General features: G+C 35.6%; 1 protein-coding gene across 1 annotated transcript; it reads left to right on the top strand.

Annotated features, from left to right (window-relative positions):
• Window positions 1-28,141: 28,141 nt before the first annotated feature.
• LOC149083922 (uncharacterized) lies at window positions 28,142-115,593 on the top strand. The gene is made up of 3 exons (XM_089234301.1): window positions 28,142-29,473; window positions 76,119-76,429; window positions 113,296-115,593. The coding sequence occupies exons 1-3, from the start codon at window positions 28,630-28,632 to the stop codon at window positions 114,184-114,186; spliced, it is 2,046 nt and encodes a 681-aa protein (XP_089090427.1). The 5' UTR covers window positions 28,142-28,629; the 3' UTR covers window positions 114,187-115,593.
• Window positions 115,594-144,179: the final 28,586 nt, after the last annotated feature.

The following is a 144,179-nucleotide window of genomic DNA, read 5'->3' as shown; positions in this document are numbered from 1 at the left end:
TTCAATTTCATTATTTAAATTTCAATTTCATTATTTAAATTTCATTATTTAAATTTCATTATTTAAATTTCATTATTTCAGAATTCATTATTTCAATTTCATTATTTCAGAATTCATTATTTCAATTTCATTATTTCAATTTCATTATTTCAATTTCATTATTTCAATTTCATTATTTCAATTTCAATTTCATTATTTCAATTTCAATTTCATTATTTCAATTTCAATTTCATTATTTCAATTTCAATATTTCAATTTCAATTTCATTATTTCAATTTCATTATTTCAATTTCATTATTTCAATTTCATTATTTCAATTTCATTATTTCAATTTCATTATTTCAATTTCATTATTTCAATTTCATTATTTTATTATTTCAATTTCAATTTCATTATTTCAATTTCATTATTTCAGAATTCATTATTTCAATTCCATTATTTCAGAATTCATTATTTCAATTTCATTATTTCAGAATTTATGAAAATTCAGAATTGTGATGCAAGAAATAATTTCAGAACAGGTGAAAAAAAGTCTGCAACAATCTACCGTGAGGAGCGGGTCCCGTTGCGACCCCACCTGTCGCACACCCCTAGGTGCCTCTGGTGGAACAGTACTTTCTAGTGGAAAGTTCTTATGGGCAGGGCTCAAAATTCTACAACAATAGAAACCTCGATGCCATCCAAGACGAAATAGCACTTTCTCATTACTTCGGATCAGATCAATGAATAATCCGAATCATCAACGCATTCATTAATTTTACTAACAATTTAAAACCCATTGTTTTCGAAACACCAATATATTTTCGATTGACCCAGAAGCTCATTATTATACACTGCTCAAAACAATTAGGGGAGCACATGGTTTTAACAAAATTACGCAAAGATGTCTACCGATAAGTAACATAAAATGAATCATCCATAATTTAAAGCCTAGCAGGAAACGGAAGAAGAAAACTTCATATGCAAATCAAAGTTCATGACGTCAAAAACCAGAAAAAGGAGATAAGGGCAGAAATCGGGATGTTGCAGAAACGTCTGTTTTACTGCCGTAACTGAAATTCGATTGCGCAGTATTTTTTTTTTTTTGAGACAAGGTAACTTGAGGATGTCTCAACAACGTGATTTACCGGAATCCATGGCACGGCGTGTTATAGGCAGACTGGAATCCGGGCAAACACAACGTAGTGTCGCGGACGCTGTTGGAGTCGCCAGAAGTGTTGTTGCAAGGCTGTGGATTCGATTCCAAGAAACAGGAAATGTTAGACGTCGACGAGGGCAAGGTCGGCCACGCGCCACTACAGCAACTGATGACCGGTATATACGGTTAACAGCCCGTCGAAACAGAACAGAGAATGCTACGCAGCTGCAAAGACGGTTGCTCTTGGCAACAGGACGAAGGGTGTCCAGCCAAACAGTACGTATCGGCTTCGTGAGGGAGGGCTCTATGCACGTAGGCCAATGGTCTGCATTCCGTTCACCCCACGCCACCGTGCGGCCCGAAGAAGATGGGCTGCTGAATATCGAGATTGGGAGCAACATGATTGGAGCCAAGTGCTGTTTACAGACGAGTCCCGATTCAGTCTGGAGTGTGACACCCGACGTGTTCTGGTATGGAGGGACAGGGGCACTCGAAATAACCCCGCATTCGTTCGTGAAAGGTCACAATACAGACGAGCTGGTTGGATGGTATGGGGTGGAATCAGCATAGGCGGACGTACGGACCTGCATATCCTTCGGAATGGCACTTTGACGGCCCGAAGGTATGCAGACGAGATACTGCGACCGCATGTCATCCCTTACGCTGGAGCCATTGGAGATTCCTTTGTTTTCCAGTATGATAATGCCCGACCGCATAGAGCTCGTCTGGTGGAGAACATGCTTGAAGCTGAAACAATACAGCGTATGGAATGGCCAGCGTGCTCTCCTGACCTGAATCCAATCGAGCGTTTGGGACATGCTCGGACGACGCATTGCTGCGCGACCAAGGCCGCCTGTTACTGTCCGAGACTTGCAGATTGCACTTCTTGATGAGTGTAACAGTATTCCCCAAAGTCTGATCGATAACCTCATCGCATCCATGGCAAACAGGTGTGCAGCAGTCTTAGCTGTTCGAGGAGACGACACGCCCTATTAAAACTCATGCATCATGTCTAAACAGTACTTTTTTTTATCGTTTACATGTAACCAAATTGTTGCCCTAAATCATCTTTTCATGTTTTTTCCACATTTTCAAAGAATTAAAGCTTAATTCCAAATTTTTTTACGTCTTTTTTCTGTACTGCGCATTGATACGCGTGTACTATCCATTGTATGCCAATACGTGGCTGTCTCGCACGGTTTTCTTCACTTTTTTGCTTGCTCCCCTATTTGTTTTGAGCAGTGTACTAACAACTGACTACCAGAAACATTAATACAGTCTGGATCTGATAAGATATGTTTTCCCCGAATTTCTAAAAATTTACGAAGGGGGCGTCTGAAAGTTAATAAATTTGATAATATATTTTTTAAAAAATGAAGGAAATTATGATTATAGCGACGGCAGAAACGCGTCATAAATCCAATGAAATAAAGAAAAATCATAAATACCACGTCTGCGGAATATTTATTTGAATCGTTTCCCAGAAAAAAGAATTTGAAAAAAATAGATAAAATTTAAGAAAAATATCGGATTTCAATTTCTATCAGAAAAAAAAAATTTGATAGAAATCTCTCATCCTATAAATAAATTTCAAAGGGGGGGGGTGGGAAATGTTAATATTTGCAACATCGATCGTTTTAAAACGTAGTCGTCAGCGATAATTCGAATTGGATGAGGTTTTCTATCTGTACTGATTTCTCTCTTATTAACGGGAGGGAACTTTTCTACGTGGGGTTTGTTGTTGTTGCTGCTGCTGCAGGAGTGATAATTATGAAAATTCATGAAAAAAATTATTATTTTTTTACTTTTCTCATTCATTTACGTTACCTACAGCCAGGTTTGATGATGACGATGATGAGGTTTTTTTTTTTATAGGAATGTAGGGAATGTGTGAGATGTGAAGGTCTCGCGTTTTTAACGAAAATTAAATAATCAATTTCCTACCTGCTGATATCGTGTCATAATGAGTTTTAAAAGGTTCCATGTGTAAAAAGAAAAATAAAATTTTAATTTATAATTTTTTTTTTTTTTTTTTGCGAATTTTGCAGAAATATTTTGGTTTTTGATTCATTTGCGGGAGAGAGAGAAAAAAAATCGCTTAAAATATTTGCTTCATGTGTATGTGTGAGGAATTTGATTGTGCGTGAAATTAATGGTTTTGATTGATGTAAAAATTTTCTTAAGGAATTTCCATGGCCGAGATCGGTGTATACAGGGTGTCCCCTAGATTAGTAAATAGTATAAAAATTTATTAAAATTGAATGAATTCGTGTATTTTGAATGCGGTGTGCAAAATAGTTATTCTCACGAAGGGAGATATTTTTTGGTAGCCGGGGGAGGAGTTCCGCGGAGTAGCTCCGGCTATAATACCCTGCTTGGAACGCTCTTCGGGAATGAACATTGCCCGGTTGTTCCAGCATAATCACACCCCTTGGAGAACCCAGCTTTTATCTCCCATGGACACAGAGCGGGAGTATTTTTGGTGATGAAGTGAAGTAAAGTGTATGTACCGAGAAACAAAATTTCATTTTTTATGCGGACCCACTGTCCTCCGACTTCCAATTAGACTGTTATTGCCCTGTTTTTCCTGAGCCAAACCGAAAAAACAGTCGAAGAATTGGTGATTTCAATGCCCCCACATTTAATCACTATGCGGTATTTGTGAGCCAATCAGGAAGGTTCTACGCCAAAATAAGACGGAACGAAATTGGATGATGTTTCAACATGTGGCAAACTTGCTAGGTAGTCTGAATGACGTTTACGGCAAACAGTGCCGAGGCCTTTCTATCTCTAGGTGGTGCTGATCGAACTCGCTACAGCTTCTAAACATCCTTCGGAACTTTAGACGAGTATCTTATCGAGCTGGGCTACCGTGCCCTAAATTCCGGCGGAATATTGGTGATTGAAATCATCGATGTTCGTCACTTTTCGGACACCTGAAAATTTTTGTGATAGTTATTTTAACAAGTAAAAAAGGAAGAAGAAAAAATCAAGAATTTCACTCCCTGATATCTCTAATTTTCATTCAATTTTTACAGGTTAAATTTTTTCCGGTATTATGGAGAGATGTGAAAGGGGCCGTTGTAGTATTAAAGATTTTTTGTCATTTTTGACTCTTCCCCCCCCCCTCCCACGCAGAGCCGTCATTTCAACGCAGGGGGGCAACGGCCCCTCCTGACCTACCGAAATGACGGGCCTGTCCTCCCCCCCCCGTCAGCAAAACTCTGACCCTCCCACCTTTTGTCAGAAAAATTTCGTCATCTCTGCCCCCCTCCCTCCTGATGCATATTGGGATCAGAGACACGGGGGGAGGGTCCATCTTGCCCCCCCCCCGACGATCTTTTTTTCTGTTAAATTTAATGACATTTGAAGGATGAAAACTCAAAATTTCTGTTTAAAAAATTTATTGCGACTAACCCTCTAAGCCATATATGCTGAACCCATGGTCCACGAGCCAAATATGGCCCTCTGGGTTATCTGAAGTGGCCCGCCACCTCAAACCTAATTTTCTAAAAATGAACTAAGCGGCACATTTACAGATCGCTTAAGCGACCCATGGAACATTTCCAGATCATTCAAGTAGTCCGTGGCACATTCACAGATCACTTGAGTGACTCGCGGCACAGTTCCAGAACACTTAAGCGATCCGTGGCACAGTTAGAGATCGCTTACGTGACATGTGTCACAGTTTCTGGAGCACTTAAGCAGCCCGCAGTGCAGTTCTACGTCGCTCAAGTTACCCGCGGCACATTTCGCTGTCACTTAAGTGATCCACGGCATAGTTACGGATCGCTTGAGTGACGTGCAGCACAGTTCCAGAGCAGCCTGCGACACATTTCCGAGCACTTCAATTTCCCGTAACACATTCCTAGAATACCTGAGCGGCCCATACACATTTCTAGAACACTTAAGTGGCCCGCAAATACATTTCTAGAATATGTGAGCGGAATATTGAGCGAACACATTTCCAGATCACTTGAAGGATCCGCGGAACATTTAGAGATCACTAAACTGGCTCTATAGAGGACTTATATATAGGTACAGTTAGTTCAGTTGCCCACAAACTAGGAAAAGGTTTTTCCCGTTTTTTTTTTGGAGCACAAATAGTATGAAATTAAGAATATTTCATATCTTCATAGAGGGTGGTTGGTGACGTAAGCATCATTGAAACTCCCCCATTCCCCCTTGTCATCAAAAGTCAGCAAATCCGAAACCCCCTCCCATCGATGCTGACGTAATACTGGAATGACCCCCTTGTGGGGTCTTATAAAAACTTCAATTCTTATAATTTCCTTCATAATCATTTCCGGGAGGTTCCAATTTTTTTCTGACGATTCTTCATATTTCATTGGAATTTTAAAATTAACCAATCCTAATTTATACGCAGACAAAAGAGATTTTCTAAATTTCACACAGTTAATGAAGTTTACCATTCATTTATTAATTCAATCATATATTTAAAATTACAAGATTTTCAAAAGGCATTTTAATCAATTCATGTTTTTATATGAGAAAGATGACAGACTAATTCCTTTTTTATATTTTCAGTTTATCATATTTAATATGTCTCTCTATACATTCAATTTTTTTTTTGTTTAAAATTCATGCTCTATCCACTTTTAATTAGTAAATTTTCTATTCAATTAATTTCATAACATGATAATCTCAAAGCTCTTGATTCGAAAAGGATTCATTTAACACGACTCTTCAATGGTATGAAAATTTCATTTTCTATTAATATATATATCGTGCGATTAATTCTTTTCAAATTTCATTCCGGCTCTAAAAAGAAATTGAACAATTAAATCGAAAATTTCTTAGAATTTCAAAATTGGATTAGGATTTCGTAAAAAGGACAATGGCGAAATTAATATTACGGGGGTGATATACACTCGGGTAGCACGGATTGTTATCTTTTCGACGTGAAATTGTTTTTGAAAACCTCATCGAAGTCTGTTAAATGTTCGAAATTTTATGAGAAATTGACAGACGAAAATAGCCGAGTGTTTAAGGGGTAATTAGGTTCCTTTTCACGTTCCCGTTCCTGTTGCGCCCCCCCCCCCGGGAGAATCTTAAGATTGAACGTTTATCTCACCAATTGAAATGGGTTTACCGCACAACGTTTAGATGGAATTATGGGCTAGCTTTCTGTCTAAAAATTTTGTCTTAATGATTCCAAAAAACTAAGCTCACGCAATCAATACCAGCTATCCATCGCTACTTTTAGAAACAGATGGCAGTTCATGTTTTCTTTCTTTCAAATTGCTTATAATATGGTAATTTGACGCTTAAATGTGCATAATACGCATAGATTCCGATGCGGAGTTTGAAGAGTAGGGAATAGATCGCCACTAGATGTCGGATGTTCATCTTTATACAGTATAACCTCTCTTTTGCGGACAACGGTGGGACAAGAGAAGTCGTCCGCAAAAAAAGGGGGGCCGTTAATCAGGGGTTTATATAGCATACCTTAATTGTACACTGGGAAATTAGTATTTGGCCTCAAAAGAGGAGTGACTGAATCTTAATGGTGTCCGTTAAGAGGGATTTTACTGTATCACAGATGTCGTCACTCTCTCGGAGATTCTGATCTTGCGCCATTTTTAACCTGCATGCATTTTAGTTCATCATATTGAGTTTTATTGCTGTATATAGGGAACCTGAATTCTGAATGAATACAGTGTCTCCGAATACACAAATTACTCGGAAAATAATAGAAGAAAACGAGATTCGAAAAATTACTTCGAGCAAAATATGTAAAAATAACTAATTTAAATGCCATAAAAAACTTGAGTAAAATTTCCGGTAATAAGACGAGTTTATCCTTGAGATCGACAAAATCCCCGAACACGTATGTATCTCAACAATTCCCAATAGATAACGCAAAATATCAAAATGAAAATTTTCACGACAAAAAAATGATCTCTTTAACCGCACTTATGTAATAGGCCTACTTAATTTCCAAATGACAGCTGTTATTGATAATTGGCCATTATGTGGGAAAAGAATGATTCAATGTGGTAAAAAAAACTTCAATTTTTGAACACCAGGTAAAAAAGTGGTGTTTATCGCAGTTATCTTTTACCCATGGTCCAAATAACGAATAAACGAAGTTTCAATGAAATATATCCACCACATCGGGTGTTCTATAGGTCAGTTCGGAGTAGTGTCATTATAAATAATTCTACTGACACTACTCAGCTTAACTATACTGACACTACTCAGCTTAACTATACTGACACTACTCAGCTTAACTATACTGACACTACTCAGCTTAACTATACTGACACTACTCAGCTTAACTATACTGACACTACTCAGCTTAACTATACTGGCACTACTCAGCTTAACTCTACTTCACTACTTGTAATCACTACTTGCTTAATTGAGCTTAAATTTCCTACTTCACCATACACCAACTCTGGATATATCGCTATGTTGTAATTTACTGCCATTAATGAGATGGGTTGGAAATGAAGGCGCTGTCTATCGGTGGTCGTCTTAAGCTCGTTGTGGGAAAATATGTTATCTATATCCTCCCTCGGGTTTGAACCTGGGACCGTGGCAACATCTTACCACCACGCCACTCGGGTGCACAGCTTATATATACTGACACTACTCAGCTTAACTGCTCGCATTACTCAGCTTTACTGTACTGACGCTACTCCGACAATGTAGCGCCCGTTGTAGTGGACGTATTTCACGAAAACTTGGTACATGTATATATGTTATTTGGACCATGGAAAAACATAAAAGCGCCACGTTTTCCCCTGGTGGTCAAAATTGAGCTGTTTTGTTTTCCTTGAAGCTTTTCTTCTCCCAATATAGTCCATATATAATATAATCCAAGTTTAATTAAAATACCTCTATCAGAATTGGCGCAGCATATTTCTTTGTGTCTGTTTATTTATAACCTTCCTGTATTTTGCGGGCACAAATCGACTGCACCCATTCGCACCATACTAAACAGTACACACCAGCCAATAACATCCACTCATATCAAAACTATTCCAATATAGCTCCACAATAGACAACCACAAAAATACACGGATAACAAAACTTATCCAGAAAGCATATAAAATCAGAATACTCCGACCTATGTAGCGCCCGTCGTGGTGGACGCGTTTCATTGAAACTTGATACACGGATATATATTATTTGGATCATGGGAAAAATATAACTGCGATAAAAAAAGCATCACCTTTTCACCTGGTGGTCAAAAATTAAACTATTTTTATTGAATCTTTCTTTCCCTCCATGGTCCATACCATGTTTCATCAAAATACCTCCATCAGAATAGGCGCAACATATGCCTGGTAGCGTCAATTTATTTATAACCCCCCCCCCTATATTTTGCACGCATAAAATGACTGCACCCCCTTCGCACCAGACTAGACAGTAGACAGAACACACCAGCTAATAACACATCCATTCACATCAAAACTATCCCAATACACAACCACAAAAATACACGGATAACAAAACTAATCCAGAAAGCATATAAAATAAGAATTTCAAGACAATAAGCTAAAAAATATTGGATTTAAATTATCGAATAACATAGAAATTATCTAGATATACAAACTGAATTGAATTTTTTTTTTTTTTTTTTTGAACGAAACCTCCTAATATTTAAAACATATGTAAAAAGCAACTTGAATGCTGAACGAATTCAATGTCTCCGAAGAATACACAAGCGACTCGGAAAGTAATCGAAAAAAAAAACAAGATTCGAATTTCAAAATTACTCCGAGCAAAATAGGTAAAAGTAACTAATCTAAATACAGTAGAAAACTTGAATAAAATTTCCGGTAATAAGTCGAGTTTACCCTCGAGAGATCGACAAAATTCCCGAACACGTACGTATCCCGACAATTACCAATAGATAACGCAAAATATAAAAACGGAATTTTCCACGACAATGAACTCTTTAACTGCACTTATGAAATTCTCAATTCCCAAATAACAGCCGTTATTGATAATCGGCCATTATGTGGGAGAATATATAACGCATTCCTTTTTCCTCTCCTCGCAAGTTAAGAACACAAAAGAATCCCCTTCGCTAGCGATCTTTCTGGTAAAAGTGGATTGATACACCAAGGAACAACAATTTCCGCGAACTTTTAGTGGTTTTCACAAATGACGTTTCCATATTATATTTACTCTTTTAAGTTTCCTCCCTCGTTAAGATCAATTCGAAAAATTGTACAATGCGTTTTAAACATTTGCCTTCAAAAAGCACTTCTGAGACTACTTTTGGAAATATGAGATGGTTTTGTGTTTTCTCTGGAATATTCTCCCAGAAGTCATTATCTATGTATTTCTTACATTTTTAGGGATTATTTTGTTTTTTGGTTTGAATTAACGTCTCGATTTTTGGCGCCCTGGGTGATAACAAACTGATTTTGTTTGTTGAAGAAACCTATTGGAAATTAACAATAATGGGCGGAACTTTTTTTTAAATTCGCTATTTTTCTAATAAATACGGAGAATTTACATGTGATTTCTGAATGAGTGTTAGGTAATCATAAGAGAGGAAATGGAAATAATTTGGTAAATTTTTGTTTCGATCAAAAATATTATATATATGTCTGTAATATATACCGTTGTTTCGAGAGGAGTTTAACATTGGACTGTAAGCATTTCCAAACAAGATCTGAAAAAATATCGTTGTAGAGGGATTTATCGTTATATCGATTACGTTGTAACGAGGTTTCGATATATATTTAATTCGAATATATTATTATTTTATTTCGATATATATTTAAATTGTTGTTGTGTTTTTTTTTTTAATTTCTTCTTCCAAAATTATTTTTCTAGCCTAAAGAAAATTAATGTGTTTCTTGGAAAAAGTTCAATAATTTTATTTTGGAATTTTAACATAAATTGCCGTACCTTCTGCGATAAAATTTAGCTTTCATGAAATTGCTGTTTCATTGCTTGTATTCTATATAAAAACAATTTTCATTTTTTATTAAATCATGTAAACTAATTAATTTAAATTCAGTTAATGAAACATAAATAATTAAAAAATTAAAATATAAATAAATAAAATTAAAATATAAATAAATGAAATTCAATTAAAACAAAAAAAATAAAATTGAATTGAAACACAAATTAGTAAAATTGAACTGAAACATAAATAAATTAAATTCAATTAAAACAAAAAAAATAAAATTGAATTGAAACACAAATTAGTAAAATTGAACTGAAACATAAATAAATTAAATTAAATTGAAACACAAATAAATGAATAAAATTGAATTGAAACGCAAATAAATTAAATTGCATTGAAACACAAATAAATTAAATTAAATTAAAATATGAATAATTAACATTCATTTAAAATGTGAATAATTTTAATAAATTAATTAAAATTAATCTCTCTTGTTAGATGTAGTGCTTGCTAAAAGCTGAGAATAATTTCTCAAAGGTTGAAATGCAATTTAGTTGTTGGCATTCGGATTTTATACGGTTCTGTCCAAATTTGATTTCTTAAATATTAGGATTATTTGAAGTAAAAATTAACGTAAGCGTCACACGAGTCGTTAAAAAATTTTGTGTTTAAAAAACGTGAGTTCCATGTTAGTCTATGTTAGCATATCATGCTTGAGGTATATCATGCAGCCCTATGTTAGTCTAAGGTTCTGGGGAAGCCATAGAAGGTGATCAAGGGGAGAACCATGAAAACTGTTTAAAAATAAAGCAATGAAGTAAAAATATGAGGTAGGGCGACTGTTTTTATATCCCTCTAGAACAGGGCTTTTTATTTTATTTCTCAACCTTTTGTGTTCCACGAACCCTTTGCGTCAATAAGGCGAAGACCAGGGACCCCCCCTTTAGAGAAAATTATTCATCGTATATTAATTTAAATGCAACTAATTTTTTCTCATCCAAGCTCACGGACTTCCTGAAACTTCTTCAAGGACCTACAAGGGGTCTGCGGACCCCTAAATCCACTGTCGATAACTAGAGCAATGGTTAGGAACCACCATTAATAACTATATGGTTCTTACTGGTCCTTAACCACTGTTGCGGACATTAGCGTCGGATGTGCTTCACCCGTGGATACTGGACTCGTGAGCTTTACGAAACCATAATTTCTGAATTAATTCCGGGGGGTGCTCTGACGCGTGATAAAAAATTCTGAGGGGAGGGGTTCTAGAACATCCACAGTGTCCACAGCTCCAACGCCACTGTATGTAGAACTATCAAGGAGAGCCCCTCAACGAGAAAGATGCTGGCAACACTACCCGAGGGCCAGAGAAAATCAACCATATTTACAAAAGTATTCAACCATAAATATAGTCTAAATTAATTTATTTGATAATCAGAGATGGTATCGGTCCTAGATGTGTGTAGGGTGCCTCTCTTTAGATAAAGGAATTCACTAGAATAAAATACGAATGGAAACCATGGACACGAATAAGGGTAAAAAAACACCAAACCTTTTCTCTTTCCTAATACAACAGCGCTCTTGACGCACAAGCGTGGACGCCATCTATCACCCAAAAACGAACGAAATCTTACTAGCCTGTAAAAGGCCTCTAAAACTGTCTAAGCTAGTTTAGAACCCATGTAGTCTCACTGGACTTCAGCAAAATTTTAAAAAATTGACATCCCAGTCGTTTGGTTTCAATGATTTTAATAGAGAAAAAGCTTCTTCCACGTGAGAGAAGTCATAAAACTGAACCAAATCTCTCGGTAATGGAAATTCGGTATAAGATTTTTTGCACGAGCCGCACAAAAAGTGCGGGAATATATCCATTGTATTTGGACTCATACTAAAAAAACGAGGTATGATCGTTGCGATTGGCTATGTACCTCCCTATTAGCCATCCCCCCCCCTTTCAATACCCTGAACACTATTAAAGACCTTGATCATGATTGTGCATCTTTAAAATAATTTTAACATTTTACTTTCTCCTTAATTTTTAAACAATTGCCTTCTCGAACGCCCTTGTTTCAACGCCATCTGTCTCCCTAAAACGGAACAAAATCTTACTGGACCCTGAAAGGCCTCTCTAAAATCATCTAAGCTAGTTTGGAACTCACGAAATCTCACTGGACAGTAAAAATCTTTAGAACTTGTTGTTCTTCGATTGGCTTTGATGAAATCGATGTCGAAAACTTCTTCAACGAGAGAGAAGCCATAAAAACTGAACCGAATCTCTCAATAACGGAAATTCGATGTAAGATTTCCTGCGTGAGCAGCACAAAAAAATGAGGGAATGTATAGGCTCATCTCACACTAAAAAAAGTGATTTGATCGTTGCGATTAGAAGCCATATCCTCCTTTTCAATGCTCTGAATCCTATAACAAGCCTTGATCATGTGATTGCGCATCTTAAAATTACTTTTTGCTTTCTTCTTCCTTTTTATACAACAGCCCTCTCGAACGCCCTTGCGTCGACGCCATCTATTTGCCAAAAATCTTACTGGAACGTGAAAGGCCTCTCTAAAACTGTCTAAGCTAGTTTGGAACCTACGTAATCTCACTAGACATTAACAATTTTTAGACATTCATGTCCCAACGATTGGCCTCAACGGTTTTGATGGATAAAAGCTTCTTCCATGAGAGAGAAGCCATAAAACCGAAACTGAATCAAATTCCCTCAATAATGGAAATTCGGTGTAAGATTTCATGCACGAGCCGCACAAAAAAAATGCGGGAATGCGCCATTGTATTAAGCTCATCTCATACTAATAAAACGGGGTATGATCGTTGCGACTGGAAGCCCAGCCCCCCTCTTTTTCTCAATGTCTCCTGAATCCTATTAAAGGCCTTGATCATGATCGCGCATCTAGGTCTCCCCGCATTGCCTACGGGAAAAAATTTTTAACGGTATCCTAATAGTCTGGATTGCTCACCAACACTCATGGGAATAGAAGAGTACATTCTACGCATATACGTACTTGCTGTATTCCACTCTTTTTTTTGTGACCGGGAATCATCGATCCCGGAGCCAGAAAAATCCCGTTTTTTTTTTTCTATTCTCCTGGCCTAGCCGTATACGGCCCATGAATGCGCATTGATATGAGCGTATATATATGCATGCGAGTGTGTGGTATATTGCTGATACGGTGTATCTGAGAGAAGAGGAGAAATTAACAGGCTGTGGGAGCGATATAGCCAGAAGTTCGGGATCTAAGGGAATTGACGTTTAACAACAACAAAAAAAGTGGGACGGGAGTTTCATTTTCGTGCTGTTTTTTTGTTTTTTTTTGAAGGGAATCAGAGGAATTGGTTTTGACAGGCGGATGGTGAAAGAGCGTTTTTTTTAAGGGGGCGCGTTACTTTCCCAAGTTATATGTGTGTAGAAACTTTAATGAAGTGAAAAGGGAGAAATATGAAATCGTGGTTTTATTAAAATTGGTTTATCCTGTAATGTATCCTATAAAATTTAGAAAGAAAAAAAAAACATTGACAGAATGTTGCTGTGAATGTATTCTGAGGTGACCGTTTGTGCTCGTGATAAAGGTAAATTTCTGTACATTTATTTTGTCCAGTGTGTGGTGCTTAAATTCTATCCCCCTTAATCACTGCATGTGCGAATTGTTATGTTCTCGACTGTCTCGTAATTTGGGTCGATACAAATCCCGATAATACGCGGTGGTTTTTTTTTTTTCGTTAGGTTAAAATAGTTTTGATATGTGTGGATGTGGCTATAGCCTCCACAATGGAGGTTTCCAATGGTTCTTCTCACACGGAATCCCTGATCATTACGAGACTGTTCTACGGAAACCTAATAAATTAAAAGAAACCGTGATTATGGTTTGATTTCATTTGTTTATCAATTTTTTTTTTTACGATTCTTATCGATTTTACAATATTCATCGAATATAGATAATTTAATTGTAAAACCGATGAAAAATTTTACAGCTTTTGTTACCGCGGAACCCTTCGAAAGATCTTGGGGTGCTCCAGGGTTCCGCGGATTACCAGTTGCAAACCTATGTCTTTTAATGCCAGAATATGCACTATACATGCGCAAGTAGTTTTATCGAATTTCAATGCTTGTAATTTCGGATTAAGTACATGAAACTTCTCTAATTTTTATTTTACATGTGCAGACCTGCTTCTCCTGTGTGCGGAAATGCAATCTGTCACATTCAATAACGGTAAATTTTGGGATTTTGCGTACGCAGAACGACTTTTACCTCTATAAGCTGCGCTTCTGTGCAGCTTATTATTGCTCAAAGATCGCTTAAGATTGCTCGCAAGTCCAAGCACAAGTTCAAGCAGCTTTGGCTAATATTTTTGGCTCATAATTCGGATTTCTTCGAAAATCCAAACAGCTTCAGTTAACATTTTCGCTTGTAACTCGGATTTACCCGGAATTCCAAGAAATTTCAGGGAACATTTTCGGCTTGTAATTCTGATTTACTCTCAAGTTCAAGCAAGTGTCAAAGCAGTTTCAGCGCATATTTTTCGCTCACAATCCGAGGCATTCGGAAATCGAGGAGCCGACCAAGATCTCGTGAATACTAACCATTATCATCGAATATGGCTACTCTTAGTTGCTTCAGAGAACATGTGAAGCAATCGTGTAACAGACGGTGGGATGCCTGTACCAAGACACACCACATGTCGTTATAAGTGTTACCGATACGTTATTGATTGGTGTTGTTAAATGGTTCGGTGTAGCAAGTGACCTTCTACAAGCTTTTTTTTTTGGACATACGGCATATTGCCTACCTATCGTTGAATAAAAAGCAAAATCTTGAGCTCTATTCGTAGCTCTTCACCTGTGACCATTGACAACATGTGACAATCACAATCATCAAATTCCATTATGGTTTAAAATTTGATGCTGTCAATGTCATCACCCATTGGATAATCATGTAGCATTTACGGCTGTAATCACGCGTCACACAAAATTATCTCGATCACAGGGACAAGCGACGCTCGCGGGTTATCAAGAACCCATTCTCGTGAGCTTGAGCGATGGTATGTTGAATGAATCTCCGATTCCGGAAGAAAAGGCCATAAATAAATAAATAAAGAGACCATCTCATCGACGTATCCACTCCATTTTCGACTAAACGTGGCAGAAACGAACGTTTTGAGTGGAATCGAGGGTGAGTCTCTTTCTCTCTCTCTCTCTCTCTCTCACTATAAGCAATCCATGATCTTTTCCAGGAAAAGAGAGCCCGAGGAGAAAAGAGCAAGGAGGAAAAAGGAGGTTATTCGTGGGGTATACACTGTACAAACTACTCTTACTTCTCGTGGAAGCATGAAGCCTTTGCCGTAAAGACCTCCCATTAGTCTTGATTCGGCCCTGGAGATGCCTCACTACCAGTGTTAAAGGCGCAAGTGGGAAAAAGACATGTGTGCGTGTGTAGTGGGTGAAGACGTCTATCGGGAAAACTGGAGCTGGAAAACGGGAAAAAGGTCATCAGTTATCATGAATTGAAAGCCAGAGGGCGAAGAGAATGCTAAAGCCTCCGTGTAGCAAAGCATCACATCTTTACAAATGGGCCCGATTATTAAAGAGATAACATTTTCGGGAACCGACCTCGGTTCTTTTCCCTCGTCCACCCTGTGTTTTTTCTTCATTTCTTAGGACTAGTTTTTTCTCACAATTTTTCTGTTCGATAGCATTTGTTGCCTTTATCGTCTGATTCGGATTTTTTTTGTGTTAATTGAGAGGGAGAAAGTGTTTGTTTAACCTACACAGTCTTGAACAAACACTGACCTGTCATTCTGGTAAAATTACGTTGGTTGATTACGCAAGTTTTTTTTAACCGAAAAAACCAATGTTAATAGTCAAAGGGATGAAATTCAATATCTTTTTAGAAATGCTTCCATTTTCTTTTTAATTCTTTCGTACCCTGAAATAATTATGGAGCTCCTGGTTAGACCATTAAAAGTGACATTAATCTCATCAAGAAAACCACTGCTTCTGCATCTATGAACGACTTGCATTCAATATCTTCTCTCGATCTAAGGCCGGGTTTGCACTGGACCGATAATGTAACGATACGATCTGCGATATCAGATTAGTTAAAAAATCTGAAATTTAGGTTTTTAACGAATCCGTGTCGATGTATCGCTTATCGTATCGGTCCGCTGAGAACCCGGCCTAAGGAAGAAATAAAAATGAAACGGCAGGTCTGGTGATGAATACTTGAGCTGAAACATCAAAGTTCTGACAAAGACCTCGTACGGTATTTGTTACAAGGCAAAATATAATCCATGTAAATCTGACTTTAATCGTTGCTCCTGACACACTATCTTACAATTGACTAATAAAACTTGATGTGTTGATTTTCACTTGAGATTGAATCATATGATTCGTAATTTAAACCCATCGTAAGGGGGACTGAGATCTCAGTCCAACTTTGTTTGTGACTACTTTACCAAACACCAACTCCGGTCGTACCACTATATTGTAATTTACTGTCATTAACGAATTGAGTTGGAAATGAAGGCGCCATCTATCAATGGTCACCTCAAGCTCGTTAGGTATAAAAATACCTTGTTATCTATATTCTTCCCCCGGTTCGAGTCTGGGACCTGACGGCAACATTCACGGTGGTAGATGAGCATCCTTACCATCACGCCACTCGGACGTACCTCGCTTGACTGGGATTTAAAACTCGTTCTTCCGCTGCAGAAAGTTTCCGTGTGTGTGGAATCCTTTGTTTCATATTTAAAACGGGTAAAAAATGGTGCGGATTAGATCTTCTTTTTCCTTCCCTTCTCTGATTCAAGTTACTGAAAAAACATAAGTATGTTAATGACAGATAAAAGATCTGCTGCTGTGTGTGATAGAGGAAGGAGGGGGAACAAAAACGAGATGAAGGCGTGGGTATTGAATAATTTTGCCCTGGACAGGGGGGGGGGGTTGCAATATCAGGCCAGCGTTACGCCCATAATAAACGATAACACACACTTTTACCATTTAAAATGAAATTTATTCACATAAGAAGTATCAAAATATCTCTCACAAACTGCTCTCTTTCTTTGCAGCACTTTGGTAGGTTCATTGGTTGTGTATCGAATAAATCGCATCAAGTTTTGATGTTTTCTTGTCCTGCATGCTCAATTCCCGGTTTTGCCATCTGTAACAATGTTACTACTATGGCTAGGATTTTCATGCTCTAAAAACTTAAATTTAACTAAAAACTTAAAACTCTAAATTTTCTATAAAAAATGCATTTATGCCCTCAAAAACTGTAAATATACCCCATAAAATGAAAAATATGTCCTAAAATGTTTTTCCATTTCTATCTTAGATAACCTGTTTCAGCAAAATAATATGATAATGAGAAATGTTGATGGAAATAACTATAAATTAAATGTTTTGATAAACTCTTTTGAACCAATACTTATTGTTTGAACAAGACCTCTTCGTTTTACTAACCACTACGAGTATCAGAGAATTTATAACATAGCTTTCAATTCTTTTTGTTTTTTACAGTTAATGTACCAAACACACAAAGAGAAATTTTTTAATGTAAAAACAAGGGGAAAAAAAACGATTTTTTCTCGTCCTCTAGTCGTTATATTGACCTGGTTCATCTTTTTAGGTGTTGATGTGCTGCACAGCACAGTGAATTTCCTTTCGGCAGCAACTTTAGTATCACTTTGCAAAACAATATTGTGTCAGGTGTATAAAACATTTTCCCACCATACTTCAGAAACGAATTTCATCAGTTTCCGTGAAGTCCTTCGCTTCACTTTAGACATGTTGAAAACTCGATTTCACAATAATACACGATTCAATAATTCACAATTGACATAAAAATTATTTACAGTTACTATAAGGATAACTTCTGAATAATTTGGAAATATTTAGGCCCTATGGTTTTTATCTGGACCTGCTCGAAATTGATCACATGCAGTGACGGTAATCTCATTGAGCCAATATTTCTTTCCCGAGTGTTTTCCCACATAAATTAAGAATTTATGTGCTGTCATCTATAGATAAAAATATCTAGCCAATTATTTAGATTTAGAAAAGTATTGCACAAAACTTGAAAAAAAAAAGTTTTTTTGAGTAATTCTTTTTATTAGATAAAAACTTTAAAAATTTTTTAAAAACACTAAAAATATTTTTTCCATGAATAAATTTTAAACAATTTATTTTTATAATTTTTCATCGTTTTAGTTTAGTAATTTTTCACGAGCGCACACAAAAGTTAATGAAGGAGCTAGTATTTTTTTACAAGATGTCTTCACAACATCCAGTCTTCAGTATATCTTGTATTAACAAGTGGATAGCGACATTCATGTCATATATATAGCCCTCTGGTGGCTCGTCGTCCATGAGCTATTAGCTGATTGGTTTCACCGTCCATTGCACGGTTCCGTTCGGCATATATACGCTCTAGCGAAGGAAAATCTCTATCTCCTCTGTAGCTTAGTGGTCAGAGCACTCGTCCGGCAATCGAGGGACCCGGGTTCGACTCCCGGTAGAGGCAGAGATGAGTTTTTTCCTTCCTTAAAAAATTAACATCTCAAATAATCCTTGTTTTCCATACTAATCTTTACTAGCATTTACCAGAATGGGTCATTTTTTTGATTGACTCCTTGGTAAATTTTTCCTTTTTGTACTGTTATATGATGACAATAAATTTGATTTATATATATAAAAAAAAAATAAATAAATAAACATCTTCACAACATCCAGTCTTCAGTATATCTTGTATTAACAAGTGGAGAGCGACATTCATGTCATAGTATTTTTTTGCTGTTCAAACTCAATGCCGTTGCTGATTGGTTGGAAACCCTGGATTGCCAATCAGCAATGACGTATTGTTTTCAGTGTATAAAAGGCCCTAAATGATACACTCGACATTCACTACGTTGCACGAGATTTTCAAAAAGGTTGTTAAGAAGAAGGAGTCTTCGTCAGAGACGGGAACCGAAAAACCAATCTTGTAGAATAGAGGGGTTACTTTTTTTTATCGAAAATGATGAAATATATCTTAAAATTTTGAAAATATGATCTATCACATTAAAATAGCAAAACATGCAAAAACATAAACAAAAACATACAAAGATATAGAAATCCGAGCCCTAGCTCTTTGGTGCCGTTCAAGTATAAGTCAGCAAATTTTTAGCCATTTTTGACCCCCCCCCCCCCCCCCCCGCCAGCAAAATTTCGTCGGCACTGCCCCCACCTCTTTATTGGTGGGATCAGAAACGTACGCGGGAAGGGGAGCATAGGGGGCTCATGCACACCTCCCCCCCCCCCCAGACGCAAAAAAAAGTTTTTAATGCAAAAAATATTTTAAAAAAAATTAAAATCTCGAATGAAAATACCTTTATATGTTATTGTAATCCATTTCTGTTAATTTCAATGCTATTTGAAGAGTAAGAACTCAAAATTTATCTTTAAGAAATTCCTTGCGACCCACCCTTTAAGCCATACATGGTGAGCCCATGTGAACCCGCGGACCAAATGTGGCCCTAAAGGTTATCTGATGTGGCTTGCCCCCCCTCAAACCTAATTTTGCAAAAATGGACTAAGCGGCACATTTACAAATCGCTTAAGCAACCCGCGACACAGTTCCAGAACGTTTAAATGAACCGTGGCACATTTAGAGATCCCTTGAGTGACATATGGCACACTTTTAGAGCACTTAAGCGGCCCCCAGTGCTGTTCTACATCACTCAAGTTACCCGCGGAACATTCCCAGATTACTGAAGTGATACGTGGCATAATTGCGGATAACTTGAATGACGCGTGGCACAGTTCCAGAGCCCTTAAGCGGCCCGGAAACATTTCCATAGCACTTAAGCAGCCCGGACACATTTCCTGAGCACTTGAAGGATCCGTGAAACATTTAGAGATTACTAAAGTGGCTCTGTAGGGGACTTATCAATATGGAAAATGTTAGTTCAGGTGCCCAATAACTATCCAAAGGTTTTTTCGTTTCGTTTTTGGCGCACCGAATAAGATGTCATATATTTCATATTTTTATAAAGGGTGGTTGATAACGTAAGCATCCCCCCCCCCCGTCAAAAGTCAGAAACTCCTTTCCCCCACCGATACTGACGTAATATATTGGGGGGGGGGGGGAAGTAATCCACATTTATCATGTTGGTAATCATGATAAATGTGATACTTTGGATGATTTTTGATTGGTTGGCTACTATGGTCATGGTGGCTTTGATCACCGCACTTGCGCTATTCTCGGAAGACTTTATGAAGAAAGTTCAAGTTACTGTAAATGTGATGAATCTGTTGTTATATATAAAAATCGGTTATTATGCATACTTAATAGTCGTCTTGGTGAGTTTGATAAATTTATCACTTTCACCGGCGAATGTGCATAATAGCCAAGTGTCGTTGGTAAATTTGATAAATAGTTGAAATTAATCACCATTATCTATGATTATACATAATACCCTATTGTAATTGGTGAATTTGATAAACATGAAAAAAAAAATTCCAAATGAGTCTAGTATGCGTGATGAATATGGTCGAACCCCGATATAATGATACATTTTACGATCGTACCCCGATATAATGATACATTTTACGATCGTACCCCGATATAATGATGCAAAGCATGAATGAATTATCATGCATAGTATATCGTACATCACATAAATACGATTTATTATGATTACCAACGATGCTACGCTTGAGTACTATGCATAATCACCGGTAAAAGTGATTAATTTAGAGAAATTTATAAAATTTACCAACGACGCTTGGGTATCATGCATAATTACCGGTAAAAGTGAATTATTTGGGGAAATTTATCAAACTTACAAAAATGATTCCCGGCGATTATGCATAATAACCGGTTATCATATGCATAAATAGGGATTTATCACATTTACCGTAACACATGCAAATATATGTATAATTTTTGGCAGTTTTATAATGTTAATTTTTTAATTAAAGTTTGATTACATTCAATATTTACTATCATTGAAAAATTCTTGCCAAAAAAAACTAATTAGAAGAGGTATAATAACGTCAATAACGTTCCATAACGTACAAGCCTAGCTCTATAAAAATCATGGAAATGAAATGAAATCATGAAATTATGTTAAAAATAAAATGAAATCATGAAATTATATTAAAAATAAAATGAAATCATGAAATTATATTAAAAATAAAATGAAATCATGAAATTATATTAAAAATAAAATGAAATCATGAAATTGTATTGAAATGAAATCATGAAATTGTATTGAAATGAAATCATGAAATTGTATTGAAATGAAATCATGAAATTTAAATGTAAGTTTGATATAAAAATTAAATTGAAGTGAAAGTGAACGAATCAAATTGAAATGAAAGTAGAATAATGAAATGGAATTGAAATGAAAGTAGAATAATGAAATGGAATTGAAATGAAAGTAGAATAATGAAATAAAAATGATATAAGGAGAAATACATGGAAATAGAAATAAAAATGAAGTATTGAAAACATAGAAACATAAATAAAAATGAGAAATGATGAAATATATACAAATATATATAAATAAAATAAGAAATGATGAAATATATAGAAATAGAAATAGAAAATGAAATGATGAAATTGAAATAAAAATGAAATAATGAAATTAAAATGAAAATGAAATCATGCGAAATTGAAGGGAGCCATACCCAGATACATTTTTTCTGCTTTATTCACTTCACTTTTTACCTCAATAAGAAATTCATTCTTTCTTTTTTTTTCAACAACACAATTTAGAAAACAAACAAGAATTCCTAGATCCTCACAAAATTTGTTTCCTTTACATGCATAATGACGATGATAGGCTTTATACAGTCCTCTAATGGAAAGTTGCTAAAAACCTTCAGAGCTTTCAAATGGCCATTGCAGTTGAGATTTGGAGCCGAAACTTTGAAGATATAACTATAAAAATCAAGGTCAAAATAAGTTAATCTCAAGTGTGTAATTGTGATTATCTACAACTGAAAATCTAAAAATCTTTTCACAACTGACGCTTCACTTTATTGACCATTCATAAATCCTAATATGTAGTATTTTTATGAATTACCATCTCCATGTAAGATGTTTATGTTCTCTTTCCAGATTCTCTGACCAGTGTGAAACTCTTCCATCCACTTCGTGGGAAATTATTTATCTCCCCGTTCTCCGAGTGCTTCCAGTGAAATAAATATACACCAAAACTCTTGAAATGCTGAAACTACCAAAACGGGCAAAGCGGTAGTTCTTAGAGACTGGAAAACCTTTTCCCTCCCCCCCCCCCCTTGCCACATCCTTCCAATATAGCCCTCCTCATTAACATAACTAAGGCTGGAGATAATTAAAGTGGCGGTGTGCTGTGCAGCAGTTTACTCCTCGCCACTTATTCCCTGGAAAAGGCACACGCACGCCATACTGGACTTTACCTTTCCCTTTTAACACTGACCAAACTCTTGGGCATCAGTGCTTGTGTGTGTGTGCGTGTGGCAATGGGAAAAGAGAACGCGGCGCGGCGTCTATTATACGCGTTTATTTACGGCATCATAGACGCACAAAGATAATTGCGTTTAAAGTCGCCGGCCGTTGTGAAATCAGCAGCAGCAGCAGTAGCACCACACTAACCACTCACTCCTGGTGGTTCAAAATGAAGTCCGCAACTGCGATCTAATTACCGGCTTCTCTCTCTCTCTCTCTCTCTCTGGTAGGTATTTATACATGCACACGCAGGCCGTAAGCGTGCGTTTCGCCAGGATTGAGCATTTCCTGGATCACCTAAACTTTAAGCAAAGGTCAAACTTCTAGGCTATTCAGGACTCTACTCGGACAGGTTTGGTGTGAGCGTACTTATTATTAAGATGGCACTAAAGACATTTTTTCCTCGAAGAAATTCATTTTCAGATGCCACGGCTGAATAATATTCTGCGTAATTAAGACTTACTCAGAAAAATCATCACTTGCTAAATTAATGTTTTACTTACTCAAAAAACTTCTTGCAGTTTTGTATTTTCTTTGTATTTGTCTTTTTCTTTGGTGATTTTTCTGAGTAGTATTATTATAAGCAAAGTTTATCTCCTCTTCCAAATACTTCACTTGTACAGTAACTAACAAGAACGATACGCGTGGAAAGAATGAATCTAGTTGTGGTGAATGAGGACCACTAATTATAATCATTGTTCGAGTAGAAGGAAGTGGATGCTGATCATAAATATTGCAACACTTTTGAGATGAAGCAAAAATGCTATAAAAAATGCATGACATGAGTGAAGCTCATACATACGAAATTATGATTCACAGTAAATCTCAGTACAATTTGAAAAAATAGACGCAAAGCAGTATTTTCCTCATCATATCAATAATATCCGTAAATAGAAATGTTATCAATAACAGTATCAGGAAACTTAACTTACGACTTATATAAGTTTTATAAATAAAATTTTTGAAAAGAAACTAAAAAATAGCGGATTACAGTAAATATATGTATATGTATGTATTTTTTTTGTATCCGGAATAATCTTAACAAAAACTCCAAAATACTCATAAATTGACCACAATGCGTGTTGTTTATTCCAACAAGACCAACAAGTCAAAGCATGCCAATAGGGGATTTCGAAACACTTCAAAATCCTTGAAGATGAATATAAACTGGAGCAATCGAAAATTTACAGATTTTGATATGATTATTATAAAATGCGGGAACGAAGCACATCTTTTCCTTATGACATCTAAGAAAAGATTTTCTTCGCCCAAGAATTTTGCGGTTTCACTCAAATTTAGAAGTAATGGTAGGAAAAAGAAAGGCGTGTTAGTTATTTCTTTTCCGTATAAGACTGAAATATGAGCCTCATGATTTGCAATGCGCAACATGGATGAGTGTCACTTATATATTGCGTACTTGCAATACACAGCATACGTGAGGGCCGCTCGTGATTTGCGATGCATGACATGTATGAGGGTGATTTTCAATGCACAACATTGATGAGGGTCGCTTATGTATTGTATATTTGCAACATGGGTAAAGACCACTCGTGATTTGCAATACACAACATGGATGAGGGCCGCTTATGTTTACAGTAAACGGTATGGAGAGGTTTGTTTATGACATTACATGATTTATAGATGCGAGTAATAATTTATATTTACATTGCATGGCATTTATGAAGGCCACTTATGGTAAACATAGCGCATGGGGGAAGAAGGACGTTTGTCATAAATTTTGCAAGAAATACGCTTCTTCGATGAATCAAACACGCGATAAAAAAAAATGCATCAAGCGAATAAAGCTCATACATACGAAATCACGACTTACAATAAAGCTCAGAGCAATTTTAAAAAGATTATGCAATTATTTTCTTCAAAACAGTATTTTCTCACACACACACACATCATCCCAATAACATCCCATCCACAGAAATATTTTCAACAACCACCGGGAATCGGGAAACACTGAATTCTCGACTCTATGATTAAAAATAAATAAACAAAACTTTGGAAAACGAAACTAGAAGATAACAAACATTAATTTTTCGTATCTTCCGTAAATAATCTTAATAAAACTCGAAAAATACTCGTAAATCGACCACAATGCGTGCTGTTGATTCCAACAAGGCCTAAAGTCAAAGCACAAGCAAGCCATTAGGGGATTTCGAAACGCTTTCGGAATCCTTGAAGAGGAATATAAAACTGGAGCAATTGAAAATTTACAGATTTTGATATGATTATTATAAAACGCGAACAAACATCTTGGAGAAGATTTTGCTTCTCTCAAGAAATTTTGCGCTTTCTAGCAAATTTAAAAGCAATGGCGGAGGAGGGAGAAAGGCGTGGTGCGAGATATTGCTTATACTTATTAAGAGGTCTTTCAGTACCATATTAAATGTGCTTTGAGGCTACTTTTTTCCGCTTATCGTTCTCCTTTTTCCCGAGGGTAAGTCGGAAAAGCGGAGTGGTGGGAAAGGAAAACCCCTCTTCAGTTTCTGAGCTCATTTATCCGCTAACACGCCGAGCAACGCTTCTCTTTTGCGATTCCCTACTTTTACCCTAGTTATAATAACTGTCAAATCAGCGTTCGAAAACGAATTCTCTTTCAACCACTATTGGCGATTTTACTCATCCCGCCAAACTCGCCAAGAATATCTCCGGGAGAAATTCTGGAAAAAAATAATTTTTATTTCCCGTTTTTTTTTTTTTTGTTTCGTTTTAAGAAATAATATTTGTTTCATGACTTTTTTTTTTTTTGAAAAAATAAATCATTAAAAATTAATTAATTAATTTTAATTAATAGCTGTTAATTGGAAAGTTTTATTTATTCAAAGACATGGGATAGGAGGGTAATTGACAACATATTAAATTTTTCTTATTTAATTTTTTTGAGTTCCGTATATATGTTACGGTAAATGTGATAAATACGGTTATTACGCATGATTTTAATTTACCACTATTATTAATTATGCATGATTTTAATTTTATCACTTTTACTGATATGCACAATACCCAAGAGTCATTGGTGAGCGTGTTAAATCGTATTGAACTCATCACATTTGCCTGTTATTATGCATAATCACCATTTCATATTGATAAATATCATAAATTGGTCCGATTGCCATGATAAGATTTGTTATTTAAATGACCGTATTTGTGAACCAGTCTAAACTGATATAATGAACTCTTGAGTTTTTTCGAAAATCCGGAAATAATTGATATTTGATGAATTCTGAAATCGGACTTCAATATGAACTCGTATTTAACATTTAAAAAGTTTTACGATCGGACCCCGATATAACGAACTTTTATTTAACAAATTCTTTGATCTAACGAATTTTTTTCGTGCGTATACTGACCTCATGTAACAAACTCTTATTTAGTGAATTCTAAAATTGGACACCAATATAATTGAGCCGGATTCGATGAACTCTACAATGGCATTTCGATATAACGAATTCTTATTTAACAAATTTTATGATTGAATCCCGCTATAATGAACTCTCATTTCAACTTTTTTATAGACCTAGAATATATATCCCAGGATAATATTTGCCATAATTTTTAAATTCTTTCGAACACATATAATTCAACTGTTCGAAATAAACATGCAATATGCTTTTTTATTGTGTAATTTTATTCAAAAAACATTATCATGGATTCTGCACATATTTTACGTATAATGCGCAAATTATATAATCATAAAAATTTAAAAAATAATTTCAAGATTTCACAATCACCACTAAATATGTTATTTATCCAATGAGAATAAATGAAAATTAACTCGAAGAATTCCGGTTGTCCGCGAACAACAGGTTGAAAAACATTGATCTCTACATCATTCACCGCCATTAAACCATTAAGTGCTATTAAATTATTAAGCCCATGTTAGTTTTCACAAACATTAAAGTATTAATTTTTTCAGTTATTAAAGTTTATATATTTTTTTATCATTATTTTTTCATTGTGTGTAATTGATTATAATTATTTTTTTTTCATTGTGTTCTTTCTGCAAGTATGTATTAAAATATATTTTTAATTATTATTTTATAGTGATTACCATATATATATAGCAATATTCATTATTATAAATTAATAATTTTTCATTACAAATATATAAAAGCAATATATATTGTTATTTTTCATTATTACTAGAAAAAATCATTATTATGTATATTATCGATTCTTTTTTCACTCTACACTATATTACAAATATATTATTTCATTTTATTTAAATCAGTGTTTCCCAAAGTGGGTAATATCACCCCCCTGGTGGGCGATAAAATAGTCCAGACGGGGGCGATAAAAGCTGCAGATTTAACATAGGCTCCTATGGGTTAATTTGAGTTGGGGGCGATGAGAGGAAAATATTTCTGAAGATTCACCCCTTCTTAAATACAATATTTGGGACACTATGATTCAAATTATTAAAGCATTGCGTTATTTACCGAATTGTTTATGTTCAATCGCTTGCATGCCGAAGCTTGAATTCAAACCTAGACTTAAACGAAGAAACCCAAGGGGGCTGATGCAATTACCGCAATAGAAACGGTCATCAAAAATTCAATAAAAATGATAACAATAAAAAAAAAAGGCACAGTTTAATTAATTATCACAATCAAACATCACGAATTTTCGTTTTCTAATTACATACTCGGGAACGTAACTAATAACTTTTAATAAGACGCACCACGTAATATAAGCAACATCCATAAAATTTACGGCAAATAAATAATTTGCTCAACAAAGCGTAAATTCTCGGATAAAAGAACATCCCATTGTTTTCAATTTTCACGTACGTAAGTATACGGGCTCGCACGCGTGTTAAAACAAATCATAGAAACATCAATTTGGCTATTAAAAGAGTCCTCTCTCTCTCTCTCTCTCGCTCACTCACTCTCTATACTGATTGTGGATAGATGGCAGCCTTTTGTTTTCGCGCTACTTGTTACCATGGGTATAATTGGAGCGTCAAACGCATGTTTTTGTTCTCTCATTCCATCCAATCTCTCTCTCTCTCTCCTTTACGCACAACACACACAAGTGTTGTTTCTTCATTTTTCGAAGTCTCGCGCGCTTTTCTTGAGCGCACACACCACCGAATAAAAATTCCTTATCGTTTTTCTTGAAAGAGAAGGGAAAAGACTATAGAGCAAATTGGCGCGATGCTCTGATAGCGTTGGGCACGGTGAGGTAAAAAGAGAGCACCGAGAGCAACCTCCCACCCCCCTCAGACACACACAACCGCACTCGGCAAGTCATTGCTAAAAGACCTGACTGTAGGCAATGTGAGCAGTGGGGACACGGGACGAAAAGCTTTTCAAGAGAGAGAGAGAGAGGAAAAGAGAGCGCTCTCTCTCTCTCTTGCCTCACTGGCAAAAGCTTTTGTGGCATCAAGTGATTCAGAATTAATTGCGCCGCATTTAAATTAAGACATTTTGCGCCAAGAGCAGCAGCAGCAGCAGCAAGCAGGCCTTTGGTGCCTTTGACTGCTTTCTCCCTTCTGTATTGATCTCTTCTACTCGTCTCCAACTGTGTGGAGAGAGAGTAAGTGAGAGGGAAGTTGGAGAGTCGAGTTGGATATTGTTCCACCCTCTCTCTCTCTCTCTCTCGTCCTATTCACCATCTCGACTCAAAAGAGGAGGGTTAACTACGGACGCATCGCTGGGATCCCTCACAATTGCTACGAGCTAGATACGGGATGGATGGTTGTTGATGCTCCCGTCTCTCGTTTATAGCCACACAGTCAGTCAGTAGGCTCCCCTTGCCAGTCGCTGTCGGAAGACGGGCCGGAATCTCTCCGACGGTGTGCGTGTGTGTGATACGGTCGGGTCTGAAGTAAAATACGGCCGGTGAAAAGGGTCTCACGGAACTGCGTTGCGCGTTTGTTTTCAGACACGTGCGTTTTTGTTGACATCGTCGTGAACTTGTTTCCGGACACCATCGGCTGCTAAAAACTGTGTTTTTTGCGACTGGGATGATGTTATTATCAAGATCCCAAAACTGTTCGGTGTTTCTTGAAGAGTTTTTTTGTATGAGATGTTTTTAAAAGGGGGTATCATTGAAGGTTGATACTGTTTCTCGTACGAGATAATTACGGACATCTAATGCAGGAGTTATACGGTATGCAACAGCAACACAACGGATGCGAGTCCAACCTGCCTCCGTCGTCTTTGATCCAAAGACATCTCGATAACCAGACTCCACCTTCGGCGTTGCCGCCATTGATAGCGATTAGGACTTGGCATCCGCATGTGTACGCGAGACCGCCGAAACATCCGACGCCGCATTTTATAGCCGATATATTAGGCATGACGGGCAGCGACCGTGCTAAACCCATGCCGGACTATTCCGAGTACCATCACATCGTGGACTCGCCTCCACCACCACCACCGCAGCAACATCCGACGTCCGTGACGCCTCAGATGAACGGTATGACGGTCAGTTCGGGGTATGTCCCCGCGGACCACGTGGAAGCGTTCATCGAACAGAGAAGCATCGAACAGCCGTTGAATCTTAGTTGTCCGGACAGTAAGAAGAGCATTGACAATAGCACCAACTGCAATAACTCTGTCGTGCCACAAAGACACGTCTCGTGTGGTTCGTCTCCCGTACACGCCGGTGGTATCGTCGTTGATCATCACCCGGCATTATCTAACGGACACCTAAGCCCTAGTTCAACAGTTTCTGCAGCTATATCCGTGCCCAATCCTGTATGCGCCATGAAACTGGAACTTCCTCAGAAACCAGTGTCACCACTGAATAGGAACAGGACATCACCGGTGAACTTGTACGTGAGACCAGTGATAAAAACGGAGGACAAAATGAACATGACCACACTGAAAGATGCCAATCATATCAACACAGCCAATGCTATCAACTCACCCGTTGTGGTCAAGCAGTTGGCCGAAGGGACAGTTGGCACTACTACTACTACTACAACAACTAAAGGTAAGCCGTCTTATATATTTTTATGAATTCGCATTAGTTATCCTTAATTGTAGTTGACGAGACGATATTGCACGATGAATGTTAGTATATATGATCACATTGACCGAGATTGGCAATATAGCTTGCGTCTGTTCAAAGGCAACGCCAAATTTTTGCAGGGAGTTTTACATGCTATTCTCGTACGTCAAAATGCACTGAATTTTATGGAAATACGAGTGTCCTTTTCACACCAGCGGGGACGGTGGAAATATACTATGAGAAACAATTAGCGGGCCGGTGAAACAGGAGAAACAACTTTTAGGGCCAGTGAAAATAGGATAAACAATTTTTTTATCTAAAGAATTTTTAACACAAGTGAAAAGTAGGAAAAACAATTTGCGGGAATTTGATAAAATAATCAATTTTTTAGAGCCTAAACCAGGGGTCCTCAATCTTTCGAACACGTAGGGCCAAATTGAAACTTCCCACGGAATCCGCGGCGAAACTTGTAATTTAGAGGCACGTTAATAGAAGAGGCCAATGGAGCCCAGGGGTAGCTGAAGACTTTTATATATTCTGAAATTATTTCTTTTATAAATTATCAATTTTAATTAGTTCTGGATTTTTTTCACTAATTCTGAAATTTTTTTTTTCAATTATTGATAAAATTAGTTCTGAGATTATTTTTTAATCTGAAATCACTAAATTACTATATAAATGATTCTTTAATCATTTATTTCGGTATTCCGGAAATTATTTTCCTTCCCAATATATTTTGAAATCATTTCTATCAATAATTATGAAAATATTCTTTTATTAACTATGAAATAATTTCTATCTGAAAATTACGAAATTATTTCTATATTACTGATTTACAATTCACTTTTTTTCATTAATTCTAAAATTATTTGCTAGAAAAATTTTGAGTTTTCATCAATTTTTTCCACGCAATTATTTCTTTTCATTTATTCTAGAATTTATCGTTTTTCAATGTTTTCAACCATATTCTGAAAACGATCGGCGGGCCACGACAAAAAAAAAGCTCCGAGTGCCAGATGTGGCCCGCGGATCATGCGTTGAAGACCCCCTGACCTAAACAATTTCTGTAGCAGGTTTAGAGCCGGTGAAAATAGGAAAAATTAATTTTTAGGACCGGTGAAATTAAGAGATAATTAATAAACATTTTTTTTTGGGATCTAAACAAATTTTATAGCCGGAAGAAATAACTTTAAAGGCAAATTTTAGAGCCGGTGAAAAGTAGAAAAAAAACATTTAGGACAACTTTTGGGACCAGTCTAAATGGGAGAAATAATTTCAGGATCGTTGGAAAAGTTAGAGGAAAAACTTTTGCGATCCAACAATTATTTTTGGGCATTACACACACACCGGAATTACACTGTACAATTTTGATAAAAGTTATTTTATCAAACTCGAAAAATGCAAACAATAAGCACATTGGTTACATCCGCTCAAATGTAACCGATTCGCTTATTAGTTGCATTTTTCGAGTTTGATAAAAGAAATTTTATCAAAATTTCATAGTATAATACCGGCCTTAGAGCCGGTGAAAAAATAGGGAAAAAATTTATCATCCGGAAAAAATAAGAAAAACAGTTTACGGATCTATGACTTTTTATCAACCATATGAATCTGTGAGTGGCCATGCTTGTCCGTGAGTAACTGTATGCGAATCCAAGTGAGAGACCGTAATGAGTGCGGGAATGACCGTATGCCTGAGCAAGTCGTGACCGTAATGAGTGCGTGAATGACCGTATGCCTGCGCAAGTGAGTGACCCTAATGAGTGCGTGAATGACCGTATACCTGAGCAAGTGATTGACCGTAATGAGTGCGTGAATGACCGTCCGTATGCCTGAGCAAGTGAGTGACCGTAATGAGTTCACGAATGACCGTATGCCTTGGTCACTCACTTGGTTTCTCATGCGTTTTTTACCCAACCACTCATTCATAGGTCACTCACATGGTCATTCACCCACTCACTCACGGATCATTCACTTGATCACTCATACGGTCAGGGAAGGTGAAATGTGTCTTGGGCCACGTTTCTGGATCCCACTGTAACCATTGCAATGATGCCGTGCTGCAAAAACTCCATTAGAGTTAGTACTCTTAAAAATGTAAATTATCCGTTTTATATAGTGGATATCATCCAAAGTAAAGTGCAGCTAATTCCATCCCAATTTTAAGCATCTGCTAGTTTATCAAATTTATAGTGCAAAGTATCCGAATTACAGCGCGAAGTGTTCGAATTATAGTTTCATGTACCAAGTGCAAAGTATTGGAATTGACGTGCACTTAATGTTATCCCCCTTTATCGATGGGCCAATGTGAAATTTAAGGTGTCACTGAAGTGTCTGGAGATCTGACAGGTGTGATGCGAACTCAAAAAGTTTAAGAATCTCTGTATTAAAATGTGTTACTTTTTTTTTTGGCCAGGCAGTGTACGTAGCCACTTGCAAAGTGCTGCATTTACTTTCATTCGATTTCCTCTGCTTTCATATGAGTACTGACATGACTAAAAATGTGTTTTTTTTCACATAAAAGAAAAGCTTAAAAGCATTCTTGTGAAATTATTTGCGGACCGGTAGTGAATTCTCAAGGACCGGCACCGGTCCGGGCACCAGTAGTTGAAATAAAATTGGGTTAAAGAGTCCCCCAAACGCCTAGAAATTAATTAATCCCAATATACGGTTCAGTGTCAAGCGCTCGATAAGTTGACTTTTTACTCTACCGCAATCCATTGGGCCCATTAGGCCTGTTCTTGCTCTTTCCGGCCGTCATTTAAATCAGTCTAAGTAAGTGTAGTATACGGATCCATATTGAAAATGAAGCCTATCTAACAACAGCAGAATAAAAGTAATTTAAATTTATGTGAAGTCTGAAAATGCATCATAGTCAAGGACGGATTTTGACAAATATTGAAAAATACGATTACAGTGGGCCGCAAAATATTGGGGACAGTAAAACTGGATTTTAATACATGCATTGCGTATTACGTTTTGACTATACAGTAACTGCAAAAACCACACCCTTCTAACACAGTTAACTGAAACGATAGATCTTGTGAAAAATATGTACCCACAGGGTAATCTTAACGTATGAGCCTACCCAACCACGGCCCGGGCCTCAAGTGCACAGTAGGCCTCGTGATAATGGGATTTGTCACTATAATTTTCGAGTGTGTGAATTACGGGTACTGAAGCAAGCAAGCACTTTCAGCTTGCGGAGGGGGGGGGGACAGAACATCACTCTGCCCGGGGGCTTTCAGTGCTCGTGAGTCTCACGCCGTATGAATACGAACCCACGACTACTATCCTTGAATGGGGGCCGTGTATTTTGGTAGGATCCCAGACTAAGATTCATAGTTCCTTCTAATTTTCAATAAATTTTACAGCTCAAAAAATTAAAATAGAGCTCTGTCAGCCTCTCCCAGGACGAGCCCACGGTCCTAACAAAACCATGGGGGGGCCCTTGGGCAAAGATATTTTATTGTCCCTCTCCCCCCCCCCCCCCATTAGACTTAAAAATGTCGGTAACCTGATTCAAAATCGTATACGATACACGCGATACATCAGGTGTTTTGTGTATGGTCTCGATAACATGAAGTGTCTCCTATCTACCTGCACTACCTAGTAAGTCCATGCGTCGAGACGACCCTGCGTGAGTGTACCCCCCTTCTGAAAGGGGTATTTAACGGATACCTAAGACAAGACTTTTGGCTGTGTCCCCAAATTGATTCTACCTATCTGAATAGAGAGAATGTAAAAATACGTACTTTCAGGCAGGATCTATGGCGCAACTTCCACCCCTCCTCACTTCATTGGAGGGGATGGGTATCGGTGTAACAGAGGGGAACCACGCTTTCGATCTTGAGATCAGGTACCCACGGATTCCTTGTTATAGAGAACATCACCCCATGACTCCCTTGTTCTAGTGATTAATTTGCACATCGGGGTCGGTATAGACGAGACTAACAGCTCACATATTATAACAGGCGTACAATACTTCATTTTGTGGGGAATCAGTATGTTGTTGGTCGACAGAGCCGAGTTCCGTGGCCCTTCGACTTGCTTGGCTTTTTTCCTTGATAACTTCAAAGCAGTGACGTGCGAATGAAAGACGTTTGTCAAGACAACTGCAAGACATTTGATTTGAAGCCTATTCGCTGTTATGTTCCGATATTTCTGTGCAGAATGGGAATGGGCTTAAATATTCTTCGAAATAATGAAATTCAATCGATATTTATGAGCATTTCTCTTCAACATGAAAAAAAAAGAATCTGTCCCAAAAAAAAATGTGGGAATGCTGCAGCCACCTATCAAATAGAAACAAAACTGTGTGTTTTATGTTAGCTGTAGGTCTCGAACCGGTGTGAAGCCAGAAAACCAACAAAGTCTATTAGGATGCTATGTATTATTTTTTTACAGTTATGCTGCACACCGGTGTGAATTTTAAGCACCAAAACACCTTTTATTATTTTTTCAAGTTTATTTATAAATCTGTTTTTGTAAGCATCAAAAAAAAAATACTAACCGGTATTTTGGCGCATAAAATTTACTCCAGTATGCAGTATAAAAACAAATAATATAGGATACATACCACATATTGTTCATTCTCAAACCGCACACCGGTTTAAAAACAACAACCAGTTTCATTAGGGAAATATAACAGATGGTTTTGCTTTTATATGATAGGTGGCAACACAGTGGTTCCAGCGTAATGCTTTTTCTCTCGTGTGTGATAAAAATATAGCACATTGTTGTTACACGAAAACTCCTGCTGCAATCTACAAAAAAAATGCACATCGCAATGGGTTGTTCACAACAAAATATCCTGCCGGCAGTTAGTTTCACGTTCACTCATACTTCCGGCACAACTCAATCGGTAGTAAATTGCCTAGGGCGATAGACCGGAGTTGTGCTCGGTTTGAATGAATTAATGAATGAATTCACACAGCAGCTGTTCTATTCTGCTGAATCGTTCTAGCAAAGATTTTCATTTTATCGGTGTAGTCTCCTGATCTAACTACGCGGCTTTCTTGTTATAAAGAACGTAAAACTGACTCCTTTTTCTGGACAAAATCAAGTCTTCACTACCATGCACAAGCGATCATCTACCCGGGGGTTTTCATTACATACCCTAGTGATCATTCATCAGCGGTTTCATTGCTCTAGTGCACACATGCTCAACCAATGTCCCGCGGACCAAGTCTGGATCTCGGAGTCATCTGATGCGACCAGCCACCTCAAACCTGAATTTTTAAAAATGAATTAAGTGGAACATTTCCGGATCACTGAAGTGACCGGCACAGTAGTTTCATATCGCTTGAGTGGCCCATGACATATTCCAATCTCACTTAAGTGGCCCGCGCCACATTTACAGATCACTTAAGTTACCCGCGGTGCAGTTCCACATCACTTAGGTGACCTGGGGTGCTATTCCAAATCACTTAAATTACCCGTGGCACATTTGACGAGCTCTCAAGTGGCCTAGGATGCTGTTCCAGATCACTTAAGTAGTCCACTGCACATTTTCACTTCAATTAAGTGATTCGCGGCACATTTATTTATAGATGACTTAACTGACCCGCGACAGGTTTCCGAACCAATGAAGTTACCCGCACTATCCAAAATGGTCAGCATCCTTGCTCTAGTGATTGTTTACACGAGGAACTGTCCCCTAACCTAATGGCTGAAAAGCATATTACCTCGTCGAATGAGGCATCTGTTTCCGTGGCGGCGATATTTGAGAGCCATTTGTAAATTTTGTAAATTTATTGCTATTGTAATTTTTTTTTTCTATTTGCTTTTTTTGTGTTTTATTGTCGTGTGTGCACAGCTGTAATTTATACATGCATAACAAAGCACCCGACACCGTCCAGACCCTCATCCGGGGCAATTGTTGAAATTGACAAATGGTCGATAGAGCGTGGGCGGTGGCAACACTTTCTATAGCAGAAAGCCTCTGCGCGAAGCTTTGACGTCCGTGAAGTCGTCCATTTCGCCTGAACCCATTGAATATAGCAGTCCGACGTATGCGAAATCTTTACCTTTTTTTTCAGAATATCCAATGACTATAAGTGAAATGAACGATTTCAGTGACGTCACGAGCTTTGCGTGGAGGCTTTCTGGTATAGAAGGTGTTGGCGGTGTATGGTATGAAATGTTCCTAACCTGAGCTGGTGTGCGGTATGTAGTAACCTGTTGTGGAAATAGTCTAATAAAGTTTCAATCCCACTAATATCTGCGTTGAAACCCATAAATATCTTTGGCTCAGCGTGTCGTATTTGTTAATGTTTACTCTATATTAAATTTGTTACATGCAAAAATTACTCATACAATATTTGTTTATCCTCTACGTCACAGTTTCCCAAACTTTTTATTCCGTCGTCCTCCTTCCTTCGTTAGAAATCTTTTCTCCTCATCGTCCCCAACTCAAGCTAACTCATAGGATTCTATGTTATAAGCATAGCTTCTGCTGACCGCCCTCCCCGGATCATTCCATTGCCCCCCAGAAGGCAACATTGCCCACTTCGGGAAACGCTAAAAGGCGGAAGATTAGCTGGAAGTTTGAAGAGAAGCCACAGAGCATTTGGAAACTGCTGTACATGAATGTTTCTCAAACTTTTTACGCCGGCCATGGCCTTCTTCGAACTATAGTTTTTCTCGTGGCCCTCCGATCTTATCTTGGACGTCCCCTCATCACCCTAATCCATGGAAAATATATTTTACGGGAAAAAAAAATTCAACATGATAAATATGTGAGATGAATATTTATACTGTATTTATCAACCCAAATAATGAATTAATTGGTTGGACCAATTAATTTATTAGTCAATTAATATTTGCGATAAAGCCGAGTTGTCATTACAACCGAGGCCGTAATAAGCGAATTTGACCGTTTATTGAATTTTTAATGTATCAATAGTTTACACAAACATTGTTTCAACTATCAATGGCTTACGAACAATGTTTCATCTACCAATGGTTTACAAACAATGTTTCAACTGTCAATAGTTTACAAACAATGTTTCAACTATCAATAGCTTACAAACAATGTTTCAACTACCGATAGTTTACAAACAATGTTTCAACTATCAATAGTTTACAAACTATGCTTCAGTCGTCAATGGATTTCAAAAAATATTTCTATCGATAGTCATTTTTGAGCAATGTTTCCCGTAAACAATAGTTATCAACTGACTTTTTGGTTCACAAAATTGTCTATACTGACGATGAATTTTAAATAGTACCCATACTCTGTGACGATTATTTTCAAACTATACTAACGATTATTTGTAAACTTTTCAAACTATACTAACGATTATTTGTAAACTTTTCAAACTATACTAACGATTATTTGTAAACTCTTTAAACTATACTGCCGATTATGTCCAATATACCCATGATTATTCCTTAGCAAAAAATCCCAAAAAAAAAAACCAATTCTCACAGAAACATCCAAAAATTGATTTTTTTTCAAAAGGGGCCCCAAAACGAATTGTTTGTGTGGGAACGAAAAACCTGCCTTCCGGAATTTATTCTATCATCAAACATTGGAGATTTTCTTGAAGTGTTAGCTGGATGTAGAGAAAATAGAGCTCTTGTATATCAACCTCAAGCCAAACTAGGTGCAAAAAGACGTCCCGTGGTGGATAATATACAATCTCGAAACCCTAATCGTTCCAAATGGACCACCCTTGGAGAGTCTTTTATTATTTTTTGGTTATATTTTGGAATTTTGGTGTTTGTTCTTGTGTGGGAAAAAGAATCAAATCGAGTGTTTGGTTGGTGCCATTTCTTTCTTTCCCTCTCTGTCTATAGTGCATACATACATACTTTAAGAAAGATCTGACTTCTTTTTCGCGTCTTCAAGACGGTTTTTTTTTTCCAGTCTTATTCCGTCTCGACATTAGTCTCTGTCCTTGTTGAAATCTTTTCAATCTCCCACATGCTGTCAAGGAAAGAGGAGACGCGAAGGAGAACAAAACCAAATTCTAATCTACCGAGAGTCTTGGGAATTTCTCTTTTTATACATTTTATGTCGGATTCCCCGAGGAATTTTCTTTTTATTCGTCTGAGATTTCATTTAATTTGTTTTTTTTTACAGGGTATAAAGAAATAATAATCAGAATTTAGTTATATATTTTTGTGGGGAGATATTTGAGTCCGTTGATTTCTTTTTCCGACGCTGTATGTTAAATATCACCTGGATGTTTTCGTTTAGATATGATGCTATGTATAATTCTTCAGTTTAAACTTTTTTTTTTAAAGCGAATACGTTTTGCTAGATGTTTTTTAAACAGTCATTGTAATGCAGACGGTGTTTGGAAATCATTGTCAGTATAGATTGAAAATAATCATGGGTATATTGGGAATTAATCGTCAGTATAGTTTGAAAATAATCGACAATATAGACAATTTTACGAACCATAAAGTCAGTTAAGATATTGTTTGAAAGCCATAGTTCGCGAGAACATTGCTCAGAAACGACTGTCGATAGAAACCTTTTTTGGAAGCCATCGACGATTGAAACATTGTTCGTAAACAATTGACAGTTGAATACATTATTTGTAAACAATTGACAGTTGAATAGATTATTTAAAAGTCATTGACAGTTGAAACATTCTTTCAAAGCCATCGACAGTTGAAACATTCTTTCAAAGCCATCGACAGTTGAAACATTCTTTCAAAGCCATCGACAGTTGAAACATTCTTTGAAAGTCATTTGCCGGTTAGGTGGAAAACTATCAACAATTGAAACATTGTTTGAAAACCATCGTCAATGGAAAAATTGTTTGAAAACCATCGTCAAAGGAAAAATTGTTTGAAAACCATCGTCAATGGAAAAATTGTTTGTTAAACCATTGACAGTCGAAACATTAGTTGAAAACCCTTGTCAGAAAAAATATTGTTTAAAAACTCATCACAATCGAAAAATTGTTTGAAAACTCATCACAATCGAAAAATTGTTTGAAAACTCATCACAATCGAAAAATTGTTTGAAAACTCATCACAATCGAAAAATTGTTTGAAAACCACTAGCATATAAATATCGCTTGAAAGCCATTTACAGTTGTGAGATGAAAAATATCGGCAATTGAAACATGGTTTGAAAAACATTCATGATTGAAAAATTGTTTGAAAAACATTCATGATTGAAAAATTGTTTGAAAAACATTCATGATTGAAAAATTGTTTGAAAAACATTCATGATTGAAAAATTGTTTGAAAAACATTCATGATTGAAAAATTGTTTGAAAAACATTCATGATTGAAAAATTGTTTGAAAAACATTCATGATTGAAAAATTGTTTGAAAAACATTCATGATTGAAAAATTGTTTGAAAAACATTCATGATTGAAAAATTGTTTGAAAAACATTCATGATTGAAAAATTGTTTGAAAAACATTCATGATTGAAAAATTGTTTGAAAAACATTCATGATTGAAAAATTGTTTGAAAAACATTCATGATTGAAAAATTGTTTGAAACCATTCTCAGTCGAAACATTCCTTTTTCAAGCCACTAAACATTGTTTGAGAACCCTTGGCCGTTAAAACATTGTTAGAAAGCCATCTCCTGAGGTACCGTCGAGGAAAGGGAAGACACGAGGAGAACAAAACCAAACCAACTACGGAGAGTATTTGCAATTTTTTATTTTATGTTGAATTCCTCAAGGAATTCATTTTAATTCATCTAAAATTTCATTCAAAAACGTTTATAAGAGTAAGAAATGATAACTAAAATGTCTTCATGGTTTTGTGAAAAATATTGTAGAATTCGGTGTGTGTGCGTGTGTTTTTTAGTTGTTTTTTTTTACTGTATGTTAAATTCTACGTCAATATTTTGTTTAGGTAAGGTTCTATATTAAACTTTTGAGGATTTCTTTTATAAATTGAATACTGTAAAGATCTCGTGAGGGCCCCTTCGTAAGAAAAAGTATCTTAGGTTCGCCGAACCACTTGACCCAAATACTTCTTGAATTCTGTACTGTAAGCGGGTTCGTATAGTGCTGCTACCTATACCAATGGTTTTTGTAAGTATCGATGTGTGTTTGAGGAAATCGTACTGATTTTACCCGAATTTTCTGTTAAGTTTAAAATAATTTGTGAGGCTTCCTTTACGAGTTTCACCCTTTTATTTTATGATGGCTGAGATTTCTGAAATTCTTATTAATCCAATTAAATAACGTTTTCGTGAGTTTGCTATGAATGAAAAGTTGTATGAGAGTTACTCCTAAAGCGAGGATTATCGTGATTATATAAATAACAATGGTTTCGTGATTATATAAATCACAATGGTTTCGTTATTATATAAATCACAATGGTTTCGTGATTATATAAATCACAATGGTTTCGTGATTATATAAATCAGCAATGGTTTCGTGATTAAATGCTTTCGTGATTATCTGAATCAACAAAGGTTCCGCGAGTACTTTTACAACATTTTCCGAAGGTTCCGATAGCGCTGAAGGTTTTTCTGATAGCTTAATCTTGATTAGGTTTCGTGAAGAAATCGCACGTCGTCTCAATGAAGGACCAATCGACCTGGAATTAGCTTGCATTCCCACCCGTAACAGTGCTGGCTTAACGCAAGGGCTCACCCGCGTACGGCCAATGGGGCTTCAATTCCACTGAAGGTCTCGTGATAATTATATTTGGTGCTAAATTTTCTGCAGTAAATTGAAGTTTTTCTGCATAGCTGGTATTTCCAGCCAAGTGGGATGCACCAGAATACCATCTTGTTCTTGCAGCCCACGATATTTTTAAGACCGCTGTGACACTTAGTCCCCCTTCCGACCATCCATCCTTCATTCCCGTGGTTCCCCCCCCACATCCAAGTGGCAAGCCCCCCCCCCCTTTTTACCAATTAAATGAGTTTCTTGTAGCGGTTTTCCTTCAGGTTTCCCTTTCACTTCGTTTTCGATCATAGCATCCTTCTGAGCATCCCAGAGCCCCAAGTTGACAACCATTGTTATTACTGGCACATGAGTAGATTTGATACAGTAAATGTACTTTGAAAACACATGTGATCTCAAATAAAAGATGGGACCGCTTGGAGAGACCGGTTGAAACATTTTTGCCGAATATCGCTTGGGATTCACCGGTGATATTTCAGATGTTTCGATTCATTACTTTAAAAATCCGTACGTTCATCATTCGCAAGTCGAAGAGGGACGTTTAAGAAGCTCCAAAAGAATCTCAACGCATCAAAAAATCTTCACAACAAAGTATCTCTTCCTGTCAAACCCCCCAAATTCCAAATGCTCACTGTTGATAATCTGTAAATATCACTCCGTATGAGATACTGAATAATTTCTTAAAAACTATTCTGAAGCGGAATGGTGATAGCGAATTCTGTCGCTTACCATTAAATATTACCATTACGTAATAAAGATATCCACCTTTAATATTGAAATTATGGTAAGTATTTAAATCTTCAAAAATTTAGGGAATTTTCGAGACGAAAAAACCAAATTTTAAACAGACAAGGGCAGCAAAAAAACTAAGATTACGGCAAAGACACATAACATACTGTATGGTGTTAGAGACGAGCAAATACTCTTCCTACCTACTTTGATAGATGGTCACTTGAAGGCAGGAAATGAGATAAATAGAGTTGGGCGAGGCCAACATTGACTATGCTCTCAGCAAATACAAAATTCCACTATGTGCACATACTGTTCGTGTATTCTGTTAGAATTATTCTGACTGCTCTCTAGCAAGACCTGTTCCAGGAACTTTGAGAAGACGAAAAAAATTATAAAATTCAAATAATAGCAGAAATTAATTAATTTAGGAATGAGTGAAGGCATATGAAATTAACTTTTCAGTTTAGGATCTTACTTTGGGTCGAATAGTGTAGGAAATTATTTACATTTAGTGAATAAGACCGTAAAAGAGATATTTTTTAGAGTAGATTCATTCTTATGAATCAAAATTTTGCAAACATTCGCTAATTTTTACCGATTTTAATACCTATTTTGTAACGTTCCATGTTGATGTAATTTAGTGGGTTCGCATTCCTCCAGGAGTACGCAAATAATTGTTTAAGAATAGGTGGAAAAACTCAAAATGTTAGGCATAATGTCTAAGCTAGAAGCATAAGTCTCGTATCCACATATTTTCTTAGGGGTTCTTTAAAACATGAAAAGGTTAAGAATTTTTGATTTTGTGAAATTGCACCTGATGCTAACAGTCAATGGAATAATTCTCGGTGATTTTAATTCAAAAATCGTGAAACCATTGCGTGTGAAGAAAGGCGTTGCTTAGAGGCAATTGTTATAGATTTTATTTACATCATTATGTAGAGTTGTACAGAAATCGTTTCAGTAAGAGCACTGTGCTCGAAAATGAAAAGTTTTCATGGTTTTTTTTCTCGATTTCATTGTAAAAGTTGCTCAGATCCATTGCAAATGAATGTGTTGTTTAGAAATAATTGTTAAAGAAAGTATTTTGTGAAAGCTATTGAAAATGTATTGATCAAATACTTGAACAATAGTTTCAGAAAATTAGAGTTCATTTAATATTTAATTTAAGTCAGAGTTGAAACATTGTTTGAGAACCGCTTACAAATGAAACACCGTCCGTTTGATAGCCATTGATAGTCAAAGCATTGTTAAAAAACATTTGGCAGAAAGTACAGTGTTTTGAATTCATTGCTTGTGTAAACATTGCTTAGAAATCAATGCCATTAGAATCATTGTTTGGAAGCCATTATTAGTGGAAACTGGTGAAAACGATTGCCAGTTGAAACATTATTTGAGAAACCTATGATAGTTAAATGGTGGAATTAAATGTTTGTGGGCACATTGTGTGAAAACCATTTTTTGTGGAAACAACATTGTTCGAAAACCATTTTTTGTTGCAACTTTGCTTAGAAACTACTACCATTGAAACCAGTTTGAAAACCATTTTTTGTAGAAACATTGTTGAAAAATGTTTGAAAACCACTTTCTGTTGTGAAACATTTCTTAGAAACTACTACCATTGGAAACATTGTGGAAACATCGCGGCTATCAGTAGAAATATTTTTCGAAAAAGAATTGCTCAGATACGACTGCCAGTGGAAACATTGCTACTATTTTTGAATATTAATGTGCCCAAAAAAAGAATTCTAACGTCTGAAATGCAGTGATAGGTGGTTTACAATGGTAGGTGGTACATTGCTTGAATACCACTAGTGGTTTAAACATTGTTGGGTAAAACTATTGACGGTAATTGACATTGTTCGTCAACCGTCCTCAAAAAAAATAACATCATTAATAATTATTTCCGTACGTATACAGCATGGTCTACGTGTCCAAACAATTGTCACCCACAAATACTCTAAAAAACAACTTTTTCCAACCATCCCTTAAACTCAACAGACCAAACAACAGCAAGGACGCATCCCAAAAAAAAAAACCACAACAGTCCTTAAAGTGAAGCCTGCGCCATTTCCACACCTCAAACTAACGCCATCGAAAACTTCGGAACCACTTAAATCAGACTTATATCCATTAGCCATATCACGCACAACCTGGACCACATCGTGTCGGCTTTTCCATTCTTCCAACAATAATAATAAGTAAATCGAGAAAAAAGTCCTTCCTTTCAACAAAAAAAGTAGAATAAATACAGGTACAACCAAAAAAAAAAAAAAAACGGGACCCGTAGTGTGTACTCTATAGAGTAGAAAAAAATGGTATATATAACACACACAAGTCACAACATGGACGTGAAATCTATGGGAAAAACGTAAATGGGGAGAGAGGTAATACGAAACTCCCGCTGAAGGGAAACCTTTTAGCTTTAGGTTCTTGTGTTGTTGTGTTCGTGGACTCGACATGAAGTCCATGAGAGCCGATCCCGTACGCAGGTGTCTAGGGAATGGATTAGGTTACATCCCATTCACGCACCACCAGTTGTCCTGAGATGCTCGTGCTATTGAGAGGATTACACTCATTTTTTTTTTTCATTATTCATGTATATGTTCATGTTGAGAAGAAAATACTTTTTTTTTTAAAGTTCTTCATTTATCGGATTTCTTTAGGTCACACGAAGATATGGATTCCATTTGTAAAAACGTCTGGAATATACACTTTTGAATTGACTCGAATGTTGTGTTATGGGAATTATTTTTGAGAAGTCCCCTAATGGTTGTTGAATTGAGGTGCTTTCCGTTTGAAAGAGGATGGTCTGTAGCAGGTTGCCGAGGTGTCCACGCGGTATGTGCTTAAGGTACTGTAGAAATTAGGAAATGATGTGGAAGGAAATTCATATGCGTCTTAATGTCCTCTCGCGATTGAATATAGCATAGTTATGGGTGGTGAGTTAAAGATCGAACAATATATTAGTGTTCTTAGTGATAGACCAAGGGATACTTGTGTGAATGCTTATCGAAAAAACCAGGATCAGATTTACTGTGATTTATCTCGATTGCGTGTATTTTTTATTAACAGTGAGGTAGGTCAGGGGTGCAGTGAAAGGTCTTGTGAAGAAAGAACCAACAGAGTGAAAGAAACCATTGAGAGTGAAAACATTGCTGGAAGGACTACTTAGAAACTAGCAACGGTGAAAACATCATTCAGAAACCAATTATGAGTGGAAGAATTGTTTAAAAAGCACTGAAAGAGGCGGGGGGGGGGAATGTTAGACAACATTTTTAGTAAAAGTTTAAATCGGAAACCATTGACAATGAACTTATGAATCAAAAATCATTTCCAGTGAAAGCATAAATCAGATTAAAAAAAACATTGACGGTGAAAACAATAAATCGGAAAATATTGATAGTGAAACACACAAAAAATCGAAAAGCATTGATAGTGAAACACAAATCGGAAAACACTGGTAATGAAAGAATAAATCGGAGACCCGACAATGGAAAAATGGCTTAGAAATAAATTTAATCAGGTTTAAATCCGTAACATTACCGGAAAAGAATATAGAGGAGGGATTATAGTTAAATTTCCCTTACTTTGACCAGTTTCTCTAAAAAACTACCTATCCGAATACAGCCAAATTTTCAGGATATCTTGATGAGACCATGGAGAGAGAAACTATGATATAAAAATAGTTCAATTTTCCACCACCAGGTGAAAAAGAAGCACTTTTTATATTGCATTTTACATTTTACATTTTCTATACAGCGTATATACCAAGTTTCAATGGAATACGTCTACTAGAACAGACGCTACATAGCTTTGAGTAGTTTAAAGTATACTGACACTGCTCGCAGAGCAATGCAGCATCCGTCACTATACTGACAATACTCCGACCTATGTGGCGACTAAAGCCGATTGGAAGTTGAATATGCTTTAATAACTCTTAATGCAGCTTTGGTAAAAAATCATTAGCAGTTTAAACGTTGTGCTTGAAGTAATTTACAAACAAAGTATAAATTGGAAACTATTGACATTGAAAGCACAAATCGGAAAACATGGACAGGGAAGATATGTCATAACCCACCGTTAGTGAAGATTGGGACGGGCCAATCACATTGGGAACGTCAATAATTCGAGACCCATTAACAGTGAACACAAATCTTAAATACTGACAGTGGAATCATAATTCGGAAACCCCCTAACCGGTTGTTCCCAGCCACATTGAAAGCAATGCCCCGAAACAATTTACAGTTGAAATACTGTATTGCTTGGAAACCAGTGGCAATGAAAGAATTATTTAAATGCCATTGGCAGTGGGAAAAAGTATTCAAAAGCCATTGTGCAAATGAGAACAGCACTCTGAAACCATTGACTGAAATAATGCTTAGAACCATCTCTTGGAATTATTTATAAACCATTCACAGTGAAGCGGATGCTCAGAAGCCATTTACAGTTAAAATATTGCTTGGAAACCAGTGACAATTGAAGCGTTATTACAAACTAGTGTCAGTGAAAACGTTGTTTAGGAGCCGTTGGCAGGGAATATATTCGGTGTCTAAGTATACCGTACTTCACGCGCGCGTGCAATGTCAACAACCACCACACATAAAAACGATAATCCTAGGCTACTATTAAACATTCCACAAATAATATTACGGAGCTTTAGTCCAGTGCCTCTCAACCTGGGGCCATGTGCCCCCCCCCTCGTGGTCTTGGGATATTCTAAGGGGGCCCACCATTGAAAATCAGATTAAAACGGAGCCACGACAAGTGGTGAAGGGGGCCACGGAGAGCTGTGAGAAGATAAAGGTAAAAATATGAGTACTTTCAGAATTCAGCAAAGCTGTCCATAGAACAAAGGCCTATCTTAACCCACGGGCCCAATTCGTGTGTGTCCAGGCGTCTTGTAAATTGGGGGGTCTAAATGAGATCTAATTTCAAGATTTTCGAGCGTATCTTCGTATGTAAGTTGTTAACTTCCAGCCACCTCCATATGGACCCCAAAACATAGCTTCGCCCGAGGACCCATGATGGTGAGACAGCCATGCATAGAAACCTCACCTCCCACAAGAATAAAGCTCACAGATGTCTAGTCCAGGGTAAGCACTGACGTAAGTTGATGTGTCGGAGGTTTGTTGGACTCCCACGTATTTTACACTGACCTATTCTTTCCATATAGTTTGGTTCTTGGGAGGGATTATAATCCTCCTTCTCTGGATCTGTGAATGGTCCAGAAATTGATTTTATTTATAAAATTTTAACATTATAAATTTAGTTTAGACTAAATTGAGTTCAATAAGTAGGAAGGGTTGGGGGATGGGGGGGGGATTAGATGAGACGGGGACCACGAAAAAAAAATATGGTCCAAAGAGGGCCATGAGTTGAAAATCATTTGATCATTTTTGTCTCACCACAGTCATTTTCTGCACACGAGGGCTAGTTAGACCGGGACCTACAATTTATTGCAGATTCCGAACGGCAGCCTTGTTTTTTATACTCGTCGAGGGGTTGGTGCGTTAACCCCTCGATGGTTGACTCCTTGAGGTAGCAATTTTTTCCTGCGGTCTTGTCGCTGTTTTTTGTTGTACCCCTGTGTCAGGAAATTTTTCTGACAAGAACGAACCGGGTATCGAACTCGCGACACCTCCAAAACATCCTTCGGTACTTTAGGCGAGCATGGCCTTTCTCAGCCCTGGGCTACCGCGCCCCATGGGCTGAAAAAGGTTGAGAAACACTGCTCTAGTCTGCTGATCCTCATAGAATATTCGACGATAATTGGAATCTTACATGCAGTTACTCGTTTAAAAACCAAACCTAGTACTCAAAATTCCAACCTCTCACGGCACAGTTATTGAACCCCCGACCGTGGAACCAAGATTAGCATCTAGTTTTAGCGGCCAACAACAAATCACTGATCCCAACGAAGGGTCATCTCTCCAATGTCTTTCTTTCAGAGTCAACTGGACATAGTGGATGAAGATATACTGCGTGGTGTGTGTGTACACAGTATAATTTATATAAAATTCCTATCAACTTGACAGTGATCTCCATCATCCTCATCCGCGAAAATCGAGCGGAAAAGTACAAAATTACTCCAGAGACGTGATTGGTACATCCGCGTTACCCAGAGATGTACGAAGAGATACGGGACGGTTTTTTTTTCTCGGGGACGTGATTTAGGAAGCTTCTCTCTTTTATTTTGTGTATTATCTCTGTGATCCCCTTTATCTCTTTTCTATCTCTTTTTTTTTTTTCCTCCGTCGAATGTTGGTACAAAAACAGAAGCCAGAGCGAATTAATATCTCGTTTATCATTTGCTGCTGCGAGTACAAGGAATCCAGTGTCGTCTATGTGAACACGGAATTTTTAAGCGGTTGAAAAAATAATAGATAATTGTTTCATCGTGATTATTTCATATAAAATTTAAAAATATAATTATCTTGTTGAGTGATTGTAAAGATAATTTTCGAATAACTAAATTTTTGTCTTATTTTTTTCGGATGGTTATTTTTTTGTTACTTCAGCCCAGTTTTTGGTTTTCTCTTTGATGATAATTTTCTTGAACGATAATTTTATGATATAAATGTAATGAGATCGTAATAATCCGATGATCAGAGATTATTTGAAAACCATTGACAGTCAAAATGTTGTTTAAAACTATTGACAGTCAAAATACTGTTTGAAAACTATTGACAGTTATAAAATTTTTTGAAAACCCTTGTTCGTGGGAAAACTGGTTCAAAATCATTGGATGATAATCACGATAAAACCATTAACCATTTTTCGTGTAAACATTTCACAGACACGACTTCCTTAGGAATATTTATTGAAGACTAAGTGTTCGAGGAAAACATTGTTTGAAGGTTGTTCAACAGTTGTTGTTGGAAACACTTCATAGACAAGACTTCCTTAGAGACATTGTGTGAAAACTATTGTTCGTGGAAGCATTGAAACAATTGTTCGTGGAAGCATTGAAACAATTGTTCGTGGAAGCATTGAAACAATTGTTCGTGGAAGCATTGGAACAATTGTTCGTGGAAGCATTGAAGCAATTGTTCGTGGAAGCATTGAAACAATTGTTCGTGGAAGCATTGAAACAATTGTTCGTGGAAACATTGCTTGAAACAATTGTTCGTGGAAGCATTGAAACAATTGTTCGTGGAAGCATTGAAACAATTGTTCGTGGAAACATCGCTTGAAACAATTGTTCGTGGAAGCATTGAAGCAATTGTTCGTGGAAGCATTGAAACAATTGTTCGTGGAAGCATTGAAACAATTGTTCGTGGAAACATTGTTGAAAATCATTGTTCGGGGGAACATTGTTTGAAAACCATTGTTCGTGTAAACCAGAGCTGAACAAATTCCCAAAGATTTACATGCCCAATAGATGCCTGAATCAATATTTTACATAATAGAAAAATATTATCATTGGATTTACTTATTGAAAATGCGTTTTGAAACAAATTGATTTACTTATATAAAAAATATCGTAATATAATTTTTTTTTAATAATTGGATATTTTGAAAAAATACAAAAATTCAAAAGGAAAATGTGATTGCCAACCAAAAATCTAAAATTAGTCAAACCGCTAATTATAATTTTCCACGCAGTTAGCCTAGGAAAAGAAGTCGTCAAGTTACAGTTCACCTCGCTTATAGAATCATAGCCATCATTTTTATGGTACGGGATTGGACTTGGGCTGGCACGGGCCTAGGATAAGATGCTTCGATCATGCACCTAAGAAGCCGTAACAAATCCTGATAAAAACGGGACATAACGCATATTCACTGATAAAAAGTGTCACTGGAACAAAGCACGTTATAGTATCGAATTGTAAGGCAATGGCTAAAATTACCTGTTGGTACTAAAAGCCTGGGACTCGTTCGGTTTTGTTCAGAGTTCTTTAACCTTTCTGTCATTGTGGACTGCTGAAATGAACATTTCCACAAACCGGTGAAAAAAGAAAATTTCATGGAAAGCTTACGGACCTTTTGTATTATTATTTTTCATTCATAATTTGCTAATATAATATACGTTTTCGTGTGTATAAAATGGTAAGTGGCAAACGTTAAAACATAGTAACCGGTATTTTAACGTATACAACTTACACCAATACTCCGAGTAAAAATAAAAGATATATAGTTTTACACAGCACATTGTTTATTTTTATTCTGCACAGTGGTTTACACTAATCCACAACCATATTATTTAAAGAATCATGCGCTAGTTTGCATTTTATTTGATAGATGACAGCAAACAAAGTCATAGTAAAACAATTGACGCCCATTGAACACGAAAGCCGTTGCTGTTGAAAACATGCTTAGAAACGGCTGCCAGAGGAACATTGTTTGATGTCATTGACAGTTTAAACATTGTTTGATATCATTGACGGTTTAAACATTGTTTGATATCATTGACAGTTAGTTAAGACAATTAGTTCGAGCATTGTTTGAAAGACAACTAGTTAAAGCATTTTTTGAAAGCCATTTACAGTAGGAGTATTGTTTAAAAACCATTGACAGTTGGACATCGTTTGGAAACCATTTACAGTTGGACATTGTTGCAAAACCATTTACAGTTAGAACATTGTCTGAAAAGTATTTTCAGCTGTAATTTCAAGTGGTACTTTATGAGCAAACAGTATTTTTTTCTACAGCAATTTCAAAAACAAAACTTTTAATATTAATTTTTAAAAATCATTTTTGAGCATTGTTTTGCGTGCACTTCTCTTTCCGTATAATACTTACGGAATGTATTTTTAGTGCATCATACTTGCAAGCAAAACTTTTTTAATCAGTCTTTCGAAACAGAGCAATACTTTGACAATATTTCTCAAGCAACACTTTTGAATAACGCATTTCAAACCGTATTTACGTGAACGGTGCTTTTCAAACAACACTTTTAGAGCAATAATGAAATCCTAAAAATCCGTTACTCCTATTTTAGAGTCCTACTCCTTCCCAAATAGCGATTATCGAACATAATTTTCCGAACAGTACTTTTCAAGCATCAGAACAATATTTATTGATATATAAACGGTATAAAGAGCAATAATATTCTTCATAAATACGAACAATATTTATCATTATTTATTTTCCGTAACCCTATTTCTGCAAAGCACTTTCCATAAAAATCCGAAATACCAATGAGTCCACATTTCATACTCTAGACATCCATCTGAAAAGACAAAAAATTAAAATACCATACTCCGATGTCATTAAAACCAATAAATTTACGTAGCAATTAATTTATTTTCAAACATGATTAAAAAAGTTCGAAAATACACGTACCAAAAAAAAAAATGTGAATCACATCATCTAAAACATTAGAATTTACATAAAATCTGACAAAAAAATATAAAGATGGAAGGTAGAGAGACTGATTCCCATTATTTTTATAGGAATTTCTCTCTCAGTAACGTGTCATTTATTTGGCTTATCCATTCGCTGAATTATCCATTAATAACTTTCCGTTCTAATTATTGTTTTTTTTTTTATACTCTCTCTAATATTTTTATTATTATTTTTTAAAGAAGATATCACACAGATGTAGGAAAAAAAATGGCACAAAAGCCAAATTCCAAAGTGAAAAGTGTTTTATCAATGAAGTGTACGGACAAGGAATAGCACGCTCCAAGCAATATTTGCGAACAGAGCTTCCAAAACTTTTAGAGCAGAGGTCTTCAACCTTTTTCTAATCGCGAGCACTGCCTGTACCCATCATCAAAGCAAGAGCACCCCTCAAGGCAAGTTTGGTATATGAATGCATAATTATCGAACAATGATTATTCAACTTAGCTTCTTAAAAAATGATTATTCAACTGAGCTTCTTAAAAAATGATTATTCAACTGAGCTTCTTAAAAAATGATTATTCAACTGAGCTTCTTAAAAAATGATTATTCAACTGAGCTTCTTAAAAAATGATTATTCAACTGAGCTTCTTAAAAAATGATTACTGAACATAGTGTCTTCCTAAAAAATGATTACTGAACATAGTGTCTTCCTAAAAAATGATTACTGAACATAGTGTCTTCCTAAAAAATGATTACTGAACATAGTGTCTTCCTAAAAAATGATTACTGAACATAGTGTCTTCCTAAAAAATGATTACTGAACATAGTGTCTTCCTAAAAAATTATTATTGGACAGTACCTTCTCCCGTGCTGCATTTTTTGAGCATCATTTTCGTGAAAATATTTTTTCTCTCCACTACCGTTTCCAAAATAGTATATTTCGAGCGTCATTTTCGAGACAGTATTCTTGGAGCATCATTTTCAGGACAATATTTTTCGACCATCTCATTTTCAGGACAATATTTTTCGACCATCTCATTTTCAGGACAATATTTTTCGACCATCTCATTTTCAAAACATTAATTTTTCGAGAAATATTTTCGGAATTATATATTTCGCACAGTAATGAGATATTCCTGCAAATCACTTCCCATAAAGATTCGGAATACACCAATGAGTCACATCTCGTACAAAAAATCAATCCCTACATCTAATAAAAACCAATAAATTTACATATAAATTAATATCTTTTAACTAAACGAAAAACTCAAAAATATACGCACAAAAAAAAATTTAAATCACATCATCTAAAACATTAAAACTTACATAAAATCCAACAAAAAAATATAAAGGTGAAAGAAAGAGAGAGAGACTTTGATTTCCATTATTTATAGGAATTTCTCTCAGTAGTGTGGCTTTTATTAGGTTTATCCATTCGCTAAATTACCCATTAATAACTTTCCGCTAATTATTGTTTTTTATCCTCTCTCTCTCTCTCTCGTCTCTTTATTATTATTTTTTTTAAAAGAGATATCAGAGGAAAGAAAAAAAAATGGCACAAAAGCCGAATTCCAAAACGAAAAGTGTTTTATCAATGAAGTGTGCGGACAAGGTTAATTATTGTTAACGGGACACAAATTAATTCTCCATTAATCACTTAAGGAATTGCTCCCAATGGAATTATTCACGTTCCCCGAATTTCTCAAACACTTCCCATTGAATACGCCATTCATTGGCTCCATCAAATTGGATACTTTCAACCCCCACCTCCTCCTCCATCGTCGTAAAACTTCATCAACCTGATGGAGAACAACAACAACAACAACAATAAAACAACAAGTCCACGTGAATAAATATATATTTCACCACGAAGTTTCCGACAAGGAAAAGCAATTTTTGACTTTTATTATAGATTTTTCGTAAGTACTTCCAATCAATTCCGAAAGATATCGGATCAAGTAAAGTACTTTTAATGGTTAAAGATACCCATTTATCTTTGGATAATTATTATTTTTTTTTTTCTTTCGATCCCATGAGGATCATCAAATGCTTTTGAAGTTATATTATTTTGATCTATTCGATCAAAAAACAATGTAATTTATTGATTTGATTTCTATTGTCTCTGACGAGTACACAATCTCTTTCTTGGGTGAAGTTTCAGATAATTTGAAGATGTGATCGGAAAACCATATTCGATTATTACTCGAATTACCGGGAAATTTTGGGAATAGTACTCTTTGGAATTCAACAAGATTTATTAACAATGCCCAAACTCTTCATCTTTAGGTTCAGGAACTTAAGGAGTTTGGAATTTTGAAGTCGGAAACATAAAAATAATTAATAATTTTGAAGATATAAAGGACTTTGATGAATTTTAAGTGACTTTTCGAACTTGAGGACTTCTAGAAGGGAGAAGATACTATAAAATATAGTATTTATACAGATTGTAGAATCTTTAGGTCGAGATTTTGTGGAGATTAGGCCGTATCCCTATCCTTAAGAAAAAATTATTGACGTCTAATGTACAGGGTGTCCCTTAAATTCGTAAGTGGTTTTAAAATGTATAAAAATTGAACGAATTTGTATATTTGAATGCGACTTTTGGGAAAAGGTTATCCTCACGAGAGGAGTAATTTCTTTTTTTGATACAGAAATATTTAGTTCAATTTTTTGTCGGTAGATCGTAGTGCTGGAAAGCCAATCGTGGAATTTTGGACCTGAACCAATATCTTGAGTGTCCGAGACGTTCGTAAAGCTTTAGTCAGCGATGTGTGGCTGAGGTGAAAAAAAAATCGCCAATAGTGCTTTATCCACCGAAGTCACAATGAATATCTTATGTTAGCGCTAGTAACAGGAAAATTCAGAAATAAGCTGTTAGTAGTACATTTATAGAACTCTGATTTGTATAATTCCAGTGATTTGATTCCGTGCAGGACTCTGTATCGAAGAAAATTTTAACTAAATATTTTTTTTGGGTGGGGGCTGTAGAAGTCTTCAGACGTTTTATCGAATTGCATTGATCGAAATGCGGAATATTGTCTCATTGATAATAATAAACTTAAAGTAACTATAAAATCCGATGGGATATTTCTGAAGATTTCTAGAGTCCTAATATTTATGAAATTTATTACAATTTCTGAGATTTTATCTCTGATTAATCTCCCTAAGATTATTTTTTAGGTTTAAAATTTTTTCTCATTACATTAAATTTATTTTTCATTTCATTATTGAGTATTTGTTTCCTCTGTGTGTGAGCAATAGAGCCCAGAAGTTCAGGCAAAATGCCATAAATGCCTTTTTGTCTACTTTTTAAACTTTTTTTTTGTCAAAATGTTTTTGTTTTTTTCAATCTTTTACTTCATCTGTGAATTCATTTTTTTTTTTATTTTCCTACCGTGAATGCTTTTTTGAATTTTTTACTGTTTTGAAAGTTTTATTTTACTCCATTTTTCCTGCGGTAAATACCTATTTAAACATTTTTTAATGCTTATCAGAAATGTTTGGGGCCATATTCTATATTCTGGTATAACCTGGATATTTTAGGCTCTGGGAGCTTCAAAAAATTACTCAATTCTTAGCTTAAATTCTTATCAGAAAGTGCTCACCCTCAGCTCTCCATTTAAGCACAAATTGACTGAGAAATAGACATCTGACAAAGTATTTTTTGTCAGGCGTAGGAAATGACAGACATTTTCGTCTGTGCTTTTATACATAGTTTCAAGATAGCAATCAACATACAGTCCAACTCACATCGAGATTGTGAGAGCTCTAATTAAAACAGCATTACAATTAATCACTGAATATTATTCCTTAATTTTTAACTAGCATTATTTTGTATGCTAGCTAATTACACACTCAGCATTCGGTTGAATCAACTCCGACACAAGCTTGTATGAGCAGAAACACTTTTTTGGAGCGATAATATCAACTTTGCTTGGCTAATAATACAGCTATTTTATAAACTGTTATTGAAACAATAAATGGAGTAAGTGTATCCAATTTTTTAAGCCATTTTGGGACCCTTAATATCTTAGTTTTGTTTTTTTTAATCTTTTCTTTTTTCCATTAATTATAAATACCTTTTTGGTGCCTATTTTAAGCGTTTTTAGTGCGTAAACCTCCTGTCTCTGGTGATCACGCTGGAATTAAGCTTGATCACCACATAATAAAGTATCAGTTTTTTTCACTAGAAATTTGGAAATTCACTGCTGTCGCTCCAGTGAAAAATTACTTGTAAAGGGTTTGAATTTACTGACTAATACGAGGCTGAATCATAATAAAACTGAGGACTGAATCAAACTGTTTATTGATATCCAATCCCTTTAGAAACTGCGTTATAATCAGAATCTTGATTTTTATACCGATAAAATCGTCCGAACCTTATTGGAGAAACATTTCTCGATGGTATTAGATTAAACGTATGTTACGTTAAATGAAATAAATCGGTTATTAATCAAATCGATAAGTTTGATAAATTTATCACTTTTGCTAGCAATTATACGTAATACCCAAGTGTCGACGGTAAGTTCGATAAATGCTAAACAAAATTAAAGGTAATAATAATTTCATAAAATGGTACTTAGCATCAGGTACGGTTGTGATATTTGTTAAATAGAAGTTCGTTATACCTGGGGATAACGATGAAAGTTGTTAAATAGGAGTTCGTTGTATCGAGGTTCAATCATGTAATTCGTTAAATAGGAATTTCTAACATTTAGGTCTGATTGCGTAAGCACAATAGCTTGTAAAAATTCGTTAAATCAAAAAAAAAAAAAATGTTAAATGAGGGTTCGTTATATTGTAGGATTAGGGTTACCAGCCGTCCTTCTTTAGGAGGACATGTCCTTTTGTTGATGTCATTTCAAGCGTCCTTCTCAGTTTCGGAAAATTCACTCTTTTGTCCTCCTTTTCAGGTGTCCGGAGTCATTATTATTTTTTTTTTCTGGGGGAATTTTATTTCCCATTTTGAAACATATATCTCATTGAAATGAGGGTTTTACCCCGCACGCATTGACCAATAGCCGTCGAAATTCCCAGAATTTTTTTGTTATTTTTGCTTTTTTTTTTAGCGGTTCTGTTTTAGTTGGGAAAAATTACTGTTGTGGCCGGTTTTATTAGTGAGAATAGTGGCGCCATCTGTTGTGAAGATTAGGAGAAGTTACGTTGCTAAGAGTGCTTGCGCAAGAGTCCTCCTCACTTTTTGAATCTCGTAAACTTCAGTACTATCGTAAAATTTATTAAATGAGAGTACTTTACATCGAGGTCCGATTTCATAACTCGTTGAATAGGAGTTATTTCGGGGTTCTTCAAAGAAAAATTCGTTAAATTAGATTTCATTATAGCCGGTTTAGACATTGGCTCACAAGAACGGTCACCTAAATATCTCGGAAATGGGGCCGATTTAACATATTCACCAATACGAAATGGTGATTATCCATAATAACCAGCAAATGTGAATTTAATGTGATTCATCATGACGCTTGGGTGGTTTTTCATAATTGCCGGTAAAAGTTATAAATTTATGAAAATTCATCAAACTCACCAAAATGGTCGGCGAATTATGCGTAATCACTAATCGGATTTATCAAATTCACCGTAACATATGAGATGCCATTTTACACGAACACTCTTAAGGCAAATTGATACGATTCTCGGAGCAAATTAAGTCAAACACAATGTTGAAAAAATAAATACTTAAGGCAAAAACATTTCCGTATAGAAAGTGAAGCTGTAAAAACCGCCGTCTCATGCAATTTTTAGCGCGACAGCTTCTTTTTTTTTTCCGGAATTTTTTTTTTTTTTTTATGTGTTTCCGCTTTGAAAGGCGGAAAGACTTCTTGGTCTTCCGGAAGAAGAAGACGGAAGTGAGGAAAAAAAAATAGGAATGGATTCCAAATTCACCAAAAAGCATAAAAAAAAAGCAGGGTAAGAAATGAAGAGGAAGGAACTACTTTTAATTCTTTCTTAATCTCTTGTCGGATGTACCCGGATGGATCACTGAAACTTTTTGTTTTTGCTCCAATTTCTTTTCGGTAAATACATTAATATTTGCGTATGACACCTATTACTTGTAGTATTAATCAAAAGCAAATTTCTAAACGCCTAAAAATTTGGTCGTTTCTAGTCGTTACGAACATAATTTTGTCATCTGATGCGTGCAAACGCGAATTAATTTTATTCAGCGTGTTTTTCTATGCATTTACTGATAATCACGTGATTTTTTTTGGGGCCAAACCATTACTAATATCAAGTGTTTTTTTTTTTTTTGGCGCCAAGCCATCTCTAATATCAAATGATCTTTTTGGAACCAAACCATTATTAATGGAAGTGAATTTTGCCACAAAAATACCACTAATTTCGATCCAAGTGATTTTTGTTGCCATAGTACTAAAAATTTCTCATCAACTAACCTTTTAGAATGTTTCCCTAATTTTAAATATAACTGTTTTTGACGTTAAATTTTCACAAGTGATTTTTCGCTTACTCTAATTTTGTTTAGTTAGTTATCTTTTATCACTTATTTATTCAATTTTTTGTTATAAAAACTTAATTTTTAGTCTCGGTTATTAATTTAAAACCCTTTAATTTTCTACGATAAATTATTACTACAGTGATTCCAATTGAAAAGAATTTTCTTGCCAAGTAATTACTAATTAAAATGTCCATGTTATTTTGCCAAATCCGAATTTATCAAACTCTTGGTAATTGCAAATGAAGTGATTTTTGTATCAAAAACTACTGTATAAGCTAATTCTAAATCCCATTATTTCATCAATCTACAATTAATTTCGAATAAAGTGATTTAAACCAATTTCACTTTTTTTTTCTCCCGGAACCTATAACACGACGTTTTCCTACTAAACGTTAATATTAGAACGGGAAATAAAGAAAACTACAGTAATCCCTTAAAAATGATCAAAATTGAGGAAACAATGTAAGAAATTAAACCAAAACCAATCAATCTAATAGTAAGAAAAATAATTGTTAGTTAAATGATACTTTAAAAAAATTTAAACAATCACTAAAAACAAAAATATTCTCTGAATATCAAAGAACAAAATTAGAAAATAAATAATTAAAAAATGGTATAATTTCATAATTTTTTTTCCCCTAATATTGAAGAAACAAGTAACTATACACCAACGATCACGCACATTCCGTAAAATAAGCAAAAAATTCATTATAAAAAATACTTATTAAAAGTAATTTTTTTTAAATTCAATGTGTGCTAAAAATCTAACTTCCTATTAAAGAAAAACTTTTCAAAAATTTTTCTAGACACATTTTGAATACAGTTTTAAATTTCAATTAAAAGTTCTTTATGTAATAAATAACTCTTTTATAATTTCTACTTTAAAGAAGCTATACGGAGTAGTTAGTTCAACGGACAAAAAGAATTATTTATTCATCGTTTTGAATTTTTTTCTTTAAATTTATAAACCAATAAATTACCAAAGCTAAAATTTTCAAAACATTTTTCGAAATTAAATCCTAAATTTCTATGCCCAAAAAAAAAAATGCTTTCCACAACTCTCTAGTAATTTCTACTCCAAACCCTAAATTTCTCCTCTTAAGTGTAGGTTTTGTTTCCCATTTTTTCATCTCCTTTTACTTCGTATCCTCGTTTAGTCACGGATATTTCTATCCTTTTTCCTCTTTTTTCCTATCCTTTTCTTCGGTAGTATTTTTCCTCTTACATGCATTTCTTCTTCCAGTATATTTTCCTCTCTTTCTTTCGCGTCGTTTCCGATTGATTAGAGAGAATCGGGTGGAGAAGTAGAGTTATAAGACATAGAAAAAAAGATCCTACGACGATTCCCAAAGAGGAGATGAAGGGAAAGAAAAAAAAAGTCAGAGGGAAAAACAAAAAAAAATCGTAAAAAAAGGAGAAAAATCCATACAAAAGGAGAAAGAATGTCGTAAGTACTGGAAAAGAAATGAGAGAAAAATCTTTCGCACCAATTGAGAGGAAAAGAAAACTGACGGGCAGTTATTGTGTTGGATATCTCGTTAAAGGATCATTTTTTTTGTGTGTGTGTGTGTATAGGAGGGAGGGGGGGGGGCTTATATTTTATATGTATTTTATCTGTATCTTTCTTTTTTGAAAGCCGTCGAAGTATTAGATTTTCTTGCTCTTTGAGTGGCAACACTCTTTTTGCTAGTGACCGCTTGATCATTTTTGTCTGTAATTTTTTTTTTTTTTTTTTTGTGTTTTTTTACTTTTTTTCCACAAAATGAAAGGCGAAAAACATTTCTCTATTTATTTGATGGTTTTTTTTACACATTTTTTTTTTTTTTATGGGACATGGAAAATGTAAAGGAATCTTTCGGAATCAAAAACCACTTACGAAAATGACGTGATTCTTCTCGATTTTCTTGTGTTTTTATCAATCATGCCTTTTATGGGGGGGTTTTTTCCCCCCGCTCTCTTCATATCCGACTCATATTTCGAAACAATAGGAAAACTGATCGTGAGCTCAATTTGTATTGTATTTATCTGAACAATATTTTTTTTTCCCCCATGAAAAACAAAGTTTTTGCAGGGTTTTTTTTGGGAAAAATCTTTTACTATTCTCTCTCGGCGATTAACCATCGGTTAATTATAATAGTTCTGATTAGTAATTTTTTTTTAATATAAATTTTATTGTAATTAGAAGATAATGTCGGTGTGGTTTTTATTATAGAATGTTTCATAGAAATTAGTTTCCTAGTTGTGTTTCACCTAAAACTTTACGGAAGAATTAAATTCCTTGTCCGTTTTTTAAAATTGAAGTAAAATGTTGAAAAATTATTGGCGAGAAGGGAAGTTGAAGCTCTTAAAAATTGTTATTGGGGGGAAATATAAAAATTCACATTTGAAATTGACAACTTTTTTTAACAGTGAAAATTTTTTAGTTTCTACGTCATTCTCACATTGAAAAAACTGTTTACCAATATAATGGGTGCTCATTATTTCACCGAAAGAAATTCTGTCGGTAAAAATTGATTAGCAATTTGCTGAGCCATCGGTAATTGTAAATCTTGATTTTTTTTAACTTTTCGAATTTCTGAAAATTTTTGTGACAATATTTTTGAACGTTATAAGTGGGAAAACTCAAGAATCTCAATCCCCAATTTTCCAGCACTTTTATTTCAGTTTTTCGGAGGACGACACAAATTTTGATAAGTAATTGATTCTTTTGTAATTGCAGGCAGTGTAAAAATACATTTTTGTAAATATCCAAACATTCATAGTTGATCTTTTAAGGAAATGTTTAAGACAATCTCATGAACGAAGACATGAAATGTGTAACAAACTGATGAATAAGACAATTTTCCGCAACAAAGTGTTCTTTTCTTTTCTTTTTTCTTCCCCCCCCCTCAAATATTATCATTTTATGTCATATTTTATATCAGTGTGATATTACGTTACTCCATGATGAAAGAGAATAGGGCTGTTTTGAGCTCGGCGCTCTGTATAACGTTCAACAGTCACGGTCATAATATGGTAAGCATTTTTAGAGCTCAAACCGCATCTTCATACGTCAATCGGTTGATTTTTTTGTTGATTCTTAAAATATGTTCAGGATTTCTCAGCCATCCTGTATATTCCACGGAATATACGGTGATAAGCGTATAGAACTACCATCCTTAACCTGTAGCTCGCGAACACCATGGTGCACTAAGAAGTATCAAGAGTGCCCAATGGTGGCGCCCGATTTCGTGCTCACGAGCACTTGATCAATTTTTCGATGAAACATCCTGTAGAAATAGCATTGAAGAATTCAGTTCAAAAATGCAGATTTATAATTCATACATATGTCAAAGTTGTTCGTAAGTAGTGATCTTCGTCTGGTGATGATCACGTCCGGGTCACCACTGAAGCCAAGGCGTTCACATAACACAAATTTATTAAACATTTGAGCACAAATCACCAAGACACAAATATCAGACAACTAAGAATCGGACAAACTGAACGTGAAAATGCTTCTCTGTGTGAGTCAGCGAGTGATACAGTATATATGAAAGATCTTCGTCAGGAGTTGGGGGGAAGAGAGTTTAGTTTTAGTTCCAGTCTCAAAGTCAAACCAAAACCAAAGATGTTCTTCGTTTTGCGGTAAACAGTGTCCGCCTCAATGGGCATAGGCAGTGTTCGCGACTCGAAAAATGTTGGAGGCCCCTGATACAGAAATATATTGGAAAAGGCCCACAAAATTGTTTTCCTACACCGGGCAGTAAAATGACTAACCCCCAGCGTGACAGCGAACACTTTCTACACTAAAAAATTCCGCCTACATGCTCACACTCACACATCCACGCTTTCCGTATCCCATCTCGTTACAACACGGAAATCCACACCAAATAAAACTAGTTATAAGACCTCGGAAAAGTACCAAACACTTTCTACATCCAAATATAGTTTTATATCGAGATATGAGTAAAGATATTCAACTGGCTCGTGAGAATATATGAGAAAAATAGGGAATGAAAACGAAAAGAAAATCGTACCTAATATATATTCCTTGAGTCAGCTTACCAGAGTTTAAGGTTCAAGAATAGGGACTAGAGACCGCACATAGTAACAGTAAACATGGTGTGATACCGAAATCTGAATACTTATATATCTTTATGGCTTACGTTGCTATAGTTCCAGTTTTTTTTTTTTCGGGATCTGGATCTGGTGAGGAATATTCTTCTCCTCTCTTTGAATCCATTGAGCGAAGTGACGTTTTTGGACAGATAGGAGATATTTCCTCGCTATCACTTGATTTCAACACACGAAACAAAAGCGCGAATATTTCTTATTTATACATATATATACAACTTATATATATATTTCGAATATCGCCGGAAACCGAAATATTCGTGCCCTATCTCCAGCTTCTCGCCTTACTCATCAGGGATATTTGACTGTTTTTGAAGAATAGACGAAAGTAATACCGTATATATATTTTTTTTCTCCGGTACCTACGTAGATATTGAATACATTGGAACCGACTGTTAGGATCAAATCTGCTGCTCTCTCCACCAGTAACCACTGGATTTCGATAGATCGTGGATGTATATAGTACACCTCCGCTATCCCAGTATGTATATACAGTATATCCTTATGCTAACGGCGGCGTCGTAAAAAGCTTGAAATTTCCTGGTACTTTTCCGCGACTTCTCCCTTCAAGCTTTATTCGATGGTAAGGACGCGGGTATATGTGTGTGTGCTTTGAACTGTTATAAACGGAGGTGCATATTTCTCTGAGCTTTTTCCTCATTGTTATTCAGGAATCCAGTGATAGACTGTATCTTTTCTAGAGACAATGTGTCTTTTTTTTCCATGGAATCGTTGCATTCGTGGGAATGGATCTCGACATAAGGAAAACATCAATCATCAAGTCGAAGGGTTTTGGAATTCAGTGTTCTGGAAGAGAAAAATATACGTATATGTAAGTTTAGATTTGGGGAGTCAGATAAGTCGTAGAAACAGCAGCAGCAGCAGCAGCTGATACCTATATGGTATGAAGTCTTTGGATTGTTGCGTGGACTATATAAAAATAGGGGGGTTGGGGGCAGAGATGGGGTTTATGCCCGTGAAGATAAGTCTTGAATAACAAGTAAGATGCATGTCTGACACCGTTGAAGCATCGCTATCTTCCCAGGTAACAGCGTTTCCTGAAGATTCGTGATTTTCGGCAAAAAAGTATTTATATGGTTTCTGCAAAAGCCGGAAATAATGTAGTTAATAGTTACAACAAGTATGTCACGCTGTTTGTGAAAGGCTGATAAATGCATAAGATATTTGTCACAGTGTCTGATTGCAGCTGCCATTGCCAAGTGTCTTGTAGACTGGCAACTATTCTTTGCTTTTCAACTATCGGAATAACAACAGTATTTATCATATTTTCTCTGCTGAGGAAGCTTTCGCGCTTACTAAGGCTGGGCCCACACTGGTTAGACACTCGACAAGACCGCTTTAGACAAGCTCAGTCATTGTTGTTTACGTTGATTGATATGGCGCAACATCGGTTGATCAGGGGAATTGAAACGTTGCGTCGAACAAATCAATGTGAACAAAAATGACTAAGCTTGTCGTGTCTAACCGGTGTGCACCCAACCTAACGGTGGTAAGCTCTAACTACAATAGCAATTCCTGCAGAATTCAAAGCTACAGCTCCTATCAAAACAATGCCTTGCAACCATATCCACAAATCTCAAAATTTGTATGAAACGTGAACACATATCAGAACAGACACACCTCATTCTATATTTCAAAATATACCAACAACTTTATTGGCAAGGTCCGATTATCTGTTTGATCTTTATCAAATCAAAAACCTCTGTTATGCTGTCGTAATGTGTTAAACAGCTGCAATGACAGAGAGAGCTATAAAACATTGTCACAAATATTCTTACACAGCCTTACTTGCATGAACGATACCTGTTACATATATACAGTTCAACATCTACAGTCCCTTCATAACCATATATGCAAGGTGAAAACTTAAGTCCGTTTAAGATCAAATAACTCGTGAACCGCTGGTCATAGAAACATGCTTTCGATTAGAAAGAATGTTCAAATAACGGGCGCGTTTAAGATCAGTCATATTTTACAAGGGGCCTTTTATGTACTTAGATACAAAATTTAATTTTCTATGCGGTCTCGCTATCCTCTAACTTCCAATCAAAACGACTTTAATCCTGTCTCTCCTGAGCCCAACGAAGAAAAATTCCATGTTTCTAAGTGCAATATAAGTCGAGATATTTTTTTCAATTAAAAAACCTCTGGCAATGAGGGAAAAAGCAGCGTACCGTATTTTAACCGTATTTATGTATAAGGAGCACCTTTGTGCCAAAAATAGTCGAGTGGGTTTCTCATACATGGATAATGTCCCAGAGGAAAAAAAAACAACTCAATTCCTTGCAATTCACGATGAGAGTGACTCTTATGATGATAATGAAAAAAAAAAACATTTGAAATTGATATTTGTTGATTGTCATGTATCAGATGAGAGTGATTAGGAATTCAATGTTTTTCTATGATGAAAAACACATCTTTTATATATATCTTAAAATAAACGTTATCTTTCAACAATACTTTTTTCCAAATTTTAAGCCTAAAAAAATCAGGAGAGGTTCCTTACACACACACACACACAAATACGATACATTAAGGGACAAAATCGAGTGAAAAAAAGCACGAAAATTCGAAAGATTCTTTAAAGTTTCAGGCAATTAAATCTTTTACAAATTCTCTGATGCCTCTTAACTTTTAAACTTTTAATGAGTGATACCTTGGTGAATATTACACTTAAAAATTCATCCCCCCCCCCCATTAAAAACAGGAAAACTTTTCAAATGTAAGTTGTAGAGACTCCAGAAAAAAAAAAATTAATGTACTATCTCGGCGCAAACGGCCCCTAATATAAAAACGAAATACAATATATCTAAAGTATTCACGTTGTTTTCGTGTACTTTTTCTAATTAAAAGTATGTTCCTATAATCAGCAGTTCATGAGTTATTTGATCTGAAATAGACTCAAGTTTTTAACTTGAATACTTTCAAAAAAATCAGACACGTATCACATCGTTAATTAAAGAATCAAGACTGCTAAAAAAAAAAATTCCGATTAAACTATATTTTCAGTAACTAAAAAAATCAATTCATCAGGCATTTCTGTAGGGGGAAAAAAATTAGCTTTAATTTTCATTCCATTATCTACCTTTATGAAAATATTCCTTGAATAGACTTTTTTTTGGCTCAGTATCCCTTTTATTTGTTCATTTCGTTAATTCATTTCAAGAACTTCTTTTTTCATGGATTCCCCTTTTTGTCTTTGAGACATCCGCGAAATTCTCAGATAACGCCATTTTTTAAGGCGTCCGAAAAAATGCAATCTTTAAGACATCCGAAATACTCAGATAACGTCATGTCATTTTTTTTTCTCCCATCTCCTTTCATATGCATTGTACAATCAAATTAGGTAATTACGATATTTAAAATTCCTTGAAATTTCGTCATTATAATGATTTATGTGTAATCGTGTTCTTAAAATATAGGCCTACCGTATTTTAACGTGTATAAGGAATCCCCCCTTTTTGGGTCCCGAAAATAGGAGGGGATGCTTTGTACATGGATACTATTGTAAGATGTGGTCGAATCCCATTATAATGAACTCCAAGAGACCGGAGAAATCACTTCGCTATACAGAAATTTCGTTATAAAGGAATTCCAGATTTTTTGCATTGTTCCTATGCTAACTTATTTGGGAGATCAGGAAAGTGTTAGCTTAAACGAGATTTTCGTTATAACGGTATTCGACTATATATCTTTTCAATTTTTTCCCAAATTTTTAACCCAAAAAATCAGGTGGTGCCTTATACACGATGATTCCATATGCACGTTAAAATACGGTAATTGATAAATTGTGAAATTATCTTCATTCTTGATTTTAGTATTTGAATTAAAGTAGGGACCACCAATTGTTTACGTTATAGCCGAGGTTTCGTTACAATCGTTACGACGGAGCCTACTACTACTACTGCAAAACGAGTCCTTTCAATAATCCTCGAATCCTCAGTATGTTTCAAAATATTCAGATACTCATCTTATTCGTTATTCAAGAACCGGCCTTTACAAAAATTGCAAAATAAATGGCATTTTAATCGTCTATAAAATTAACTCATCATATATTCTCGAACAAAAAAAATTAAGCATTCAGAATTATTATCTATCTTTGCAAAAATATTCCTTTAATAGATCCTTTTTTACGGCTCCAAATCCCTTTTATTTATATTTACTAGCTATAATACTCGGCGCTGACCAGGTTTTCTTCAGTTGCTGTGAGACGATTGAAAAGGTGAAAAACCAAACCATTATAAAGACACAAACTGTTATGCATAATACTGGCAGCATTAAAGAAGTGACAAATCATTGTAAGGGCATATGCATGTCTGAAACGCATTGCTAGGGAGCAATGCGTTTTGTAGATATACAATTGTAGATACAATTGTAGTACAATTGTATACAACTACCTATACAATTGTAGATTTGTATAGAGAGCACAGACACACAGAAAATCAATTTTATGTATATAAATTTATTTCGTTAATTTATTTCAAGAATTTCTTTTCACGGACTTCCTCTTTACTTATAAGACATCCAAAATTCTCAGATAATGTCAGTTTTATTCCTCTCCAACCTGCTCTCATATACAGTAGAACTTGATTAATTCTGACATCGACGATTACTCGAAGTTTTGTCGTTATAACCGAGGTTGACTTTTTCCAAGACAATTTTCTAATGTGAAAAATATACTGAGATGCAATAAAATACGAAAATGAAGTTATTTCACGATTACCATCACCTATTGGCGACACTATTTCATCGAAAAAATTGGGATCATAAATATGAGAGATCACAATTCCTGCAAAATACGAAATTGCCAATTAGCGCCTAAAGAAAACCTTGCCTGGAAATGAAATGCTACAGAGAGGAATCAAAAATTATTTTCGGAAAAAAAAGTGTTTTACAATCAAAAAATATGTGCGATGAAAAATTATTTTCCTAATAATATTCTTATAAGTAGCCATATAAAAGTTATATTATATTTGTAGTATATATATAATCAATTATGAAAATTGCTTTCATCCACGATTTCGGTATTGGAATTAAAGCAAGTTTGGTTGAAAAAACGGGATATTTCTAAGGGAATTTCTTGGTAAACGGAGACAAAATTGTGTCGTTATATCCGTTCCGTTTACATCGACGTTATAAACAAGATTCACTAACATTCTTTATTAAATTAGCCGGGACCGCAAGTTATTGAAGCTATAGTCCTAGTGTCGTTATAATCGTTATAACCAAGTCTGACTGTATATACTCGAATCCTTAGTACGTTCCGAAAAATATTCAGACGATATTATAAGCACTATTCATTAACATTTTTCTCAATGTGAATCAGCAGGTACCGCCAATTGTTTACGTTATAGCCGAGGTTTCGTTACAATCGTTGCTACCGAATCTACTACTACTGCACAACCTACTACTACTACTACTACACAAAACAAGTTCATTCCCTAACCCCTCGAATCCTCAGTTTCAAAATATTCAAATACGTATCTTATTCGTTATTCAAGAACCAAAGACTTACAAAATAAACGGCATTTTAATCGTCTAAAAAAATTAATTCATCATATATTTTCGAGAAGGAAAAACAAAATTTAAGCATTCAGAATTATTATCTATCTTTACAAAAACATTCCTTGAATAGACCCTATTTTTTGGCGACTCAAAATCCCTTTTTATTTATTTATTTATTTATTTCGCTAATTCATTTCAAGAACTTCTTTTCACGGACTCCCTTTTTATCTTTAAGACATCCGAAATTCTCAGATAACGCCTTTTTTTTTACCCTCCTATCTTTTTCCCTTTAAAGGTAATGTAAGAATACTAGAAAAGAGACAGTATAAGAGCTTCCTAAAAAAAAAAAAAACACATCTATCAAAACGATCCAAAAAAAAAAATAAAGGAAACAATCGAACCATAAAAAGACACAAGAAAAAAAGGAAACAACAAAGCTTATCAAAAGCTTACCAATGAATTACCTAAAAAGTGGAAAGTATTGCAGCTACGAAGGATTTGTACACATTTAACCTAGGTATACATATATCTTTTCTTTCACAAAAAAAAAACTTTTTCTCGAGGAAAAAAAAAGGGAATATCTGGAAATAAAGACATAAAAAGATTTTTATTTTTTTTTGTTCTTTTTAGGGATCTTGGTATCATCTGAGAGTTTCTATCTAAATACAATTCTCCCTAAATCGGTCATCATAAGAAACAACAGCTTTGAAAAGGAGGAGGGAAAAACATTTTTCCTTTGACTAAAGCTTAAATGGTTCGCGAGTAGGATTTGAAGAATAACCAAGGAATTGCTTGTTAATATCATCTCTTACCTTCAAAGAAATGAAAAAAAAAAAATGAAAAAAAATGCATTTTTCCCCTCTTTATCTACAATTTTTGTTGTTTTTTTTTATCCGTCCTTTAAAAATTTCTAGAGATTACTCGAAAACATTTCCTCCAAAAAAAAACATTTTTTAGGGATTTTATTTTTTTTTCTTATCATTGTTCAAAAACGCATCAGAATTCTGTGATCATTTACCCAATTTTCCTGTTTTTTTTCCCCCCCCCCATCTTATTTTTATCCCTTTTTATTATTATTATTATTATTATAAAGGTTGTTTTTATGACATGACTTTGGATGAAATTGAGCGTACTCAGTTATAAAAACTTTAGAATAAATTGGCGTGCTTTAAACTCTTTTCGTGTGTGAAATGATTTTTACGCTTTTATTATGTAATTTTTTTTATTTTTTTTTTGTATTTTATTTATTATATTATGAATTTTTCGTTGTAGCTGTCGAATTACTTTTTAACGACGTCCTTCTTATATATTTATTTTTTTGATCGGCAAATATATTTTTATATATAATATAATGTCTTTGTCGGAGATATGAGAAAGAAGACCATCAAAACGCTTTATGTTCGAATAAATGATTTGTAAAGTTCATTTCTCTCTTTTATTTTTTATTTTTAGCTCGAGTGCTCCACATTTTTGTTCTCTTTTTGCTCTATAATCTATGAATTTTTTTTTTTTTTTTTTTTGTCCTTGTATTTCTTGAATTCAAATTATTTCCTTTGATCTTTTAACAAGTGTAGGTTCAGGCAGAAAAATTTCTATGTCGATTTATTTTTCTCTCTGAACAATTCGTATTATATGGAATGACGATATTGTGTAGTTTAGCATTATTATGTTACTGAGAAGGCGTCTCTGGTTATGTTGATTTTGAAGAAATTTCGATTATGGATTCAATTATGGATGGATTTTTTTTTTTTTAATTTATGGCGTGAAAAAAAAAAAATTCGATTTCTGTGATAATTATTTTATCTATATTATACATATTATATTATAGATTATATTATATATATTATATTATATTATATATATTATAATTATAGATATTATATTATATATATTATAATTATAGATATGATATTATATTATCTATAATTACCATTAACTCTAATTTTAACCATTTTGTTGAACTAAAATCTCTTTTTTTTCGGTTACGATGGGGATTTTTTAAGTTATTCAACAACACCGCGGTTCTCACTGAACAACCTAAGAGTGATCGATTTTTGAGCATGGTTTCATGATAGACGCGAAAACTAAACCATCGAATGCTAATTGCGTTTGTTCATATTATGTTTGTACGGAATTGAAAGTTGCATATGGGTGCTCTTCTGCTGCATAGCCTGATCAGTGCTCTCGACTCAAAAAGGTTTGAACACCTCTGAACGAATTTAAAGGAGCCTGAAATACTTTCATGGGAGATTTCAAACTCCCATGAGGGGTTGAAAATCGCAGGGGTTGCCGCAGGGGTTGAAAATCGATCTCCTTGGGAAGGCCTCCAAACTCTTTCAGTTGACGAGCACCCTCTGTGCCCAACATGAGAGGAAGAGCACTGATGTTTTCTGACATTTTCTGAAACACAACTCAACATCGTACTAGTTCTTTATTCATCTTGAATTACGTGTTCGATGGGGGGAGTCAAATATCATTAATTTGAAATCGGCTATAGAAATCGAGCACTCATGAGAAATCTAGAGAGAATTTCGGTGCTCGAGAGCAACAGGTTGAAGATGTCTGCTCTCTATAGTGATCGTAAAAGAATTAGAAATTTTATCAATTCACGTGAATTTCCAAACTTCCAGAATGAACTCAAGTTTTATGGAGGCCAAAAGTATTGTACGGAAAACAACCTTCAAAGCTTTTCGGTGGCTTGGCCCACCAAAATGCGTAGGCGCAAGGCGTAACTAAAGTGGGCAGGGGGAGGGCAACTGCCATGCGGGTGGCAAAATTTAGGGGGCGGCAGTTTTAGGTGAGAACAAAGAACACCATTACAAAATTATTGAATTTTAAAGGTCTGGGGGCGGCAAAATAATGTTTGCCCCGGGCGACTAAAATCCTAGTTACGGCCTTGCATAGGCGTATACACTTTTTAAAATGCGTAGAAGGCTTGTTATTATTTAAAATACATAATCGCGCTTACTGCTTAAAATGTGTTGGCATCTTGCTTACTTACATATAGAAATGCATAAGCGTGCATATTCCTTGAAATTTGGTGGGGACTTGCTTACTCGTACAAAAAGCATAGTCTGCATATTCTTTGGAATGCGTAAAAGGTTTGCTTACTCCTAAAAATGCAGTTAGTTTAGGAACTCATTCAATTGTATAAAAGCCTTGCGTACTCATAAAAATGCACGGGTGGGAATATTCTTTGATATGTGTAGGAGGCCTGCTTACTCCTGAAAATTCAAAAGCATGGTATTCTTCGAAATATGTAGGAGGATTGCTTACCTCCAAAAATGCATGGGAATGCGTATTCCTTGAATCGTGTAAATGCTTGCCCCTAAAAATGCATAGTTGTACGCACTCCTTAAAATGTGTAGAAGGTTTGCCTATTTTCAAATATGCATAGGCATGAATACTCATTGGCATGGGTAGGGGGTCTTGCTTTCCCCCAGAAACACGTAGTCGTAGGTACTCCTTCAAATTTGCAACTAACCGAAAAAGTATATAGTACTTTTACTACTAGTAGCTACTCCTTGAAATATATTGGAGGTTCTCTTGCGCATGAAAATGCACATACGTACATACTCTTTGAAAGTTTTAGGAGAGAGATTCTTGTTTACTTCTTAAAATCCGTAAGTATACGAGCTCAAATGTGTAGGAGGCTTTCTTACTCCTGAAAATGCATATACGTGCGTAATTCTTGAAATATGTTGGAGATTTTCTTATTTCTAAAAATGCACAGGCATGCGTGCTGTTTGAAACGTGTACGGAACTTGCTCCGTCCTAAAAATGCATTGTGTGTCTATTCCTTGAAATTTGTTCAAGACTTCTCGAAGCGTATTGGAGGTTAGCTTACCTCTTAAAAATTCATAGGCGTGCGTACTTTTTGACAAGTTTAGAAGGTTTGCTTACCCCCAAACATTCACAAGCGTGCGTACTCCTTTTCATGTGTAGAAAAGTTGCTTACGCCCAAAAATGAGTAGCTTTAGGAAATTCGTTCTACACATGCGTACTTCTTAAAACTTTTTGAAGGTTTCCTTACGTCAGATGTGCAAAACTGGACATACGTGCGCACTTATTGAAATGCGTTGGAGATTGTCTTACTCCTGAAAAGGCATAGTGTGCGTATGCCTTGAAACATGCTTGAGCTTCGTTTACCCTTAAAAATGCATAGCCGTGCACACTCCTTGGAATGCTTGGGAAACTTGTTTACCCCTAAAATGCATGGGTGTGTATACTCCACGAAATACGAAGACGATTCCTTATCCCAAGAAATACGTGGCAAGCTCTCTCACCCCCCCCCCCCCCCACGTACGTGCGAACTTGAAATACGTATAATGCGTGTGAGCAAACCGAACTAAATCCAATTATCCGCCAACCGAAACCTTAATCCATTTAAAACACGTAAAACTCTTCCATACCCTAAAATACTTAAGAGACTAAATATCTCGCGTCACCCTGTATTATCTCCTCTAATCACACCGATCCAAGTTCTAAAAAAAAAAACAAAAAAACAACACTCACACAACACATGGAAAATTCCACTGAAATGACACGATCAGATTATAAACAGCCAGGGCCCGAAATGTGAAATTATCTAAACCCCAGAACACTCGGAAAAAAACATACACAAATAAAATAAAAACAAATCCTTAAAAAACAAAAACGGTAACTGCACCCTAATGGTACGAAGTTAAGAGATTTCGTACGTAAAAACGAGTGTTGAAGAAAAGAAGGGGGGGGGGGCTGCATTTAATGAATGTGATGTGGAATTAGAGATTAACCAAGGCTTAGAAATTAGTCTTCAACAGCACCCTGCAGTAATAATATTCCCCAGGAATTCCATTCCGCCTCCGGCTAATGCTTAAACACACACATACAGTACAGAAAGGAAAAAAAAAGCCTCGATTAATTAGCACCGTATGTTTTTAGTGCTTTCGGTGGAAATCTCTCGTCTCCCGCATTAGCACGGTCATTAAAACAATTTTTTTTTTTTGCCCTCTCTCTCTCTCTCTCTCTCCTGTTCAAACTGTGAAAATAGCTCCGTAGACACAAAATAAAGTCCTTCACTGAAATAGCTTTAAAAAAATTGTTAAATTTTAACGGAGCAAAAAAAAGAAGCCCTAAGCACTTGGCAATTCGCTTGGGAACAGAAACGCTATTCATCTATTCACTTCTAGATCTCAAAGGCATTATTAACACGCGTATCTCCTTGGAAAGACAACAACAAATATTTAAGGCAAAAAAATGTTAAAATGTTAAAATATATAGCGTGTGTCTATTTTATTTTATTTTATTTATTTTTTTTTATTGTTGAAGCAAGAGCCACCGAAGATGCTTGTCTTTTGCCAAAAAAGACACCAGGACATGATAAACGAGCCGGAGTCTTAGCGGAGAAATTCGTAAATGGGTTGTGTGAAGTAAAAGGACTCGAGTATCTATTTCGAGTTCGAAACCCATCTGGGGTTTTTTTTTTTTTTTTTGCGTCCTCCTCCTCCTTGAAGCAGCTGTTGGACCATTTGATAAAAAAGAGGAGAATTCAGGGAAAAAATATAATATAAAAATAAGAATAAAAGGAAAAAAATATGTCCCCCCTGAGCGATAGTGAATTCAAAAAGAATGATAACCCGATGTTTAAAAAAAGGAAAGAGGGTAAAGCGGACTTTCTTACAATACCTCTTTTATTGGGAAATACTTGTATTTAAGGGATTAAAATTTTTTTTATGTGGGGGGGGGGGATATAATTTCTGTAGTGAAATGCAGCCATCTTCAACCTGTTGCTTGCTCGCGAGCACCACGGTGCTCCCCAGAAGCACCAAGACTGCTCTATGCTCGTGTCTAATTTGCGAGCACTTGATAAAATTAAAACCTGTTAAAATTACGCACAAGGATAGTTATACAGATTTCAGGCATGCTTATGTCAAAGTTGTCATGAGGGTGCTCATCGTTTGATGATGATGGGCATAGGCAGTGCTCGCTGCTAAATTAAGGTGGAAGACCCCCCCCCCCCTCTGGTGTAGTAGTTCTCAAAATGTTGTCGTGGATCCTGGGGTCGTCGCCGAACTTCTCTCGAGGATGGTGTGTAGGAGATTCTGTCTTGATTGTGTCATTTGACTGTGTATAACAGGGATTCTTGACCTCTTTTTTCAGCCCAAAATAATCAAGAAGATCATCTTCGCGACCCATGGGACTGTTTGTTTTTCGAAATTAGTGAAACCAGTGACGCAATAAATGCGTTTATAGCAGAGCTGTTGTAGGACTCATCTAGGAAGTCCCTGTGAATCCAGTTTGGGTCGTGATCCATAGTTCAAGAATCTCTGGCAGTAAGCAAATTTGTACGACCCATCTCGGGAGTTCTTTTAATCAAGTTTGTGAGTCGTGAAATATAGCTCAAGTATCCCTATCTTACGTGAATTTGCACTGCCTATCCCAGAAGGCGCTGCGAATCAAGTTTGGGTTGTAACCATAGCTCAAGAATCCCTGACTGTAAGCGGACTTGTACTGCAACCCTCTCAGAAGCTCCGGCAAACAACCAAAACTTTCAAGTTCGGTTCGTGACGCATAGCTCAAGGATCCTTGGCCATAAGTAGATTTATATGACTCGTCCCTATGAATTAAGTCTGGGTCGGGACGCGTAGCTCACAAGAGCCCTAGCTGTTGGTGGATTTGTGTGACCCATCTCGAAAGCCCCAACGACCCGTAGGTTAAGAACCCCTGGTGTATAAAAAAAAATTCTAAGTCCCGCTTCTTCACTGGGACAATTGCTGAAATTGGTCAAAGCCGATAGAGTCTGGGCCGTGTTCGGTTTGAAAGAAAATTAAAGTCGAGGATGGTAATGTGTGCTTACGAAGTGGTTAGTAGACTTTTTGGATTTGACTGAAAATTACAGTGAAACCGCTCTTTTGCGGACACTGATCAGACAAAATATTCGCCCGTAAAAGTGGGGGAATGACCGTTATTCAAGGGTTTGAAATTTATACTTTTATCATACATGGGGATATTATAATTTGGCCGTAAAAGAGGGGCGATTGCATCTGAGGATTGTCCGTTAAACAGAGGTTTTACTGTATGTATAGCCTATAGCTCTTACTTTAATGTAGAGAAAGATGTCCTCGCCACATATTTATACAAGATATACAGAAAACCGACTGCTATATACAGATGCTTGGTTTTTGAAAGAAATATTCAACTCTGCCTCTATGGGGGGACTCGAACCCACGCACTCCCGCATTCCGGACGAGTGCACTACTACTATGCTATAAAAGCAGATTTGAATATTTCTTCCCTGGAGTATATGTATATGATGAACGGTACCGAGCGATATGGATGGTGATAGCAAGAGGCACATTTATGGTTTTGCCACCCGCGGGCTGCTCGAATTTTACCACCTTTCTCCCATTTTAGCCTAATTTTCCTGACTACTCTTTCCTCGAATTCACCGCACTATGCTGTAACCCGCTTGCCCCCCCCCCCCCTCCTCCACTCTTGCAAGTACATCTAAGTGGCTGTTTGGGTCACTCCCATGCACACACACACACACATTCACACAAAGTCAATCTTTTAGTCATTCATGTGCTTGAGCATTATTTGGCCACTCACATGCGTTACAGGGTGCATGCTACAATTAGTCTGTAGCAGAGTCAGTATACTTAAACCATTCAGACCTATGTAGCGTCCGTACTGGTAGATGCATTCCATTGAAACTTGGTATATACGCTATATGGACCATGGGGGAAATGTAAGATGCCATAAAAAAGCGCCACTTTTTCACCTGGTAGTCGAAAATTTAACTATTTTTTTTATTTCATAAATTCCTCACCCCCAGTGGTCTCAAGATATCCTAAAAATCTGTCTGTATTCGGATAAGCAATTTTTGAGAGAAAAAAAACTACTCAGAGTACGAAAACTTTAATTGTAATCACCCTGTATATATATGCATCGAAAAGAAAACCGCATAGTAGGTCTCATTCGAGAAAGCATAAAAATGTAACTTTTTAATGCGATACCGATAGCCTCGGAACAGAGGCGAATTATAACGTCGGAACCCCGCGACTTCGAAAGGGCTCCGAAAAACACACAAACCTCACACTTTTTTTCCTAATTTAGAGTGCCCAATACAGTCGAATCCCCTTTCAACAGATACCGTTATAACGGAAATCTCGTTTTAAAGAACACTTTTCTAATCCTCCCTCAAATAAGTTTCCATAGGAACAATGCAAAACAACCTGAAATTCCTTTATAACGAAGTGATTTCTCCGGTTTCTCGTAGTTCGTTATAACGGGACTCGACTGCATATATTTTTTTTTTCATTGCTCCCGGGGCCCCCGAGCGACTCTAACCCGTCACTGCCTCGAAATTACCTCTGTTGCTGGGAAAATCCATAGAGAGTTTGGGATCTTTTTGAATAGTTTCTCTACCTTGAATTTTACTTGAAATCACCCCCTTGAAAATTTCGTGTAATTTGTCGACCATCGCTGTGATTTTTCGCAAGTGTACGATCCCCGTCGGCAACTTGCAAAAAAAAAAAAAATAGAAAATTGCACTGGAGTAGCAGCAGCAGCAGCTATTTATGGATCAATTCGAGAGGCATTTATCTGTTGCTAAAAAGAAACGGGTTTTCAACACCGACTCTCAACGCTTCTTTATGTGCTGCTGCTCCTGCGCTTTTTACTCAATAAGCTCCACGGAAAATAAGCTTCGGAGCTTCTCTTTCTCTACTTTTTTTGCTCCCACTTCTCAAGAAAAGAGTATTAAGAGGTGTTTTTTTTCCCCTTTTCGCATTTTTCCTGTGCCTTTTCATACCACGTCTGTTTGCTTTTCCACTATTGCCGGGAGAAGTGTAACGTCTCTATTCCCTACGCGGACAAATGCTGTATTATGTGTGTAGGGAAAAGTACCTTTTTTTCCTCTCCCCCACTTTTAAATATAAATTTCCGATGATTAACGAGATGTTTCAAAATAATCTGAAATGTCAGAGGGGAAAATATTTCATCGCAATCATTGTACTGCTAAAAATTTCTTTTGCTGAATGGGTGTATGAAGAGTATCTTTTTTTTTTAAAGGCATCTTCTCTCAACCTGTTGCAAGTGAGGAGTCCGTGAGCGTTCGATCGATACTCCCACGCCGGAATAAGCCACCCCATTCAAGCTGCATTGAAAAGTTTCCGCCATACATTCTTAACTCATGGCCCCGCAGGCCAGATTTGGTCGCCGGAGTCATCTGATGATGTGGCCCGCGACCTCAAACCTAATTTTGTAAAAACAAACCTGATTTTGTAAAAAAATTAGGGGTATAGTTAAAGTTTCCAGATCACTTGAGTGACCCTCGGTGCAGTTATACATCACTTGAGTGACCCCTGGCACATTTACGGTTCACCGCGACACAGTTCCAGAGCACCTAAGTGATCCAAGGCACATTCCCAGAGCACCTAAGTGATCCGAGGCACATTCCCAGAGCATTTAAGCGACCCGCGTCACATTTCCAGAGCACCAAGTCATGGCCCCTCCACAAGGGTAGGACTGACAGGTCTCCAGTCCTGGGGCGCGGGATGATTCTCATCGTTTTTTTGCTTTTTCACGCTATAAATTCACCATAAAGGGCCCCGCAAAAGATCTCGACCTAGGGGCCCTGCTCTAGGTTATGGGAGGCCATGCACTTAGTAACCAGCAGCACATTTACCATTCATCTAAGGTGTTGCTCCAGAGCACTGTCACCCGTGGCACATTTACAAGTCACTTAAGGAACCTGCGGCGCTGTTGCAGATCGTCTAATTAAGTCGCCCTCACTTCATTGCTTTGATGAATTATGTCCGTTATTCATGCTAGTTGTTTTCTCTTTCACGTGAATTAATTTATTTTCCGTCATTTCTTTATTCTTTGACAGCCAAATCCACCAAAAACGCATGCAAAAGGAAAAAAGAAGGTTCGAAAAAGTTTGAAGCGGTGACGAGTCCAGGTTCAGGCCAGTCATCCGGTTCGGCGACGGCATCAGTGTCGGCAGCGGCGGCGACGACGCCGTCGACGACGGACGGCGGCAGTGACCAGGAGAACGACAAGAACAAAAAGAAAAAAGCTCGCACGACGTTCACGGGCCGACAGATCTTCGAGCTCGAGAAACAGTTCGAAATCAAGAAGTACCTGTCGTCCAGCGAAAGGGCCGAAATGGCCAAACTTCTCAACGTCACTGAAACTCAGGTAGATTTCTTCAATGTTTTATACAACATGATTGATATTGTTTTTAGGGCCGGTCAAATTATCGATTGTTAATCTCAGTGAAAATTTTCAGTTGAGTGTTAGTTGACTCTATCAATCCGATAAAAATTCAACTAAAATTTTCATTAAAAGTATATAAATTAACTTTACTTACTTGATGAAACCGCATAGATGTCTTTACCCATTTTTGATCGACTTTTTCATTTGCGCAACGCTTTGTTTAACATTTTGTTTCAAATACTTTTCATTAAAATTTTTGTATGAAATGAACATTTTCGGGAACCCAAAGGTCTAACGAGTGTCATAGTATTTTTAAAAAAATTTTTACAATGACATTTTTTTATGATTTTTCAAAAAGAAAATTTTCAGAAACTTTGTATATTTCGTTTACATATCTGAATTTTTTTTTTCCTCTGACCATGAATACAGCGGAACTTCGGTTAACGAGCGGTTCGGTTAGCGAGCAAATCGCATAACGAGCAAATATTTTGAAAAAAATTGATTCGATTAATCAGCGATGATTCGCATTACGAGCAAACATTTTGTGCTTTGTTTATTTATTGTCAAGTTCTCACAACTAAGCTGATGATTTTTCGCTTTCGTGCACAGACGTACTGTGGAATTATAGGTAACATTCTCCCCTACAGTGTCTGGTCAGCTTGCCGAACTGGAAAAATTGAGTGTGACTATTATACGAAATGCCGCATTGTAATCGCACGTATGTGCGCTAGTTTTTTATATAAATTATTCTTGGCCAGGAGTTGACCATAGACGAACTGATGGACCCCCATTGCATGCAACAGCGAGAGCTTATATAGAAGGTATCTTTTTCTGAGGAAGAGAGAAGTGGGAAGTCCCTCACTTTCCAAATGTGATTAGAGATATGTGTAAAATGTGGGAATCCGTGCAAAATTCTGTTGGAAAGTACCAATGATATAGAAGCGCAGTAAAGCAAGCAATAAATCTGTTCAACGACAATGCAATTTCCCATCTCCGAATAATCCTAAAAAGGAGGCAAAAAGCAAGTGTCATTGGGTATATATACGTTCTTTTTAAAATCACACAAAAAGAATACGAATGCAAAACAACAGTGAGTCCGAAAATCGTCCAACACGAGACAGTCCTCTTCTCTCTCGTTGTTTAGAGTAAGTTAATTTGTATACATTATCGTATCGCATGTTTGTTTATGGCGTTATTACATTATATATAATGTACATATTTCACTTGAAAGCTCCAATTCTTCACTTCTCTTTTTATGTGTGTGTGGCCCCCTTCAGCACTTGTCCTGACTCCAGTTTCTATTTGTGGCCCCCTTTTAGAGTATCCCAGGGCCACATGGCATCAGGTTGCGAACTACTGCAGTATTATATAAGATGCAAAGAAAAATCATTTCACTGAAACTTTTGCTGTCGCCTATCGAGTAAAACTGTTACAATTTTCCGATTGAAGTTGCTGCTAGGCTCCTGAATAACCTGATAAAGTAATAGAAAAATATTGTATCATATTGATAATATTTTAAAAAGTAATAATATATAAAAGATAATTTAATTTACTAAAAAATTTTTATCCATCAATATTTATGTACAGTAATATTATATCATTAAATTTAGTCTAACGCCACCGTCTTTTCCGTGCTCATCATGTCATCCTTTCCACTTTAATGAGTATTTGATATTAAAGAGGACGTCACAATACCAAGGACGACAGTACTTCGCAAATTTACTTATATTTTTTACTTTATAAAAACATTAACCGTTAAAATTTTCCCGCAAATTTGACAATTTAATAACTATTATTATTTAAAAAAATATTTTATTACATCATATTGTATTGTTTTTTTTAAATAAAATCCATTAATCGGAAACCTTTTACCAATATTTATTGCAAAATCATATTAGTTTTATTCGGTAGGTGGCAGCAGATATTTCCGGTCAATGATTGATATACTGTATTAACGTGTTAGATTGCAGTGGTTCTCAACATGGTGCCATATGGCCCTGTAGCGTCTCTGCGATACGATATTCTTCGGGGGTGGGGGAGCACAGGTGAAAATCAGATGAATGGAAACCACGGCAAGAGTGTTGAAGAGGGGCCCACAGAGAGAGAGAGGTGATCGATTTCAATTGAACTCCGGGGTGAGAATATGTAATACTTTCTGAATCCACAGCATGGAAGCAGGACCATCTAATTCCGCGGGCCCCATATAGGTAGGGCCCGGGCCATGGGGGGGGGGGCACATGATGAGATCTGGTACTACAATTTCTGGATGTAGTTAATATGTAAACTATTACTTCTCTACAGCCAAGTATGGGTGACCTCCGAACACTTTGTCAGTGTCGTCTTAATACATTGTCCCACCCTCGAACGGTCCTTGAATATGTGAATAGCATACTAGACAGGCATTTCTATCCAAGTACGGGTCCTTAGAAAAATTACTGTATCCAAGAAGGGGAGAAGAAGCCGATGGGGCTCTTAAGACGACCCTGAACTTTTCCTGGATATCCATGATGTTGAGACGCCCTCTCCTCAAGAGGGAAGTTCACTGATTTCTAGCCAAGGGTAGGTGCAGGCTAAGGTCAATATCTCTGAAAATTCATTGGCTCCACCTATATATATACGTATTTTATTGTATTATGTATATATATTATTATTATTGCATTGTATTATTGATTAAATGCCGTTCTTATTAGTCATTTTTATGTGAATGCATAATTGTGGAACGAATCATCCGTGTTCCCATTATTTTCTATCGGAGAGTTTGATTCGAATAACGAGCGATTCGTATAACGAGCACGTTCGCGAAACGAATTAAACTCGTTAACCGAAGTTCCACTGTATATTTTTAAAAAAATAATAATAATAATTTTCCCCAAATTTTTTTGACACATGGTACATGAGATTTCTTAAAATTATAATTATTAGTTATTTTGATTAAACTAAGATAACTAATTTTTACATTAATTAGAAAGTAAATAAATTGGATATTTACATCTGTAGGTGGTATCATCCGCTGTGGTGGTCGAGTGGTTATAGTGACGGACTCGCGATGCGAGGATCCGGGTTCGAACCCCACAGTGATGGTCGGCTGAAGTTGGTTTTCTGCGGTTCCCAACTTCAAGGCGCAAATGCGAGCCGATTTCCCCGTTAAAAAGTCTCGCCACAGAGAGCAACAGTCCTACAACGATAAATCATTCAATCATAACACTTCACTCATAGTTAGAAAAACTGGTGGCAGATGGCAGCACTACACATAACAAGCATTACAGAGAAACAAAAAAAACTTCACGTCAGGTTTCACTACACGTACACGCACATTCCCGCATGTACCGATTCGTTGGGGGTCATCTTTGAATATTCGACTTTAAGGGTCAAATACCCCTTATGACATCTAATCGGTTTCGTCAAGTAATTAAGTCAGGGCCGTCTTAAGAGCATCATGGGGGCCCCCGGGTCAAGTGATTTTTCTGAGGCCGTACGAGGCAGATTCTTGAAAACTTCAACCAGATCTTATTTTTGTGAGGCCCCTTCTTCGCTTGAGGCCCCCGGGCCGTGCCCGGGTAGGCCCATGCCTTAAGACGGCACTGAATTAAGTTAATTAACATATTTTAATGATAATTTTAGTTGAATTTTTATCGGTTTCAGAGAGTTTTATTAACTAAACTAAAGTTTTTGCTGCCATCAACAACTGAAATATTTTTTGAAGTCATTTTTGAAAATTCGACTTCACGGCTGGTGACAACTCCTTAAGTTATGTTTCTCTTCATAGCATATGGTCACTTCAGATAAGTGACCATATTTAAGTGACCACCACGACATAAAATAACTTTATCAGCCATTTTTAAATCGATTTCTGTTAATTTATAATGATTTTATTTTCTCAAATCAATAATTTCATCAAAATTTTTGGGATAGGGAAAATACGTGTCGATTCTACAAAAACTGGGAAGGAATTTCATGGCCAAATTGAAGGATTCAATTCCAATTGATTGGAGTTTAAAAATAAAGGCTCAAAATATGCGTTAAATGCGGAAAATCCGTGTTTTACCCGGATTCAACAACAATTTCTCAAATTTCTCCCGTTTTTCGAATTCAAGTATCTCTAAGGATAATGCACTTAGAAACGTGGGATTTTTTTTTTTGGGCATCAGGAGAGACAGAGCAATAACTTTCTAATTGGAAGTTAGAGCACGCGGGATCGTGTGAAATTTAGATTTTTTTTTATTTTGTTACACACTGTATTTTCACTCTCAAAACTGGTACAGGGTAATTTTTGAATACCTGTTGAGCATTTTTTTTGAATGGGAATCACCTCTTACGACGGACGGTTGATGAGCTAAAGGCCGCGCTAGTACTTACAGGACACCCTGTATAGTATACAATCCTACGTTTGTTACGAATGGTTTGCGTTCAGAAATATTCGATTAATCGATTAAAATTTTTTGATTAACCAGTTGAAAATTTTAATCGTTTACCAGTCCTAATTGTTTTCTTTTACATTATTGCAATGGGAGGGCTTGTTCCCGTCCGTAGACCCAGATGTGTACGCAAGAAGGGGCACGTGCCTGCTCAAGATACGCACGCGTTTCTAGGTCACTTAAAATGCCCGAAGCACATTTCTAGGTCACTTAAAATGCCCGAAGCACATTTCTAGGTCCCTTAAAATGCCCGAAGCACATTTCTAGGTCACTTAAAATGCCCGAAGCACATTTCTAGATCACTTTAGTGGCTCCGCTGCACATTTCATGATAACTCACCTGACCCGCGACACATTTCCAGGTCACTTAACTGGCCCTTGGCGCATTTCCAAATCCATTAAGTCGCCAGCGGCACATTTTGAACTTCGGCAAAATTCCAAATCACTTAAGCAATCAGCGGAAAATTTCCAGATCTCTGAAGTGGCTCTGAGCACGTTTTCAGATCCCTTTAAGGGGCCTACTGCAGATTTCCAGATCATTTGAGTTACTCCCCCCCGCGCAGAAAAATTTGCTACCGCATTGTGTCCCCCATCGAGGGGTTAGCGCACCAACCTCTCGATGAGTATAAAAAGCAAACCTGCCGTTCGGAATCTGCAATTGATTGTAGGTCCCGGTCTAATTAACCCTCGTGTGCAGAAAATGACCGTGGTGCGACTAAAATGATCAAATGATCAAATTGAGTTACCCCCCGGCATAATTACAGATGACTTGAGCCAACCTCGGCACTTTTCCCGATCACTTTAGTGGCCCGCTACATCGAGGCCGTAGCAGGGGGGGGGGGGAACTAAGAAGTCTGGTCCTTCCACCCCCAAAAGAATAAGTTAGGAAATTGCTGATCTGTATGGAATAAAACTGTTATTCTTTCAATTTGGTCAATTTCGCCACTCCTCTGGCTGCCCGTGGACCATTTCCGAACCAATGAAGTGGCGCCAAATGTCATAAAAGGTTGAACATCTGTGATCTCGACCAGAGGTGATCGATCTTTAGTGATTTCTGGCTACAACTGGAGTGAAAAAATATGCGATGTTTTTAATTGAACTCGAAAAAATCTTTCTGCGGCCACTCGCGGCACGTTCCCACTTGGTGTGTGGGGTTTTCGAAATCACTTTCCATTCCCAAAACCTTTAGCAGAGTGTAGGCCACTTCATTAGTTTGGCGATGCGTCGCGGGGCCCATTAAGTGATCTGGAACAGCTCCGTAGAACTGGAGAACTGGAGAAACCGCGAGACACCCAGGCTCTGTCGTAAGAAGCAACGTCAGCACTTCGTCCCCCCCCCCGGGGGGGGGGGGGAACAGGGCATCTCCGGTAAAACCAAATTTTATAGATACGTCAAAGATTGCATATAGTGCAAGGAAATCAAAAATTATGTAAATCGTAGAGGTCACTTGAGTGATTTGTGAGTGTGCCGCGTTTAACGCGAGCCTCTTAAGTGCCCTGAAACTGTGTGACAGGTTAATCAAGTGACCTGCAGATATGTCGCGCGCGCATGTGTGTGTCTCTTAAGCAATCCGGAAATGTGTCGCAGTTCACTTAAGTAAGCGGGCCGCGGCTCATTTTTGATCTATAAATGCGCCACGGGTCACTTAAGTGTTCCGGAACTATGTTGCGACTGATCGGTAACTTTGCCGAGGGTTACTCAAATGATCTGTGAATATGTCGCGTGTTACTCAAGTGATTCGTAAATATTCCGTGGGTCTTTCAAGTAACCTGAAAATTTGTCCGCAGTTTTATCTGTAGGTTATCGGCCACTTGGGTGATGATGTGAAACTGCACCGCGGGTCGCTTAAGTGCTCTGGGACTGTGTCGTGGGTGAGCTAAAAATATATGGCGCGGGTTACTCAAATGATCTGCAAATATGTCGTGGGCGACTTAAGTGGACTAGGAATGTGTTGTGGGTTACATAAGCGATATGAAACTACACCACGGGTCTTTTAAGTGATCGTGTGCTGCAGGCTGCGTGTGTGATCTTGAACTGTGCCGCGCGATACTCAACGGATCCTGAAATATGCCGCGTGATACTCGAGTGATCTGTGAACATGCCGATGGTCACTCAAGCGATCTGCAATCGTGTCGCAGGCCGCTCAGGTGATGCGAAACTTCACCACGAGTCCTTCAAGTCATCTGTAAAACGTGCTGCTTGCTAGCCGCGTAAGTGACCTGTACATGTGCCGCGGGTCACTTGAGTGACACCGCGGTGCTTCGTAAGATCCGCAGTGACCTGGTATAAGTGTGCCTTGGAACATCTAAGTGATGTGTAAATTTAAGTCAATCAAGTAAGGACCACATTTGGCCAGCTGGCCGTGGGGTTTGAGCACGTGTGCTTCAGAATCACGGCATGTGAAACTCACATGCCGTGAGTTCCACACACACTAACGTAGGGGTCTTCAACCCGTGGCTTCATGTAGATTCATAACAAGCACAGACTGATGTTTTTACGTGTGGGCCACATATGAACAGGGAGTATTTACGTGTGTGTGTGTGTATATATGACGAATGAGTATAATAAATAATAATCACAAAAATAATAACACTACACCTTCCATTTTTCCCAATCTCCATAACATTACTACACACACACGTAAATACTCCTTGTTCATATGTGGCCCACACGTAAAAACAAACACTACACAGTCCATTTTTCCCATTCTCCATAACACTGACCAGTGTACAGTATTTAGCTTCTTAATAAAGCCTTAAACGCATACACACTTCTTCACCATGTAACTTCGAGTACATTCCATCCTGCTTGAGTGGGAGAAAGCAGAAATGAACGAAATTCCCATTGTATCGTATTTCTTGGGTGCATGGTTGGGAAAGGAGCAGGTGGACGTATGCATCTTGATTGGTTGGAACAAGGGATTAGTACAATATTGGTACAGTTCGTTTACTTGTGTTTTTGGTCTTTGAAGCCTTTTAGTCTTTAAATGAGTGCATGATGGCGGAAAAAGGAAATTTGAAGAAAAAGTGAGATTTTTCCGAGAAAAGTGGTCATCCCTTTTTTTCCGTCAAACAGAAGGCTAAAGCAGTTTGTCTAATTTGCAATGAGAGCGTAGCCATTATGGAAGAATACAATATTAAGAGACATTATACGATACCAAGCATAGTGCGAAGTATTCTGTATTGGAGGGACATTTTTTTTAAGTGAAAAAGTCAATGAACTGAAATCGAAGCTGAACTGCCAACAGTCATTTATTCTTCGGTAGAAATGAACAGTCTGAAAATTGTGTTCGTGTTAGCTATGTAACAGCAGAAAAAATTGGTAAGCGTGGGAAGCCCTTCATTGATGAAGAATTCGTTAAAGAATGTCTACACCAGGAAAACTTGTGCAAAACATTTTTCCTCCAACTTTGAACATGTAATGTCTGTTGAAGTGAAAGCGGTTAACTTCATTCGATCCAAATGACTTAACCATAGACAGTTTCAAAAATTCATAGAGGATTTGGAAGCTGAACATGGCGACTTTATGCAGAAGTACGCTGGTTGAGCCGAGGAAAGATGCTTCAGCACCTGTTTTCCCGTGAAGAAGGAAGTTGATGAATTCATGAAATTGAAAGGAAAACTTATTGGAGAGTTTCAAGATAAAAAGTTGGAGAGAGATTTCGCATTTCTTGTCGATATCACTGGTCATCTGAATGATCTAAACCAGTGTTTCTTAACCTTTTTCAGCTCATGCCCCCCCCCCAATGGATCACATTTTTTTCTCGTGCCCCCCCCCCCCGTCCTATCTAGGGCCCCCCTCTACCCTCATCCAAGAGTGAGTTCCAGGAGTCAAATTATATGGTAAAAAAGGGTCTGTGTAAAATACGAGACGATCGAACGAACCTGCACGATAACTCGACCCTCCCAACACATCAACCGTTGCTCTGGCGGCCCTCCATACTTAGCTGAAAATAGCAGCTTACATATGAAAATCATAGTACCAGATCCCATATCCCCCTTCCTCCGTTATAGACATGAAGACCCGAGTCATGCCCACACAGACTCCAGGGTTAAGATGCCCCTGGTTCTATGGACGGATCTGATGGATTCTGAAAGTAGTAATATTTTTCAATCATGTTTCATTTTTAAAGCTTTTCTCTTCAATGCTCTCTGACTTCCTTCACCACCTGTCGTGGATCACCTTACTTCTGATTTTCTCCCGTGGCTCCCTTAGAACATCCCAGGACCGCAAGGGGGTCATATGGCCCCAGGTTGAGAACCACTGATCTAAAATACCGCTTACCAGGAAGAGATCTACTTTGGGAACGGCAACAAAAACAAAACTGCATACATTTTCCTAAATTATTGGAGTTGGTAAATAGATCTACAACTTGGAAACCGAACGATTATGTACAGTGCATTTCAAATCTGAGAATGGAATTCAGAAGCAGATTCTCCGACTTCCGCGAGAACGAAATTTTTATGAAAATGTTTTCATCACCATTCTCAATCGATATCGAAAGTGTTCCAAAACAATACTGAAATCCATGTCGATATCCAAAGTGTCCACCAGAGCTACAATTAGAATTTGCAGATTTGCAATGTGACCCTGCAGTTAAATGCAAGTTTTTTTTAAATTCCTTCATCAATTGATTTTTATTCTAAGTATACGTCCGAAGAAAAGCACCCAGAAATACGCAACCATGCGTTGTTCATGTCTTCCATATTTGGCAGCACTTACATATGTGAACAGTTGTTTAGTTGAATGAAGAATACAGAATCAAAAACTAGAACACGTCTGACTGATCTGACTGATCGGCATTTGGAGGATATTTCACGAATAGCAACAACACAAATTTTACTTAGCATTGAAGCTTTAGTCAAGCAAAAACCATGTCAAGTTTCGCATTAATTTAGGAATTATATCCCCTCGCATTCGTAATGTAAGTAACTAAAGAATTTTTTTTTTGATTTGGTACGTAATTGATTCAATATACACATGTATAAACAAAAATCGTACATTTTCATTCTGTTTCATACAATATAAAAATACCTAAAATAATTTGTCTCGCCCCAATTCAGCTTAATATGTTAAAACAAAAATGCTACATAAAATGGAATCATAAATTATGTAGTACGCGTCGCATTTTAATTTGTCGTATCTGACGTTCGTAGGATCAACTTTTCGCATGGGGGGGGGGGCAAATTGGGATTGATGGGAGGCACAAGGAATCTCTGAGATAAATTTAGAGCTACCAACTTTCAAAAGCATTTTCAAGTAACAGAAATGTATTAATACAGCAAAAAAGATATTTTTTGAAACTATAATTGGAAATGTGTTTTTTTTTTTAATCATTCAAAATTAATATTTTTTTAATTAATAGAATTGAATGTTTAATTTTTTTAATAATTTGAAATATATTTAGTTTGTGATCGTCTTTGGAAGAAAGCCCCCCCCCCCCCATCGCGTTAATGAGTGGCCCGCAGAACGCTACAAATTTTTTATGTGGCCCTCGAGCGTAAAAGGTTGAAGACCCCTACACTAACGCATTTATAAAGTTCCTTCATTCCACCTAGGCACATCCTATGCATTAAGATACGAACATTCTTCCCTACGCACATCCTACGCATTAAAATACGGAACATTCTCCCCTACTAACTCGTCTTTACAATCAACATGAACAGAGATTCGCGTTCCAAGACCATTCCCTGCGACTTCACATAAATCGACTGCAAGTCATCAACATTCCTAAGGAAAAGCATTTCTTTTACCGCTTCCTCTTCCCCTTGGATGAAACCTCCCGATAAATAGGGCTTCCTTTTTTTTTTTTTAAACTTTCTCCTCTCATCAAAACCCAGCAAACAAGATCGGAAATATTACATCTCTTTCATTTTTTTCTCTCTGCCATTATTATTTCTGGAAGAGAGAGAGATAGAGATAGAGCTCTCCAAAGTTAGAACAAGTGATGAGAGGAAAAAAAAACTGCAGTATCTATCTTGTCTCTCTTGGACGGTTCCTCTGCCGCCACTGGTATTTATCGTCATTCCTGGCGTTTCCCAGTCCTATTTCAAAGGTCTCCTTCTTGTACAGATAGACGCGTACACACATACAAGAGTCTTCATTGATTCGGCACCTCCTTGCTTGTATATAAGAGCTACATCCTCACAAAGGCCGAGTTGTCAAAGAGTGAAAATTTTCCAACCGCGGTAGCGGCACCATCATCAAGATGGAGGAAAGAGGTAATTTGGATGAAGGCATAGGCAATGGTGAAGAAGAAGAAAAAAAAGTATACAAAAAGGTTAAATAGAATCTAAGAATACGTCTCCGGGATAATTGCCCTGGAATTGCGTCTCTCTCTCTCTCTCTCTCTCTCTCTCATCTTTACCGACAAGAGTTGAAAGCCGTGAATAATAGATTAACATCGGGAGCTATTAATTGGGGCCTCGTCAGCCATGTTGTGCCGAGAGATCCGCTGTAAAGAAAGAAAGAAAGAAAAAAGAAGCTACAGAGAAAGAGAGGGACCCCATTCATCGAAGAAAAGAATCTCCACACACTTCCCCGCACCCCCTTGTATTTAGTTCTGTTTCAGGGGCCCCCCTTTACTTCCAGCTATTAAAAGGAAGTCTTTATATTTTCTTGAGGAACTCTGGAAGTTTTTTTTTTTAAATTTTTTGTTTTAATCGCCTCGTTGATGGTATTTCGCAATGGCGGTGGGTTTCTTTTCCTTTGTCTATTACATAGTTGTTGTTTCTTGTTACCCCCCCCCCCCCGCGCTCTTTATATGCTACTTTGTGCGAGTTTGAATGCGATTAAACGACACGTAAGTGATTCTATAAGGGAAGGAGTTGAATAAATTCCATGTTGATGATGATCGTATTTGCTGATGGCTGTGGACAAAAAAAGGAAAGACAGAGAGAAGCGAGATGATGGTGAGTTGATTGAAGAGTTCGAGAAGATATTTTTGTTTTTCTGCTGGGAGAGAGATATGTGTGCTCTCAGCATTTTGATCATTTTCGTCGTGCCACGGGCGAGTGCTAATTAGGACGAAGTTTTTGTAGCGGGTTCTGAAAAGGGGCTGTTGATTATAGATTGATGCGGCATGGACGAAAGAAAAGCCCGGGAAGAGAGGATTTGGTGTGACGCGGAATGATGATGACGCTAGAGGCAAGAGGATTTAGCTCGACATAGAAAGATAATACTCCATAAAAGACAGAAGCGGGTTCAATACCCGCATGGAAATTAAAGTCCGAAACAAAAGTATTTGGTGTGACGTTAGAATGAGGCAAGAGAAGCTGTGGTGCGGCATGGAAATAAAAGCTGGCGGCGCATGGAACGAAAATCCTAAACAAGAGAAACTGGGTCGACACGGAAAGAAATACCAAAAACAAGAGAAGCTAGTGTGTCATACAGAAAGAAAGACCTAAGACGAGATGAATCTGGGGCCATATGGACAGAAAGCTGGTGTGGCACAGAAAGACCCATGACGAGAGAAGCTGGGGCGAGCGACAAAAGTCGGAAAGAGAGGCCGGTGTCAATAGCTGATGCGACACTACATGAAAATCAACTCACAACATAGAAGAAATCAGCGCAACATGGGAAGAAGAGTTCAAAACGATAGAAGCTATGCGACGCGAAAAGAAAAGCTCAAGACGATAGAAGTTATTCGACATGGGAAGGAAAGATCGAACGAGAGGGAACTGATGCCACATGAAAAGATATCCCCGGGACCATTGAAATGTTGCGACATGAAAAGAAATGTCTGAGTCAAAAAAAGTTAGTTCGACATGAGAAAAGAAGCTCGGTTTCGAAAAAAACTAGTGCGACATGCAGGGGTGTCGGAAATGTTTCGAACCTGTGGGTGCTCGTCTTTAGTTTTATATCAGAAATATTAATTTCGGAATTAATTCTGGGGGTGCTCGAATCCATCCACAACTTACCGTGGGTGTTTGAGAACCCACAGTACCCCCGGCTCCGACGTCACTGGCGACATGGAAAAATGTCTCTGACCACTCACACAATCTGTAGAATATATTATTCCAATCATATACGTTCTTAACGCCATCTCTTTTCGACGAGAAGAAATAGTACCGTCGTCACGAGAAATATTTTTAAAGAGAAATGAGATCAGATATCACACATATCAGGATCATACGTATTTAGATAGTCATTTGAACATCTTTGTCGAGTTTACGATGTCGATGATGGTTTCATTGCATCGTGGTGAAAACTCAAATTCAACTGAAACTCAATTCATGCAAAGGGTGGCGATTAAATTTTTATGTATGTATGAATCTTACGAGTCAGGAACGAAGAATTTCTATTAATGAATCCATATTATTATTACATGAACATATTCCTGTATATCATCAATACATATGGGATATAGGCTACATATGTCATCACGAACTCAAATTGAATTTACATAAACATTCAAACATCCTACGAATAGATGGAAATCGTTATGGAGCCGTGTGTATTGGCTCAAGTTTATGAATGAGCGCAAATAGAGGGACTCGAGTGTTAAAAGTTCTCAAACAAATCATTTAAAAGTGCTCATTTACCGATTTTCTTGAGAAGTTATAAAATCAAGAAATGTATATATATATATATATATATATATACGTTTTCATTTAAAATTCCCAAAATAAGACGTTTCTCCACTCTTTACAAAAGTCGAAAGGGTACTTTTCAAAAGCCTTTAAAATGGAAGGAAAACTTCCAAAAGACTGTGAATGCGTGTGTTTAGGGCGATGTTTGCTCTTGAGGGTAGTTTCTATCCTCATTTTGGGATCTTTCCCTCCCGCTTGAATACTATGTATGCATAATATGGCGGGAAACACTATGATCAGAGAACCGAAGAGTCACATTATCACATCCGTTTTGTTTCCTTCTTCTCCTTCCGTCCCCGAAAATCGAGCTTTTGGAATTAGAAAAGGTGATATTCAAAAGTCAAACATCACATGAAAGGTTTTCGCTCGTGAAGCGGTCTATTTGCTGTCGAACCGACTAATTTACGAGCCGCTTCAAGTCTATCAGTTTCGTGCCAAACCGTACAACGTCTTCATTCAACAGCTTAGAATAGGAGAAGAGAGTTAGTTCTAAAAGCCTCTATGATGATCATATTTGGGGAATTAATATTGTTTAAGTTGCCTAGAAAAGCATGTTTTGAATTCGGATTCTGGGGAAAACGCACCATTTTCAAACACTTATAGGGCTTTTTTTAACGATATCACCTTTTAAAAATTTCTAATATTTAATTAATTCTCTAACATCTTCCTTAAAGAGACGCGGAATGCAATAAATCGTTAGCTCGCTCTTCCGTAAGAACTCACACAGAATAGAGCATTCAAGTCTGATTTCTGTGACGACCATAGTAGTCGATCATGATCATATGATTTTATCACCAATCACCGTCTAATTGTTAACTGTACGTTTCTAAGTTGCATAGAAGAGAGTTTAAGTAAGGTCGTAATAATAGAAAAGGTAGTATTCGTCGTTTTATTAATCCATAAAAGATATAAAAAAACCGATTGGTCTAGGGGGAAAAAAAATAGTGGTTTTATGCAATGAAATTCACTCCTTAAAGAGCACCTTTGAAGTAAGGAAAGTCTGAAAGTAAAGAAAAGAAACATATTAGTCATCACATTCGACTGAATGCTCTAGCGACAATCATCTGTTCCTGGTTAACATCCTGAGATGTGCGATACTTTCTTTCAAAGTGGAAAAAGGGGGAAAAAATGGTATTAATCAATTTAGTAATATGAACAATGATGAAATTAAACCGATAGGTCTAAAATAAAATAGCCATTTTAAAAATCCTAGAAGTCAGTCATCATATTAGAGATACTTGCTGTAGCAACAAGAATCTCTCTGGTAACACCTTGGGATGCGCAATACAATTCTAGGAACGTAACGTAAGAAGGGAAGAGATAACGTTCATCATTTCATTTCTCCTTAAAAAGTTATAAAAAAACCTGTTGGTCCAAAAGAAAAAGAAGGATAGAAATGATCGTTTCAGTGATCAGCATCACTCTTTAAATAACACTTTTGAACTAAGAAAAGCCTGAAAATAAAGAAAAAAAGCCATAGTAGCCATCACATTAGAGATGAATTCTGTAACAATTAACTTTTTCCTCAGGGAAAAACTATAAGTATAAAACTTGTATAAAGTAGAAGAAACATTCTTTGAACTCAAGAAGAGGGAAGAAAAGGTAGCGTTCATCGTTTTAGTAATCCATAAAAATATGTAGAGAAAGCAGTAGGTATAATTAGATAAAAGATGCAGCGGTTGTCGTTTCAGTCATCAACTTCATTCCATAAAAAACATCTATGTAAGTCTTTGAAAGTAAAGGAAACCATAGCAGTCATCACATTAGAGATTACCGCCCCGCGGCAACTTACATCTTCTGAGTAACACCATCATGTGCGATACATTCTTTGAATATAAAGGTAATGAAAATTGTGTTTTTAATACTCCATAAAACGTTTTTAAAAATGTGTGGGTTCAAGATCCTTCCCAGTGTTTCTAATTTACATGATTTTACCCAATGAAAACAAACACTCACCTAATTTTCAGAACAATGTTCTAGAAAAAAAAATTCATTATCAAAATCAAAAAAAGTTAAAATAAATATAATGAGTATTATATAGTTCTAACTCCAAAATAAATGGGGTGGACAGATAAAATAAAATGAAAGACAGGAAATAGAGAGATAAGTTAATGGATTCCGAACAAGACCAATCAATGGCATACGCATACATTCACACTCAAGAGAATATAAGTGCGTATAAACAAAAAAAATGGAGTCATCGAGGAAAAATGGACACATTTTGATAAATTCATTTCTTTATTATTATTACTATTATTATTCAGTTATTTTATTCTACTGCTGCTATCTTTCTCTGCTATAAAAATATGGTAAATAAATTAATATAATAATGAAAGCTAATTAAAGTTACGAATTATAGATCAAATATCTTGCGATCACTTTCTGATGAAAATCATGAATTTGTGAATTAAAATAGAAATATATATATATCCGTTATAATTTTAGTGATCAACATGACTCCTTAAATAACACCTTTGAAATAAATAATGTCTTTGAAAGTAAGGAAAAACCATAGCAGTCATCACATTTGAGATAAATGCTCTTGCAACTACCATCCTCTCTTGCGTGACACCATTAGATGTGCTATGAATTTTTTGAATGTAAAAAGAAAAATATAGTGTTTATCGTTTTACTGATCAACATCATTCCTTAAAGAACAACATCTCTAAAGTAAGTGAAGTCTTTGACAGCGAAGAAAAACCATAGTACTCACCACATTAGAGATAACAGCATTGGCAACCATCATCTCTTGCGTAACACACAGATATACAACACATTCTTTGAATATAAGAATAATAAAGAGGGAGATAATATGAGAATAGTAAGAGCGTTTTAATAATCCTTAGAAAGATTTAAAAAATGGGTAGGTGCAAGATCCTTCCCAATGTTTCTCATATACATGATTTTACAAAAATAAAAAAAAACATTCACATTATTTCAAAACCAATTCGAGAAAAGAAAAATTCAGTATCAAAACCACAAAAGTCAAAATAAATATATTTGAAATGAGTATTATATACTTCTAACTCCAAAATAAATGGGTTAGGCAAATAAAATAAAAGAAAGCAATAGATAAGTTAATGGATTTCGAACAAGGTCATCAATGGCATAGACACGCATTCACATTCAAGAAAATTGAAACGCGTACAAACAAAAAAATAAAGTAATCGAGGATAAATAGACTCATTCATTCTGATAAAATTATTTTTTATTACTGTTATTCAGTTATTTTATTCTACTACTGCTGTACTTTCTCCGCTATAAAAATATGTATAAATGAAAATTCATTAAAATTATATATGAATTAGAATCAAATAACTACTATCACTTTCTGATAAAAAAAACATGAATTCATGAGAAAGAAAATTCATGAATTCAAAGTAAAAAAAAAATATATATATCCATTTTAATTTTTGTGATAGACATAAGTCCTTAAATAACACCTTTGAAATAAATAATGCATTTAAAAGTAAAGAAAAACCATTGTAGTCATCACATTTGAGATAAATGCGCTTGCAACTACAATCTTCTCGTTCCTGACACCATTAGATGTGCGGTAAATTCTTTGAACGGAGGAAAAATATAGTGTCTATCGTTTTAGTAATCCATAAAAAAGGTATAAAGAAGACACAGTAGGTATGAGTAGAGCAGCAATAGGTAGCGGTTATCGTTTCAGTAATCAACATCACTCCTTAAAGAACACCTCTGAAGTAAGTAAAGTCTTTGAAAGTGAAAAAAAAAACCACAGTGGTCATCACATTAGAGATAGCCGCGTGGCAACCATCATCTCCTGTGTAACACCATAAGATATGCGATACATTCTTTGAATATAAGAATAGTAAAAAGAGCGAGAGAGATAATATGAGAATAGTATAAGAGCGTTTTAGTAATCCTTAGAAAGATTTAAAAATGGGTAGGTGCAAGATCTCCTTCCCAGCGTTTCTCATTTAGATGATTTTACGCAATGAAAACAAACATTCACCTCATTTCAAAAACCAATTCTAGAAAAGAAAAATTCAGTATCGAAATCACTAAAGTTAAAATAAATATATTTAAAATGAGTATTATACTTTTAACTCCAAAATAAATGGGTTAGACAAATAAAATAAAAGATAGGTAATAGATAAGTTAATAGATTCCGAACAAGGCCATCAATGGCATACACACGCATTCACATTCAAGAAAATTGAAACGCGTATAAACGAGAAAGAAAAATAGAGTCATCGAGGAAAAATAGACGCATTTTGATAAATTCATTTTTATTATTATTATTATTATTATTCAGTTATTTTATTCTACTGCTGCTGTACTTTCTTTGCTATATAATAGCTAAACGTTAGTTCTTATTTTATTTTTTTCCCCCTACATTAAAAAAAAAAAAAGCCATTTATCTTCCACGAAATGGCTTCCGGAACCAATTGCGAACATCAGAACCAGTATAATGAAACGTTCAAAAGGATAAAAAAGAAAAATGAAATAAAGATAAAATAAAAAAAGGATAAAAATGAAGATCCAACGAATCGAGAAAATGTTGAAAGAAATCGAATACCTCCTTTTAACGTTCTTTTAAATACTTGCTCTAAAGTGATTTTAAAGCGATAGTCTCCATCTTCTTTTTTTTTTCCCTCTCCCCATCACTTCTCAGCTATCTTCCCTACGTTTAAAAAATATTTTTTCCCTTTTTTTTCCCCCCTCCCTTCTTTTTATCGTGTCTCATGGTGTTCCTCAGGGGTAATTTGTTTTTCCCCTAAATAGGATCACGTTTCCCTACTTTTTTTCCCTGATTTTTTTTTTTCCTCCACTTGCGTTGGGGGAGTATTGCTCGCTGGTATATAAAGATCGGATTTTTTTTTTTTTATGGAGAGAAGACTATCTTGACACAGGATTGAATTGGGTTTTTTTTTCCAAGTTATTTGTTAGGATTGCATTTTATTTTTCGATACTTATTTGAATTGTCTCGTCGTTTTTGACTGGATTCATTTTTTTTTTTTTTTCTATTTTATTTCTTGCAGAAATTTGATTTTCATTTTTATTATATTTTAGTTGAGATTTTCAGAATCTTGGAGCTTTTTGTGGTTAAAAATTAATTTTTTAAATAATGAGGATTTTATGAGTTTATTGAGGCATTTGAAAATTTATAAATGGTTACCAGACATAGAAATATTAGAAAATATAAAAATTAGAAATATTAGAAAATATAAAAATTAGAAATATTAGAAAATGTAAAAATGAGAAATATTAGAAAATGTAAAAATGAGAAATATTAGAAAATGTAAAAATTAGAAATGTTAAAATTAGAAATATTACAAATGTTAAAATTAGAAATATTACAAATGTTAAAATTAGAAATATTACAAATGTTAAAATTGGAAATATTAGAAAATATTAAAATTAGAAATATTGGATAATCAAGGAAATGGTTATTTTCCGGATATTATGCTGAGGTCAACTCGGAAAGAAAAGTCATCACGTCTCCGCCGGGACTCGAACCCTGGCCGTCTTGCATATGGTAGCGGGCAAGCATGCTACCATCTACACCACTGGAGACACGACCCTGTCTTCCTTATTTCACGCACTGTGGCGTAAGGCGCTGAAGTAGAGGCATCAGTAGCCTCTCTTAACTTCAGGAAATATTGGATAATGTTTCTCTAATGAAACAAAATGTTTCTAATTTGAAATATTCCAAAATTTTGTTATAAGAAATGGTAGTCACACTTAGAAATATTAGAAAATAGTTATAAATTTTGTAGCCAGACAAAAATACTAGAAAATGTTGTTGAACATAGAAATATTTGAAAATAATAAGAGAGAGAGAGATTGAAAAAGTTTGAAAGACTTAGAAATATTGGAAAATAATTAAAAAATGTAGCCGGAATTGGAAATGCTAGAAAATGTTGTTGGATATAGAAATATTAAAAAAATAATTAAAGTGAAAAGTTGAAAAAGTTATAAAAATATAAAAATATTAGAAATAGAAATAATTATATAAATATAATATACCATTCAGATAATCGAATAAACAGTAAACCAACTGCTTCGTGCCAACCAACTGCTGATGTACCAACTGCTTCGTGCTCAAAAATTTTATTTTTTTTATGTACATTCAGAAATTTAGGAAATTGTACTTAGTTCAAAAATCATTTCGAAACATATATAAATTTCATCTAAATATGTTTTCGGTATTGTCTTTAGAAATTTTAAGAAAGTCACGTCTGGAATATATTATATTCTACTATTTGTTGTTGTTTTTTTTTTTGAATTACACAAATCCAAACTAAAAGAAATTGTCTTAATGTAGTATATATTTATAAAAATTAAACCCAAATTAATTTTAATTCTAATAAAATCGTAAATTTTTAAAGAACTAACCTAAATATTTCTTAGAAATTTTTATTTTTTGTTTGCTAATTCCTACTTCGTTTTTAGAAAAATTATAACAGAAAAAGGTCTTGAATCATAAAATTATTTTTCATGAATCCATCAAAATTTATTTCAAGTTATTGTTTCAATAAGCTATCAATATCGCAATTTTTTTGTGAAAAAATAATCAAAACTTATATGAAAACCGTATCTATAGACTAAAATTATTTAAATATAATCGAAGATTCATATTTTAAACCAAATTGTTTAAAAATATTGAATATTTCTTATTTATTATTACAAATTATTTTGAAAAATTTTATAAAACTTTTCAGAAAGAATAAAATTACATTTTATTTGAAAAATTTCGTCTTTATTTCGTTTTTTATTTATTTTTTCTTATTGCTTTATTGCTGTTGTTTTTTTTTAATTTTTAAATGCAATGATTTTGAGTTATTTTCGTAAAATTTTTGTTTAACTTTTATGTTCTGATGTTGATTTTCATTTATCCGTAGAATAAAAAATAAGCAAGACATAATACGCATATATGAACCTATATCTTTATTCAAAAACCTGTAAATTTAAATATGTGACTGAACTGAATCTGCAGAGGTTATCGACTTTTAGCAAATTAGTTGAGAATTTTGCGACTTCCATTTTCAAATGAAAACTGTCTAAAAATCTTGAAATAAATTTAAATTTACGAAATACAATGCTCATAAAGAAGTTAGTCCAAAAAAAAAAAAAATCTTAAAAATTGAATCAATGATTCATTGAAGTCTTGGGTCATTCATTTACTATTGCATTTCCACGTTCTTGAAATAAATTATATCATCTGCACCAATAATGTAATTCTACAAAAAATATAAATAAATAAATAAATCAGCTCAGAAGGGATAAGCAAATTCTACATAAATAAATACTTATAGATAAATAGATAATGAATTTTTCTATGATGTATCATTTTCAAATGATCTTTTTCCCCCCTTTCTCTCCCAATTACCAATAATTCAAATATTTTCAAATCCATACATTGTAAATACTGTTAAAAAGAATTTCCAAATACGCTTAAAATACCGAAAAAAAATATAATACTATCAACATTGTAATTTTATCCATTGGTTCTAAACTCGATCGCATTAGATTTCAGTTACGAATTTAGAAGCGTGACTTATTATTGCTATTACCAACGAAAAATACACAGAGGTAAATGTAATTTCCTCTTATATTACAGGACACGCTTTTCATAATTCCACCAAAATATTAAAAAAGACATACTTATTCGTGTCGTTTAACAAGATTTTTATCTCAAAGCTAGTGGGGGTGACGATGTTTAATGCATGACATTATCAATTCATGGTGTGAGAATCCTAAATCGAAATCATTTTTCCTCCATGAAATGAAATTTATCTCTTGTACTTATGTATATAATATGGGATTACTTCATGAAACCAAATAAATATGCCTCAGATTTATGCAAATATTTCGATGCATATTTATAGGGTATAACTGGTGAGATAATGACTCGACTATGCATTGGAAATTTGTTGCCAATTCATAATGGAATAGAAAGAAAAGTAATGTTTTTGTTATTACCCTTTTTGGGCACAAAAGGCTCTGGTAATTGGTTTACAAAGCATTCAAAGGTCTTTTAAACGTACCTCGAATAGGTCTTTTGAAGCGACGACGTTTAAAATAAGAAAATCTCTATAGAGCCAACTTTATAAATATGACTTCAATTTATTGGATTCGATACCGGAAAGCCTCTTTCATACTCTCCAGTTTGTGGGAAAATAATGAGGTTCGCTTTCGTCTCCGGAGACTTGTGAGTCACTATTTAGTCACGAAGAATTACGTTTTGAAAAATAAGAAAATGTCACACCTATCTGAATGAGTAGAAAAAAAATTCGGTATTATATGTTTTCATTTTTCCCATTATTTTGAATATATTAAATATTTAAAAATTTCATTTATTTGAAATTCAGGAATTTTCTCGCTTTTTCTGAGGAAAATTACCGAACACATATTTTTGTTTCCAAGTCGCATCGCGAAAAATTGATATCCCGAAGTATTAATTATCATAGTTTTGTGCTATGTAAAATAAATATGCTTTCAAGATGAATGCGTTACATGGGCGCACATTGGACTTCCTTGTGGGACATACGTAGTCTGAATAATTTCTTATAGAGCCGTTTAAGAGAGCTGAACTACTTCTTCTATGGTCGTATAATAACTGAAATGCCACTTGAATAGCTGCTATGAACCTCCTAGAAATCTGTTTAAAAATGAACTGCTATTTTGAGGGTCCTTATGAAGCCCAACGATGCTTTTGTAAGTCGCATGCGAGCTAAAATACTTCCTCGTAGATCGTATAAAAGCTGAACTACTTCATAGAAGACTTACTAGAGAGTCATATAAAAGCTAAAATACACGTTGGAGAGCTGTATAAAAGCTGAACTACGCCTTGGAGAGCTGTGTAAAAGCTGAAATACGTCTTGGAGAGCAGCATATATGCTTAATTACTTCCTAGAAATCTGTATAAAAGCTGAATAACTTCCTAAACATCCATATATAAGCTTAGCTATTTTTCGAGGGTCTCCATAAAGCTGGACTACTTCTTTGAGGGTCGTATAAAAACTGAACTTTTTAATCGAAGATTAAACTTAAACACTTCTTGGAGAGCTTTATAAAAGTTTAACTACGTCTTTTTGAGAGCAGTGGAAAAGCTGAATTACTTTCTAGAGATCTGTATAAAAGATGAACAGTGCTATTTCGAGGGTCCTTATGGAAGCCGAACAACGCTTTTGAACGTCAGATACGAGCTGAAATACTTCCTCGTGGATCGTATAAAAGCTGAACTACTTCATCGAGGGTCGTATGAAAACTGAATTAGTTCTTAGAAAATTCAATTAAAACTTTAATATTTCTATGGGGTATTAATAAAACTTTTCTACTAATTTGAGTTCCTTTAAACAGCTTTACTACTTCTTTTAGGACCATAAAATAAGCTTGACTACTTCTTGAAAATTAACTCCGAATTTCTTCCTTGGCAGCCGTATAAAATTTGAATCACTTTTTGGAGAGCCGTACAAAAACTAAGTCATTCCTTCAAGTTCTAAAGAGAATGGCCGAACATTTGTGGAAACCAATTATTTAGAATTTCACTGTTTCAAATTGTTTCATCGTTCAGGAATAAATTTAGACCGATGTCATTGCACCGAAGCAGTATACCGTACAGTGCGATAAGCACACTCAGTTTCAATTTATAGTGTTTATCGTACTGTGCCGTGTACTTCATCCGTCTTGAAAGTGAGATTCTTTTGATTCTGCGTGAGATATGCTTTACTGTATCATGATCACACTGATTTTTTTTTTTATGAATACCAGAATGAATACACAGCGCAATAAACGAGTCATTTTTTTAAAAGGAATAATATGGTGATACATTTCAGGAAACACACTGTATATAATTTATAATTTTTTAACAAAATCAATCAGAATCAAATTTTTTGTTACCGGATTTTATAGTTCTACGTTAGATTTACGTTATTTAAGTAGAACGCAATTATTACATTGGAGGATCAAAAGTCCTTAAAATTTTGCAATCAGTGTACATCATATGGGTAAATTCTTATATATGCAACCATCTATTTTGAACTCCTTTATAACGAAATTTCGTTATAACGAAGTGATTTTTCCTGTCTCTCGGAGTTCGTTTTAGCGGGATTCGACTGTAGTAGATTCAGTTCAGTTTTAGACGGTTTTAAATGCTTTTTGTTCGAATTCTTAAAAAAAATCCCCTATTATGACTGTCCAGTCCTGTTAAACATACGGAAATCAATTTTATATGTATACTGGAGTAATATTTTGAGAATGTGTGAAACGAAATATCTCCGCTATTTTTAATGTAGAATAATTTTTTTTAGTTTCTTCTCTGAGCTTCCAAAATCTATCTTGGTAGGTCTATACTCTAGTGTTTAAACTGCTGCCTCTTGATATAATTGGTATTCCTTCTACAACGATATTTTTTCTTAGTGCAGTATCGTTTGGTCCAGTTTGCTTGAGTGTCGTTATATCGAAGTTTCACTGTATATACGTGGAAAATAAAATGTAGTTTACTTTCTAAGTAAATCAAATATCTGTGATTCCTATATTATTCCTCCTCCGTAAATTTCACATTTTACATAATTCGGGATTGATTCGAACATACGTAGGATCAACGTAATCCACTATATTCTAGGTATAACCTGATTTTTTCCCAGCATGATCCAGGTCTTTGACCACCTGCTTCGTTGAGACAGTGCAGAGGGCCATGTTCTGGTTAGGGGGAGGTGGTATCTACCTGATGAAACAAATTAACGAAGCTTTAAAAAACCCTACCCATCAATTTACTTTAAGTCTTCCATCACCTATTGACTTATGAATATTCGCGTTAAATATTCCTCAATAAATCCTCACCTCACCTCATCCATACCAAAGATCGAATTTCCCCAATAAAAAAACTTGCAATTCCATAGCAATAAAGTTGATAATGATCAAGTGAGTCTTGACCCAAAACATAGGCAAATGATGAAGATTCAAGTTTTCTACCGTAATAACGAGTCGAAAAATCTGGAAAAATTACACAGGGTAGGGCTTTACCGCCCTCATTGTTGCTGCGTGATTAGTCATCATTTCATAAAAGGATATTTTTAAGTAGATATTTGTAGACAGATACTACCACTATGTGCATTCCCATGTCGAGATGACTTTAATTTCAATTTCACCAGATTTCTCTAAGTGGAGGCCTATAACTTCACGTTAACAATCTCCCGAAGCTATAAGAGAAAAATTATAAGTACTGTATTTGGATATATATCAGTGTGTGTGTCCTCAAATTCATTTATTTTGAAAGCATGATAAGTCTCTAATGGAATAACCCAATTTTTTTCATCCTAAAAAAATCTTTCCCTTTAATCGATTTCTCTAGCAGCGAAATACACATACTAAAAACTACCTATTTAGTACCAGCGACAAACACTCATGGGCACATCAATATTAATTAATGCACAGTTATATTACATACTATAAAACATAATTAGCATTTTAAGCCAATCACGAATCTTTGACATCTGGGTTATTCATGCGCCGTCAATTCACATTCCACACAATTGGGGAATTGATTCAAACATATATCAGATCAGCATAATTGACTATTAACGTATTTTCTAGGTATAACCTGATGAAGCAAATTGACGACACTCTAATAACCCACCACCTATAACATCAATTTACATTAAGTCTTTTATCACCGATTAAATTGTAAATATGCTTCAATAAATCCTAACCTCATCCATTCCGGAGATCAAATTTTCTCCCGTAAAAAATTTACAATTCCATAAAGATGATAATGATCAAGTGAGTCCCGATCCACAATACAGGCAAATGATGAAGATCCAAGCTTTCTACCATAATAACGAGTCGAAACATCTGGAAAAATGATACAGGGTAGGTATTTACCGCCCTAATTGTTGCTGCATAATTAGTCATCATTTCATAAAAGGATATCCTTAAGTAGATATTTGTAGATAGATACCATCAGAGCGTAATATTCTTCGAGACTTCCATCTCAAATGCGTGTGTTCCCATCTCGGGACATGACTTAAAATTTAATTTCACCAAATTGCTCGAAGTGGAGACCAATAACTTCACGTTAACGATCTCTCGAAGCTATAAGAAAAAAAAAATTGTATATTATAATAAGTCTTAGGATATCTACCAATATCCTCAAAATCGTTTATTTTAAAGGCGCGATAAGTCTCTTCGAAAACAGGTCGTAGGTCGGAGATTTCTGAGTATAACATAGTGGGGGACCCCATTTTTTCATTCTGAAAGTCTTGTCCATATAAGTGCGGATTGTGGATGATTCCCAAATCCACAATCTTTCGTTCAGAAAAGGATGGAGAAGATGGCGACGGGAAAACCCCTCCCCCCCTCGTAATCGATCTCTCTAGAAGCGAAATAAACATACTGATAACTACCTATTTAATACCGGCGAGAAACACTCATGGGCGCCTTAATAGCCCTAAAATGGGAGTATTAGGCTTCGCTTGTATGGAGTTCATTACTACGATTAAACTCTTCCTGTGTGAGCTATCGCTTAAGTAAGTTTTAATCTCTGGTACGCAGAGCTAACACGGCTTTCTCTCGCTCTCCTTTCTATGCAATACTCTCATACCCACCCTTCAATTTAAACAGAGGACCAGAATGTTATTAGCACCACCCCCCAGCTCTCACACAACTCTCAAAAGAGGTAGCAGCGACGGTGGCAGTGGTGTAAGGACACCCCCCCCCTCCCCCAGTGGTGGTGGTGGTGTTTATTATCTTCGCTTGCTTGATTAACGATTTGTTCAATATACAGGCGCCAAAGTTCGCCCTTTTCCAACTCATTTCCTTCGAAATCGGTTATGAAATATTTCCCATTAAAGCTACTCACACAGCTTTTCCCACCCTGCTCCTGACTTTCCGTCCGCTCGTCCGTCCTTCTGTCCGTCGACCGGGACCCCCTCTATTCGTTTCTGGGGAAAATGAGCTACAGCGAAAACAAAACACTTCCTTTTGCCAAAGAGCGAGCAAGCACAAGCTTGCCTTTACAACTGCCCTCCGCGGCGTTAAAACCCATGCTTTTCCATCGTTAAAGTTAATATCCGGACCTTGTAGCACTCCCAAAATAGGAGGTGGTGAAAGATAGAGCGACACACACACACACACATACACACATGCACACAAATATGTACACAGAACAATTCCCGACCTTCCGGGGGGATTAAGTCAACAAGTGCAACTCAAAAGGACAAGACTTTTCGGAAACAACGTTAAAATATGGACGTTGAAATCCAAAGCCCTCCCTCTCTATTTTCGTCGAAAATTTCTCTGGTTCTCCCTCTTTCCATTCAACAATCGCTTACGACATTCTATAATAATCTTTCGGATTTTTCCGAGACTTGCACAGGTTGCTCTGCAAAAGGAATTTTCCCCTCGAATGGGTAATATTATCGGCACATTTAGAGTCATTTCTCTTCTCATAAAACGGATTATCAACATCGGTGTTTTCGATTCGGAAGAATTTCCTAAATCTTGAAAATCGGGGAAATATTTCAACAATATTATGGATATTTGGGTGGTCCGATTCTCCAGTTTAAATTAGGGATTCGTTCTTGCCTCTTAAAATAATGGATATTAACAACTGCCCGTGTCGTGTTTGTCAATAATAAATTTTACAAATTATAGTTAAACCTCACTTACCCTGCCCTCCTCAGTTGAACACAGCCACCGTCAAATAACGAGCCAATCTTCTCGTCAAATTTGGACGAAAAGTACTATATAAATGTTATAAACAACTCTCCACAGTCCGGACAGATCTATCATCCAGTAATTTCACTCGTTTGCCAACTAAATTTAGTTCCTCCTCCTAAATTACGTGAAAGAACTGAGGTAAGTCTCAGTTATTGAGGTGAAGCATATGATGTTCTTAAAGTCCCTCGACCCCATGCGGAAATAGGAGGAACAATTCACGGACCGACAAAAAAAAAAATAACTAATGGGAGAAATATTTGAGGACTTGCAAAAATACCGTAAATAGGATGAATTGCGACAAAGCAAAATATAAATTTATTGGAGAAATTGTTTACGGACTGGTAAAAAAAATATAAGGAGAAATAATTCGCGGCCGTAAAGTAATAAATAGAAGGAATGTATATAATGTTATGTTACTGCCAAATCCAAATCCTGAGTGAAGTGGCCCGACCAATGTCCGAACTGCCGGGCTTTCACCCCCCCCCCCCCATATATCGATCCCTATACATCCCTATATCGATCCCTATGATTCGGGATCATCGCCGCGTTGACGTATTCTTTCGTGATAATTGTGGTCATTTATAAATAGCCATGTTAGTTACCTTAGCAAACAAAGGAATCTCAATATCGATATCTTAGTGATCCATATATGTGGATGTATATGGATCGACGTATAAGGGTTGACCAAAGCCCAGCGAAAGCCCAAATTTCGCACTTTGGCCGAGTCAACTGGGTTGGGCCAACTTCGGGCTTGCGCAGTAACATATATATATATATACAGGATGCATAGCAAACAGAAGGTATGGAATGGTGAACCGTTGATCCTAGAGGCATACTCCCAGTTAGAAAAATTTCCAAATAACTTGTATGTACTCAGAAATGTCATTCATGTTTCAAGGAGTTGTGTGGTTATTGAAATGAAAAAAAAAACAACTTTTTATACAGTCTCCGTGTTCCCCAATTAAAAAGTTGTTGACCTGTCTTTCCTGATGCCAAAAAAAAAAAAAAAAATTCCACGTTTCTAAATACAGTATTCACTGAGATACAGTATTCGAATTCACAAAACGGAGTAAAGTGGGGAAGGGCGGGGGGGGGGAACTCTAAATGCTTAAAAACCGTTTAACCCGCATTTAACGCTGTTTTTCCCCCCAAATTTCCCCGAATTCGAATATCTCAGCGAATATTGCATTTTGGAGATGTGGAATTTTCTTGTTGGCACCAGGAAAGACAGGGCAACAACTTTGTAATTGGGTTCTTGAGCACTAGGGTGTTCGCATAAGAAGTTAACATTTTTATTTTAATAACTGTACAACTCCTTGCAACATGAATGTCATACCTGAGCACTACACGTTATTTGGATACTTTTCCTACCTGGAAGTACACCTCTAGGGTCAACGGTTCGTTGCGCCCTTTTACCTATACGCTCAGTATAAATAAGAGGAATTATTCGCGACTGGCAAAAAATTAGATTTTTAGACGAAATAATTTGTGGACTGGCTTAAAAATTCTTTCAGGAGAAATAATTTGTGAACCATCGGGAAAAAAATTATAAATGAGAGAAATAATATGAGGACTATCAAAAAAAAGAACTAAATTAATGAAAATAAATTGCAGAAACAATATCCGGACGGCAAAAAAACTAAGTAGAAGGATTTGTGGACCGGCAGCAGAATGGGGAGGAATAACTTGCAGACCGGCAAAAGTCAGACGAATAGGAAAAAGTAATGAAGTAATTCACAGACCATCCGACGGCAAAACTGTAATGAAAACAAACTTGGACACGGTTTTTATGTGTGTTTAGCCAAAGCCGTAATTTCTCTTTCCGAAGTACCGCGGTGCCCTCGTGGCACAATATACGCCCTTCATCATTGCTCTGCCGATTGTTTTCGCATTTGCTCAAGCATTGCCATGATGGGTGTTTTGTTTTTATTTTTTTTAATCTGAAATCATATAGCGGCTACACAAATATTAAGCAAAAGTTTTGGTCCGCGAACCAATGGTTAAAAAACAATGTTTTAACCCTTCAAACGGCTTTTGACATTTTTCTTATCCACATAAGGACTGCCATAGTGGAAATCAATAAACCCTCTAGAAGTTGCCATCGGTTTTCGAAAAAAAATTTTCCGTTCTCTTGCAATAATGAATGAGTTCCCCCCCCCCCGAAATCTAAAATAGTAATAATAAGCAAGGAAAATAGATACTCTTGTTTCTATCATTTATTCTGTACACGTTTCTATTCAACTCTAAAAAGATTGTTATTAATACGCTGTCTCTCTCTCTCTCTCCTGTTATCTAACTTTGAAGAAAAGCTTACCCCGCCCATTGGCAGTTGATTGGCAGGACGAAGGAGGGAGGGAGGGAGGAAAACATGTTATAAGGGGGGGGGGGGGTAAAGCTCTCTGTACAGAGCTAGCTGGACTCGGGATTGACAAAATTAGATGATTTTAAGAAGACGAGATATTTCTGGATTGCCGAAATGGAGTGGTTTTAAGAAGATGAGATATTTCGGGAATGCCGCTGTAAGGGTTAATCCACCAGAAGAGTGATTCCCAAAGTCTTTACGCTCACCTCGTCTTTGAGACCGATATACAATTTCATATACCTCGAGCCTCCTCCATCCTAAAGTGCCAGCTCACGCTATAGTTCGTTTCAGGTTAACTTTGCAGTGGAAGGGAAGCTACGAGGGAACCGCATCACACGTTGCTATGACAACGAAAGCCTTTCAACCAATGTATCGATGCGCAGTCGCAGTAAGGTATAGCTGATTCTCGCCAATCTCACTGAGAAAAATCATTTTTTTTTTCTATTTTAAAATTCTTAAACGAATAAAGATCGATTCAGAACACTATTTTTTCAGTATTCATTTTCAATCATTCAAAAAATTGAAATATTCTGCATAAATGATCATCGTAAGCCTCCGATATATGGGAACTATATTTTGCGGCGAAGGAATACACTCTCTACCTTTCTCTGCACTGCAAAGTTAACCTGAAACGGACTATAGTTATAAATCACTTCTATATATTATTATTATTAATTTCAGCAGAGAAACGCCACTTATTCATGCTGAGATCTGGTGAAGTTATTTTTATAATAGATTTATAAGAGGAAATATAATTTGCAGACCCCGGCAAATAATAAACTTATGGGAGAAATAATTTGCGGACCGGCAAAAAATAAATAAGTAGGAAAAGTATGTTGCGGACTGCAAAAAATGTATATAAATAATTTTCGGGCTGTGAAAAATTGATGGAAATAATTTGTGTAACAGTAAAAAACAAATTTATAGGAGGAGTAACTTTCAGATACTCCATGCAAAACACAAGGAATAAATAGGAGGAATAATTGAAGAACCAACTAAAAAAATTTATAAAGAAGAAAAATTAATTGTGGACCAGCAAAAAAAGGAATAAACATAATTTGGGGGGGGGGGACAGATTAAAAGATTCCCAAAGTCTTTCACGCTTACCCCTCGTCTTTAAGACCGAGCTAGAATTTCATACACCTCGAGGCACCTCCAGCCTAAAGTGCCAGCTCACACTAGCTAGAAATCACTTCTACTAGAATTATCAATTTCAGTAGTAATAGCGTCTCTTATTCGCGATCAACTGTGGAGAAGTTATTTTGAAACTTTATCGTGTCAACAATTACCGAAAATACAGTTGCAAACGGATGAGAATTGCACTTAAAAGGACAAATAATCCTGAAAAAGTATACATGGTATCATCTGAATATAAAGGCTCTTCTCAGCTTATCGATGAAAAACAGAGAAAACCTTTCCGGAACGGCATTCGAAATAGATTTTAGTTGCCGTCTATACAGAAAGAACGAGCCTTTAGGCGCTATCGAGATGAGGCGGGTATAATTAGCATATGTATAAGCGGAGTTTTTCGCACGTGTCTATTCCAAACTCCATCGCGTTGGCAATGTAGTGTCAACTACAGTCATCTCAGATACGATAACGAGGTATGGCACTTTTTTTTTTTTCCCTTCGAAGACGTCTCTATTCGTCTTTTGCCAAATTTCATTTATTTTTTCCTGATCCACAAACGAAACTGACGAACTACGATTTGCTCGACGACAAGTGTTTCCGCACAGCGACTCATCATTCATATCTCTCCAGTTGTTGTTTTTTTTTTTTCATTTCCGAACGTCACAATTAATGTGAGGAGCAGCTCCTGTGCTTTTTCAACACGCTATTTATTCCTGTATTATTATTTCCCCTGGCTTTTGTGTCAGATTTGCCTTGCCTCGCGTCCCTTCACCCTGTGTTATTTTATAGTTGTTGTTATTATTATTATTATTTTAAATTTATTATTATTTTCACGCAAACTCCGAGATGTTGTTCTTGGCTCTGAATTCACACACGGCAGGAAAAAAAGTTTAAATTTCAGCTGTTGAAGAGTTTCCTCTGACTCTAAATAGGACGAGTCCTGTGTTCTGCTGCTTGAAATGATCTGTTATGGCTTGAGGTGTACTTTTTTTTCTTCTTCTTTTTACCAAGTTTTCGGTATTAAAAAGAACGAAATACGCTTACAAAGAGAATAAAATTAGTTGTAAAAGATGCAGCTGTGGGAAGTCGGAAATATAATTTTATTTTGGTGGTTCTTGGAATAAGGTGGTTCGAATTTCAAACACTTTCTTTATTCATCGAAAATCTGGTTATATTTGGAGATATAGCATATACTGGTTATAGTGCGTGATGATTTTAGAAAGAAAATTCATCTTTTTTCCTAAACGAGGACTCAAACCTCGGTCTCTTGTTTGCCGAACGGGGGCTCTATCAACACCTTCTGTAGCAGAAAGCTTCCGCGCGAAACTATTGACGTCGCTGATGTCGTCCATTTCACCTGGTGAAGATTTCGCATACGTCGGCTACAGGTGAAATGGAAAACTTCAGTGACGTCAAAGCTTCGCGCGGAGGCTTTCTGCTTTAGAAGGTGTTGGCTGTACCTATAAGAAAGCGTTGCTTTCCGCAATAAGGACCAGTAAAATATCTGAGACAGTTCGACGGACCTCTAACTTGCAGCATGAGGGTGATGACCATCAGAGGCACATTTACGGTTTTGCCGCCTGTGGGCTACCCGCATTTTGCCGCTCTCCTTTAATTCTAGGTTAATTTTCTTGACCAGTCATTCTGCAAATTCGCCGCCCCGAGCCATAATTCACATAGCCCCCTTACCTGCAGGTATGCCCGAGTCTCTAAGTCCTTCTTTTGATCACTCAGATGCTTGCGTACTCTTTTGCTCACTCACATGTTGCATACTCTTTTGTCAACAACTAACATGCTTGCATACAATTTTGGTCTCTCATAAGCTTTCACACTTTCCAAGTCATTCCCTTGCCCATGCACTTACTAACTCACTCTCATATGCTCACACACTCCCTATATAACTCTTCTCTCCATTTACATGCTTGCGCAAGCGCTCTAGGTCACTCGTTCAGCCATTCACATGCTCGCAAATTCTCTAGGTCACTCACTCTCTGAAGCAGTGGCAGATTCGTGGTTATACTATTTTTCCGCCCTTCTCCATTATTTATATCATTCTCCTATTATGTACTAATTTTCTTAGCCATTGATTTCTAAAGTTTGCCACCCTCTCGGCTATAGCCCGCTAAGCCCCTTCCCCCGTAAATACGCTACTGATGACCATGCGTCCCGTATTTTACAGGATATCCCTGTGTTTTTGTTCGTTCTGATTTCATACACAATTTTCCCGTTTTTTTTCCACGAAGCTTATTTGAATTTGTTACCTTTACTTAAAATGGTGAATGAAGATAACTTTCATAACATAAATTATGCCGTAATAATTACGACTAAAAAGATAAATACTCATTTTTTCAATCTTACATATTTTGTCATATTCAACGTTTTCTTTCGTGAACTACATTTCAATTTTCTTCAAGTCCCAGCAGTCCTTAACCTTTCCCACCGATTCATAATTTTCAGCGATTTCAGCAGCAATTGGGGATTTTGCAGACTTATAGAAACGGTTTTGGTAATAACTGGCACTGCTCCGTATTTAAGATCGGACCAGTGATCGGACCTTTCACTACAGTTTACCGTAGTGAAAGTGATCCCACCATAAGTATTGAATGGCTCTTTGCATAAAAGGCAGCAGCAATCAACTAATACCTTGTGAATGACATAGGCCACCAGATGGCAACATATATGTAGACACGTCCTTTTCACTTGTTAATATAAGATTGATCGAAAGACTGGTTATAGTTTGGAGAGGAGGATTTCGGAAAGAAAATTATGATTTTTTAGGAAGACAATTCATCTCTGCCTCCACGAGGAATCGAACCTCGATCTGTCGTTTGAAGGACGAGTGGTCTACCCCTAAGCCAATGGTTCCCAAACTTTTTACGTCGCGGAGCAGTTTTTTAAAGAGAAATTCAACGCGTAGCACTAATGCTCACGTAGCACTAATACGACCTAAACACACGTAATAAACAGTTTTATAAGCAATACTAACTACAAATGATCGATCTTTTAACGTGGGGGTGGCCACATAGGCACCGGAACCCAGGGCCTGAAGCTTTCAGCCCCGTCCCAATAAATGTTTTGGGGGGGGGGGGGCGATCCCCATTAACTAATGAATATACAATGCAGAGAGCATCCCTCGCCTCCTGCGTACAGGTCTGAGTCACGTATATGCGAGGCGACTGACAACTCAGTTGCCCTCATTTCTTTTCTTCATGTCGGCACATCTGATGGTCAACCTTCTTCCGAAAGGTGCCATATTAAAAACATTTTTGATCAACAATATCTGTGAAAAATCCAACGTGCACACCACACGCCCCGCTTTTACGGGGCATTGCACCTTCCACCCATCTTTCGGCTATTTTCTTGTTCCCGTAAAAATGCTTGCTTTGTCAACTTTACGACCATTTTTTTTTTTTTTTTTTTAGTGGCAAATCGTGTACGTGCATCGATAGACCCTGGTTTTATGTAGAATAAGTTGCGCATAGGCATCGGAATCCGAAGGCTCAGGATACTGCCTCCTCCCAATACCTCACGAATATACAATCGATGCATGGAGACGCTCTTGAATTTCGTACTTGTGAGACGGGTTCAGCAGCCTACCCTGCCTTTCCGATCCCTAATTATTTTTTTTTCAAGTTTTTGTTTTCAAATTAAAAACGAAACCGAAACACCTTCAATAAATATTACCTACACGGCTGTGTCTCGATGGACCCGGTATGTCCTTTGCCCTGGAACTACTGAGACGGCCCTGTTTATCTCTCATAACTTTCTTTCAATATGTTATAAAATTATATACAAAAAGAATTATTAAAAAAAAAAGTTCTGATAATTTCATCCCGTAATGATGAAAATTGTGGAGACATTGAAATTTTTACACGTTCCCCCATTCAATATGAAGTCAATACGTAAAAATTTGTGCTATTTGTTTATACTGAAAAAATTTACTTTTTTCGATATCATTATTCTATTCAAGTAATTTATCGAGATATTGATAATTAAATCCGTTCATTTACTCTGCTTTTTACGTGTAGAATATGTCGTCATCTGGTGGCCTATATCATTCACGAGTAATTAGTTGATTACTGCCGCCGTCCATGTACGGAGCCATTGAACATACGTGTATATATGTTACGGTAAATGTGATAAATCGGTTATTGGTTATTATACATAACAACCGGTTAGTATGCATACTTACTAATTGTCTTGGTAAGTTTGATAAATTTATCACTTTTACCGGTGAATATGCGTAATACCCAAACGTCATTGGTAAAGTTTGTTCAATACTTGAAATTTATTGCCTTTATCTGTGATTAGGCATAAAGGCAGTTAAGTAATTGGTGTAGTAGGACCAGTGTAATTGATGAATTTGATAAATAGGAAAAAAATTGCACGATGGTCTTCCCTATAGTATAAGAGGCTTTCTTGTGTAACTAGGTTTGTTATGTTTGTTTGTGTCAGAGAGCGTATTACCTTCTCTCTCCTTGAACTATATCTCCGTTTATAACTGACTGGTCATCGATCAGAATGGGTTCTGTATGAAAGTTTTTTTCCCATTCCGTACAACCTTCACGGTGGGATTCTAGTGCCCACATCATGTTCAATGTAGCTTATCAGTGTCGGTTGACAAGGCCTCTCTCACAGGTACTAGGGATTTCAACTGAAGGGAAGGGGGGAAGAGTTGAATTGATGTAATGAGAGAATGGTGATGGAACAAAGAGCTTGTAACCAGTTTTTGTTTCCGCAAGGAATTGCATTTCATGTTTGACTACTCATTCCAGCCTGTATTAGCTTCGCTACATTTCCCATACCTAAAATGGGTAAATGAAAACAGTTGATGATTCCATTAAAAATGAACAAATGAGAATTTGATTATAACTGACAAGGAAATGGTCCAAAGGTGTCATCCACAAAAAATTATGAAAAAATTCAAGTACATTCATTTCACCCAGAGACACATAAAAACAAAAATTAGCGGCGGAATGCAATTATTAAAGCCACAAAAAATTATAACAAAAAATTACAAAAACTGGCTACTCATCACCTCTCGCGCTTCTTGTCGATATCTATTAAAAAAAACTTATTTTTTCTCTGTTTTGTTTCCCCATTAGCGGCCTCTTGTTCTTTCCTCTAGCTTTTTTCCCTAGAAACTCTGTCTCTAGTTATTTCTCTTTGTGTGTGTGTGTGTGTGTCTCTTTCACTGTCTTTGCTGTACCTAAGCATACGTTGTTTGAATGTCGCCACTCTAAGACTAGGTTTGCGGGATTTTAAAATTCGTTCTTGGCCTCTATTGGCGTTCAAAACATTAATATTTACAAAAAATGTTCGAGTGACACATAATAACTGCCCCTGATACTTTTATATACGAGTATTTGTGCCTATTATAATGAGTAGAATTAGTGGTAATTTTTTCGAAACTTTTTGAGGATTACACCTTTGGACCCTTTCCTTGTGAGTTAGGAGAGCTACAAAACGTTGCTTCTGAAATACGCATGATGACGATGAAGAGATCAGTGCTGAGGATATTTAAAAATATTTTCAGGAGGGCATTGGCAAAGGTTTTAGAAGCGCTAGAAACTCTTCGCAATATTTTACATCCAATCTTACAAACCGAAAAGACAGCTTTCCAGGATAGACGGCAACAAAAACAGTGTTCGATTTTAAGTTGCTTTATATGATTTTGGTGAAGAAATACAGTATTATCTCGTGTTCTGAGAATGGAACTGTATCAAATTCAAAATTTAATGCACTTGCGTCTGTTAATTTTCATGTCATAGACATTTTTTACTGCATTTTTCTTGACTTTCACTCATATAAACCTCTCTCTTTTATTACCCTTTTTTTTTCATTGTTCTCTTGCACTAACTCATAAGTAACAGATTACTGTATTTGTATGGTCTCTGTACATTGTTATTTCGTATGGCTCTGTGAATACAGAGTGCATCGGTAAGTCCTTTCAATATAAAGTAACTTGCGAGCAATAAAGCGTCAGATGTGCAAATGCTGCAGCAAAATTACTAGGCTCAAATCGGATTCAGCAGCACTTCCAGCGACTTGTTCGAAAAGTTCACCATTTAAAAAAATCAGAAATGAAATGAAACAGAGCAAAAATTACAATTAAACAGGTGCAGAGTGTCTTTTAATTAGTAAAATAAGTCGTGACTAATTGGAAGCTCTTATAAAAAAACATGACATTAATTTACTTTGCTATAGTATTACAAATAGAGTCGACGCTCGATATAACGACCCTTTTTGTCCCATCGAAAATAGACGTTATATTGGGAGAGTAGTTATATCGAAAGCAAAACATATATGATAGTCGTTCTATGGAAACATTTGGGGCTTATCCTACCAGTCAATGTAATGGAATGGTCTCTATAACGCGCGGTCGTCATAACGAGCGTCGACTGTATTTGGTTCAATGTTTTACTCCATCACCCTTCATTCTTGATTTCCAATTGTGAATTTTCCAAATTCGCCACCATGAAGCGCTGCTGTTTGTTTCATCTGATTAGGCGTAGTTACAGTACTACAACGTAATCCAGGTTCTCTTTCCGTTCGCTAGTTATTTCAAGTCAGATGAGATTACCTATGCACACATCCATGTATAAACCATATAATCGTTTGCTCAACGAAGTTCTGTTTCTTCCTTTCGTTGCAGGTGAAGATTTGGTTTCAAAACCGTCGAACGAAATGGAAAAAACAAGACGGCATAACCAACGCTGAGGCGGCAGAGCTAAAGACAAGCGGCAACGATAAGCAAGGTCATTCCAATAATCCTAAGAAATGCTGCAAGAAGGTCACTCCGCAAACACCGCCAAACTCACAATGTACGACTCTGGCCAGCCCGGCTCCAGGCATGCCGAGGCCAATAACAGCAGCAGCAAACGGTGTGGTTGACGCCATGAACAAAGTCTGTGGGCCCCAACTTCCCACAGAGCCTGTGAGCCTGGTCACGCCACCTTCTCATCACGTCGTCAGCCCTTCATCCGCGTCTGTCATATGCTGTAACAACAGCACGTCCGCGGAGGTCTCTACACAATGCTCGGTGTCCGGAATGATGATGACGCAGACTTCCCAGACGCCTCCGAGTCCACACTCGACAACAGGGCCGTCGATGGTCACCGCTGCGCCGATGACACCGCCGTTGTCGATAGCCGAGAATGGCTTGGACTCCTCAGACAGTCGCGCTTCAGACGTCTTCTGTTGGGCAAAGTCCTCTCCTTCTCCTACTCGGACCACATCATCACTGGAGAACGGTACGGGCAATGGGGAGGACAGTTCCGTCGACTCGTCGAGCCATCATCATCACCCGACGACGATTCCGACATACTTAAACGCACAGTACACCAACGGCGGCGCTGGTGGTAATGGGGGCTGTGATTGTCCACAGCACGGACTCACGATAGAGTCGAGGAACTTTCATTGTCCAAAGTCAGACTTGACGACCATATCCCCTCCTCCACCGCGAGAGATTAACTCTACGGATTGTCACCAGTCGTCAAACATTGATCATTGTACAGACACATCTCAGCCTGACGAAATGCAATGATGTAGACCATATATGACGTCAGTCCACCACCACCTGATCGTTCGATCCTCATGAAATAACTGAATCACTTCCCTGGCACACGCATTTCGGACAATGAACTCTGATGCTGAGAGTCGGTTTCTGAATCCTGGCATCCACGAAATTCCGCCGAATGATGACGATAGACACTTCAACCACAAACTGTATAATTCATGCCGATCTCTTTTATTTATTACAATTAAGAACTTAGAGAATAGTGGACATAATGACCGGAAGCTATCACTCAATAGGTCTAGGTCCCACATAGTTTCTCCCTCACATCCGTATATTGCGGCAGCTGATGAAAAGTATGGTGCCATGTACCCATCACACAAGAGTCGATGTCTATCCCATGACGACACATTCACTATTTTTCTCATAAACGAAAAGAAAATGTCGCGTTAGTTATTCCGTGATGGTTTATAACTATTTATGAGTATTCTTTACATATCTGGCTAGTCAAATAATGCACAAAGATGGCGTTACTTTCGTAATAATTTCCATTGAATACTAACTACGTAAAGGAAAGCTAATTATATTTTATGTGTGTCTCGTATGACTGTATCCACCGATCATAACTCGTTTCAAGAACGTAAAACCGGATCCACATCCACGGAGAAACCGGTTTTGGGGTGTGGCTAGCACAGCGTGGGATGTTTTAATGGTCAATCTCTCCAAAACCGGTTCTGCGCGGTTCAGAATCGCGTCGCGATTCAGAGCCGTGGGATCTGGACACGGCATAAGACGTAGAAAAACTTTTAAAATCCTTTACCCGTTCAACAATGTATCCACCTTCCCTTTCAAAGATTAATTCAGGGGTACTTATTTTATGGATCGCAAGCCACACTAGGGTCATTGAAACTTTTGAGATGAGTCGTACAAATCCTCTTACAATTCGGTTATACAGTAAATCCATTTATTGCACCATTGATTTCAGGAGCGTCTTGATGATTTCGGTGGCCTGAGATGGGACCCGGGCATTTCTGGGGCCTTCTTGATTTTATATACGATATTTTTGTAGGAGAAGTCGGGATCCAAAATAGAAAAGCAACATTATTACAGAATGCACATAAATGCCAAAATTAAAAAATAATAATTGTGAAGTCATATTAGAGACAAACATTGGTGAAAATTCAGGCATGATTGGAATTTGAAATTCATGAAAGAACAGCAAAATTCCTGAATTAGTGTTTTAATTAGCATTTCCGTATTAGATTTTAAATCATTCCAGAGCTAATGAAAAATAATTGAAACTTAATGAGAGAAACACACACACATTTCTGGAAGTTGAGAAAAATGACCGAAAATTTTAAAGAGAAAAATAACGTCAGAATTATAGCAAAATTAATGAAACAAAAAATTCTAGAATTTATTCTAGAAATTCAAGGAATTCGGAATTTATGAAAAAAATATATAATTCTTAAATAATGAAAAATATATATAATTATTAATAAATGAAAAATATATATAATTATTAATAAATGAAAAATATATATAATTCTTAATAAATGAAAAATTCAGAAATGAAAAAATATATAATTCTTAATAAATAAGAAAAATATATATAATTATTAATAAATGAAAAATATATATAATTCTTAATAAATGAAAAATTCAGAAATGAAAAAATATATAATTCTTAATAAATAAGAAAAATATATAATTCTTAATAGATAAAAAAATATATAATTCTTAATAGATAAAAAAATATATAATTCTTAATAGATAAAAAAATATATAATTCTTAATAAATGAAAAATTCAGAAATGAAAAAATATATAATTCTTAATAAATAAGAAAAATATATAATTCTTAATAGATAAAAAATATATAATTCTTAATAGATAAAAAAATATATAATTCTTAATAGATAAAAAAATATATAATTCTTAATAGATAAAAAAATATATAATTCTTAATAAATGAAAAATTCAGAAATGAAAAATATGTAATTCTTAATAAATGAAAAAATATATAATTCTTAATAAATGAAAAAATATATAATTCTTAATAAATAAAAAAATATATATAATTCTTAATAAATGAAAAATTCAGAAATTATAAAAATAAATAATTCCAAAATTGATGAAAAATTCAGTATTTATAAATAAATAATTAAAGAATAAGTGAAAATCGAAATTTTATGAAAGAAATAATTCTAGAATCGATGAAAAATTTAAAAGTTTGTGGAAGAAGTAAGTCCACAGTAAACCAAAATTCAAAATTTATGAAAGAAATAATTCTAGAATCGACGAAATCAAAGAATTAATCATCGATGTAAATTTGTCCCCCCCCCCCCCCTCACTGTTTCATTCTGGACTCTAGGTCCCTTTGGCTCACAACTATCAACAAAAACCCATCCGGTCACCATAACCTAACCAGAGCTGAACTATTTGCCCGACATGCACGGGGTATGTAATCATTTTTACCGGACATGTATTTTCTTTTCACCGCATGCACGATGTCGGGCCATACAAAAAATAGTCATTTTAAATTTTTTTATTTTTCTTCATCAACGACGATGCAAGTTTATGTACTTATGTGCGTGAAATTTCATAGAAATGCTTCATTTTTGGCAGTTTATTGCACAATAAGAAAGTGTCCAAAAGGAATAAAAATTCAGCGATAGATTCTAAAAAATGCAGAGAACACTGTATTTATGCTGCATTTCTCTCTACATAAAATATCGGAAAAAATATCCACACATCACAAAAATATGGGACCTCTGCCGCCACCTATCAAATAAAAACTGAACTATCTGTTATAATTTCCTCAGTTGTTGGTTTTACCGAAACGCAGCATAAGAATTAACAAAATATGTTATAATACCATATATTATTTGTATTTTTGCATATCAGTGTAAATTTTGTGTCAAAATACATAATAAGATTTAATAAATATCAAAATACATAATAAGATTTAATAAATATCAAAATACATAATAAGATTTAATAAATATCAAAATACATTAATAAATACCTTAAACATATTAAAATATCATTTCATGTTTGCCATTGGATTACTTTTTGGAATTATCAAAAAATATGATCATACCACATGTTGTTTATTTTTATTTTACCTCATTGATTTAAAATCAACAACTACCCTATTCTCAGAATTATCACACATAGTTTTGATTTTAATCAATAGATGGCAGCAGGAGTCCTAAATTAGCTCAAAGTGGTTTCTCGTATTTAAATGATATCTTTCGCCCAGTATAAAAATATGAAATATAGTTGAGTTAATTTCAGTGGGCTACACTGAGAAAAAAATGGTTGAAGAACACTGAACTAAAAACTGTACGAGGTCCAGGCTTTTATGCCAGTAGGTAATTTTATTCATTGCCTTACATCCAGTGTGGTCTGTGGTTATAATTCGACACTGTACTTCTTACTGAATTTTTTTTTTCAACATGTCCCGGTCATGGGCAGAGATTTGGCGGGAGGGGCATGGGGCATGGGGTCATTGCCTCCCCCAGCGTCAAAGGTGGAACCAAATGATCCAATGCATATGCCCATATACGAACTGACATCATCATGTACCCCCAGACTTCAAGTCTATCTCCGCCTATGGCCTGTTTTTATCAACGAATTTGGGTTATGTCCCGGTTTTTAACGGGATTTTTTTCCGGGTTTTCATAGTCGCATCATCTGGCCACCCCATCTGCCATCCGGTCCCGTACCACGAATTGGCCTATGATTCTTTAAGCGAGGTGAATTGTAACTTGGTGACTTCTTTCCCGACGAAAACAGTGAGGAAAATTATAGCAGTTTGACTAATTTTAGATTATTAGTTGGTGACTACATTCCTTTTGAATTTTCGAATTTCTTTCAAAATTTCGATTAAAAATTTCTTTTATCACTTTCGATATTTGTTATGGAAATGGATGAATTTGTTTTTAAAATGTTTTAAAGTAAGTCTTGCGATAATATTTTTCGGGCACGTAAAAGTATTGATTCAGGCATTTATTATTCTGATGCATTCCCGGCCGGAAGCCCGGACATGTGAATTTTTGGAGATTTGCCCAACCTTGGAGAAAACACGTATTTTGGTCCGAAGATGATGTCGCTCTCCGCTATCATATCACTCTGCTTCAATGCTTTGACATGATCTGAACAGCCTAAATGTCCTGGAACACTATTCGGAGACCTTATTTTACAATCACCCTGTACATCGAGAACCAATTTTCATCACCCTTTTAAAAAAATATGACGCAATTCTTTTTCATCGTTATTTTGGCTCTTTTCAACTAAGAAAGCCAAAGAAAGCCAATAACAATTTATTTCAGTTTCTGTAGTTATAATTTTGCACAAAAACTTGTCGGGTAAATTACCTTTATAGAAATTCGAAATTTCCCAAAAATATCTCTCACGATATTTCCTTGCTTATAATTTATTCAAGGTAATTAAATAATTAATTTCCACCATCTTTTAATGAGAAATAAAGCGTTCAGAACGTAGATGAACATAATTTGTTTTTCCTTGATACTAAGCACTGAATTTCCACAAAACAATTCCTTTCTAAACGATGGAAATTTACTGGCACGATAGAGAGTGTATATTATGTATATGTTATTGAAAAATTCATCCTTTTTGTCAATGCGTAAATGGTGCGCATTCCCGATGTGTGGAAACTGAGCTTCTAATAATTTCAAATTTAATAAATAAAATTGATGTTATTATATAAAACTGAGCTTCTTATTTCTCCCTTCATGTGAATGTAACCGAGAGAAATTGTGATTATTATAAATAATATTGATGATATGTAAATGTATAAAAGAACCTTGTATAATGTCTAAGTCACACGCAGTTTCGAATTTTAAAATGAAAAGAAAATTGTGATTTCATCACAAAATACCGGAAAAAAAATTTCTGTGTAATAAAGATTTCGATTTGTAATCTCTTTTGATTGTGTATTTTTTTTTTCAAATTAAATAAAGAGGTCTCATACTTTTTAACATGGTTAAAAACTATGCTCAAGTAGAAATATCATTAACAATTCTATTTATAACCACTGATTTATTTAAAAAATTTTCACACGGTGATTATATAGGCTATCCAATGCTGTTCCAAGGTTTCACATATCTTGGATATGTGAAACCCCTTAGAACAGCAATTTAGAAATTAATTTTTAAACAATTTATAAAATTTAATTTTTTGTAAATTTCAAACAAATGATTTAAGAACACCTCGCTCATAACAAAATACCATGGCATCAATGCAACAAAATAAAAAAAGATAACTGTTCAGTGTTCATGAAATGAGCAAAATGTTGTGATTTCATTGGTTCAAGCTTATTTAAAATTAAATTTTAAAATTTGAATTTCAAATTTTTCAAGTCTAAAATTTGATTTTAAGTAATATTGAGTCAATGAAATCTCAACCTTTCGCTTCATTGAAAGGACACTGAACATTTTCCTTTATTTTGAATCAACTTTTATTTAATTACATTGATGTCAAAGTATTTCATAATGCGCAAAAGCTGTTTTTAATGTATTTTTTTGAAAATTTCCATAAAGTTAAGAATCAAAGATATATAAAACTTTGTACCCGCGTAGGATAGCACATACAATCAAACACATGTGTAAAAAATTTGAAATAGATCAATGGTTAAATAGTATTTTTAATGGTATTTCTATTAGAGCATAGTTTTTCACTATGTTGAAAGGTATGAGACCCCATAACTAATTCCAATTACATAGTTCATTGAACCCAGTTGTTTTCGAAAATTTTTTTCCTGCAATAACTTCCCTGAGATAGAATTTGCAGAATTTTCCCATTTGTTTCAGAAATTTCAATGTACATTCCCATTGACACATAACCCGATAATATTAAAATATTAATTTAGAGCAGGGATTCTCAACGCATGACCCGAGAGCCCTCGGAGCTCTTTGCTGTGGCCCATGGACTATTCCGAGAAAATAACTGCTAAACGTCGAAAGACGAAAAGAAAAGAATTTGAAACATTACTAAGGCCATGGCCACAACATTGCGGTGGGAGGGGGAAGGGCGCTGATAGGGCTACAGCCCTGGGTCCCGAAATGATTAATCTCATTATTTTTTATTTTATTTTTTTTATTTTTACACTTTAAGAAGAATCCGAGAAAAATCTTGATCTGGCGCCCACCAAAGGTTTCGGCCTAAAGGTCCGGCTACGGGATCAGAGGCGTCTTATCTAGTTCGGGGGTCCAGAATCAACAAAAAGTTTAAGGGGAATTTTGATAAGGGGAAAATTGACTATCCGGAAAAGGCATACACAATTACAGCATTTATAGAAATATTGAAATAATCTCAAGAATTGGTGAGAGAAATAATTTCCAGAATCAGTGAGAGAAATAATTTCCAGAATCAGTGAAAGAAACTATTTTATAACTGATAAAAATTCATAACTAATAAAAAATTATTCTTGAACTATCGAAAGGAATTATTTCAGAATCAGTGAAAGAAGTTATTTCAGAGTGAGTAAAACAAACTATATATCAAGAATCAGTGATAGAAATTATTTCATAATTGATGAGAGAGAGAGAAAATTCTTAACTAATAAAAATATTATTTCACAATTATCCGAAGGAAATTTCAGAATTGATCAATTTTTTTTAACAGAATTAGTGAAAAATTATTTCAGAATTAGTGAAAAATTATTTCAGAATTAGTGAAAGACATTATTTCATAATTAGTGAAAGAAGTCATTTCAGAATCAGTGAAAGAAGTCATTTCAGAATCAGTGAAAGAAGTCATTTCAGAATCAGTGAAAGAAGTCATTTCAGAATCAGTGAAAGAAGTCATTTCAGAATCAGTGAAAGAAGTCATTTCAGAATCAGTGAAAGAAGTCATTTCAGAATTACTGAAAGAAATCATTTCAAAATTACTGAAAAAAATCAATTCAGAATCAGTGAAAGAAATTATTTCAGAATGAAATTATTCTAGAATCAGAGAAAGAAATTATTTCAAATGAAATTATTCTAGAATCAGTGAAAGAAATTATTTCAGAATGAAATTGTTCTAGAATCAGTGAAAGAAATTATTTCAAATGAAATTACTCCAGAATGAAAATATTCTAGAATCAGTGAAAGAAGTTACTTCAGAATGAAAATATTATAGAATCAGTGAAAGACATTATTTCAGAATTAGTGAAAGAAATTGCAGAATCAGTGAAAGAAATTGCAGAATCAGTGAAAGAAATTGCAGAATCAGTGAAAGAAATTGCAGAATCAAAGAAATCATTTCAGAATCAGTGAAAGAAATCATTTCAGAATCAGTGAAAGAAATAATTTCAGAATCAGTGAAAGAAATAATTTCAGAATCAGTGAAAAAAATCATTTCAGAATCAGTGAAAGAAATTATTTCAAATGAAATTATTCTAGAATCAGTGAAAAAAATCATTTCAGAATCAGTGAAAAAAATCATTTCAGAATCAGTGAAAGAAATTATTTCAAATGAAATTATTCTAGAATCAGTGAAAGAAATTATTTCAAATGAAATTATTCTAGAATCAGTGAAAGAAATTATTTCAAATGAAATTATTCTAGAATCAGTGAAAGAAATTATTTCAAATGAAATTATTCTAGAATCAGTGAAAGAAATTATTTCAAATGAAATTATTCTAGAATCAGTGAAAGAAATTATTTCAAATGAAATTATTCTAGAATCAGTGAAAGAAATTATTTCAAATGAAATTATTCTAGAATCAGTGAAAGAAATTATTTCAAATGAAATTATTCTAGAATCAGTGAAAGAAATTATTTCAAATGAAATTATTCTAGAATCAGTGAAAGAAATTATTTCAAATGAAATTATTCTAGAATCAGTGAAAGAAATTATTTCAAATGAAATTATTCTAGAATCAGTGAAAGAAATTACTTCAGAATCAGCGAAGGAAATGATCTCAGAATCAGTGAAAGAAGTTTTTTCAGAATAAGTAAAACAAGTTATATCAAAAATATTATTCTATAATTATCAGAAGTAATTTCAGAATTGATCTTTTTTTACAGAATAAGAGAAAGAAATTATTAGTGATCGAAATTATTTCACTATCACTGAATCCATATTTCTTTTGAGCAAGTAATTTTAGTACATAAAATAAAGAGAAAAAAAATCAAAACATATCCGAATTTTTCATTAAAATGTTGGTGGCTAAATTTTATTTTTCCAGTTCAATGAACGGAGATGCAAATTACATTAACTGAAAATTTTTTAAATTTCTCCACAAAATTATTCTGCGCGGGTAGAATAATTTCCTAACTCTGTATAGAACAATTTTAGGTAGAATATATTTTTTTTTATAACAGCCAATTTTCTTTTTCATCGCTAATACATGTTTCAAGTTTTTAGTCATAAAATCAACTGTTTAGAATGGCATAACAGCATATCATTGTATAATAAATGAACGGATTTTTAATTTAATTGAATTTTGCTATAGAAAATTTTAGTAATAAATCTAGATATGCAGTGAGATGGAAAAGTGTTGAAAGAAATGATATTGAAATATTTTTGTCTAAAATATTATTTTCCGTGAAGTTATTACAAGTGGTGAACTTGGAATCGACGTACTTTCTGAGTTGACAAATGAAAATTGCTGGTGGAGAAGAGGCTTTCCTCAAACACGTGACATACAAGCATGCATTGGCTCTTAGAAAAGAAAAATTTACTTTGCTGCTCGTTGCTCACGAGCTCCGCATTCCAATAGATAAGAGATCCGCTATAAATAACTCAATATATTTTTCCTATGGGGGAATTTTCAACAAGTAAAACCGTCTATAGCCGTAGGTACAGAAGGAAAACATTTTGTTTTCTCGATTCAATGCTATCTTGCTCAATAAGTTCATTTTTGCAACATGGAATATCAGATATATTCAGAGGCGTATTTAACGGCGGGCGCACCGGGTGACAGCCTGGGGCCCCGACTTCTAAAGGGCCCCCGAAAAACACAAACTTCACCCTTTTTCTAATTTAGCCGGCCCAATATTGTCTTTTGCACCCGGGGTCCCGAACTTTAATTCACCATTGGATATATTGTTTATGTAAATGTTCTCTAAATATTTGGTATCGTACATAGCTATTATTCGACTCAAAAATCATAGGATTTTTTGATTATTACATCATACTGAGATATCGGTCCTTTGAAGTTTCGAAAAATTTTACTACCATTCCATTCTTAGAAAAATATTTATTTTTCCTTATTTTACTCGGAATTTTTATTATTCGAATTTACATAAGTTAGTAACATTTTCTATAACTGGTATAAAATTCTCTTAGTAATAGTTTCTTAATAACACAAAGATTTTTTTAGCAGCATTTTTTTTTTTTAGATGGTGTAAAAACTTCTCTTTGTAAAATTTTTTCTTTAATTTGTGCGCGTGTAAAAAATTTTTCCTCGTTGAAATTTTTTTTTCTTCTTGTTTTGATCTTCTCATAGAGTCTAAAAACTTTCCTTCGTAATTTTCTCTTTTTTTTTGTCAGCGTGTAAAAACAGCATTATTTTCATGACGTTCCAAATTTTTCTCAGCAGTATTTTTTTAATAGCAAGTATAATTTTTCTTAATACTTTTTCTTTTGTTTTTTCTCAAAGCGTTAAAAATTTCTTAGTAGTCTTTCTTAAACAACGAATAAAAACTTTTATGAGCAGGATCGCTTTTGATGACGGGTAAACCTTTTCCTTCGTAGAAATTTTTGTTGAAAAACTTGTTGAAACTCTTCTTTGTAATTTTTTTTTTTTAATAACGTGTGAAAACTTTTCTCCGTAAAAAAACTTTTTCTTCTTTTTTTTACAACGTGTAAGAATTTTTCTTCGTGAATTTTTTTTCCTTGTCAAGTTGTGAAAATTTTCTCATTGCGGAAATATATATATATATTTTTTTTGATAACGTGTGAAAACTTCTCTTCGTAATTTTTTCCCCTTCTTTTTTTGATGACACGTAAAAATTTTCCTTTTTAAAATTTTTTTTTTTCGTTGTTTAATTTGTGGAAATTTATCTTCGTTAAAAAAACGTGTAAGAACTTCGTAGAAAATTGTTTTCTTCTTTTTTTGGCAACGGGTGAAAACTTTTCTTCGTAGAAATTTTTTTTTCTTTATTTTGCTAACGTATAACAAAGAACTTTTTTTCTTTTTGTTCCAGCGGGTAAGACATCTTCTTAACAGCACTGTTTCGAATAACGGGTAAACATTCCTTGTAATTGTAATTTTTTCCCCTTTTTTGATAGCGTTAAAAAAACTTCTTCGAAGCAAAATATTTTTTGATACGTTGATAACGTTTTCAGTAGCATGTTTTCCCGTTTTCTTTTCGATAGCGTGTGAAAATTTTCTTAATGCATTGCTTTTTGATACCGGATAAACATTTTTCCGGGCCCTTACCATTGCTTTGATGCTGGGAAAACAATTCTAATTAGTAGCTTTTTTTTTTTTGTAACGTGTAAAAAATGCATGTAAAAAAATTTTTCAGTGGTTTTTTTTTAATAATGAGTAAATATTTTTCTTAGCATCATTGCTATGATAACGGTTTAACGATTTCTTTTAGTGACATTATTTTAGGAACGAACGTGTTAAAAAAAAAACAACAGTATATATATATATATATATATATATATATATATATATATATATATATTATTTTTTTTTTTTTTTTGATAGCGTGTAAACATTTCTTTTAGCAGCATTGCCTTGATTTGGTAACGGATATAAAAAATTTCCCTCAATAGCATTTTTTTTTTCAGAAAAACGGATAAAATCTCCTTTTTCCAATAACGGCTAGATAATATTTCCAGCATCGTTTAATAACATCTAAAAACTGAAGAAAAAAATTTTAAACATAAAAAAAAATCCTTAAATTTAAATTAAATTCATGCTACTGTAACAGCACAGTGAGGTTTAACTACCATTATTGAAATGTACGCTTTCATGAAAATTCGAATACATACACGATATCAATTTCCTTTAGAAATCCCAGAAGGGATTGATCGAAAACCTAACATGTATCTAGAATATATCTCCAAAGCATCGTGTCCTTGTGGAACAAGCGAAAGTTGATACTCACTCGCATACATATACACTGTACATAAATTCCCAGAACGAATGACTAAAATATTCCACAACCCAACGACCAAAACGGATGAGATTTATCTTTCGCAGTAGCTGCTGCTTCCCACTTCAAAAGTCATAAGGATACAGTTATTAGCTTCCACCCACCATCACCAAGCGCAATCTCTCTCTCTCTCTCGTCGTGGTATAGGGATATCCTTTACTACATTTTGGCTTTCGGTGGTTGGTGACGGTGGTAACGGTGGCCGCCTGTACTGTATGAGAGAGTGTATGTATTTGATAAGCGGGTAAGCACATACCAGCCATCATCATCGAAAAGAAATTAATACAACTCTCTGTATGTCTCTCGTCTCTGTCTCTCTCTCTCTTTCTCTCGCAAAAGCGAGTAAGAGATATTGAACGTTAATTAGCTAAATATTTGCCAGAGAGAGAGAGAAAGAGGCAGATGTGATGTGGCTTTTCATAGAATAAGATATTGATGACCCGAGCTCTTGCCGATTGATACTGTCATATCCCTCAAGAGATCGTCTCTCTTTTACTCTCTCTCTCTCTCTCTCTCTCTCTCTCCAACTTAGATTTATATGAAGATTGAGTAGAAATGTTTTCGGGTACTTGGCTTCTCACGAATTCTCGTATAATGAAGAACATTAATGAACAATGTGTTTCTCTAACTCTTTCTATCTCTCCTCTTTTCCTCCCATCTAAAGCAATGATGAGGATGGAGAAAGAGAGGGAGAGACGATTTGCTTTAAAATTTAAACTACGGACTGGTAATGTATTTAGCATATCTAGAAAAGTTTTCAATTTATCCGTATACACACTCCCCTCTTGGAAAATCTCGCTGTGGAATTCTTTTCGACTCTCTCTCTCTCTCTCTCTCTCATCGACAAATTCTCATAAATATGTGGCATTAAGCGCCGTAAAACGACTCGCATTTGATAAAAGGATGGGATTGGGAGAAATGGGGTAAAATTTTCTACTTTCCATGATGGGCTGTGATTACACGTCGCTCTTACTTACTTTGCTTTACCCCTTTTGCTCCCAGTAAAAGCGTCTGTCTATGTCTATCTATCTGAGGACGCTTTAGCCCCCTCGAGCGAAAAATTTCTGCTTGGGAAACATGGGGGGCAGGGGGGTTTATTATGTCTTTCCTGCGAAATTTCATATGCGGATCACAAATGGTATAATCGGTATGGGAGAGAGAGAGAGGTATGTTTCGCGTCCTGATTCCGAATGATGCATTCGCAATGAATCGTTTCCGGGGGAAAAGTTAATTGGAAAAATTAATATTTTCGAATTGGGTCGTTAACGATTCGGTTTTCAATTTACGATTTATTATTATTTTTTGATTGCCGTTTCCGATGAGTGAAATTAAAGGGCTTGGGATTTCCCATGTTTTGATGTGTATCAGCTATAAAAAAATTTATATAATATGGAAACTGAAACTCCAAATATTTACATGATTCAGAAAATTTCTATTAGAATGTGTTTCTGGTTTCATGTTTCTTCGAATATTTGGAGGGAGTTTCTTGAGTTATCAAAAAATATTTAGAGGGTTTTGCACGTTATCCATTATTCGTATTAATTAAATATTTGGAGCAATGTTTGAACTTGTTAGCCTTACGGGATCCTTGAAATAACATTTATGTTGCATGGAATCCATAAAGTGTAGAGCATAGACGCGCATTTTTTTTCGGATTGTGAGCCATTCATGTCCCAGAATTACTTTTGTTACGTATGGAATCCGAATTCATTTTCCACGAGCGTATAAAAGCTGAGTTACTTCTTGGAAAATAATATAAAAGATGAGCTACTTCTTGTAAATAAAATATGCAAACTCTTTCCTCCAGCTTTCAAAACAATCTGTATGCACCATCTCCGAGCTTTCAAAAAATCTGCATACACAGCTTCCCCAAATTTTAAAATCTGCAAATGTTTCTTTGAGTTTTCAAAAAAATATCTGCGAATGCCTTTTCTGAGCTTCTAAAAAATATGCGAATGCCTTGATTGAGCTTTCAAACGCCTTCCATGAAATTCCAATAAAATCCTCGAACGGCTTTCCCTGACTTCCAAAACAATTTACAAACACCTTCTCCGAGCTTCAGAAAAATCATCAAACGTCTGTCCTAAACATTCTAAAAATATGAAAACACCTTTCTTGAGCTTTCAAAAAATTTGTAAACACCTTTTCTAAGATTCCTGAAAATCTGCAAACGATTTCCCTGAGATTCCAAGAAATTTGCCTTGTCTCAGCTGTTAAAAACATGCAAGTGCCTTTCCTGAGCTTCTAAAGAATTCGCATTGAAATTCCAAAAATTCTGCCAACATTTTCCCCGAACTCTCAAAATATACACTTATTCCAATCAAACAAGTCCATCCCCTGATCTGAAAGATTTAACTTAGTTTTCAATTTCTAGTTTTATTTATTTATTTAAGTTTTTTTCCCAACATTGGGAAAATTTAATGATATTAGGAAACAACGGAGGAAACAACTTATCTCAAATCATTTTGAAACAGTTACGAATCGTCATATCAACAGTGTCACCATTTGGGTGTTTCTCTTGAAAGTTTCAACGACACTATTTTATGACCACCCCCTCAGTTTATAGTTGGAAGACGTTGAAGTAAGAAGCATTTTGGCTGTTTAGCCTTCATTCCTCTCGAACCATCACGGGTGAAAGTGCTTTTCCGAACCCGTGTAGAAATAGGTATATGTCTTTTCCGGTATTTTTCAGGCGTTTTATCGAGAAATCACTCGCCCACAGGAGGTTGAAGAAGCACTTCTTCCACACACACACACACACAGAAAAGAATATGTTTATTTTCGTCGCCTTGAAGGATATATAATCTACGGGAAAAAGACATTCAGAGTCAAGAGCAAAAGAGGGTCGGTTCTTTTTTGAAAATAAGGGGAAAAAAAGAGTTAAGACTGAAGAAACTAGCATTTCTCCTCTCTTCACCATCTTTTGGGAATTCATAGGTGAAGCGAAGAGACAAGGCTTCGCCATCTTTTTCCAACCACTTTTCTTAGCTCTTTCCCGAATCCTCTTTATCTGAGACTCCCTTTTTACAAGACATCATCAGTTACGCGACTGGACCGATTGTCGGATGGGTTTAAAGAGTTGAGCAGGTTTCGTGAGAGCGATCACGTACTTAGAGGTAGGAGAGTGGAAGCCATTGGGATCAGTCACAAATTTTCAAGTGGGTTGATGCGAAGATCCTGGGTGTCGGGATTTTAACGAAATATACTTTAGAGTACGGCTCGATTTCGAAGTTATAGCTTCACGTGTTTAGGTGTTTTCTAGTTGCTTCTTTCCAAGACACTTCCAGCGTCATATCCTTAGTGGAATGATGTACTGAAATAAAATACAACTTTTTTAATCACTTGGCAAATCATTTATTTTTGAAAACATTGTCTACTGACTGCCTTTTATCGAAGAAAAATTTCAAAACAAAAGTAAAATAAAATATGCGAAAAAAGATGCATGTGTTAAACAAAATATGGAACAAAAAGATATTTCCAGAAAAATATGGGAAGAGAAAGATACACACACAATATTACAAAAAAATATGTAAAAAAAGATATCAAACAAAGCAATTAAAAGAAAGATACTTATATGAAATATGGAAAGGAAGATATACAGTACGAGACTAAATATGGAGAGAAAGATACATTATAACACTAAATATGGAGAGAAAGATACATTATAACACTAAATATAGAGAGAAAGATACATTATAACTAAATATGGAACGAAAGATACATTATAACACAAAATATGGGGAAGAAAGATACATTATAACACAAAATATGGAGAGGAAAGATACATTATAACACTAAATATGGAGAAAAAGATACAGTATTAGACAATGTATGGGGGAGGGGAAGATATTCAGTAAGATAATGGGAAGAAAACTATTTTACAAAATATGGGAAGGATGATATTTAACAAAATATGGGAAGGATGATATTTAACAAAATATGGAAAGATACGGCATCAGACAATACATAGAGAAAAATATCTAACAAAATATGGGAAAAATATACTAAACAAAATCGAGAAATTAATTAACTAATGTATAGAAAAATAAAGATATATATATATATATAATAAACAAAATAAGGGAAAAAATATAATAAACAAAATAAGGGAAAAAATATAATAAACAAAATAAGGGAAAAAATATAATAATCAAAATAAAGAAAAAAAGATGCCAAACCAAATTAATGGAAATAAAGATACCAAACAAAATTAAGGGAAAAAAAAGACAATAATCAAAATGGGGAAAGGAAGGTATTAAAGGGAAAAGATGAAAACAAGGACATTAAACAGAACAATAATAGACTGATATCAAACAAAATAAATGGAAAGAAAGATATTAACTTTATGTCATAACAGGAAAGAGTTGCCCCAAAAAATTGGGGAGAAAAAGGGGAGCATAAAAAGCTAATTTTACAAGACTATTTTGATTCAATCACCTATTAATATTTTTTGTACAAGACTATATCTCTGATAAATCCAAATAAAGGAACGTAAGTTTACGTTGTAAATAAATTTGAAACATGCAAATCTGATGACATGCCAATGCATATATGTTAACCCTCAATGGTCCCGTATATATTTAAATATAAATGGCAAAAATGGCAAATACACGGGGAAACCCCATACCACAAATTTCTTTTCTCATTTTTTTTTTTTTTTTTGAAATTACATCTTTTGGTGTCATTTCAGTGTAAAACACGGCTATATACAGGGTGGGCAAAAACTCCGTACAAACTTTAAAAATGAATAAACACCGGAAAAATAACCGAAATAAAAAATGGTTTGCACGGTTAGCATCGCTAGGTCACGGGAAGTTTTTAAGTCAGTAAAAAGCCGATAGATAGCGCTGTGATATTTTTTTCCGCAAATACAAACATGTAATACACAAATCCTGACATGTGTTACACGAATACAAGCATGCAGTACACAAATCTAGACATGTGTTACATGAATACAAGCATGCAGTACACAAATCTAGACATGTGTTACACAAATACAAACATGTAATACACAAAAAAATGGATGCACACATATTACAAACACTTGAAAATATGCAAATGAGACGGTTATAAGAACTTGCGCTCCTAATCTAAAATCAGTTCACCATTGCAAACCGTGTATGTGGACCTGCTGTACTCTACCGTTGCTGGATTTGTGACTCACCTGCAATGTGTTATTCCCCTGTGGTGGTGGTCATGAGGAACATACTGCTATAATAAACGATTTAGAGGTGTTCTGTTCGTTATTTGCGAATCTTTTCTTTGACTTGTGCGGTCAGCGCCACCTATCGGCTGTTTTTATTCCCCGCTGTCTAAAAAAAATTCTCTTGACGTAGCGATGCTAACCCTGCAAACCGTTTTTTATTTCGGTTATTTTTCCGGTTTTATTCATTTTTAAAGTTTCTACGGACTTTTTGCCCACCCTGTATTATAGAATTGCAAAAAATTGATGGGATTTAAAATAAAATTGAAGGTAAAAATCATTCATCTTTGCTAAGCAAAATTTTATCTGTTTATAAATAACATTAAATTTAAAGCAAACTGTAATTTTTCAATTAATTAACCATTTTAGATAATTAAAAAAATCCACTCCTATCAGTTCAATCACTTCAATCGAGAAATGTTGCCACCACAAATTTTCATCCGTTTTTCTAAAAGAAAAATTTTTTCATTATGTTTTTAATAGGAGTGAACCATAGACTGTTGAAACAGAAATACGTGATAATTATTGAAAATTATAATATGGAAATCATCATAAAGAATATTATTCCATAATGAAGTTATCGCGGAATGTCTTATCATGTCTGATGTGTAAATGTGATAAATCGGTTACTATACATAAACCGGTTATTATGCATACTTATCAATCGTCTTGTTAAGTTTAATAACTTTGTCACTTTTACCGGCGAATATGCATAATACCCAAGCGTCGTTGGTAAATTTGATAAATACTGGAAGCATTATCACTTTTACCGGTGATTATGTATAACAACTGTCATTGGTAAATTTGATAAATACTTCAAATCTATCGCCTTTGTTTTTTGTTATGCATAATACCCAAATGTAATTAGTGAATTTGATAAATTTTAAAAAAGTTGCAAATGAGTCTAGTATGTGTGATGAATATAGTCGGACCCCGATTTAATGGCAACAAATTTTACGGTCCTACCCCCGATTTAATGACTTAATACAGGTATGAATTATCATGCAGCATGTAGTACGGTTTATCATGTTCATCAACGACGCGGCGCTTGGGTGCAATGCATAATCGCCGGTAAAAATGATAAATTTATGGAAATTCATCAAACTTACCAAAATTCTTATTAAGTATGCGTAATAGCCGGTTATTATGCTCATAATAACCGCATTTATCACATTTACCCTAACATAAGAATTGGTCCAGCTCACGTTGGGTATAGACACTCAATTTTTCAATGCCTCTATTAAAGGTCTTTTCACCTAGCAATATAATATATACTGTATATGGCATAATCGCCGGTAAAAGTGATAAATTCAAGGAAATTTATCAAACTTACCAAATGCTTAGTAAGTATGCATAATAACCGGTTATTATGCGTAATCGGATTTATCACATTTACCGTAATACAAGAATTGGTCCAGCTCACGTTGGATATAGGCACTCAATTTTAAATGCCTCCATCGAAGGTCTTTTCACCTAGCAATATATAGATATATTGAGTAATCGCCTGTAAAAGTGATAAATTCAAGGAAATTTATCAAACTTACCAAAATGTTTAGTAAGTATACATAATAGCCGGTTATTATGCGCATAATGACAGCATTTATCACATTTCCCGTAACATAAGAATTGATCCAGCTCACGTTGGATATATAGACACTCAATTTTAAATGCCTCCATCGAAGGTCTTTTCACCTAGCAATATATAGATATATTGAGTAATCGCCTGTAAAAGTGATAAATTCAAGGAAATTTATCAAACTTACCAAAATGCTTAGTAAGTATACATAATAGCCGGTTATTATGCGCATAATGACAGCATTTATCACATTTCCCGTAACATAAGAATTGATCCAGCTCACGTTGGATATATAGACACTCAATTTTAAATGCCTCCATCGAAGGTCTTTTCACCTAGCAATATATAGATATATTGAGTAATCGCCTGTAAAAGTGATAAATTCAAGGAAATTTATCAAACTTACCAGAATGCTTGGTAAGTATACATAATAGCCGGTTATTATGCGCATAATGACAGCATTTATCACATTTCCCGTAACATAAGAATTGATCCAGCTCACGTTGGATATATAGACACTCAATTTTAAATGCCTCCATCGAAGGTCTTTTCACCTAGCAATATATAGATATATTGAGTAATCGCCTGTAAAAGTGATAAATTCAAGGAAATTTATCAAACATACCAAAATGCTTAGTAAGTATACATAATAGCCGGTTATTATGCGCATAATGACAGCATTTATCACATTTCCCGTAACATAAGAATTGATCCAGCTCACGTTGGATATATAGACACTCAATTTTAAATGCCTCCATCGAAGGTCTTTTCACCTAGCAATATATAGATATATTGAGTAATCGCCTGTAAAAGTGATAAATTCAAGGAAATTTATCAAACTTACCAAAATGCTTAGTAAGTATACATAATAGCCGGTTATTATGCGCATAATGACAGCATTTATCACATTTCCCGTAACATAAGAATTGATCCAGCTCACGTTGGATATATAGACACTCAATTTTAAATGCCTCCATCGAAGGTCTTTTCACCTAGCAATATATAGATATATTGAGTAATCGCCTGTAAAAGTGATAAATTCAAGGAAATTTATCAAACTTACCAGAATGCTTGGTAAGTATACATAATAGCCGGTTATTATGCGCATAATGACAGCATTTATCACATTTCCCGTAACATAAGAATTGATCCAGCTCACGTTGGATATATAGACACTCAATTTTTCAATGCCTCCATCGAAGGTCTTTTCACCTAGCAATATATAGATATATTGAGTAATCGCCTGTAAAAGTGATAAATTCAAGGAAATTTATCAAACTTACCAAAATGTTTAGTAAGTATACATAATAGCCGGTTATTATGCGCATAATGACAGCATTTATCACATTTCCCGTAACATAAGAATTGATCCAGCTCACGTTGGATATATAGACACTCAATTTTAAATGCCTCCATCGAAGGTCTTTTCACCTAGCAATATATAGATATATTGAGTAATCGCCTGTAAAAGTGATAAATTCAAGGAAATTTATCAAACATACCAAAATGCTTAGTAAGTATACATAATTATTATGCGCATAATGACAGCATTTATCACATTTCCCGTAACATAAGAATTGATCCAGCTCACGTTGAATATATAGACACTCAATTTTAAATGCCTCCATCGAAGGTCTTTTCACCTAGCAATATATAGATATATTGAGTAATCGCCTGTAAAAGTGATAAATTCAAGGAAATTTATCAAACTTACCAAAATGCTTAGTAAGTATACATAATAGCCGGTTATTATGCGCATAATGACAGCATTTATCATGCAGCATGTAGTACGGTTTATCATGTTCATCAACGACGCGGCGCTTGGGTGCAATGCATAATCGCCGGTAAAAATGATAAATTTATGGAAATTCATCAAACTTACCAAAATTCTTATTAAGTATGCGTAATAGCCGGTTATTATGCTCATAATAACCGCATTTATCACATTTACCCTAACATAAGAATTGGTCCAGCTCACGTTGGGTATAGACACTCAATTTTTCAATGCCTCTATTAAAGGTCTTTTCACCTAGCAATATAATATATACTGTATATGGCATAATCGCCGGTAAAAGTGATAAATTCAAGGAAATTTATCAAACTTACCAAATGCTTAGTAAGTATGCATAATAACCGGTTATTATGCGTAATCGGATTTATCACATTTACCGTAATACAAGAATTGGTCCAGCTCACGTTGGATATAGGCACTCAATTTTAAATGCCTCCATCGAAGGTCTTTTCACCTAGCAATATATAGATATATTGAGTAATCGCCTGTAAAAGTAATAAATTCAAGGAAATTTATCAAACTTACCAAAATGTTTAGTAAGTATACATAATAGCCGGTTATTATGCGCATAATGACAGCATTTATCACATTTCCCGTAACATAAGAATTGATCCAGCTCACGTTGGATATATAGACACTCAATTTTAAATGCCTCCATCGAAGGTCTTTTCACCTAGCAATATATAGATATATTGAGTAATCGCCTGTAAAAGTGATAAATTCAAGGAAATTTATCAAACTTACCAAAATGCTTAGTAAGTATACATAATAGCCGGTTATTATGCGCATAATGACAGCATTTATCACATTTCCCGTAACATAAGAATTGATCCAGCTCACGTTGGATATATAGACACTCAATTTTAAATGCCTCCATCGAAGGTCTTTTCACCTAGCAATATATAGATATATTGAGTAATCGCCTGTAAAAGTGATAAATTCAAGGAAATTTATCAAACTTACCAGAATGCTTGGTAAGTATACATAATAGCCGGTTATTATGCGCATAATGACAGCATTTATCACATTTCCCGTAACATAAGAATTGATCCAGCTCACGTTGGATATATAGACACTCAATTTTAAATGCCTCCATCGAAGGTCTTTTCACCTAGCAATTCTTCCTACCACGGTTACGCGTCTACGTCGGAGAACTTTCTAGAACTATCAGGCAAAACAAAAAAAAATAAAACGGGAACTTGGTTCGATTCCTCAAGGGAATCCATTGGAAAAGGAAGAGTTAAAATGTGAGCGGGAGGGGTGTTATACGGAATAAATATACGCGAATATATATATGATACATATATATATATTACTTTTTTTTAAACTGTTCAAAAAAGGCAAGTATTTCCCATATAGCTTATGCTCACCGTTTGGGGAATTTTTTTGCCAGAGGGTGTGAGTTGTAAGGGATGCATTGCGATACACGCGCACACACATTCTTACACGAGGGATTGGTATCGACAGAATCTGACCGGAGACGAAAAATGCTTCGGAAAACGTTAAAGGCATGAAACGGCACAAAGAGGCCGAGAAAGAGAGGGAACAGGCACGGGAAAATAGAAAAAAAAAAAGGATTCGAGAACCCTCTATGGATTTTCCAGCAATAGAGGCAATTTCGAGGCCATCGGTATCGCATTGAAGAGTTACATTTTTATGCTTTCTCGAATGAAACCTACTAGGCGCCTTTTTTTTCGAAGCATATATACATTTATAAATAAAATATATGAAAAAAAGTTCCCTCGGAAAAGAGGAATAGCTTTACGGTACATAGCAATGGCCGGTGTATGTAGTAGTAAAGAGGTTCCGCCATGTTTCGACAATCAGATGATACTAAGAGGAAAAATATATACTTCAACTTCGGTAAGTATGGCTTTTGTGTGAGAGGTTGTATGACTTAAGAAAAAGAGATGTTTCGAGAAATTCTTTTTCCGTTTTCCCCTTGGAACGTTACTTCTTTACGGTATATAACGGTATTTCAATCATCGCAGGACTTCGTAGTCGTCATGAAGGAACTTGATCTGAGAGTTTTACGCAAGTTCTTGAGAAATGTCTGGGAATGTCTCGGCTGTAAACGTTGAGCAACTATTCTCTGCTTTGAAGGTTAGAAAAGTACTCATATTCGGCTATTTGAAAATATCCTGGTCTATACGAAGTATTTATCCGTGATCTATAAGACTTTTAAATTTTACTTACGAATTTTTAATTTCGGAATATATTGAGAAGCTTTACCATTTTTTTTTAATAGTTTATCACAGCTTTTCTCAACCTTTAACTATTTTGATTCAATCACCTATTAATATTCCTTGCAGGACTATATCTCTAAATGCGCTTGGACGAACGCCAAATGTAAAAATTACCAAATTAACGTTGTAAATAAATTAAAAACATGCGCATCTTCTGATGACATGTCTTTGTATGTGCATTAATTCACTGATCCGTATACATTTAAATATACAAGACAAATCCGTTGTAACAATTTCTTTTCTCAACTTTTTCGATACTTTAGATAGTTCATCTTTTAGTATCATGTCAGTACAAAATACTTTCAACAATAATATTTTCATCTATAAAAAGTTGATTCCTTGTCAGCGTTGTTGTTGTTTTTTTTAGAGCCGCTGAAATTTTACATGTTCTGAGATTTATAAAATTGCACAAAATTGAGAGAATTTAAAATAAAATCCAAGGTAAAAACTATTCAAAAAGGTTCCAACTTTCTATGAATTTTCCATCAATAGAGGTAATTTCGAGGGCACGGCATCGCATTGAAGAGTTACATTGAGTTACATTTAGCTTTCTCTAATGAAACCTACTATAAGGTGCCTTTCTTTTCGTTGCATATATACAGGGTGATTATAATTAAAGTTCCCATATCTAGGTAGTTTTTCTCATACACTGCTTATCTGAATGCAGCCAAATTTTTACGATATCTTAATGAGACGATAGGAGAGAGATTTGTGAAATTTAAAAAAATAGTTCAATTTTCGACCATCACGATTTTCAAGTCAAATCAATTTCCTGGACTAGATATAAAAATATACAAAAATAACAATAAATGGTGAACAGGCGTATACGACAGAAGAAAAGACTTCAGCTTTTTTGTTAACTGTTTAAGCTTAAAGCCACTGGCACTCAAATATCAACATTAATATATTCAGAAGCACTTTCATTTCACAAATATATAGATTCGGCCACACATGTAGTAATAAACAGGAATTCACTACGGCAATCCTCAATCTTTCCAAAGCTGCATCTGCCAGCAGCGTACCCACCGACTTACATTCAAAACAACACAACTCTATTCCCCTTCTTTCACTAATTTTTGACTACATTTTAGAGTTTTTTTTGTAAATTTTCAAAAAGTTCGTTGTAACTTCTGTATTTTTTGTATTTTTGTACGTATTTTTTTCATGCTTCGTTTTACTTATAACCTGAAGCTCTATATATTTTCAAATATTGTGTTTTTCTTCAATATTTTTTACTCATTTTTTTCATTCCATTTTTTTTTTCGTCCAACATATTTTTGAGAAGGCAGGCATAGGGGAACAAGGGTTGGTATTTTTAGTGCAATCGGGCATAGCCACCCTTCAGAAACGCCTACCTTTTCGAACCATGCATCGGGTTCCCCCGATGACGACCCATGCATATAGGTTGTATTTCCCTCTTGCATAAATTCCATCTTGTGTTATTTTCTCTTTAGGCATTATTTTATATTATTATTATTTTTTATAAGTTTACTTGCCATATATTTCGGGCAAAAAATCCGATTTCTTTTTTTTGTACAAGTATTGTGGAAGCGGAGGAAACAATAAATTCCTCTAAAGTATACTCGGACTCAAAAGCGTGCAGTGCTTGGAAGATTTCTCATCCAAAAGTATGTACATGCAATTCCCAAAGTCTTTTCTCATATGAGTGGCTGGTAACTGGCACATTTCGGGAATAAATGTCCCGAAACCATGTACGTTTCTGGACAGTGGCATATTTACATTGAGCTAAGCTGGTTGTGGACCAGGGTAGCAAGTTGGGAGGGGCGGAAAACTTGAGGAATTAGTGGCCAAAAAAATTAGTAGAATGGGATAAGGGCGGCAAAATCAGCAGCCAAAAGATTAAGCTAGAGTGTGTTCATGCATGTGATTGGTAAAAAGTGCGCCACCGTGGGAGTGGCAAAAAGAGTTAGAAGCAAACACAGGTGTACTTGCGGGAATGTGGGAGGGGGGCAGTGGGTTATAGCACAGGGTGGCAAATTCGGCGAAAGAGTAGTCAAGAAAATTGGACTTGAATGGGAGAAGGACGGTAAATTCGAGTAGCCCACGGGTAGCAAAACCATAAGCGCACTTATTTCTAAAAAATGTCTTGAACGAATGTCTTATAAAAACAGCTACATCCATGTCTTGAAAATTTAAAAGTCTTTTTTCTATGAGATCTGATAACTGCTGTTTGAATTTGGAAGTCCATCTTGGTCCGATTTTTCCAATATTTTGAAAGAATAGATGGAGAAATGCCGTATTTTGACGCCACATTTTTTTCATATATTTACTCTAACATCAACTTCAGAAATGATCTCAAGTTTTCCTTTAATCGAAAATAGTTTCCTTTCGAGGCCACTAATTTTGAAACAGAAGAAATATAAAACATTCCTAAGGGTGTAGCACTGGCTTACCACATATTTGATTTCTTTTTGACACATACACCGTATTGGTTAAAACTTCTTTCTCACAAAAGCATAGAAGAACAAAAACCCTTCTTCCCAACAGTTCAGCACAGGTTTATTCTCTTTAATCCGATTTTACAGGGTCATTTTTGGAACGTCCTGTATTCTTTTGTTGATTTTCGAAAATTTGTTTTTGAATTCGTTATAACGGATTTTTTATGTCTCAATATTGAAATTCGCAATATATTCCTACGTAAACTTATTTAAGGATTAGAAAATTTTCCGTTACAACGAGATTTTTCACTATAACGGCATTCGTTAAAATAATTTAAAGAATTTTTTAAAGGTTTGATCATTTTGATCATTTTTGTCGCACCACGGTCATTTTCTGCACACGAGGGCTAATTAGACCGGGACCTACAATTTATTGCCGATTCCGAACGGCAGGCTTGTTTTTCATACTCATCGAGAGGTTGGTGCGCTAACCCCTCGATGGGGGACTCCCTCGGTAGCAATTTTTGCTGCGGTCAAGTCACCGTTTTTTGTTGTACCCCTGTGTCAGGAAAGTTTTCTGACAAGGACGAACTGGGTATCGAACTCGCGACACCTCTAAACATCCTTTGGTACTTTAGGCGAGCATCTTATCGACCGGGCTACCGCGCCCTTTTTTAAAGGTTTACTATAATTTTCGAAATATCCGTGATCACAGTTTTTAGCTTTCGCACCGCTATTGGATTCTGTCTCCCCTTCTCAAATGATTTTTATTTTAGCAATAACAACGATACGTACTATATTTCCAAAGATCTGCGTCCTTTTGTGAGTTTTTAGACATTTTTTCTCAAATTTATAGAAAAATACTGGGCGAATCGTTCCGAAATTACGATCATACATACCATATATTGGTGTTCACCATTTCCAGTGAAAATTTGGTCACGAGTGCATTTAGGGGACCGACAAAAAATTAAATGATTAAAAAATATATTTGTGATACACCCGTATCCAGAAAAAGCAGCGAATGACTTGAATGTCGTGCAAATTCGGAAAAATATACGCGGTATTATAAGCTGCATTTTCAAAACTTGCTGAAAGTAACTGAATGACAAGGAATTTTGCGCAAATTGGTATACGATTATTTGCAGTTATTTTATTTTTGACATCAGTTTGTTTGTTTTGACATCATACACGCGTGTTATGCTAAAACACTTCTCTTACATAGCATCAGACACTTGTCTTCACTCATTCGCATAATGCTGTGGGTTTATTCTTGAAATAATAAAGTAATAGGAGAAATAATTGTGTATACCAATTTGTGGAAAATTCCTTATTATTCAGTTACTTTCGGCAAGTTTCGAAATTACAGCTCACAATATCGTGTATATCTTTCTGAATTTTCGTGACATTCAACTGGAATTTTCACATAAGTTGCATTGTATATCTTTCAATCAAACTGTGAAAAATGAAATTTATATTTCTCGCACATGTACAATTAATAATCATTAACTAAAAATACTCATATCTCAATGAATAATTATTTGTCACATTTTAAATTTCTATACAGGTATAGAAACTCTCAGGTATAGCGTCATGTTTTCTGTGGATTTTGTAAAAACTAGTTGAAAACTCTGCATGTTATAAGCAATAATCATGTGAAGAAAATTTGAATTTTTATGGAAAATATTTATATTTTCTTCAATATAGGTGGTATTCTCGTGAAAATGCACAGACGTATTGCGCAGAGTTAGTAAAATATCTTTTCAAGTTGCAAGTTATTTGCAGCTTTTTCTGATACATAGTTTATCAAAAACATTTTTTCTTATTTAATTTTATGTCGGTCCTCTAAATGCACTCGTGCCTAAACTTTTACTTGAAATGGCGAGCACCAGTATAGGCACCAGTATATCAGACCGAAATTTCAGATCAATTAGCCCAGTATTTTCCTAGAAATTTGAGAAAAAAATGTCAGAACTAAAAAAGGACACAAACTTTTGGAAACACAGCATTTTTTATGAAGCTGATTTCTCAAAAGAACGCGTTTTTCTCTCTCCGTTAATTTGATGGTATAAGCATTGATCACTATAATCAGTAGGATGGCATTGCCAGGTTATCAATTATTTTTAATGAACTTAACAAATAAGAAACATATTAGTCACATGTTGAATACAGCTAAAATATTTACCCTCTATGATAGTTCACTCCCATAAGAACGCATTGAAATTTTTTTTTCTCTTTTACAATTATGAATTTAAATAATCGCTTTTAGTACATTTTTAATTGAAACAATGTGTCAATAAAGCCATTGACGTAGAGTAGATGCTTACATAGTAGATTTTTTTAAATTGGTTAAAATGGTTAATTACATTAATTAAGACAGCAATTTAATTAATTAGATGGGGTTTTTTAATTAACTAAAATAAATATACGGTTCGTCTTGATTTTAATGTTATATAAAAAGATAAAAACTTGCTTAGCAAAATTGAATATAGTTTGTTTCCTTGAAATTTATTTACAATTCTCCCAATTTGATGCGATTCTATTAATCCCTGAACACGTGAAATTTCAGCAGCTCTCAAAAAATGACACAGACAAAGAATCAACTCTTTCTAGATAAAAAAAAAGTAATGTATCTATGCAGCCGTATTTTGTACTGAAATATCACAAGAGGGTGTAAAATGCAATAAAAGTTTGAGATAAGAAATTGGTGAAATGGATTTATTGGCCATGTATATCAAAATATATACGAAACCTCTAGAACAGTGTTTCCCAACCTTTTGAAGTTCGCGGCACCCTTGGGAATAACGTCAAAATTTGGGGCACCTTTCCTCGAATACAGAATTTACTACAACAAAAGTCACTGAGTGAAAATACATCAATAGAGTTTTGTTCGATTAATCATTAATGTGAAACTTTTGATTGATGCTTGTTCACTCTTGGTGAACTTACCTTTGAGTGCGGAATCAGCGCAAAGATCAATAAATTCATCTGGTTCGGCAAGCAGTGAAATCTATTTTCTCCGCATGGTCTGCGAAATCAAATGATGAGACAACCCAGTCGAGATTCTCAGTGGAAAGTACATATCTATTGCATCTTGCAATCTTGATAAGTGATGAAAAATTAACTCTTCCAGCTTATCTGAGGATGATGTCAACCTCCGCTATTATTGCGAAGGTTTCGACAGCTGTCTGATGCGAAGACAAATCCGAGAAGGAAAATTCAACTGTCTTTGAGGGAAATTGAACCTACGTCCTCTCACTTGCCGGGTGAGCACACTAGACTACAAACGAATCACCATCTTTTCTTAGAGCTCGTGTGCTCTGAACGAGGCTGTACATGGACAGTCAAACTCAGACAAAAGCTCACATTGCTGACGCTGCAGCCATAGATGTGGCGACTTATCCGATAAGTTCGTCATGAGATTAATTTATTCGACTTGATTTATTTTAAGACCTTAAATGGACTGTAATATATTTTTTTTATTTATCTCCATAATATCGCGGCACCCAAGGGTGCCGGGATACACCGGTTGGGAAACACTGCTCTAAAGGGTTAAGTGAATTTGAACACATCCTCCCTTCATTTATTACTTTACTTATTACTATCGGTTGTCTGTTTATGTAAACAGTTATAGCTTGAGCTTCCATCTCAGTAGATGTTGGAAGATCCATTTCCAAAAAAGGGAATGTTTTTGTGGACAAAAACGGTGACTCCCCACCCCTTCCATGGAGTCGATCTTTACGGACACATTTATAATTAAAATTTTTTGCAGAATGTGAGAAGGCTTCATCCAAGTTTCACAGATCAGCGCTATATAGATTTCTAGGTCAATTACTAATTGTTTAAATTCTTGGAAATCAGGTTTCAAACTAGTCGCATTAGAATTTTGAGTGGCTTGCATCTGGCTAATCTTGATGTTGAAGATTAAAGTTGAAATAACATTTTGCGAGTATTGCAATTATTGTTTTACTGTACACAAACATTAACTATTAAAATTTTGGAGCAAAAAAAAATTAAACTATTTTATTAATATTATCTGTTCATAAAATATTTATCAATACAATGATTAATCAATCTAAGTGGCCCATGGCACATTTTCAGATCACTGAAGTAGGCCTCAAAGATCACTTTCACATTCAAAGATCACGTAAGTAACCCGCGACACAGTTACAGAACACTTAAACGATCCGTGGCACATTTAGAGAACCCTTGAGTGACTTGTGGTACAGTTTTAGAGCACTTAAGCGGCCCCCCCAGTGTGGTTCCACATCACTGAAGTTACCCACGGAACGTTCCCAGATTACTTAAGTGATCCGTGGTATAATAACGGATCACTTGAATGATGCATGGAACAGTTCCAGAGCACTTAAGCGGCCCGGAAACATTTCCAGAGCACTTGAAGGAACCGTGAAACATTTGGAGATCATTAAAGTGATTCTTTAGGGCACTTATCAATAGGGGAGAATGTTAGTTCAGGTGCCCTATAACAATCGAAAGGTTTTTTTTTCGTTTTTGGAGTACCGAATATGTTGCCATTAAGAATATTTCGTATCTTCATAAATGGGGTGGTTGATGACGTAAGCATCATCAAAACCCCCTTCCCCCCTTGTCATCAAAAGTCAGCTAATCGGAAACCCCACCCCCCCCATCGATGCTGACGTAATACTTTATTGGCCCCTAGAGGTTTTTTGTGACGCAGCGCCATCTCTGTATGAAATTTTAAACTTTTTTTTATTATTTCCCAAAAACAACCTCGACGCCCTTTTAGTTGCGAACTGCACTTTTTTATGTCAATTAATTCATTTTTTTTTTTTTTTAATATTGGGCATGTGTTCACTATGGATCATGTGTGAACAATTCAACTCATTGCGAGTTCCGGTAGCTCGTCAGATTCCTCTAATTCAGGGATTCCCAACGTGGGCGTTAACGCCCCCTGGGGGCGATGGAATGTTCCAGGGGTGCGGTAGAAGCAGCTAGTATAACATAGGATCCTATTGGTTAGATTGCGTTAGGGGGGCGATGGGAGAAAAAAGGTTCAGAAACTATGCTCTAATTGGTAATCTTGCGGACATATGGCAACGTTTGATTCTTTTTTGGTGACAGTTGGCAATGTCCCATAATTTTCCGATCACAGACAGGGACAGGCTTAAGTTTTTGCGGCCCCTATGAACAGGGGTTTTCCAATACCCCAGGATGTCCATGGCTACTCTGGTGTCCGAGAACGACTGTAAAACTGCTTCGTAGTCATAAAAAATGCCATTTGGCAATAAATATGGGCAAAAGTGTCCGCTTCCCAGTGAAAAAAATTGCAATTGGGCCCCCAGGCACTCGAAGATTTGGGGCTCTCAGGGCTAAAAAACAGATTATCTACCCACGCCCTTGACCTTAGAGGTTCTCTATCTTGGACTGAATTTTAAGCTATTGCTTTGCTAAGAAGTTGAAGTCAAAATGTAATCAAAACATTTTTATCCCCTTTTGCGGCCCGGTGCGGCCGCACCCTTCGCACCTGCCTAAGTCCGGCCCTGATCACAGATACATCGTTATAAAATAAGAGTACCTCAGTGAGGATCAATTTGTTCGTAAAATGCGTGTTTGTTCACAGTAGTTCACAGAAGCACTCCATCCTTCAGCAATTTTTGCAATAATTGAAAAAAATCATGGTCCAGTCCAACCACATCCGGCAGT

The sequence above is a fragment of the Pholcus phalangioides genome, unplaced genomic scaffold, assembly GCF_987345545.1.
Source record: "Pholcus phalangioides strain wild (caught in Gottingen) unplaced genomic scaffold, Ppha-v1.0 ptg000008l_1, whole genome shotgun sequence".
In the NCBI taxonomy this organism is placed as follows: Eukaryota; Metazoa; Arthropoda; class Arachnida; order Araneae; family Pholcidae; genus Pholcus; species Pholcus phalangioides.
Note: the sequence above shows the minus strand (reverse complement) of the source record. Positions and strands in the feature narration are given on the sequence as shown.

Excerpts from the sequence above, each read along its gene's own strand:
- LOC149083922 (XM_089234301.1), top strand. The coding sequence starts at position 28,630 with ATGCAGGAGTTATACGGTATGCAACAGCAACACAACGGATGCGAGTCC. Across the intron at positions 29,474-76,118 it reads TACTACTACAACAACTAAAG|CCAAATCCACCAAAAACGCA; the intron begins GTAAGCCGTCTT and ends ATTCTTTGACAG. Across the intron at positions 76,430-113,295 it reads TCAACGTCACTGAAACTCAG|GTGAAGATTTGGTTTCAAAA; the intron begins GTAGATTTCTTC and ends CTTTCGTTGCAG.